This window comes from Balaenoptera acutorostrata, chromosome 10, assembly GCF_949987535.1.
Source record: "Balaenoptera acutorostrata chromosome 10, mBalAcu1.1, whole genome shotgun sequence".
Lineage (NCBI taxonomy): Eukaryota > Metazoa > Chordata > Mammalia > Artiodactyla > Balaenopteridae > Balaenoptera > Balaenoptera acutorostrata.
The window spans coordinates 65,882,826-65,986,340 of NC_080073.1; the positions used below are offsets into that span (position 1 = coordinate 65,882,826).

Consider the following 103,515-nt stretch of genomic DNA (forward strand, 5'->3'; position numbering starts at 1 on the left):
ATGAAGGGTGTGGGAGAAGAGACTTCTATGATCATGTACCCATTTGTCAGTCAGTAAGTGGTCACTAAATGTTAACTTTGTGGTGTGAGGGAAGAGGGCACAGTAAGTACACACTTTCTGGTCTCAGTACACATATGATCTAGTTGCTGTCACTTTCCCCCTGATCTGTCATCTCATTGCTCTGTTGACACATTTTTTGAACAACTACTTGGGAGCGAGGTACCTCGTTCCTTCCCTTTCCCGCCAGGATAGGGCCAACCCCAGCTGTATCTAAAACCTTCCACCCCGTGGTAAGCTCACATGAGCATCATTTTAATCACTCGATGGTTGAATCCTAGGTTTGGATGGGGGATATACTTTGGAGATGACTCCTTCTAACGATCCTTATGGAAATGTTGACAAAGCCCCTTTGGTTGCAATGAATGGTGTCTGTGCCATCCACAGAACATATGTCATCAAATAAATAGAGACTACACAAATACTTATGTACACGTCTAAAAACCTGTAGACAAATTTTCTTGCCACACCCTGCTGCTCTCACCCTGGTTTTATAAGTGTGAGGCGCTTCTCTCCATAAAAAATAATATGGTGGATTCTTCATTAATCCGAATAATCAAACTTTTTCCCCAGTGCAGAGTTTCTCTCTTTGGGTTAGAGAAAACGGATTTTTACACATCGCGTTTGCTTAAAGCGAGGCTGACCCCGGCCTGGTGAGCCCCTCCCCTTGGACTCCGCCCTAACCACGCCTGCGCACGCCTACCCCGCAGCCTCTGAGTCTCCGCGAGTGCTCGGCCACGCCTCCTCGCCCGCACCGCCTCCTTTCCCCGCCCCAGCCCGCAGTCTATAAAATCCGGAGCGGCGGATCGCGCTGGGGAGTGGCGAGTGGTTGGGAGCACTGGGCATGCTCAGCGGCGCAGGTTTTGGTCACAAGTAGGAAGGAGCTAGTGCAGGACACCGGCAAAGAGAAGCGGGAGCCGCCGCCGCGCCGCGGCTGTGGGGGCCGCCGCCGCCGCCTCGGAGCAGGAGCGGGGCGGGAGCCGAAGCGGGCGAGCGGCCAGGCCGTCGGGCAGAGGGCCGCCCAGCCCGCCCCCCGGTCCGCCGCCTCCGTCCGCGCGGTGCACCCGACCCCTGGGTCGGTCCCCCGGGCGGCGAGGATCTCGCGCCGGGGAGCCGGAGCGGACCGGACCCTCCCTCCGCCGGCTGCGGCCCGAGGGCGCCCCCTCGGGGCTGAGCCGCCGCCGTCTTCCGCGGGCAACTGAGTGTCCGGCCCGCGCCGCGCGCCGGGAGCCCGGAGCGGCCGCCGCCGGTCCAGAGGGCGAGGAGAGGGGGTGGCCATGGGGCTACTGTCCCAGGGCTCGCCACTGAGCTGGGAGGAGACCCAGCGCCACGCCGACCACGTGCGGCTGCACGGGATCCTCCAGTTCCTGCACATCTACCACGCCGTCAAGGACCGGCACAAGGACGTGCTCAAGTGGGGCGACGAGGTGAGCGCCCGGCCCCCGCCGCCCCGCGCCCCTTTGTTCGGCGAGGCCCCAGCCCCCTCGATCCGCGCCCTGCGCTGTCCTGAGGGTCCCCGCCGCGCCCCCGAGGGTCCCCGCCGAGCCCGCGGGCGTTCAGCGCTGTCCAGGGCCGTGCTCCGAGCCTTTGGCCGGATTCCTCTCTCCCATTCATTCATTCGGGGTTCGTTTCCATTCAGCAAGTGCGGAGTAGGCGCTGGGAGGGCGTGAGCATGCAAAAGTGTGACACTGGGTGCCTGGAGGAGTTTTCAGGCTGGGGTGTCTGCCCGCCGCCTATCGACCCACGGTCCCGTCTCAAAATGCCATTAACGTGAAAGGGACTAAGTTGTCCTAGAAGGCCGGTTGCTGTTAGGAATCAGGTCTTCAGGATTTCGCTTCCGCCGCACCTCATCCCGGTGCCTTTTAAACCTCCAGCTTCTCCTTCTCATCAACCACCCCCCGACCACCACTTTATAGATATAAATTAAAACAAATCATGGCTTGGTTTAATTCTAAATGGGAACTCTGAGAACTTCAAAGTTAGGATTTGTTAGTGCCTTTCCATGGCCCAGATCTAGTATATAAACTTTCCGAATCTGTGCTTCCACATGTGTGCTGCTTCGAAGTGAAATGCCTCTAGATTCTCAATATTGAACCATTGTTTATTGGAATGATTTGGAAAGCACTGCCTCCTGTTAGTTTTAAAGTCTCTTCTGCAAAAGCTTTTTATGCCTTCCCTTCCTGTTTTTAAAAATCACGTGTATATACAGTTCAAATAATCAAATGACTTCTGGAAAGGTCCATTTATATTTTTCGTGTTTTTACCTTTTGCCTTACATGGCTTGCTCAAGTGTAAATAATTTATCTCCTTGTCAGTGTTATCACTCTTTACCTTAGTGTCAGGGTGCTGCTACACCAGTGCTGAATCTCTCTCCTTGCAAAAAGTTAGTTTTTCTATGATTGGAAAATGCTTCTGCCTGTCAGTTGAAGGAATTGTGCTCTTGTAAGCTAGAAAAGTATCATGACTAGTAATTCACGTTTCTACCATAAGTGGTTTGCCATACTTTATTGGACAGAAGAGGGGTACAGTATGTTTGGTGATGATTCTTCAGTTTTAGACTAAAGCTCTTTTTTTTTTTTTTTAGCAGCATCCGACATTTTATATATTCATTTGTGTATTGTGTTTATTTTGTGATCTATCCTCTGTTCCCTCTAGATTTTTTTTCTCTCCCACACCTCCCTTTCCTTTTTTTCCACTAACAAACCCATGTCCTTTGGAATGAGGAGTTTACTGTTTAACAGAAACCATGGAGTAGAAAAGTTATCTTAGATTTAAAAAATAACCCGCTGATCATTTATTATTACTTTAAATTCTGCTTCAGTCATGTCTGGGTAGAGTGTAAGATTTTCAAAAAGAATAAAATTCCTGCCTGCCAGTATTGACAGGCCTCTTGGAAATAGGTAGCATGACCCAAGGGGAAGAATTGAGATTGTGAAGACTTCCCAGGTGGTTAAGAAAAAAGCCCCACTCTTCCTACTCCTGGAATAGCACTTCAGTGAAGCCTTGGTCTCCCCCAGTTTGATTCTGTCTCCTCTCCTTGACCTGTGGCATGCAGGGGCTAACTCTCCGTTGTGGTACCTCTGAATCTCTGGACAGAGAGAAGATGTGACTTGGGCAGGGGAGGGGGGGTTGTCTCACACCTAAGCATTTGCTGATGCTTCTGTTCCTCTAGCATCATGTAAAGGTAATCACTCTTATGTTACAGAAAATTACTTTTCAAACTGGAGATCATGATCCATTAGTGGGTTGAGAAATAAATTTAGAAGATTTTAGAAGTCTGAAATTCGTCGTTTCTTTACAGCATCTGACATTTTGACCCTTGAAGAACTAGAGTCTGAACTGCTCAGGTTTACTTATAGGAGGTTTTTTTGTCAGGTAGTGAATACTACCTGATCCACGGTTGGCTGAATCCACAGATGCTGAATGGAAGGCCAACTATGGGACTTGAGCCTCTGCGGATTTTGGTGTCTCTGGCGGGTCCTGGCACCAGTCCCTCGTGGATACCGAGGGACTACTGTGTATTATTTGTGTACTGTGTGTATTTTATGATCTCTCCTCTCCCCCTAGATATTTTTTCTCTCCGAGACTTTAAAAATTGAAATGGGGTAGGATGAAGAGTATTGGTTTATCACACATAGTGAGAATATTATGTCAAACGAGTTATTTGAGAGTGTGTGTAGGGGTGGTATATTGGGTGCATGTAAATTATTTCTTACTGTGGTTGCAGTTACGGGGTTTGGAAGTCAGAGTCCCACATTTATCATGGCAGGCCTCCCTGATGAGGTGAGCCTCTGAGAAAGAGCAGGACGTTAACACTGTTAGCCCTGATCCTTGCACATAGTGGGAACTCCCTGTCACGTCTACTGAGTAAAAGTCTGCAGGCAGGATCAGCCTGCAAGTGAGCTTGTTTGTATGCAGAAGCCTAGGAAACAACCAAGAGTCAGGCTGGGCCGATAAAAGTGGAGAAGGGTGTGGTGGGTGCCGTGGCCCTGTAGATGAAGGATGGCCCCATCAGACAGAAAGGGGTGTTTGGGACGTGATATGTTGGGCTGGGTCAGCGTGACACCAAAATACTGCTCTTTGTGGAAGTTTTGATGTTGCACTTACAGGACCATGGACTCGGATTAAAAAAGGAAAAAAAGCAGCCTAAACCCATCATTGTAGATCTGGTTGGAGGGAGAGCCTGCCACTTTGGAAATGCTTGGCGCTAGGACAGTATTTGTCTCTGGTGGTTTTATCAGGAAGAACTTGGATTTGGAGTTGCACTTGTGTTGTATTCCAAGGCTTGCCAACCACCTTTGTGGTTGTGAACCTCAATTTCCTCCTTTGGAAAATGAGAAGGTTGTTCCTCTTTGAAACTCGCCTAGGATCATCTTTAGACTGCTGAGGGAAGAGAAGGCTGCCACCAGTCACTGTGGTAAAAATGGTTGTATTGTACAAGTGTGTGTCTGCTGGCTTTTTGGAATTCAGAAGTATTTTCCTGTGAGAAGCTTAGAAACAGGCAGATTCCCAGGTCAGCTTACAGATGCGAGTTTCGCCTTTTGTGTGGCTGGTCCCAACCCATTGATCATGCTGTTATTATGGGTAATCGAAGTTCTAACTCCCAGGTACTGGGAAGATACTTCATGCTGCCCCAGATGGGGGTGAGGGGGAGGTGAGACAGGTGTTCCTGGGGGCCCTGATGCTTGCTAAGCGTTCTTTTATGCAAAAAAAGTAAGCACTTCTCTCTTCACAGCCCACACACAACTTTTTAGGTACAGATTTTGTTTGTAAGTTGGAGTATGCACATTAAAAGACAAACCTAGGAAGTTTATAAACACTGCAAATGTGGCAGTAAATACGACTGTTGAATGCTTCCTAATATCCCTCTAGTGTCAGCTACCTGCCAGCCTCTTCAGCTACTTAGTGGCAGAGGCATTATCAGAATTGAAATCTGTCTGACTCCACCTCCATTTCTTAAACACATTACACCAGGTTTTGGAATATTTACAATGTATGAGATTTCATCAAAGCTCTTTTTACAGAGTTCAAACTCTCCAGGTTACAGAGGTGTCAGAAAAACATTTTAAAGGAAACATTTTTTCTGATTTTTCTTTTCTTTTTTGCCTTTCAAAGGCAAGAAGGTCAATTGTGCTCTAATTAGCAGGTAAATCCATGAGAACTTAGAGAGAAATATACATCTTTAATATTTATGAGTGCGTTATTATCATGTGTAAAACCAAGAAGAACTGAGATGGGATTTATAAAGGGCTGGCATATCATTCATAGTTTGAACTTCAAATTACCTGTGTAGGTTAAGAATGCTTACATGACTAATTAGAAAATGCAGAGCTTGTTAATCAGTAAGATTATGATCCTATAGCAAAAATAGCATCCTAAGCTATAAATCTAGAATGGACAAAAGCATAGTCGTTTGAGTCTAATTGAAGGTTCTGTGTAGCTTTGGACAAAGTGCTTATCTCAGTTTTGTCATCTGTAAAATGGGGAGAGTAATACCTTCCTTATAGAGTTAGTAAGATTAAATGAGATAATGTTGTTGGAATGGTTTACAAGTAAGTGCCTAGTCTTTTAAGTAAGACTCATAAATGTTCACTTGGAAATGTTTAAATACCCAGGATATCTCATTTAAAATATATCATTTAAATAGCCAGGGTTATTGGGGAATGAGGCATTCCATGTTTGCCGGTTTTTAACTGAAATTTGCCCATTCAGATATAATTGTATTCCATTAGCTTAGTAATTGTTTATGGTATTTCTGAACTGCATTTCAGAATCTAAATTGTGTTTTTAAAATGCATTATTTGACAATGACTTCTTAGAATAAGGTATTGAGCACAAATTACTCTGAGAATTCATGAAGATTCCGTAGGTCATTGTGTGCTCTCTGCACACGAAGCACAGTTGCTTCATCTTTCTGTCTCTTGCTGTCACTGTGGACATTAGTTTATCAGCATTTACTGATGTGTCTAAAGCACGGTGGTGAAATCCAGGAAAAAGAGTGAAATATGGTTGGAGCTTTCTGGTGATTTTTTTTTTTTTTTCAAAATTACCTTTTATAACCAAGAGGTTCATTTTTGAAGGTTAGAGAACCAGATAACTGACTGTGTGTTCAGTTGAGCTTTAAATAACATGGATTCGAGCTGCACTTGTCCACTTATACATGGATTTTTTTTCAATAAATAACGTACTAGAGTACCACATGATCCAGACCATAAAATTTATATGCAGATATTTGGCTGTGGGGAGAGTCAGCACCCCTAACCCCATCATTGTTCAAGGGTCAACTGTGTATTAGGAATTGAGGCTAAGAATTTAAGCTTGGCTTAAATGTGAGCTTGACTATCACTTCTGGTGTCCATCTCAGTTAGGGATTTTTTCCCCCTGTTCATTTTGTGTTATATAGTTTTATGTGGGCTTTCTTTTTAAATCAATTTCATTGAATTATAATTTACATACAATAATACGCACCCATTTTAAACATAGAGCTCAATGACTTCTAACAAGCGTATACAACCAGATATCTGCAACCACAGTCAAAATAAAAAAATAGGAAACATCTGTGTATATATAACACTTCCATCACCCTCCAGAAGTTCCCTTGTGCCCTTTGCAGACGTGTGAGACACACAGCACCCCAGGTGATTCTGATGCTTCAGGCAACATCTTTGGGAAGCTGCCCTAGAGAATTAGGGTCGTTATTTATATGAAGAGAAGGGAAAGCATTCCAGGCAAGTGAACAGTGTAATAAAGGCAGAAAGGTGAGAAATAGCATTGGTGTGTGAGCGTTCTGTGCCTGGTGGTGTTGTCAGTGCGGTGAACAGGTAGGATTAGTTTGTAGAGGTCTTTGGATACGTAGAGGTTTTGATGTACTTTAAAGATATGGCGAAAACACAGTGGGAGGAAAATGTTTATTCCTTCTGCACATGTGGCTCCCCTAGAACATGTTTCTGGACTCCTGAACAAGTTACCGTGACCCCACCTCATCACTGTTGAATTCCTCTTTGTGAAGAGGAATGTCCAGGATATCACTTCTAAAGGTACCACTTCTAGGAATGTCTAGTAGTGGTGTTAGCAAATGTACTAACTAGAAGTCTGTAGCTTCATTTTGAAGGAGAAACCTAGGTAATGTTCAGTGTAAGGCCCCATATCTTGAGAAAAGATGTCAGAATATTATCTGAGCCTCTAACATAGAATTTGTGTTTCTGTCTAGGAAATCTTTCATTATCTAAGGTTTTCTCCTGTATTTTCCTCTAGAAGTTTTATGGTCTTAGGTTTACATTTAGGTCTATGATCCTTTTAGAGTTAACTTTTGTATATGATGCAGGGTATGGATTTTTGGGTTTGGTTGCTTTTGCACAGTGCCCCAGCACCACTTGTTGAAAAGACTATCCTTTCTCCACTGCTGAAGGCCCTTGCACATTTGTCTAATATCTGTTGTCTATGTGTGATTTCATTTCTGGACTCTGTGTACTGTTCCATTGCTCTATTTGTCCTTATGCCAATACCACACTTTTTATTGCTATAATTTATAATAAATTGTGAGATCAGGTAGTCTTGCCTCTCCAACTTTGCTCTTTTTCAACTCATTTTGACTTTTTTAGGTCCTTTGAATTTACACATGAATTTTAGAACATCTTGGCAGTTTCTACCCAAAACAAACCCTACCGGGATGTTGACTGTGGTTGCGTTGAATCCGTAGATTGTTTGGGGAGAATTGACATCTTAACAATGATGCTTCCAGCGCATGAACAAGTATATCCCTCCACTTGTTTAATTTCTCTCATCAGTGTTTTGTAGTTTTCAGTGGACAAGTCTTTCATGTCTTTTGTCAGATGTATCACTGAGTGTTTCACATTTTTTTTTATTGTAAATGGTATTACTCTTTAAGTTATAATTTCTGATTGTTGTTGCTAATATATTAAAATAAAATTGATTTTGTGTATTTATCTTGTATCCTGCAACCTTACTATACTGTTTTTGAACATAGGGAATACAGTTCTAGTAACTGTTTTAATGTCTTTGCTAATTCTATCATCTTTGTCATTTAAAGTCAGGTTCAAATGACTTTTTCTCTACATTTTGAGTAGGTTTCTCTGCTTCTTTGCATGCCTGGTAGTCTTTGATTGGATGCCAGACATTGTGAATTTTACCTCGTTGGGTGCTTGATATTTGCGTTTTCCTAAACGTATTCTTAAGCTTTGTTCTGGAATATAGTTATTTGGAGATGGTTTGATCCTTTCAGGTCTTGCTTTTACAATTTATTCAGCAGGTCCGGAAGAGTGTCAGTTTAGGGCTAATTATTCTCTTCTGCGAAGGCAAGGCCTTCAGGGGTACCTTCCTCAATGCCCTGAACTAGGAGTTATTCCATTCTGGCTGGGGGGAAAGCACCCTGTCCCAGCTTTGGGTCCTCACCTCTCATGTGTGGGTCGATTTACTACCGAGTCCTTAAGGGGGGACCCTCTGCAAATCTCTGGAATTGTCTGTGCAGCTCTCTTCTCTTTGGTACTTGGTCCTGTGACCTCTAAATTACTTGGTTTCCTCAGATATTCAGCTCTATCTCTTCAATTCGGGGAGTCCTTCCCCCCACCAAACCCCCACTCCCAGCCTGGGCTCTGCTTCACCTCCCTGCCCATGATCTAGTGCCTCTCGCCACGCAGGAAGCTGGGGCATTTGTAGGGCTCACTCACTTTAAAATTGTCCCTCCTATCACAGGGATCTCTGCGCTTTGTTATCTGATGTCCAGTGTCTTGAAAATTCTTTTATATATTCTCTCTTTCTGTCTTTTCTGGGGGGGGGAGGGGTGAAATTGATCGCTATTACTCCATCTTGATCAGGAGTGGAAGTCTTTCTACCTTTTCTTTCAGCTCTGCTCTCCTTTGTCTATAAACTTTGTCCAAAGGCTAGCTACTCTCATGGTTATATCTCCAGCAACCTAGATATAGCCAAGTTTTTAAAGTCAGGATTTTCTTTGCCTTTATGCTGTAATGTTCATCACTTAGTACCACTGTTATCCTATGACTGGGTATTTGGTGAAAACACAATTATTTTGAAGTTTGCCTACATGTTTAAGAATGGACTAACTTGAAGATGGGAGTGCAGCCCCAAGTCTTCCTCCAAACAGTTGTGTGATCTTAGATACAGAACTTAAATTCTTTGAACCACAATTTTCTCATCTGCAAGAGTAATCAAAAAATTCTATCATTTGGTTTTGAATTGCATGCTTTTATATATATATATAATTTCTAATTGTATCGTTTAACAATTTGACTGTTTCAGAATGCTTTAAATGCCACACAAATGACAAAAATCAGGAAATGTGTACAAGAGATGGTAGAATCCGTTTCCTTATCCTGTCACCTTTTGGGTTTTAGGATTTTTCAAAGAGAACGTACTTTACTGGCTACTGAAAAAGTAATCTAATTACAAACCCATAGATGTTAGGTTTCTAAAACCTTTTCCTTAACTTCCTAAGTAAACCTGTTTGAACCCCATAATGTTTCTATAAAAAAAAAAAAAAAAGCAAGATATTATCACAGACTGTTTCCTTCAGAAAAACTGAGACTTAAGCTTCACTTATATGTGGCAAACACTAAAGGCTTTATTTCCATGATGGATGACTTTTAAGTATTTATTGAGTGACTCCTGTTTATCAAGGACTTACTGTGGTAGGTCATGGGGTTGAAGAGAGAAACCAAGGGAGACTCTGCCTGCCCTTGAAGAACTCCAGTGGCATGGCAGGGTCGGGGGACAGGCTGGAGGGAGGAGGGGAGGAGTTTGCTCTGTGCCTGGAGATCCTGGGAGTCTTAGAAATGGGGGGCGGAGTGGGGGACCTCCTGGGAGGATCTCAAAGGGAGACAGAGAGCGCACGGGAAGGGTGCGTGCAGACGTGCGACTGTGAAGTGCCTGCAGTTGAGGATCACTGCCGTGGTGTGGGACCAGAGCAGGGCAAGGGGAGTGGCTAGAGGCTGAGGCTGTCGAAGGTCCTTTGTTTTTTGGGGGGTTTTTTTGTTTTTTTAATTATTTTTTTTATATTGGACTGTAGTTGATTTACAGTGTTGTGTTAGTTTTAGATATACGACAAACTGATTCAGTTATACATATACATATATCTATTCTTTTTTTTTGAATTTTTGAATTTTATTTTATTTTATTTTTTATACAGCAGGTTCTTATTAGTTATCCATTTTATATATATGTCAAGTGTATATATGTCAAGGTCCTTTGTAATGGACCACGCCAGGAGACGTGGTATTGTCAGTCCAGGAATCGTACAGGGAGACTAATCCTGGGTCCCTTCGGAGGTGGTGGGGAAAACGGGCTGGGAGGGTAACTAGAGGCTGGGAGCTCCCACTGCAGAGGTCACCTCGATGCTGAGGGAGGGGAGAGAGTGTAGCCTGTGGGGATGATTCCTGGGGAACTGCTTGGATCTTCTGGTTTGGGACCTCCTGGGTGAAGGAGCCCAATGCTCATACAGCGGAGATGCCGGGTAGACAGTGCAGAGGGAGCTGGAGCAACATCTGAGCTGGCCGTGTGTGTGGCAGGGCAGCCGCGGGCCTAAAGGTGGGGTTAAAACCAAGGAGGAGCGCGAGATGACTAACCCAGAGAGGAAGCATGGCCATCACCTCCGAACCCTGCTGATACACACAGAAGGACCTGGACGTGTGTGGGATCTGGAGAAGGACCAGTGGGGGCAGTAGGACTGCCCTGGGGGCAGGAAGGGTGGCAAGCTTTCAAGAGGGGTGCGAGGATAGGAACGGAAGTGAAGCCGGAGTTGGCCGGTTAGGGGACTGGAGGCTTTGGCAGCGACCTATCTCGAACATACTAAGAACTTGGGAAAAGAGCAAAAATTGGTTTCCAGCCAAAGTAAATGGCCCAAAGCCCATGCATGTTTTCACAGCTTGTAGGGTCCTTGAAATCTTGGTTATGATTTTCAGAAAGAAACAGAATTGAATTGGGAAAGCATATGCATTTTGGTTACTTAGTAGCCACGGGGATTGTGTATTGAAACTGATCATAAAGGATTAAGTAATTCAGAATGATGACCCTGAATCTCCTCCACTTAAAGGCTGGGTTTCTCAGACATTGTTTCAGAAGTTAAAGAAACATAAATAAGCGTCAGACTTCTAGCCAAAAGAGCACATCTTTTATAGGTATTCAGAAAACTTGGTTATCTAGGTTGGTGTATTTTTGCAGCATTCATATGGCCACGGCTCTACTCTGTTCGACACTGTTTGGAGAGCTTTCTGTGTTCTTAGATGTTTGTGTCTGTTATGGTCAGGATTTAGAAATTAAACTTATTTCCACAACAAGATTACAAAAGAACCCCCAAACCAGATGTTCCTAATTACATAAATGTTCACACAAACCCACTGTCTTGTCTCCCATCCCCCAGGCCCTTTTTTCAGTCCTTTGGATTTAGTTAACACCTTCCTTTTTTTTGAACTGGATGCTGATTTAGCAGAGTTAAAACAAACCCTGAAGGCAAGAGCCTCTGTGAAAGTTTACATTTTTTAATTTAAAAAGTTTTTTGCTTGAAAGGATACTCTGAGCACTGTAAGCCTCAGAGCGACGTTAAAGAGGTCATTTGGGAGTGCTTCCCTCATTTCCCGCTAAAGCGTTCACGTATTTACACAAGTCGGGCACTTGGAAGGCATATCGTCCAACACACCATGCGGCAGCAGCCCTGCCTGTGGTCCTCCCTCCATGGCTGTGTGAGTGGTATCCAGGGCTCAGGAGCTGCCGGCCCCAGAACACAGACAGCGAGAACTAGGAAGCAAGCAAAAGCCCTCTCAGTACAGAGTGCATGTACTTTACTCCTGGAAGCCTGTCTCAAGCCCTCACCCGGAGATTGCTCACTTTATACACAGTTCCTGCAAGCTGGTCATTTCCTTCCTCAGTTCAGGATGAACTACAAAAAAATCAGTCGAGGCAGCAATGAGAGACCAAGTTGGAGAGCAGCTTGGAAAAGCAGATCTAGACACGGCAGCCGGTGCCTCCCAGGGCCTTGCTCTGTTAAAGAAATGAAATTGCCCCGAGTCTGAAGCCTTAATAAAAAAGTGGAAGTATGTTTAGTATCTTCCTATTGTAGCAGAAGAGGACGTAATCAATTTTAGAAAGATTTCCACTGATGTATGCATACAATTTAAGAGATCATGTGCTTAGAAGGGGTGAGCTTTAGGTAGCAAGACGATGCATTTGAAAAAAATTCCCTTCCTGGCAATGCAGTGTGTGTAATGTCTTTGAGAGGGAAAGAAAAATGGATGGTTTTATACCACAAGAATTTCTGGAAGAGTTTAATGACAGACATAGTAGTTTAGAGTTGGAAGGGACACTTTGTTAGATTAGAACATGTTCCACATGTCCATAATTGTAATATTTGTGAGGAGAGAGGGGAAATTAAGACTGCTCTGGCCTGGGTAACCACTTCCACAACTCCACAAGGCACTAGTGTGGGTGGCACCCTTGGGCATGGGACAAGAGAGGTCCTAGTGTTGGGGGTTAGCCAAGGTTGCTCTGAAGAGGTAGCACTTGACTAGAGCCCGTCAGGAGCCAGCTGCTTGAAGGGACAGCTACACAGAGGTGCTGTCCAGGCCCTGGAGTGGTTGGCTGGCGGAGAAGCAGAAGGAAGGCCTGCGTGGGTGCAGCCTGGGGGGCGGGGCTGGAGTGGAGGGGCGGCACACGTGGTGAGGGTGCTAAGATGTGCTGAGTCTGAGCCATTTGAAAGTGTCCGGGAGGGGGGTGACTTGACCTGTGCCCGCTGTCGCAGAGCTGGCGGTGTTCCGCACGAAGTCTTTCCTTTTACTGAGACAGCGAGTACCTGAAACAAACGCTGCGCGAAACAGTATTTGGGTGAAATAGTACTTCCTTTCCCATGAATGACATATTCTGGTATTTATTCTACTCATTTCAATGTTTTTTGGTAATGTTGATTACAGGCCACCATGGACCCGTAAGAACACTTAAAAGACACTGTTCTGCCTCAATACGTGTCTCCCTGCCCGAGAGCTAGAAAATAATCACTAATACGTGAGGATATGTGTACTCAACTACCACTTTAGGCACTTGACACGCATTATTTTGTGTGCTCCTCCCCAGTGGCCCCCTGAGGTAGGCGTTATCCTCATTTTATACAAGAAAAAAACACAGATGTTACTAAGATTCAAACGAGGCTCCAACCCGAGACAAGGCTGGAGGTGGAAGGGAAAGGAGTAGGGTGTGGGGTGGGGTAACAAGGCGGGTGGGCTGCTTTGATAAAGGTCTCGAGCAACAAGTGCAAGCTTCGGTGTTTTTGGTTACCAGATGACCAGTGGTTCCCTCCTAGTGAAATGCCAGCTGCACTTTCAGATCTGAAAAGTCGAGGATGTGTGGTCAATTTCTCGGTCCGCAGGGCAAATGCTAACAGGTTTAGCGATGTGGCTGCGGCCTTTCCAGCTAATCTTCTGCTGGCAGCCTAGCCCTGTGAAAGGGCAGACACAGATGAGCCTCTGGGGATGAGGCTGACCTCACTTGATAGCTATGCTGCCAGGCGGACCTTGTCCCAGGCAGCAGGTAGTGGGCCAGCATCAGAGCCCCGAGTCAGGAGCTCTGGTTTATCTGTTTGAGGTTGTAATCCTTTCCCGTGAATTCCAGGTATGGCAGGAAGGGGTTTGTATTAGCAGGTCTGCATCCTGCAGACCCTGTCTTCAGCAGGTCAGAACTGCTCTCTTGGTGGGACCTGCCTCAGCATCCAGGCACCATCACATGCGGTCATGAAGGAGACCCTCACTGTGGTGAAATGGCATTGGACTTGGAGGTCTGGAATCGCTGTCACCTGCCCCTGGGGGCCCAAGGGCCCCTCTGAGCACAGCAGTGACTTAGGAGTTGCACATCCTGTTTCGGCACTGGCTCTAGGTCTCTTCAGAAAGCATCACCCTCCCTTTGTTGGGTGGGTTAATCTATCACCAGTTCCTAAGAACTAAAGCCCTGAATTTCTCATCTCTCGATGGTGGTCCCTGAATTTGGGCCAACTTCATCTCTAAACGCACTTACAGGGACCTAGCTTGCTTTGTCAGTCACCTGCTCCAGGAGAGCCTGAGGCCCTGAGCCAGCACTGCTGAAGCCCTGAGTTCTCCTTTACCTCATGGGAGTCCTTCAGGGGCCCTGACCTCTCACCCCCCTCACCGCCCCCTCCCCAGCTAAGCGCTGCAGAGCAGTTGGTCCAAGACACCCTCTCTTGTCAGCCACGTGGTGACCAGGACCCTGTTCTCAGGAAAGAAGCGAAGAATTCACTTGTCCTCAGAACCTAGAAGCTATAGTACTAACCTGCAGGTGTTTTGAGGTAAATAAGAACTATTTATATTTACAATATTATTTCTTTAGGAGGACGTGTCTTCTGGCTTAGGTTTCTGAGTTGCAGAGTGCCCGTGTTGGTGGCCACAGCAAACATCCCCTTTGGTAACGTCATGTGATGTGCTCTCTTTTGTGAGGTTAATTTGTGGGAGCAGACTGGTTGGGTTCCACTTTGGTTCAGAAATAAGGTAGGAGTGACTTAGCCTGGTCTTTATAACCATCAGAAAATGAAAACTGACACACGCCTGAAGTGTAGTGGCATGGTTAACAAAAATCAGCCAGTGTCAATTCAGAGGCCCAAAAAGTAAACATCTCATACCATTTGTAGGACATGAAAGAGCAGATCGGCATGCAGGACTTTCCTTTGTACCAGCAGTAATGCATCAGTAAGTGTGTCCAGATATAATTCCAAGAGGTGGTTTTTCTCGGGTTTAAGTCCAGTGCTGTCCAGTACAACTTCCTGCAGTAATCGAATTGTTTGCAATATCCAGTTAGGGACTTAGGAACTGAAATTTTTATTTTACTTTAATTTTATTTTATTTTTTATAAATTTATTTTATTTATTTTATTTTTGGCTGCATTGGGTCTTCGTTGCTGCTTTCTCTAGTTGCAGCGAGCCGGGGGATACTCTTCATGGCGGTGCACAGGCTTTTCATTGGGTGGCTTCTCTTATTGTGGAGCATGGAGTCTAGGCGCACAGGTTCAGTAGATGTGGCACATGGGCTCAGTAGTTGTGGCTCGCGGGCTCTAGAGCGCAGGCTCAGTAGTTGTGGTGCACGGGCTTAGTTGCTCCACGGCATGTGGGATCTTCCTGGACCAGGGCTCGAACCCGTGTCCCCTGCATTGGCAGAGGGATTCTTAACCACTGCAACACCAGGGAAAACCTTCTTTAATTTTAAATCTAAAAAGGTCACATGTGCCTAGTGTCTACCACAAAGGAGAGGGTGTTTTTTTTTCCTTTCCTTTATTGAAAGCTGTCTTGTCCCCTTTATGAGATTCATCACAATTTTCCCTGCTCTCTCCTGAATCTTAAAATTTTTCACTGAGGCTTCATATTACTAATCTTGGCATGTGAAGAATTTGTTTTGGTAATGATTCAAGAAAGTTACTTTACGTAATCGTATAGGAAATTCATCATTTTACGCAGTGTTAAAATTGAGATTAATGTATTATACATAAAGAACCTCCTGCTCTGTTAGCTGAAGTCCTGGTCTAGGACACTGGAGGAAGACCAGGCCAGGGCAAGGCCACGTTTATTTTGTGTAAACTTTCCTGGCATGCACCCTGTGTTATTCTGTGGTATAAAATGGCATTTCATAGTGGGGGAAAAGTCAGAATATAGCAGATACTATAAGAATTTGATGTAACTTTATTTTTGGCCTGTGTGTTTCTTTCTTTTTTTGAAGTATAGTTGATTTACAGTGTTGTGTATCAGGTGTACAACAAAGTGATTCAGTTATACATACATGTATATACACGTCCATGTATATGTATACACATATATATATTCTTTTTCAGATTCTTTTCCCTTATGGGTTATCACAAAATATTGAGTATAGTTCCCTGATGTAACTTTAGAGTAAACTACTAAAACATTTCCTTTTGGGGAAAATAGAGCAGTTTAAAATAACACTTCAACAGTTATAGTCTTAAATGTCACCATATACAAAGGGTTCCTGGACCTGTGGTGGTCACCTCAAGTTCACCCACTGTTTCAGGCACAGCTGCTCTTCTGGTCTTGCCACGCAGGTCTTCCCTGTTTCACTACAAGTGATTTTGAATCCAAGTAGCGTCGCCTTTGGTTCTAGCACCCCTTTGGGTGCTCCAGGCTTGAGTATCTTGCTAGATACGGAAATGGGTGCCATCCACCTGGATGGTTGAAAGTGCTCAAAAATATTGGTCATTAGTATTTTGCTGTGTGAGGAAACCATCTTCTGGGCAGAAGACACAGTCACTAGCTTTAAAACAGTTTACAGTCTAGAGGCGGGACTACTGTGACATGGTCTCCAGGGGTGGGCCCGGTTTATCTGCATCTCTGGGCAGCCAACCAGGTGATCACGCTGCGGTCAGGGTGGTGGTCAGGGGAAGCACAGGGGTCGGGGGTGGGGGCTGTATTTATGACGACCCTCTCCTTTGCCTGGCCACCCCCCTCCCCCCAGGAAACCTTCTGATACCCCAGGCGGGACCAGACCCTTCAGCTCCCTTGAGTTGCTGGCTGTCCTTTCGGCCACCTGTGAGCTTGAGAGCAGAAGCTACATCCACCTGGCTCTGTGCAGTGTTCCCGGCACCTGCCGACCGCAGGACTTTGGGTGAAAGGACAGAGGGTGTGGAGGCAGCAGGACACTGTGCTTCAGCACTGATGGGTCATCAGCTAGTCAGAGCCTTATCACAAGATGGCTGTGGGCCTGTTCAGGAGTCGGTGTAAGGAGAAAACCGGGTCTCTTAGACGCAACAGGTGGTTCCAGCCGAAGTCCAGACTGCTTACTGCTTGGGCCGGTGGAATGGAGGAGCTGGCCCTGAATCCTGAATTGTGAATTTCTTTAGGGTGGCTGCGGACCCCGCCCCGCAGCCCAGCCCTCCTGGGCTGAGCTTCCCCGCACCTTCCCCCTCCTCGGCCTGACCACCCGGATGCAACCCCTTCTCCAGGGTGTAAGGAGGCCGGAGTCTTCATCCCAGTGCCTGGGAAGCAATGTAGGACCTTGCTGTCCCCCAGGGACACAGTGATGGGTTCCCTCTCTCCAGAGGTCAGACACATGATAGGTTAAATACTTTAGAGAGGTGGCCCAGGGACCTTTGTATAACATTGTTTCAAAGGAATTTGAAAATTCCTTTTTTCTAATGTACACAGAAATTGACAGAGGAACTTTCTCAAAGTACAATCTCCCTAAATAAGGAACTGCCTGTAGCTGCTTCTGAGTCTTATGGAACTAGATTGTTTCCAAATTAAGTGCTGTTTTCACCTCAGCGCTGATGACTTGAACTCATCAGTAAGACAACTCTCGGTCTATTCAGGCTGCTGTAACAAATACCACAGACTGGGTGGCTTAAACAACAAACATTTACTTCTCACAGTTCTGGAGGTTGGAAAGTCCATGGTCAGAGGTGCTGGTAGATTTGGTTTCCAGGTGAGGTCCCTCTTCCTGGCTTACAAAAGCTGTGTTCTCACACAGTAGAGAGAAATCATCTTTCTCGTCTCTTCTTATAAGGGCACAAATCGCGTCACAAGGGCCCCACTCTCCTGACCTAATTACCCGCCCCCCCCAAGTCCTCACTTCTAAATACCATCACATTGGGGGTTAAGGGCTTCAACGTAAGAATGGTGTGGGGGGCGGTAACATTCAGTCCATAATGACAACTAATAAAAATTCATCGAAAGTTTATTTTTGTTGTCATTTAAACCTGCCAGGCTATTTCCCTATGGTCACTAACATTTTTTCCCCTTTTATATTCCTTAGCTGAAGGGCAAACCAGTCTCTTGAATGGTACTATTTCTGTGATAGGGAGGGCTGACTCAGATGCCTTCCACCTGGACGGTGGATCTGCAGACCAGAGCCCCCCCATCAAAGGGGGGCTGCCCAGCCCCAGCCCCTCTGGACCCAGGCCTCCTTCTGGGTTTCCGGGCTTTGGTTTGTTTTTAAGGCTGGGATCTGGATTTACATGTGAAATGTCAGGTAGATAAGGTAGATAGTGGATGTATTGTTGCTTGTCTCTTTTATGATACGCCAAAAAAAGTACTTTCTGGGGATTGGTCTGCCACGTGCCACAAGTTTGCCACCTCTTCTCTGTCTTGGGGTCTTGTGCAAAGGGTGCTCTCAAGTGTTTGCCTGAATGGTCCAGCTCCAATCTTTTCACTTACCTATGGATGATGTGTGTCTTATTTTAACCGTAAATAGTGAGTCACAATCTTCACTATTAATACCAACTATCATGACTTACAGCATGCAATTTCAGGGAAAACAAATGCAGGTTCTATTTGTACTCTGCCCAGAAAAGTCTTACTTTGGTATTTCACTCTTGATATTTTATCAGAATTCCACCAGGTATTGTTATGAATGTGCTAGTGCACCTTGCATTGTAAATTCTGTATGAGTTCAGAGTGGGGAAGTGGTCTTAAATTATTCCTGAAAAACCAAAACAAAATTGCCAAAACTCCTAAACTGACACCTCTATATTGATTTTGATTTAACTGTCCATTAGTGGGGCTCATAGTGGGATGATTAAATAATGTACCAGTGAGGAAGGATAATCTACCTTGATTAGAACGCGCAGGTAACCCCTTTCATAAACTTACAGTAAGCCCACCGAGGAAATACGTTGTAAAATGCGACTACTACTTGCAACTGCAGTTTACAGAATCCTGGCTTTGAAATACTTCTTTCTCGAAGTACAATTTGTCAAAATGGGCATCTTGACCTTTCTAAAAGGTATTAAGTAGAACGGGGGAAGACGGAATCACGTAAGAGCCCTTGTCCTCCCACAAGGCCACTGTTGGCCATTCTCTCCAGGTTTTCACATTATGCAAACCTCACTCACTAAGCACCGTTGTGTAAGCAGATGTGACTCCTCAGGACACTGTCATCCTTTCCAACCTTCACGTTTCCCTACTTTTCCTAAAGGTCACATCAAGCACGAGTCTGGAGGAATGTTCATCTTTCTCTCCTTTATTTTCAATAGGTGGAATACATGTTGGTATCTTTTGATCATGAAAATAAAAAAGCCCAACTGGTACTGTCTGGAGAGGAACTTCTTGAAACTCTGCAAGAAAAGGGGGAAAGGACAAACCCAAAGTAAGCTGATGTACTGAAGGCTTCTTTGAGAGTTTCTGAAACTGTTAGAACCACTGGAATATCATCTTTCCTTCCACGTACAGGAGACAGGAGAGCACAGCAGTTTAGGACTCGGGCTCTGGTTCCCAGTTGCCTGGGTCAACTCCTGCTTCCTCTGCTTAATAGCTGGGTACCCTTAGGCGAGGTACTTAACTTCTCTGTGCCTCAGTTTCCTCAACTGTAAATGAGGGATAATAATAATACCTACCTCTTAGGGTGTAGACATTCTAAATACGTTAATAAGCACTTAGAAGAGTAAACTCAATATAAAGTCTGTTTACTATTTAAATTTTTTTTTTTTTAATTGGCAGTTACCAAGATCACAAACCATGGTGTCAGAGAAAACTTGCAGATGGGTTTTGCTTGGCTGGCAGGATGTTTTTAAAATATTTCTTTATTTCAGTAGACAGAGGTGAAGGGGGCATGTACCTCCAGTTCATTTTTCTACCCACTAAATTTTGGGAGGCTGGGTTTGCATTTGGAACCCAGTCTTAAACCGAAGGAGGCCTTAAATCCCCACGTCCTTCCCCGCAGAGTGGACAGGCTTGCTTGCCTTGGACAGTGCATGCCCTGTGTGTGTCTCAGTTATTTATAAATATTTTAGACCCAGCGCTTGTAACCATTATGTAGTTGAAAAGCTGTGGAAGATTAACAACCACTGAGAATTGTAAAGAGTTCTTGGCTTCTTGTATACCCAGTGGCTTCTAAATTTTTGGAAGCAACTTTTTCAAAACTAAAAGTGGAGCAGACTGCAGCAGAAGAATAAGACGGACTGAACCCTTTTCTCCTCTGTAGCCACCCTACCCTTTGGAGACCGGAGTATGGGAGCTACATGATCGAGGGGACACCTGGCCAGCCGTACGGAGGGACCATGTCTGAGTTCAACACGGTCGAGGACAACATGAGGAAGCGCCGCAAGGAAGCGACATCTCTACTGGGGGAAAACCAGGCCCTCTGCACAATCACTTCGTTTCCCAGGTTAGTCCCTGTGTCAACGTGCATGGCTGGCATTTCAGAGCATCCGGGTATCAAGAGAGCAGATCACAACCCAGCACTTGACCCCACAGCTCTCATGCTTTGCAGACGGTTCATCCTCGTCACACCGTGTCTGATAGAATCTGTAACATTAGAGCTGCAGGCAGAGTCGCATGCCAGCCTCTGCCAGTGGTGGTGGTGGCCGGGGGGACTGTGGAAGGACCCGAGGGCCACAGACTCCGCAGGCCGAAGGGAAGGAGCAGTGCACAAGGAAGGATGTGCGTTGACCCCCAGATCAGATCAGGGGGCTCCAGATGGGGGGCTGGCATCAGCGCTCCCAGGGTCTGTTGATACATATTAACAAAGAACAAGGGAGTCACTGGGTCATGTTTGGATTGTGCTGAAAAGATTTAGGATTTGTCATCCAATCTACTTATGGCTAAAGTTTCATAAGAGTAAATATAAGGTAAATATGAACAGTGAAATTCTGTCCTTAGCTTAGTATGAGGTACGTAAATATCACACATTTATACGTAGGACCTGTACTCAAGAATGCAGTTCTACCAAATTGTAAATCTGGTTATCTCTGCTAGATATCTGTCAGATTGTGGCAAAGTATGCTTACCTCCCCAAAGTTCAAAAGCACTTTGGGGATTGGTATCCGTGGCCTGGAACACTCTGAACTATTTTTATGCCTTCTTTTTTTTTTCCTGATAAATGTCCACGATGAACATAGGCATTCACAGTCACACCACTGGTCTTAGGACACTTAAAGGGAATTTTCTTTTTTAAAATCTCCATGGTCACATATAAATAGTTGAAACCTTATTTAAACAACTCATCAGACGTTTAGAGAAGTATCTTTTTCCTTCTCTTAAGTTAGTATGAAGGGAGGAGAGTTGAGCTAGGAATAAGTTTTATTCTAAAAATCTAATTTTTTTTTTAAAAGCCTAACCATATCTTTTATGATGAGAGGGCGTTTTTGGATTTGTAAACAAAACAAAGATAATAATTATTTGTTTGTAGAAGCCTCACCTTACATCCACAGTTAAATGATAAGGGAAGTTTTATTTCGGGATCAAGAGGGAGAGAGGAAAACTCAGTTTCTTCAGTGTAAACAGGGTGATTCTCTTTCTGTAAACAGGTGCAACTGTAGTGTGGCCCAGTAACCCAAACAGTGGTCATGTAGCTGTTTACATTTAAATCAATCAGACTTGCATACAGTGAGAAGTTCAGTTCCTCAGTCTCATTCGCCTCCTTCCACCTGCTCAGTACCCATCTGGACAATGCAGGTCATGAGCATTTCCATCCCTGCCGAGGTTCCGTTGGACGGTGCTGGTCTGGAGGAAAAGCGGGGCTGGGGGTGCGGGTCTGAATCCTGGCTGCCCGCTTCCTGCCAAGTACACACGTGCTTCACCAGCCTGATTCCGGTCAGCAGAGAGCCCCCCAGATCTCAGTTTGTCACTCTCTGCAAGGGTTTTTCCTAAGGCTGCAGGCTGTCAGTGAATAATGTACGGAGCTGCAGGAACTCTCAGGAGCCCCCATCATAGCTGGGGCTGTTTTCCAGATAATATCGGCAAGTTCAGTTGCTGTTCACAAGGCGAACGTGGGCGGCCAGTTTTATAAAAGGTGAGGTTGAAAATAAGGCACCGGCTAGCCTTGGCTCCCAAGCCAGAAGTTTCCCACTGCCGATCTGCACCCTGCTTTGTTTCTGTGTTGGAATTAAAGCTCTTCTTCAGGTCAAGTGAGATAATAGGGTTGGGTTTCAGCCTCCAGAGGGAGATCTGGGGGTGGACAGGGGCACTGGCAGAGAACCTGCCTGATCTGGAGGGATTCATGAGGTGCCTGGCAGAGGCAAGAAACAGGAGGCCTGTCCCAAGTCGAACCAGGCTGATGGGGAGGTGGTGGTATGCAGGGGTCAGAGCTGGTAAAGGAAGACGCCTCAGAAACTGCGTGGGGGAAACAGCCAAGGCGGCCAGGACGTAAGTAAGTGCTCTGCAGACCCTGAGTGGACGGAGGCTTCTGATAAAATCAGCAAAGGGCTGCAGTCACAAGAGAAGAGCTTGGTGAGCAAGACAGACTGCAAAGGCGTGGCTGCAAGGGGCACAGTGTTTGCAGAACACCTGTGTGCCGGACCCCTGAAGAAGGCAGCGTTACACATGCACATTTTTAATCCCTGAAGACAGATTCTATCTCTTTAGTTCTTCAATTTGTTGTAGATTAGGCTGCCCTGGGTTCACGCTGCCCGAGTTCAAGCCCAACCCAGTGGAAGGAGGAGCTTCCAAGTCCCTCTTCTTTCCTGATGAAGCGATAAACAAGCACCCGCGCTTCAGGTGAGTGTGTGGATGACTCGGATCCCTGGATCCCTGCCCTGGGGGTGCAGTGTCCCTCCCGCAATCATTACTGAGCGGTTCCTGAATTCCAACTCCTGTGGTAATTAACCAGAGGAGCCGCAGACCCACAGCTACGCCTGTTCTCGGTCCCCCAAGGCTGCTTGGTTGGTGCTGCTTGTTTCCAGGCTGGATCTGCCTGTTTTCCAAGTGATCCTAAAGTTGTTCACTTAGCCACAGATGCATTTCAATCCTAGTTCTGTTAACACCTGTTTGGAGAAGCTTTCTTGTCATTATTTTTACCTTTTCCTCCTCTGAAAATTACCACCAGTATCTGTGGTCTTCTCATTCCACTCCATATACCTTGACACTAAGGTAAAATATGTACAATACCTGTGTCTATAGTAGGCACGCTCTACCTTCTGTTCCACTAACTTCTAAGTCTGTTAGTCTGTAGTTTTAAATCTAGGGTTTCAAGTTGCTTCAGGGCCCACACCAGTCTGATCTCAGCTTTGTACCTTTGAGTCTCACCTGTCATCCTGAACCCGGGCTCCTGACCTAGAGTTAGGGACCTGTGACTCCTCAGTGTTCATTCCTGAAACAGGTCTGCACACCTGCTACGTGCAGAGTCCGTGGGGAAGATAAAGACATATAAACATAGTTTCCAACATCAAGTGTTTGTAGTGTGCCAAGGGGAAGGTGGAGATATTCAGCTGCAAGAAAAGGTAGATTATGACAGGTGTCCAAAGATGGTAACACCAGAGAGAGGAAGGTGCTTCTGACTGAGGGGGTCAAAATCAGGCCTCCTGAGAGAGGTGACATTTACACCGTCGACAGCAGCACTGCCCAGTAAAACCATAATGCAAGCCACATGTTTAATTTTAGTAGTAATTTTGTAGCCACGTTAAAAAAGTGAAAAGGGTAAACTTATAGTGTATTTTATTTAACTCTATATATCCAACTTGTGACCAGTATTTTTTAATTATTAATAAGTTTTACTTTATTTCTGTACCAAGTCTTCAAAATGTACTGTGTGTTCTCCCTCAGAGCACGTTTTAATTAGGACTGGCCGCACGTCCAGTGCACACAGCCACAGCTTGCCGAGGGGCTTCTGGATCAGACATCGCAGGCTGGAGGATAGTGTTAATGCTGCAGGATGGGTGGAGGGAGTGATGAGATTCTGGGGTCCAGAGATGCCCGGGGAACATGAGTACCACAGTTTGGCTCAAGTCTTTGGACTTAACATGGAAAATGTTAGAAACATAGGGTGAGGCCAGACCACGGCAGACCTTGAACACTTGAGCTTGGTTTGGTGAGTCCCACGGAGCCGGGGATCAGGGCTTGGGCAGGAGAGAGAATGACATTCTCAAACAAGAGCCAGAGGACCTGGTATTAATGCAAAGCCTTCTTTCAGGAAGTCCCCTCAGAGTCTCTCGGTCCACATGAATTTTCGGTAGGGATGTCTTAGAGGATTAGTTTGAGGGAGGATTTCATTCCGTGTACTTGCATATTGTCAAATTCTTCTTTTGCATGATGGTTCTTAGGTGACCAACTTAGGACATTTGTTGTCTGTTTTTTAGTACCCTCACGAGGAACATCCGGCACAGAAGAGGAGAGAAGGTTGTCATCAACGTCCCAAGTGAGTCTACAGAGGTGGCGGGTGGGAGGGGACCCCCCCCATTGTTGTTAATCCTTGACTCTCACCCATTTCTTGCTCTTTTCTTTCTTTTTTTTTTTTTCCAACTAATACTGCAGTATTTCAGGACAAGAATACACCATGTCCATTTATAGAAACATTTCCTGAGGATGATGAGGCAGCAAAGGCTTCTAAGCCCGACCACATTTACATGGATGCTATGGGCTTTGGGATGGGCAATTGCTGTTTGCAGGTATCATTTCAAATATCCAGAGAGGCAAGCTGTCCTCATCCGTTTCTATTTATTTACTTCTTTTCTTTATATGTGCATGTTTCCTTTTTAAAAATCACATTTTATTCACGTTGAAATAGTAGCTAGTACTTCTTTCTGAAAACCAATGAAGTTATCTTAGTAAATTCACTGGAAGTTATCTCTGGACAGAATTTACGGAATGTACAGTTCACTACAAAGACATAGTTGTTAATGAACTTAAAATGTGAAATATTCCGCAGTCACTGTCTCTGTTCTCTCTGTGCCTAATTTTTGCTGCCATCTAGTGACTAGCTTTGAGATTGTAAACATTGCTCAGATCTTATCATTTCTGAAAATAAACTCTGGATGCACTCCAGTGAGCTTGTGATCCAAGGGAAGGATTATATGGACTTTAAATTTTTATTTTCCTGCAAGGCTATCTAGTGGTATAAAAAGAATAAATATCTAGCAGCCCATGTTTGCCTTGCCCCTGGCTAAGTTTCACAGGAGGTATTGTAGAATAGCCTTTCTCTCAATGACTTGGTTAAAACTTCCCCTGGATCTAATCAGATTACTGGCACCTGTGGCGGGGATGGTGTCCCACTTCACAGGGGACCTGGAGCGCGGAGCAGGAACCCATCGGGCTGCCCACAAGCCTGTGTCTGGGCTTTAGCTGTAACTTCTCAGGTATTTGGGTAACTCCCCTTCTTCTGGTCTCGGTTTTCTCAACAGCTGAAAGAAGGGTTTATATTAAGGCTGCTTCTAGGTCTGTCTCTGAGCTAATATTCTTTAATTGTTTTTATTAACAACAGTATTGGTTTTAACCTTTAATTTGTTTAAAATCATGTTAGAACAGAAGTAAAAGTGGCACAAAATTAAAAGTTTCAAACTGAAAATTTCAAAAGAAAAAAAGAGGGCCTCTTGTTATTATCCAAGGAGATTTTATCCAGTTCTGATTATTTGCTGATTGGAGCGGTGTGAAGCCTGACCCCACATGAGCACCCCCCAGCCCACCCCCAGCCCTCAGTCTGCCTGCCCTCCACACGGCTGGGGACCCAGCATCCCATCATTTCAGGCAGCTGCACACAGACACACACCTTCTTGCACATGTATCTTGGATGTGTTTATTTTACAACTATGTATAATCAAAATTGAATGCCAGAGTCAGATTTTCACATGCTAAGTGTGTTCAAATAACCATGGCCAAGGATACCATTTCCCCTGCTTTCCCTGACTTATATAGGTGGTATAAAATGTGTCTTGCAAACAAACCTAGGCTATGAGTTTCCTTCCAGATGGACACACTCATAAAAAAGAGACCTGTTGACTTTTAACTGCTTTATCTGCTTCCCTATCTTAATTCCAAATATTTCTAAAGAGAACCATTAAGCTCTAGAACTTACAGTGCACAGCTTTAAAATCTATCAGTGCTCTTGGAGGACCGATTGCCTTTTTTTCTTGGTTTAATATTAAACCAGGGTGTTTTGCCACGGACAGCACAGTTGCCCCATTCCAAAGGGATAGTCTTTCCCTTGAAACACTGTGTTTACACAAATAAATATGTCCTAATGGTAGGTAGTTTACATTTTTATTGCTTGTAGATACAGTTTTCCATCCAATTTAAGCTTTGTTATGGGTTTAAGGTTGTTTTCTTTTTCTCAGTGGTGTGTCCAGCACCCCACTTTCAGTACTCCACTTAAAAGTCTTTAGCACAGATAATGTAAGTCTACGGTAAATGAGACAAATTCCATCAATCACCACAGAAATCTCTGCTTTATCTCTTAAGTGGAACACTAGAAACTACTTATTACAATAAGGCAAAAAAAAGATGGTTTCAAAGTTTTTGTTTGTTTGTTTGATTTTTAAGGTCAGTGAGCATCTTACTGTACAGAACAAAAAGTACTTCAACTATATTCAAATTCTTGACTCTTGGTGGGGGGCTTTGCAGGAATCATTTAATAAGTTCATGCACATTGTGATAGGCTTCCCCCTGCCCCCCAAGAAAATCTTGTGGCCTCAGCACTGGGTTCTGGACAAATTTTAGATATTTAGGTTTCTAACATCAATTTTTCATACTTTCTCTTTTTTTTTCCCTCATCAGTTTTCTAGTGACATTGCTTCTCTTCTTTATATGATACTTTAAAAGGATACCAGAATCCAAAACCGTTCATATATTCATATCTTTTTAAGGTGTTAAGAACTCTTTTTTTTTACTTCCCCCACTAAAGCCATTACTACAGTGATGTCTCAATGGCTCAATCAGCCCTGGGGTAAAGAAGCTAGTTACTAAATATACTTAGAATAACTAAGTCGTATCACTGTTGTAACTCGGCTATTGAATTCCAGTTGCCAGTTTTCTTAGGCATATTTTTCTAGGGTTGACTTTTTCAGAATTTGCCTGTGAATTGTCTAGTATATACTAGGCCATCTAAGAGAAGCCAATCAAAAAACTGAAAAGAAAAAATGCTTATCATAGGATCTTCTTAAAAACAAAAATAACAGACTCTAAAATAGCTAAGAGTAACTCAAAATAGGACCTAAATAAACTAAGAGATGTATGTTCAAAAGCATTCAGCAGTCAAAACACTTGGGGGAACATTTAGGTATTCCTAATCTCAATCCATGTAAGTTTGGGCTGTAGGGTCAGCTTTTCAAGTATCCCTCCATTTTATAAAAATAAAACTTATCTTTGCTCCTGTGTTCTCCTCTTTAGCGCCCTCTTTCCTTCAAGATACTCTATTCACTTAATAAATATTAAGGACTAAGTGGGTGTCAGACCCTGTCCAACACACTGGGGATAGAGAACCGCAAGGCAGACCCCTGCCCTCCTAGGGCTTACACTTTAGGGGTGGAGTCACGGCAGATAAGCCTGTAAATACTCTGCTCGCCATCTCCCCCACTTCTCATTTAACTCTTACCCACAGGCAAGCTGACTTCTTCATTCCCACCTCTTGGCAGAAACTGCCCTGGTTTGGGTTATTAGTGACCTGTCAGTTCTTCTCAATTTCTGTTTTCACCTTTGACGTTCTTGCTCCTTTACACCTGTGACACAGCTCTTCTCCGTGTGTTGAATTAATTTGTAATGGCTGGGTACCTATCATTATGTTTTAATTAAAATATAGCACTGACTTAATAATTCACATAGAAATGGTAGGAAAGTCAGGACACAGTAAATGGTCTGAATCCTCGTTTTCTGTAGTCAGTCACCACACTGACGTGAAATGCCATGAATTCAGCAGTTAGACCCTTGAGTCTCCAACAGAAGTCCTCTGCCATTTAAACAAAAGCCAAAACAAAACAAAAAAAAGCAAAGTTGAGACCTGGCTAAAACTACTGGAACTAACAGGTTGCGATTAGAATAGTAAACATTCACTCAGCTGCTAGTTCAACTATTAAGCACTTAAATTATTTACTGCACCAACACAAAATCCAAAGTGTCATTATTAAATAACAACAGGACATGAGAACTGTTCCCAGTTTGCAGTTATTACAAATGTGCCAACACAACCACAGTTTGTGTTCCCTGCCCCTTCCGCTGCCCCAGCCCTGCAGAGTGCAGCACTTTTTTTTTTTTTTTTGGTTTCTTTTGGGTAATTGTTTGGAGAGGATTTGCACTAATCAATTACGTGATGTCCTTCTCTGCCTAACTCTTAAGTGTCCTACTTACCCCTCTTGTGCGGGCTTCCTGGGCAATCTGCGCTTCTTAGTACATCATATGGGCCTACTCCCCAAATACTTCTCCAGCTCGGATTTTTCTTCCTGGCCCCAGCCCTGGAGACCAAGCCACTTACAGGGCTGTTTCGCTCTTCCTTGGCCTCATAAGCCCATTGTGTCCTGGCGCTGCTGCTTCCCATCTGTCCGAGGAGCACCCCGGCCAAAACCCAGGTCACTCCTCGCTGTCTGTGCCCACTGGTCACCAGGCCTGCTTTGGCCCTGCTGTGCCTCTTCCCACCAGACTTCCTCAGTCTTTCCCTGGACAGTTGCAGTGTTTTAACTGCCCTCTCTTCCTTCCTCCAGTCCTGCCCCCTTCCGAGCTATTCCCCATTGTGCCACCAGCGAACTCTGAAACCCATCATTCACATTTCCACATCCCCCTTTTGTACCAAAATGTATACAAGCCCACAGATGTGGATGGGCAGCTGTAGAAGGAAATAAGTCAGTGGAAGAGGAAACGCCTGGCTGAACTTCATTGTTAATCTAGGTCTTATTTTTCTTTCCTGACTTCTTAATCTTACTTATCTTTGGAACATGGTTATTTATAGTAGATGTGAACATGATTAAAGCCATTTTCTAGCAAAATTCATCCGAGACAGCTCTTAAAACTCCTGTATTCAATGTTGTCATCAACGGAATGACCATCACATGCCATGACCAACCACCTTCCTTCTCAGACTTGGCTCCTTGTGGAGGATGGTACTGATTTTGTGTTGTTGTTTAATAACTTGAGATTCTTAAACAGGTAACGTTCCAAGCCTGCAGCATATCTGAGGCCAGATACCTTTATGATCAGTTGGCCACTATCTGCCCAATTGTCGTAAGTAGAAATCACACCTAATATTAACTACTTCTTTGTATAAAATAAAGACTGCACGTGCAAAATTTGCTGACCATGTACTATTTAAGTCCAGTTAAGACTTCATTTAGAACTGAACTAACATGAATAATATGCAGACTTAGAGCTAATGGATAAGAGTCTAAGCTGTAGAGTTTACCGTTGCCAGTAAGGCATTTTTGTGTTGAAGTGTCGAGCTTGAGCATAGCCGTTTTCCCCCTCCCATCCCGCCTGTCCTCACGGTATAGAGAAGATGATTTAAATGAACCAGAGGCAAGGATTGGAGTCACTTCTGGTGTATTTCACCATGAGAAGGCAGGTACAGTAGATGTAGTAGAAATCTGTAGGGGTTGCATAAACTTATTCTTCCAGACCAGAGGTAACTGCATGGAGCTTTTTTCAGCATGTAAATGACACTTTGAACTTGCAGGTGCTGACTTCTGTTTGTTTTTAGATGGCTTTGAGCGCTGCGTCTCCTTTTTACCGAGGCTATGTGTCAGACATTGATTGTCGCTGGGGCGTGATTTCTGCATCTGTAGATGATAGAACTCGGGAGGAGAGAGGACTGGAGGTGGGAGTGATTTTCCTTAATAGTCTTTTAAATCCAGCAGGTAAAATGGGGATATTGTCACTACTCACAGTTTTGAAGTCGCCCTTAAATTTTTATCTTGAGTGGGTTAGTCACACATGGGAAGAAGCTGACAGGTTATCAACCTGTCTTTGGCTTCACAATGTGTGTTTGGGGTGAGAATGTGGGAAATGTGATTTGGTTGTGGGGGGAGGGGTTCAAGTTAATTTTCATCATTTGTTGAAACCAGTATTTGTTTTACCTTCTAAAATTTGTAGTACAATTTTTCTATATTTTGGGAGTCAGTGCTGATGGCTGTTTTTACCCGAAAGCTTTTTGGTGCTACATGAGTGCTTTGTCTGTGGTGCTCTCTGCTGTGGAAAGTGTAATCTGTTGTCAGGTTCTTTTGCCTGTTACAAAGGGTTAGGTTTGCCTAATAAGGGTAGGTTTGTGCCTCTTGTTTGCATGTTGAACTGCATCTCTCCAACCAAGACTGTGCATCAGAACCACCTATAGAGATCTTTAAAAATAAGTACCCAGGCCCATCCTAGCCCAGTGAGTAAGTATGTCCAGAACTGGGACCTAGACATACATGTTACTAAAGGAGCCCTCACAGGTGATTCTGATGTTCTCGACCTGGGCTGCCCTATTGCTGCTCTGCTCTTCATGTAATTGTTCATAAATTGTTGAACATGCCTTCTAAGTAGAAATAAACTTTAAAGCAGAAATCATTTTAATAGCTTTGTTTTACATTATAGTTTTATAGTTTTGCTTTCAACATTGGCATTTTCCTATCTTAATGAGAATGAAGGTGATCCACTTTAAAAAAAAAAAAGAAATATATATATATATTTAAGTCATATCAGAAAACAAACTACTTAAATTGTCTTCAGATTTTTTTTAATATAATTTTTCTAATACTTTTCAGGATTAACTAGCTTTTTTTCGGGATCTCATGTTCAGTTTTATGTAATTACATATATAGTATATAGGCTTTTAATATCATTATTTGGGGTGTTAGTTTATTTCCACATCATTTTATATGGCATTCATTTGTGTTTTTTTCAATTTTAGCCACTGAAGAACAACCACTATAGGATCAGTAAGTCTCGATACGATTCAATAGACAGTTACTTATCTGAGTGCGGTGAGAAATATAATGACATCGACCTGACGAAAGACAAAGAAATCTATGAACAACTGTTGCAGGAAGGTTAGCCTCTGTTCCTTTTGTCTAGATTTGATTGTAAGCCTTTAGTTCTTCAAAGCCCTTTTAAACTCCTTTGCTGACTCCTGGTCTGGCTTCTATTTTTAATGTGAAGTCTCTTTTCTCATGAGGCTGCTTGTTCTTAAAGTTTCAAGTTCCAGATACTTGTGAGATCTTGACTTTTAGCAAAAGGAACTGACTTTGGAGGTCTGTCCCTCGGTCCCCAGCTCTGCCCCCACGGGCGTTGTGTAAGGAGCGAACACACTCCATAGGATAAAATCCTGGGAGACACGAGAATCCTGCACAGCCCAGCCACTTCCTGAGCTTCTAGACACCCTTTCTTCAGACTTCCCGAGCTGTCCTGCCGTCTTTCTGGGCATGGAGAACAGCTCTGAAGTGAGTGGTGTGACCTCTCTCTGCAGGCATCGATCATCTCCTGGCCCAGCACGTGGCTCATCTCTTCATTAGAGACCCGCTGACTCTGTTTGAAGAGAAGATCCACCTGGACGATGCCAACGAGTCCGACCATTTTGAGGTATCTGCTCCGCTTTGAAGGCGTTTCACTTCACTGTCCAGGGTGGAGGCCGCTGTCTGGAGGGGCAAGGCGTTGATGACAGTAGAAGCCTTCTGTGACCTCCATGACCCAGTGCAGCAAAGATTTTAAATTGGTTCAAGTACCCTTATTTTATGATTCTTACTCTCCGGTTCTGAATTTTTCATTCAGTATTTTCTCGTGTTTTCATAGCGATGAAAAATGCAAATGTGCTGCACAGAAAAATAACACGACCGCTTCTTTCAGGACTGCTGTTGTGTCACCTAACTTCCGTTAAGCACTTGCTGTTTTGTCTCCCTAGCAGGTCACGCTCCAAAAAAATCTTAAATTGTACATTTTTGTATTTGTAAATTGAAGAGTGTTTGGTATGGACAGTAAACGGTCTGCTTCACATATTAAATATCAAATCATCTTAATACCTTACTGGAAAATTGGTTTTATTCTCTCCTTTTTGAATACAGAATATTCAGTCCACAAATTGGCAGACAATGCGATTTAAGCCTCCTCCTCCAAACTCCGACATTGGATGGAGAGTGGAATTCCGGCCCATGGAGGTATGCAGCCCGTCGGCAGGAACCGACTCGGACGCACCCGTTCCCAGCCACCTGCCACCCACCCGCAGCCTTGTCAGAAGCTCGGGTTACTTGGAAGGCAGCACAGATCACGTGTGTGCGTGTTACACGCAAGTGCAGCAGCTCGGGAGGACTGCTTCTGAGAATAGATTGTGGGCAGAGGCTTCCAGACCCAGGTGGGAGGTTAGGAGATGCTTGGGAAAGACATGACCCTCAGGGGCCTCTCAGGGAGAAGCTGTTTGCACGGCGGGCCCCTAATGTCTCGGGCCCCGTGTCCAGGTTCAGTTGACAGACTTCGAGAACTCCGCGTACGTGGTGTTCGTGGTGCTGCTCACCAGGGTGATCCTTTCCTACAAACTGGACTTTCTCATCCCGCTGTCAAAGGTAAGGACGAGTTTCAGTGTAGGGCTGGGTGTTTGTAGGTTATCATCCGTGGCTCATTTACGGATAATAATTGTTTCAACTCTGACCTCACTTAGGATTGTTCCTCCCTTAGAATAAAATGCTCTCCTTCCACCCTATTTTTTTTTTTCTTTTTAAATCTAAGTTTGTGCTAGAGATTTTGGTACCGTTTTGGTGGAGACTCCTGGAAAAAAATGTTAATAGTAGCCCCTTACTCAGCCCATTTGGAAGACATTTAGGGTTGCATTTGAACAATCTCTAGTTTCTAGAGGCTTTTGACTCAAGATGATGGCGGGAGGGATTCCCACAAATGGGTTTCGTCCTGTCCAGTCCCAGGCCGATCACGATATTAGACTCAGGACGGAGGGACGCGTAACTTCGGTAGTGCAGGGAGTGGAACCAAACTGGAGAGGTTTCCGGAGAACATAGTTGGCGCTGCACTACTGGAAAAACAAATCTGAATCAGCCTCAGCCCAACAAAAACCAAGAAGGAGCTTTCTGGAAGCAGTTTCCCGGCAGAGCCTTGGAACAGTTCCAGGCTGTGAGGCAGCAAAGCTGGGGGCCGCGGGGCAGTAGCCAAGTGAGTATAGAGACCTTTGGTTCCTGGCCGGTGGGTCTCTTGGCACAGAGAGTGGCTGGGAAAGGCTGCCAGGCGGAGTGAGGGTCTGCCGGGGCTCAGGGCTGGAGGGAAGAGAAGCAGAGCTGCCCTGTCCCACGAATAAAGCTGCATAGCCGAGCATCTGCACCTCCCCTGCTCCGCTCCTCCCTGAGGGGCTTCTCCAGCCTGCACCTCCCTCCACCACACACACACACACACACACACACACACACACACACACACACACACACACACACACACACACACACACACCCTGAATGTGGCACGTAAGGGGGGTTCACGAGAGCCGCCAGTCCAAGCCTTTGCTTATGAAATACACTTGACCCTTGGACAGCACGGGGGTTAGGGGCTCCAACCCTCACACAGTCGAAAAACTGCGTGTAACTTATAGTCAGTTCCTCCGTATCCGAGAATTCAACCAGCAGTAGATCATGGAATGCTGTAGTATTTACTGCTGGAAAAATCCTCATATAGGTGGACCCACATTGTTCTGGGGTCAGATATAGATGTCTGAAAGTCAGTATAAAGTTGAAAACTTTTAAAGAGAAGAGCCCATGGGCCTGCAGAGTATATTATCCTCAGTGAAATACAGTTAATTTTTTTTTTTTTTTTTTGGCCGTGTAGCATGTGGGATCTTAGTTGCCTGACCAGGGATCAAACCTGCACCCCCTGCAGTGGAAGTTCAGAGTCTTAACCACTGGACCGCCAGGGAAGTCCCAAAACACAGTTAATTTAGAAACTGGAAAGAATTTTTAAATAAATTCTCAGTGCCCTCAAAGAAATTCTAGAGAAAGGTCACATCTTAAATAAACAAGCCCTGTGGACCAAAGAACATTTGGAAAGTAAGAGTTCTCAGAAACAAAGGACGTGGTAGCCACACTCAGTATGCTTACCAATAATCAGGTGTGGTTGAAGATCAAAAAGTCTATGATTTAGGGGAACCAAACTGAGATTCATCCCAGCAGGATGGCAAAGAAACAGAGATTATGGGAAAAAGGAAGAGAGGATTTCTCTGGAAAGTTCAGGGTTTGTATCAAAATTTAGAAGAAGAGAACAGTCTATACAAAAGAGATGTGAGATACAATAAAGAAAATAAAAAATAGAATTACCCCTGAGTGAGAGTCCACTGAGGATGAGACAATTATTTAAAGAAGAACCCAAGTCTAGGAATTTCTGAATCTCAAAGAGAAGATCAGTTGTCCAGACAGGAGAGGAAATTAGGATACCTAAACTTCCTGCCAAGAGGGAGAAGAAAATCAGTTGATATCATTTCTCATCTACAACATTAAATGCTAGAAGAGATGGCAAGAGGTCTACAGAATCCGAAGGGTAAAGAATTAGAACCATGCCAGCCAAACTAGTCTTTAAATTCCAAGTGATTCTAACAAAAAAGATTAAGTTAGGACTAAAATAAGCCAGAAATCTTATCTAGCAAAGGGACAGTGGAAGGAGGGGAATGGTAGATACTTCTTAATGCTTGACATTTGGAGAGAGAATTTCAAAACTACTTGTCTAAAAGTAAGAAAGACCACTAACAGTATAGAAATAGGGTTTGTCGCCTCTAATCTCCTAGCTAAAGAGGTGGGAAAAAAACAAAACTTCCTGGTGCCACAAAAGCGGGTCTGGGGCCACGGGCGTGATAAGACATTATGGTCCAGAGAACATACAGTGGTAAAAATAAGATGAAAACAAATTTGAATAGACTAAATTTTCCTATTCAAAAGCTAAAACGGGTGATATAAAATAGCAATGTAATGGTACATGTTGTTTGCATAAGATATACTTAAAACAAGGACAGATGTTGACAGTAAAGAGTTCCATAATGACCTTTTAACAATTCAGGAAGGGCAAAGTCTCAACAGACAAAATGTGAGAAGGTCTTAAATGAGATACAGGAAACAATTTTATATACTCTTTCAAGATAACATTAGAGCCATTTTTTTTTTTAAACATAAAGTGTAGCAAACATTTCTCAGCAGCATAAGAAGAATTTAAAGGCACTGTAGTACGGTGGGTAAGATGTGGCTTCCAGGTGAGCACTCAATTCATAAACCACTTGCACTACTTACTAGCTTTTTCACCTAGACAAGTTAGTTGTCCTCTCAGTGCCCCAGTTCGCAGGTGTAGAACAGAGACACGTGGGCTGTCGTAAGGCCATGTGGGGTTCGTGGAGTAAGTCGCTTAGCAGAGTTTCTGGTGGGTTACTCAGTAACTGACAGGCCATATAATCAAAGGATGAGAAAGGCCACAGGGGAATTAAATGACACAGTTAATAAGCTTGGTTGTGTCACCTGATCACAGATCTTATACCATGGCACACCTTTTTTAAATGCCCTGAGGAAGAATAACAAAAATTAATTAAGGAAAATTTTCACTTCTCAGAAGTAGACACTGTACAGGATACATTCCCACCAAAATTCAATAAGAAAATGTTCAAGGGCTTCCCTGGTGGCGCAGTGGTTGAGAATCTGCCTGCTAATGCGGGAGACACGGGTTCGAGCCCTGGTCTGGGAAGATCCCACATGCCACGGAGCAACTAATCCCGTGAGCCACAGCTGCTGAGCCTGCGCGTCTGGAGCCTGTGCCCCGCAACGGGAGGGGCCGCGATAGTGAAAGGCCCGCGCACCGCGATGAAGAGCGGTCCCCGCACCGCGATGAAGAGTGGCCCCCACTTGCCGCAACTAGAGAAAGCCCTCGCACGAACCGAAGATCCAGCACAGCCAAAAATAAATAAATAAATAAATAAAATTTAAAAAAAAAAAAAAAAAAGAAAATGTTCAAGAAAAATTTAACTATTGGAGATTTTAAATCGTTTTCCTAGTAGGTTCTAGATTAAGTCAAAACTAGAATTATAGATGCAAACTAGTATATATAGAAATGGGTAAACAACAAAGTCCTACTGTATAGCACAGGGAACTATATTCAGTATCCTGCAATAAACTAGAATGGAAAAGAATACATATGTGTATAAGTAAGTCACTTTGCTGTACAGCACAAATTAACACAATATTGTAAATCAACTATACTTCAGTAAAATTTTTTAAAAAATGAATTATAGATTGTATAGGAAAATGATGCTGGCAAAGATAATTTCTAAGGGAAAATCACAGCTTTAAGTAGTATAAACAGAAACATTAAAAATAAACCTAAGTAATTAAGAATCTAAAGAGCTGTAGTAAAATTACAGCTTTTTAAAAGGAATTCATAAAAGCAGAAATTAAAACTGGTGATCTTTGTGAATTTTTGTCAAGACTAAGAAAAATACAAACGTTATTAGAAATGAAGCCGGATGTTCCTAGCCATGATAGAATTTTAGATTGCTTGAATATGTTCCTGTGTCTAGATTAATCCGAAGGTCATATGTGCCTTAAAACAAAAAAAAAAAATAATGATAGGAATTAATCAGTGTGAGGGGGCAAAGCTAAGTAATCAAAGACTCTGTACTGACCATCCCTCTTCAACATGACCTCTGACTTGTGTCTGTTTTGTATATGGAGAGTCCCCTAAGGTTTCATTACAGAAATAAGGGACTACTACTAAAAAGTTTTAAAAGCTCTGCTTTGAGGGTCTTAAAAAGTCATTGGAGAAATGGAGAATTCACAAATAGGGGTCGGGGTCTCCTGAGAGAGTGGGCACGGCAGAGCCGCAGGTGGGCAGGCAGCATCGGTGACCTGCCCTGGGAGGGGTCACCTTATTCCAGATCCCACAGCCAGCCTATGAGGCAGCAAAACCCCAGGGGTGGGGAGGGCGTAGCCCTCAACTCCAGGTGGCAGGAGAGGCAGGAGAGTGAGTCTGGGCTGTGAGGAGGGACCAGCCCCCTGACCTGCCAATGCCATAGATTCATCCCAGGGTGTCTCAAGGGACCTCGAGATGTGGGCGGCCTACATGAGTGTAAGTTTCGCATTGATTTTTAAGGTAAGCTTCTCTTAGAATTGCCCTGTTGTTATTAAAAAGCACGTCCCAGCAGTCTGGGGTTGAGGGACACAGCCCCACATGACAGTGCAAAGTCTTATCTGGCCACCAGCAAGCGCTGGCTGTGGGAGGCTTCTTCACAGATGGGTCCAGACCGCGAGGTGAGCGAGGCGCCGCAGCCCCCAAACGCGCGGGAGCAGGAGTGCCCTGACTTCGGCAATGTTCTGACTTGGCTGCGATTGTTTTCCTCCTTTAGGTTGATGAGAACATGAAAGTAGCACAGAAGCGAGATGCCGTCCTGCAGGGATTGTTTTATTTCAGAAAAGATATTTGCAAAGGTACTGCCTCCTCTTGCATTTTTTTTTTTTAAAGAAATTCACGTTCTTTTATTTATTTATTTATGACTGTGTTGAGTCTTCGTTTCTGTGCGAGGGCTTTCTCCAGTTGCGGCGAGTGGGGACCACTCTTCATCGCGGTGCGCGGGCCCCTCACTGTCACGGCCTCTCTTGTTGCGGAGCACAGGCTCCAGACGCGCAGGCTCAGTAATTGTGGCTCACGGGCCCAGTTGCTCCGTGGCATGTGGGATCTTCCCAGACCGGGGCTCGAACCCGTGTCCCCTGCATTGACAGGCAGACTCCCAACCACTGCACCACCAGGGAAGCCCCTCCTCTTGCCTTTTTGGGGTCCCTGTAGGCCACACGGGCCGCTAACACCCTCTGCGCCCCTCTGGCAGGTGGCAACGCCATGGTGGACGGCCGCGGCAAGACCACGGGCAGCACCGAGCCAGCGGCCGAGGAGTACGCGCTCATGACCATTGATACCATCATCAACGGCAAGGTAGGGCCCGCGCCCCAGCTACCCGGCCCCTCCCCCCATCCCCCCACCCCCGGGGAGTCAGCTGACAGCGCACCCCACGTCTTGCAGGAAGGCGTGTTCCCTGGGCTGATCCCCATCCTGAACTCTTACCTGGAAAACATGGAGGTGGACGTGGACACCAGATGCAGTATTCTGAACTACCTGAAGCTGATTAAGAAGAGAGCATCCGGTATGGCATTCTGTGCTTTGCTTTTTTAAAAATCTCTTAACGTAGGCAGACCCTCACAATCTTACAATATTCACTTTTTAAAGCAGTCTTTTATTAAAGTATACGGTATCCTAAATCAATACACTTTTCCACATTGTACCATCTCTGCGGTTGGATGCACCTTGTAATCTTTGACAGTCACAGTTTAATTAAAAGTGCTTTTTTTCTTACTGGTTCATACAATAATGCTGCATCTTTAAGCCGATGGCCTCTTAGGCAATGAAATACAGTATCTGGATTGCCTGTCCGACATTTATGCCCGAATGTGTGTGTCGTGAGGCACCCTGGGCTCTTTGCGCAGTGAGTCTAAGCCAGTCCTCAGGTTAACTAATAGCACAGCTAGGACGGTGGCCCTCCAGCCTGCCTCCCTACAGGGGCGCCCTGGAACCCCACTTTCTCAGCTTTGAGATCATGGTGGCCGGGGAGCTGTCAGCCGTGACTAAGAGGACAGTAGCAGTGGCATCTGTATTTTGCTCGAGGCTTCTGTAAAATTTCCAGACCCACAAAGGATATACCCCGCCCCCAAATGCTGTATCTGCCAGTTTATGTCTTCATGCATCTACTTTTCATTATTCTGTCCGCCTCTTTGATCAGATGGCTCTGGGGAACTCGGGGGCCCTCCTGTCCCGGGGCAGTCTTGTGACACCGGCGTGGGCAGGACTTGGCCAGATGGGAGAACTCGGGCTCTAGTCCACCCACGTTGGCTCCCATGTCTTAGAGCCGGCAGCATCACCATGTGGGTGGCATCTGACAGGTGCCGTAGCAGTGGGATGTGTGTGTTCTCGCTGCCTGCCTGCAGCATGAAACCCTTCCCCGGGAGGAATTCTTCCAACATTACGGCCACGTAATACAGCTCGTTCCTGGCCCCTGCCATGTGGGTACACCAGAAGGCCACACTGATTCTTCTTCAGGATTGTATTATGTGGGCCAATAAATGTCAACTTACGAAAGAAAAAAACCAACCAAACAAAAAAAAACCACTACCATTAAGTTGTTTAAAAAAAAAAAAAAAAATTTTTTTTTTTCAGGAGAATTAATGACAGTTGCCAGATGGATGAGGGAGTTTATCGCAAACCATCCAGACTACAAACAAGACAGTGTAATAACTGACGAGATGAACTATAGCCTTCTTTTAAAGTGTAACCAAATCGCAAATGAATTATGTGAATGCCCAGAGTTACTTGGACCAGCATTTAGGAAAGTAAAGTACAGTGGAAGTAAAACTGACTCTTCCAACTAGACATCCTGCAGAAGGAGAAATGCTTCACCGTGTTAGTGAAGGACTGACCGCAGGATCAGCCCGTGTGCGTGGTGTGAAGACCAGATAATAGCACTGCACTGTTTCCTGAGCTGCTCGGCAGAAGTGGGTTTAGGCAAATCTAGAGTTTATACAGTGTACATGTACATAGTAAAGTATTTTTATGATTAACAATGTATTTTAATAACACTGTATCTAAAGTCATTTGTGAGCTGGCTTGTACATTTTTCAGTTCTGACTCTGGAGCAACTACTGTGGAAACGGTTTTGTAAATGTAACTTACTGATAACTATACTATATCTGCATTCCAGAGTTTAAAATGTTTACTGTAAATTTTTAGTTTTTTTAAAAAGATCTTACCTGGGACCTGATTCACTGAAATCTGTCACTTCACCTTGAAAACAGTTTGTCCTGCTAATTTTCTTTGAATCATCTCCTTTGGCATATACATAAAATCACTGTTGAATCCACCAAAGTGCTTTGAGGGGAAGCTTGGATTTCCGGCACCTTATCTATGATGATTCTTTGGTAATTGGAATAGCTAACCCCTCGGTAACCCTGTCCCAAGCTTTTCCCACTAAACAGAACCCACTGAACTGACAGTACTTTCTGTCTGCATTTGCTAATTTTGGCATCAAGTTTGAAGACAACTCTGGAGAAAGACTCTGAGTTCATGCGTAGTGATTATTGGGGGTGATTTTTTTTATGGAAAAAGGGGGAGAATCGTTTTTCTTCTTGTACATACCAAGAGTAATGTCAAAAATGCCACCAGCTCTTCTGTTGTGGTCACCTGTTTATTCTGATTACTGCTGTCTACTTAAATTTTCAAATCAAACCCAGCTGCTGAAGTTTTTGTTTTGTTACTTTTTCTCTAGTTTCCAGTAAGCATATTACAGACATTCTTCTAAAAGCCATTTATTCTAGATTTTACCTGGGGATTATTCTGCATACTACTTACCTTCTCTGCGAAACTCATAAATAAATCATGATATGCACTAAGTTTTGTGAATCAGGACCCTAAATGTTTAATTGTAAATAATTTAAGTTTCACACAATTGTTAGAGCTTTTTGTTGAAGTTTTATTTCCCCAATCAGTTAAAAGTCTTAACTGCTTCTGAAAAAACTATGTATAGTAGATTATGCAAACTTTACAAGCATAAATATCTAAACTGTCATGCTAATTTTAAGAAATTGCCATAAAGCTTCAGCTAAACCTGTTTATGTTTAGATACTAGGGTTTGTGCTATATTTCATACATGCATTTTGGAGGATTAAAGAACGCCTGTTTTTCCTTTGCAATTTGCTTGTGTAAATTCAGCTTGTAAAAAGGCAGTAAAGTGTTTGTGGTATGAGGAAATAAAAGAATGGAATTGGCATTGTGAAAACTCTTGAATGTGTGAGTTCTACACCTAAACGGATGGTGGTGAGGGTTGGTTTTTTTTAATTAGCCCAGATATGCCAGGAAATGATTTCTTCATCATGATCCTCAGCTCTTTCTAGAAAGACGCATAGTGATGAAAACAGATGCCTCACCTCCCTAGTAGCTGTCAGCCCCTGTGGGGAGAGGAGAAATGACCCCTGGAAGTGAATTTTTCTTTTACTCCAAACTGTCGCTGTGCCAAGTCAGTGGTCACATGGTGAGTTACAGGTAACTCGGGCTGTGTGCGCACTGGGGTTCTGTCCCGCTTAGACTGGCTCAGCAGACCCTGCAGAGAACCGTTTCCAACCCATGTCTTTGGACCCACATCCCTCTCCTACCCCCAACCCCTAGTTCATCTTGTCCACCCACTTTTCTCAGCTTCATCTGCTTGTCTACTTTTCTTTATCTGAACGATCCTAGGGCAGGGTCATTGTCAAATTAATCTGCATACATGTCTCTTACTGAAGTGCACCTCTGGCTCTGTGGGCCTGGCATGGGGGCCCGTGTTCCTGCATTTCTAAGAGGCCCCCAGGTAATGCTGACGCTGCTGCTGTGTGGGCCACATCAAGTAACAAGGACTTAGATCACTTCTGTACCTCAGACACAAATCAATTCCAAGTCTCAAATGACACTGGTCTTTAATTCGAATGTGTGTATCTGAAAACCAAATAATGGCACCCTATCTATATCCAAGACAGAAAGTACCACCTTTCATAAGCTTTCCTGCCTGAACACAGCTGAGGGTTCAGGGCTTTGGAAACAGAACAATGAACACTGAGATAAGCAAAGAGGGCCTTTTCCTTGGTGGAAATAGCTGCAGCTGAGCCCGGACCCTCACTTAGAACACAACTGGCCCTAACTTAACCCATCCAGTCTCCTGGATTAACAAGAGGTTTCCTCCTGGTCCCAGGCTGCCTCTGCCCCTGCCACCGGCTCCTCCCTGAGGCCGTGAGCCTTCTGTCCCTCCGTGGAGGGAGCTGGCCTTGGCCACCGCCTTCTAAACCACCTACACAGAAGTTAACTAAGAGTGGAAAGTGTGGAAACCCAGGATGTGGTGAGAGACCATGTCTCAGGAGGTTTCTTGGGGATCTTGCAGAAGAAAATGTGACAGTATCCTTCAAGCAGCTGGTGGTGTCTGACGTGGGGGAAGGGACGTGCGATGTGTGCCTGGGATGCCTGGGCATCAAGGCTCTCGGCTGGCAAGGGGCCCTTTTCAGAACTGTACATAGGCTGCTTCACTGCAAGGTTCTTGGGGCTGCTGCTAATAAACTTTCCACTTAGGTTAAGGCTCCCCTTGGCTTTCCCTGAAGATAAGCCACTGAGATCTACCAGCTGCTCTTTCCTCTCCATTATGCTTTTGTGTAAATATTTAACATTCCCTGTAAAAACTTCGGAACATACATGCCAAGTGATATTTAGGAAAGTGTAAATTGGAAGGGAACTCATGAGGTCTGGACTGGACGTGAGGAGGCCTTGGTGGGTGACCTTGGCTGGGAAAGATACACTCCTCTGACTATTTGCATTTTCTTGGTAAGTGGAGGCTGAAATTGGCTGGATAGTCCCTAAAGCCCCTTTCATTCTTAACATTTTATGAAATGAAACATTATAAAGTTAAGTATGGAAGATGCATTAAGAGTAATGGTGCCTCCACCAATGTTCATTGCAGCACTATTTACAATAGCCAGGTCACGGAAGCAACCTAAATGCCCATCGACAGACGAATGGATAAAGAAGTTGTGGTACCTATATACAATGGAATATTAGCCATAAAAAGGAACGAAATTGAGTCATTTGTTGAGATGTGGATGGATCTAGAGACTGTCATACAGAGTGAAGTAAGTCAGAAAGAGAAAAACAAATATCATATATTAATGCATGTATGTGGAACCTAGAAAAATGGTACAGATGGGCCGGTTTGCAGGGCAGAAGTTGAGGCACAGATGTAGAAAACAGACATATGGACACCAAGGGGGGAAAACTGCGGTGGGGTGGGGATGATGGTGTGCTGAATTGGGCGATTGGGATTGACATGTATACACTGATGTGTATAAAATTGATGACTAATAAGAACCTGCAGTATAAAAAAACAAACAAACAAAACAACTAATACCAAACTTTCATTGGGTTATTTGTATGGAAATATGTTAATATAAATGTTTCAGACATTACATGAAATTTCTAAAAAATCTAAAAAATAATAATAATAAAGTTCAAGAACTTTCAAAAAAAAATAAGAGTAATGGTGCCTCCAGCTTTGATTTCAAACCATATTAAAAAGCTGTGGTAATCAAATCCGTATGGAATTTGGAAAAACAGATCAATGGAACAGAATAGAGAGCCCAGAAATAAACTCACATATATTTGGTCAATTAATTTACAACAAAAGAGCCAATATACAGTGGGGAAAGGACAGTCTCTTCAATATATGGTGTTGGGAAAACTGGACAACCACATGCAAAAGAATGAAATTAGACTACTATCAGTATTCACATCGTACACAAAAATTAACTCAAAATGGGTTAAAGACTTGACTGTAAGACCTGAAACCATAGACTCCCAGAAGACAACATAAGTGTTAAGCTTCTTGACATAGGTCTTGATGATGATTTTTTGAATCTGACACCAAAAGCAACAAAAGTAAAAATAAACAAGTAGGACTACATCAAACTAAAAAACTTCCTTCGCAGCCTTCAAAAACTGAAAAAGCAACCTACCAAATGGGAGGAAATATTTGCAAATCATGTATCCAATAAAGGGGCTAATATCCAAAATATATACAAAAATTCATACAACTCAATAGTGAAAAAACAGTCCCATTAAAAAATGGGCACAGGACATTTTCCATGGGCTTCCCATTTTATTTACCCCAATGCTACCATGAAGGATGCCCTGGGTACCCTGTCCTCATCAGTACCTTCCTCCTAGGACCCAAGGCATTCGGCCTGACCATCTACAGCCTCATCCTTTAAAAAAAAAGTCCCGTGACGCCCTCTCCCCACCCTGCCCCCACCAGCCACCCCCTTGCTCCCGGGGTCCAGAGGAACAGGAAGTTGGGATCGTGCAGTGGCTGGTGGGTGGGCTGCATCCACCATTAGCCCCACCAAAGAACCAGGTAGGCTCTAGTGCTGGGTTGACTCAGGCCAAACAACTAACAGGGAGGGAACCCAGCCCCACCCGTCAGCAGACAAGCAGATTAAAGTTTTACTGAGCTCTTCCCACCAGACCAACGCCCAGCTCTACCCACCACCAGTCCCTCCCATCGGGAAGCTTGCACAAGCCTCTTAGATAGTCTCATCCACCAGAGGGCAGACAGCAGAAGCAAGTAGAACTACAATTCTGCAGCCTGTGAAAGGAAAAGCACATTCACAGACAGATAGACAAAATGAAAAGGCAGAGGACTTTGTACCAGAGGAAGGAACAAGATAAAACCCCAGAAAAACAACTAAATGAAGTGGAGATAGGCAACCTTCCAGAAAAAGAATTCAGAATAATGATAGTGAAGATGATCCAGGACCCTGGAAACAGAATGGAGGCAAAGATCGAGAAGATGCAAGAAATGTTTAACAAAAACCTAGAAGAATTAAAGAACAAACAAACAGAGATGACCAATACAATAACTGAAATGAAAACTACACTAGAAGGAATCAATAGCAGAATAACTGAGGCAGAAGAACGGATAAGTGACCTGGAAGACAGAATGGTGGAATTTACTGCTGCGGAACAGAATAAAGAAAAAAGAATGAAAAGAAATGAAGACAGCCTAAGAGACCTCTGGGACAACATTAAAAGCAACAACATTCGCATTATAGGGATCCCAGAAGGAGAAGAGAGAGAGAAAAGACCAGAGAAAATATTTGAAGAGATTATACTTGAAAACTTCCCTAACATGGGAAACGAAATAGCCACCCAAGTCCAGGAAGCACAGCGAGTCCCATACAGGATAAACCCAAGGAGAAACACACCGAGACAGATAGTAATCAAATTGGCAAAAATTAAAGACAAAGAAAAATTATTGAAAGCAGCAAGGGAAAAATGACAAATTACATACAAGGGAACTCTCATAAGGTTAACAGCTGATTTCTCAGCAGAAACTCTACAAGCCAGAAGGTTGTGGCATGATATACTTAAAGTGATGAAAGGGAAGAACCTACAACCAAGATTACTCTACCCGGCAAAGATCTCATTCAGATTCGTTGGAGAAATCAAAAGCTTTACAGACAAACAAAAGCTAAGAGAACTCAGCACCACCAAACCAGCTCTACAACAAATGCTAAAGGAGCTTCTTTAAGTGGGAAACACAAGAGAAGAAAAGGACCTACAAAAACAAACCCAAAACAATTAACAAAATGGTCATAGGAACATACATATTGATAATTACCTTAAACGTGAATGGATTAAGTGCTCCAACCAAAAGACACAGGTTCGTTGAATGGATCCAAAAACAAGACCCATATATATGCTGTCTACAAGAGACTCACTTCAGACCTAGGGACACATACAGACTGAAAGTGAGGGGATGGAAAAAGATATTCCATGCAAATGGAAATCAAAAGAAAGCTGGAGTAGCAATATTCATATCAGATAAAATAGACTTTAAAATAAAGAATGTTACAAGAGACAAAGAAGGACACTACATAATGATCAAGGGATCAATCCAAGAAGATATAACAATTATAAATATATATGCACCCAATGTAGGAGCACCTCAATACATAAGGCAACTGCTAACAGCTATAAAAGAGGAAATCGACAGTAACACAATAATAGTGGGGGACTTACACCTCACTTACACCAATGGACAGATCATCCAAAATGAAAATAAATAAGGAAACAGAAGCTTTAAATGACACAATAGACCAGATAGATTTAATTGATATTTATAGGACATTCCATCCAAAAACAGCAGATTACACTTTCTTCTCAAGTGCACATGGAACATTCTCCAGGATAGATCACATCTTGGGTCACAAATCAAGCCTCAGTAAATTTAAGAAAATTGAAATCATGTCAAGCATCTTTTCTGACCACAATGCTATGAGACTAGAAATGAATCACAGGGGAAAAAATGTAAAACAGACAAACATATGGAGGCTAAACAATACGTTACTAAATAACCAAGAGATCACTGAAGAAATCAAAGAGGAAATCAAAAAATACCTAGAGACAAATGACAATGAAAACACGACGATCCAAAACCTATGGGATGCAGCAAAAGCAGTTCTAAGAGAGAAGTTTATAGCTATACAAGCCTACCTCAAGAAACAAGAAAAATCTCAAATAAACAATCTAACCTTACACCTAAAGGAACTAGAGAAAGAAGAACAAACAAAACCTAAAGTTAGCAGAAGGAAAGAAATCATAAAGATCAGAGCAGAAATAAATGAAATAGAAACAAAGAAAACAATAGCAAAGATCAATAAAACTAAAAGCTGGTTGTTTGAGAAGATAAACAAAATTGATAACCCATTAGCCAGACTCATCAAGAGAAAGAGGGAGAGGACTCAAATCAATAAAATTAGAAATGAAAAAGGAGACGTTACAACAGACACCGCAGAAATACAAAGCATCCTAAGAGACTACTACAAGCAACTCTATGCCAATAAAATGGACAACCTGGAAGAAATGGACAAATTCTTAGAAAGGTATAACCTTCCAAGACTGACCCAGGAAGAAATAGAAAATATGAACAGACCAATCACAAGTAATGAAATTGAAACTCTGATTAAAAATCTTCCAACAAACAAAAGTCCAGGACCAGATGGCTTCACAGGTGAATTCTATCAAACATTTAGAGAAGAGCTAACACCCATCCTTCTCAAACTCTTCCAAAAAATTGCAGAGGAAGGAAGACTCCCAAACTCATTCTATGAGGCCACCATCACCCTGATACCAAAACCAGACAAAGATACTACAAAAAAGAAAATTACAGACCAATATCACTCATGAATATACATGCAAAAGTCCTCAACAAAATACTAGCAAACAGAATCCAAGAACACATTAAAAGGATCATACACCATGATCAAGTGGGGTTTATCCCAGGGATGCAAGGATTCTTCAGTATATGCAAATCAATCAATGTGATACACCATATTAACAAATTGAAGAATAAAAACCACATGATCATCTCAATAGATGCAGGAAAACTTTTGACAAAATTCAACACCCATTTATGATAAAATAAATGGGCATAGAGGGAACCTACCTCAACATAATAAAGGCCATATATGACAAACCCACAGCCAACATCGGTCTCAATGGTGAGAAACTGAAAGCATTTCCTCTAAGATTAGGAACAAGACAAGGATGTCCACTCTCACCACTATTATTCAACATAGTTTTGGAAGTCCTAGCCACGGCAATCAGAGAAGAGAAAGAAATAAAAGGAATACAAATTGGAAAATAAGAAGTAAAACTGTCACTGTTTGCAGATGACATGATACTATACATAGAGAATCCTAAAAATGTCACCAGAAAACTACTAGAGATAATCAAGGAATTTGGTAAAGTTGCAGGATACAAAATTAATGCACAGAGACCTCTTGCATTCTTATACACTAACAACAAAAGATCAGAAAGAGAAATTAAGGAAACAATCCCATTCACCATTGCAACAAAAAGAATAAAATACCTAGGAATAAACCTACCTAAAGAGGTAAAAGACCTGTACTCAGAAAACTATAAGACACTGATGAAAGAAATCAAACATGGCACAAACAGATGGAGAGAGATATACCATGTTCTTGGACTGGAGGAATCAATATTGTGAAAATGACTATACTACCCAAAGCAATCTACAGATTCAGTGCAATCCCTATCAAATTCCCAGAGGCATTTTTCACAGAACTAGAACAAAAATCTTAAAATTTGTATGGAGACACAAAAGACCCCAAATAGCCAAAGCAATCTTGAGGGAAAAAAACAGACCTGGAGGAATCAGACTCCCTGACTTCAGACTATACTACGAAGCTACAGTAATCAAGACAATATGGTACTGGCACAAAACCAGAAATATAGATCCCTGGTACAGGTTAGAAAGCTCAGAGATAAACCCACGCACCTATGGTCAACTAATCTATGACAAAGGAGGCAAGGATATACAATGCAGAAAAGACAGTCTCTTCAGTAAGTGGTGCTGGGAAAACTGGACAGCTACATGTAAAAGATTGAAATCAGAACACTCCCTAACACCATACACAAAAATAAGCTCAAAATGGATTAGAGACCTAAATGTAAGACCAGACACTATAAAACTCATAGAGGAAAACATAGGAAGAACACTCTTTGACGTAAATCACCCCAAGATCTTTTTTGATCCACCTCCTAGAGTAATGGAAATAAAAACAAAAATAAACAAGTGGGACCTAATGAAACTTTTGCAAAGCAAAGGAAACTACAGTCAAGATGAAAAGACAACCCTCAGAATGGGGGAAAATATTTTCAAATGAATCAACAGACAAAGGATTAATCTCCAAAATATATAAACAGATCATGCAGCTCAATATTAAGAAAACAAACAACCCAATCAAAAAATGAACAGAAGACCTAAATAAACATTTCTCCAAAGACATACAGATGGCCAAGAAGCACATGAAAAGCTGCTCAACATCACTAATCATTAGAGAAATGCAAATCAAAACTACAATGAGGTATCACCTCACACCAGTTAAAATGGGCATCATCAGAAAATCTACAAACAACAAATGCTGGAGAGGGTGTGGAGAAAAGGGATCCCTCTTGCACTGTTGGTGGGAATGTAAATTGATACAGCCACTATGGAGAACCATATGGAGGTTCCTTAAAAAACTAAAAATAGAATTACCATATGACCCAGCAATCCCATTACAGGGTGTATACCCAGAGGAAATCATAATTCAAAAAGAAACATGCACCCCAATGTTCATTGCAGCACTGTTTACAAGAGCCAGGTCATGGAAGCAACCTAAATGCCCATCAACAGACAAATGGATAAAGAAGAGGTGGTACATATATACAATGGAATATTACTCAGCCATAAAAAGGAACGAAATTGGGTCATTTGTAGAGACGTGGATGGATCTAGATACTGTCACACAGAGTGAAGTAAGTCAGAAAGAGAAAAACAAATATCGTATATTAACGCATATATGTGGAACCTAGGAAAATGGTCCAGATGAACAGGTTTGCAGGGCTGAAATAGAGACACAGATGTAGAGAACAAACGTATGAACACCAAGGGGGGGAAACTGATGGTGGGGGGTGGTGATGGTGGGATGAATTGGGAGATTGGAATTGACATATATACACTAATATGTATAAAATAGATAACTAGTAAGAACCTGCTGTATAAAAAATAAATTAAATTAAAAAAATTTTTAAAGTGAGAGAAAGGGAAATATCCCCAATTAAATGAGGAAGTCAAAATGGGAACTAGGAGGAAGGGATTGATCACTTTTTCACATAAAATATTAATTATTCTAAAGCAGAGTTGCTGTGCCAAAGGCTGATTTGAGTCCTTTATCAATCTCTCAGCCCCCTGTAGAATGTGATTTGGACATTGACCCTATTACACTGTTAGTTACATGCTCTACAAAGGTACCTTCAAGACCCTCCATTCCACATGGAAGGTCTTGTAGAATGTGATTTGGATATTGACCCTATTACATTGTTAGTTACATGCTCTACAAATACCTTCAAGACCCTCCATTCCACAAGGATTGCCCCCGATAAGTCACTTTCTCTATGTGTATCCTGGAGGTCCCACTAAACTCAGTGACAGCATCTGGAGACAATCCTGAAAAACTTGGGTGACCATCACTGACCAGCACAGAGCTGGGTCACGATAGGGCCCCAGTTAAAATGTCACAAATACAACTAGATCAAACCTTTAAAGCACAAAATTAAAACAATCCTCCTAAGGAAGGAAATCGAAGTTTCAAAAGAGGAACTTCATATTGAGTATCTAACCAGCAACTGATGATGATATTCACAGATGAATCTGATTGGTTCTCCAAAACTGAGACGACCCAATCCAGGAACAAAGAAATGAGTTCCTTGGTTGGTAATATCTGAGATGTGGGTTGGAGGAGGGGCCTAGTCCTCACTGAGATTTGTCTGCTCCCCTGCACCCTGTCTTCTTCTCTTCTCCTGCATGGTGTGCCTTTGGTTCCCTGCAGGCTCCTGGACAGTAATTCTGACAGTGATACTGATGGTGCTGAGCCCGCTCCTGGCTTGGACTGGAGAGGTAAGTGCACACCTTGGATGGTGAGCTATTTTGGGGGGTGAGGAAAGGGAGGGAGTTAGGTTTGTCTGGGTCCAGGCCATGTCACTTAAAACACCGACATCTTCTTCAGTGACTACTTACCTTTATCACATGGATCCTCAATTCCTTCCACAAACAAAAGGAGCCTGGATACTTGCCCTTTTTATGAGACCTGCATAAGGTGCCTTCGTATATATACATATAGGCTATTTCTTGTCAACTCTCTTCTAATAAAACCTCTCCAGCCTCACATCCCATTCCCTCGGGGTTTTGAGAGGATTTAGAAATGCTTTCAAAAATAATCTAAAATGATTATTAATGATTTCAAAATAATTCCCATCCATGGTTCCCTTTATTCTGTTGAGTTATGCCAGAAAATGGGAACAATCCTCTGAAAATTTTATGGGGACTCAAAAGGAGTTAGAAAGATCTCTCCTAGAAGATCCTGTGTTATGTCCATGGGATCTGTGATGCGGCTACCTCTCGCTAATACGTGAGGATGTATCAAGAGACCTCACCATTGTCTCCTTTTCTTTTCTTTTTTTTAAGTTGAAGTATAGTTGATTTACAATATCGAGTTAGTTTCCGGTGTACAGCACAGCACTTCAGTTATATATATATTTATATTTTATATATATATATATATATATATATATATATATATATATATTCTTTTACAGATTATTTCCCCTTATAGGTTATTACAAAATATTGAGTAGAGTTCCCTGTGCTGTACAGTAGGTCCTTGTTGGTTATCTATTGTCTCCTTTTCTTTCTCCCTAAACCCCGCTGTTTATAAGACCTGTATGCCTGTACTGGAGGTACTCTGACAAAAGTTGGGGTTAGTTTTCTCCCTATTTCTCCTGCGTAGAGCACCCTGGACCTGAAGCAGGGATCCTTAGTACTTAGAATGACCCTGTAGTTAAGGAGCATCTAAGGGGCCTTCTATGATGCCTTAAAGAACTCATAAGAACTGAAAACCTGACACAAGTTAGTGCTTATTAGTGCTTATTCTATTTTGAACCTTTCTATCCTATCAGTTTCTCTTATATCTCCTCTTTCTCTGGCCTGAACCCACAAGAAGAGATTCAACTAGTACAGAATAAATAATATGAAATTATATTTTTATAAACCCAAAATAGTCAAATATCAGCAATTTCATATGGTTCAAACCATACACCCTGAGCAGGATACAGAGCGTGTGAAGGCTGTTTCCATCCCATAGGGCTGAAAGCCAGTAAGGAAGTCAAGGGAACTCATTGGCCTCTTGGAGTCTTGGGCCCAAATTTCATAGGTTCATTCATCATGCCATCTATTTTCCATATTTAGCCATCTTTGGTTACCTCTCCTTCCGGTTTTTCCCTATTCTTTCCCCTACTATGTCATCACCGTTACTAAAAATCCCCAGTTTGCACAAACCCTCAGCACTATAACAGACGCATTGGATGAAATGAAACTTCATGAAATGTTCCCTATCTCTTAAAAATCACCTTTTCCTTACCTGTGAATGTTTCTTTCAAGTAGTAAGAGGAGAAAGAGGAAGTTAGTCTGAATTTCTCACAGGAAAGTAGAAGAGACATAAGGTGTCATGATTACAAAAGTGTGTTGGACCTGGAGCCCCTTCTTGCTTTACCAGGAGCCCCACAAAGATCAATTCCCAAAACTATGGCTTTATTCATTTAGATGACAAATACTTTTTTGAGCAACTATTATATACTGGGCTCTGTCCTAGGCACAGAGGATTCTATTTGAATAACAGAAAAAAGGACCCATATGATCATGGAAGTTACCTAATGACAAGAGAGAAAGACAACAACCCAATAAACATTGAACCAAGAAAAACATTTCAAACAGCAATAAATGCCCTGAAAAAAATATATAAGGGTTAAGGGACTGAGAAAATTGTATTCACTTGACTTCAGTGCAAGTGTCTAGAGGGCTCTCCCTGTGACATTCATCTGAGACATAAATGATGAGAAGAAGCCAGACATGGGAAGGATCTAAGGGACAAATGCTCCAGGGAGAGGGACCAGGGGAAAGGTCAAAGTGTGGGAAGATGTTTGCTGTGTCTAAGGGACGGAAAGAAGGTTAGAGGAGCTGAAGCAGAGAAAGCAAGTTGGGGAGTGGAATAAGATGAGGTTAGAGAGAAAGTCAGGAGCCAAATCATGTTAGGCCCTGATGGCCATAGTGAGAAATTTGACTTTTATTTACAGAGCTATGTGAAGCTACTAAGGGGTTACAAGGAGACTCCATTTATATTTATTTTAAAAACTAATTCTAGCTACCTCATGGAGATTGGATTGCAGGGGTTCCAAGTGGAGTCACGGAGACCAGTTAGGGGAGAGTAGGTTCTCCAGGGAAGATATGCCTGTGACTTCATTTAGTGTAGTAGCGATGAAGTGAACAGATTTGGGATAGATTGTTGAGTGACTTGTTAATGAATTAAATGGTGGGAGTTGGAAGATAGAAAATCAAAAGCTTATCCCTCAGGATTTTGTCTTGCATGATAACTGGGTGGATGGTGGTGCTGTTTATTGAGATAGGGAGGACTACGGACCAGTACATCTCCTTAGACTGGATCCAAAAGTCACCTAATTAATATAAAAGACTCATTTATAGATTTTACCCCTTAGGAAATTTCCAGGGTTTTAGGAGATCTGTGGCAGAAACGAGGATGAAGAACAAATACATGTTTCTTATCATAAATCACAATATCACAGTGACTAATTGCCAAGACAAAGAAATAGTCAACTTTGGTTGGACTGAACAATTTTATTTTATTGGAAAAAACAGCTCTTCACTGGGACCGGCTTCTGAAAAAACATATTTCTTGTAGGACCAAGATTTTCAACAGATATAATATTGGCAAGTTTTTCTATGTCACTCTCAGCTGCTCCATGATTGAGAGTGGTTTCTCCAGGGCATTTTTTTTCATATGATTTACACCCAAGGTTCTCACCCAACGACAGCTCAGCACCCTTTCTCCCCGTACCTTCACCCGCCGCAGAACATTGGCTCCAGATAGCGCCATTTTTAGTTGTCACACAGGGGGTTTCTTTTGACAACTAATTGGGTAGAGGCCAGGAAAGCTGATAGACAGGCTACTATGCACAGAACGCCTCCCTCTCCCCAACCACAAAGAACCACCTGGTCCAAAATGTCTATAGTGCTGAGGTTGAAAACACTGCTTTATATACACTATGCTGCTTCTAAAAATTCTAGACTTACACTTTCTACACACACTCACCTTCCAGTTCAGCTCTTCGTGGTTTTATTTAGCTTGTTTCATTACCCCCAAAACTAGACAGTTGAACAAATTCACTACTTTCTTGTTGAATCCATTCAATCAAAGCAAGTTCAAGATCTTCATTTTGATTTTTTGCCTTACGCCATGTTTTTCAAAATGTCACGAGTTCTTGGTCATCACATCTCTATTTGCTTTCAACAACTTGTCTTTTTTTTTTTTTTTTTTTTTTATTTATTTATGGCTGTGTTGGGTCTTCGTTTCTGTGCAAGGGCTTTCTCTAGTTGTGGCAAGCAGGGGCCACTCTTCATCGCGGTGCGCGGGCCTCTCACTGTCGCCGCCTCTCTTGCTGCGGAGCACAGGCTCCAGACGCGCAAGCTCAGTAATTGTGGCTCACGGGCCCAGCTGCTTCGCGGCATGTGGGATCTTCCCAGACCAGGGCTCGAACCCGTGTCCCCTGCATTGGCAGGCAGACTCTCAACCACTGCGCCACCAGGGAAGCCCAACAACTTGTCTTTTTAACTCATAAATAGTGGTGGCTGCTACCATGTTTTTCAGTAAAATGACTCAAATTTCTGCAGCAATGCTACTTTCCACACTATTAATGATACCAGAAACTTCCATTTATTCTTCTTACTTTTAACCACAGGGTTATTCTTTAACTCTTTTTGACATTTTCACAGTTCAACTAAATCTAAAGACAAAAACATTAAAAATATTTTCATTTTCATTTTTGAAAGAAACAAAAACATTCATTTGAAAACATACATGCAACCCAATGTTCACTGCAGCATTATTTACAAATATCCAAGATGCAGAAGCAACCTAAGTGTCCATCAACAAATGAATGGGTAAAGATGTGGTTTGTGTATATATATATATATATATATATATATATATATATAAACACACACACACACACACAGTGGACTATTACTCAGCCATAAAAAAGAATGAAATTCTGCCATTTGCAACAATGTGGATGGACCTACAGAGTATTATGGTTAGTGGAATAAGTCAGACAGAGAAAGTCAAATACTCTATGTTATCACTTATAAGTGGAATCTAAAAAATAAAACAAATGTATATGACAAAACAGAAACAGTCTCACAAAGAGTGAACTAGGGGCTACAAGTGGGGAAATGGAAGGAGGGAGGGGCAAGATAAAGATGTGGGATTAAGAGATACAAACTACTATGAATAAAATAAATAAGCAACAAGATATATTGTACAACACAGGGAAATATAACCATTATTTTGTAATAACTTTAAATGGAGTATAACCTTTAACAGTATTGAATCATTATGTTGTACACTTGGAACTAACAATGTCAACGATACTGTAATTTAAGATCAAAAAATCAAAAATATGTGCATTCATATGATATATATGTGTATATTTATGTCTATATGTATCTTTACACACAGTGAAGCTACAGACCACATGTAACCAATAAGAGCTCTAAGATACGTTTGACCCCTTCCCTCAGCAGGTCAGATTTGCCAAACGAATTTTGGCAGCAAATTTTTAGAAAATCTGATTTTCTGAGCTGTCCAGATTTGGAAATGCAGAAAAGGGATTGTGGACCTGTATTGGGGTTATGGTTTTAATCTCCTAAAACTCTTCAATAGTTCTCATTACGTTTAGCATAAAGTCAAAATCCTAATGTCACCTACAAGGATTTTAAGTGCCTGGTTCCACGTGATTTTTCCAGTCTAATCTTTTCCCCTCCTTTCTCTCACTCTCTGTGCTTCATTGAACTTTCTAGAGGAAGTTCATCAATTCTTTCAGCTTTTCCACACAGTATTACTGTTACCTAAAATGTGTCTCTCTGTTTCCCCTAAACACACACACACACACACACACACACTTCCTCTAGCTCACATCCACTTAACCTTTTATGTTACCACTTAAATGTCTTCAGAGACCACTTCTCTGGCACCCTAACCTAATTTAGGTCATCCTACCATTCTCTGCTATAGAACGCCATACTTTTATCCTGACATTTCTCACTTCTGTATAAATTCTTGTGTGTTTGGCTTTTGTCCATCACTTTCACTAAATTTTAACCTCCACAAGTAGAGGGGAGATGGCTGTGTTCCCTTCCTTAGAGTCCCAAGGGACAGCGAAGTTTGGGCACAAGCACAGCCCTAACCAAGTACTTACAGAATGAAGGAGGCTCCTAAGAGGAGATGGTGATGGGGCAAATCCCCGTCCAGTTCACACTTGAAGATGTCCAGGCGAGCATGGAAGCCAAGTGGAGACCGAATGGCTCAGGAGCAGAGGTGGGGGGGGGGGGTCTCTTCCGCCCAGCACGTCCTTCCTCCACCGCTGGCAGGTAGAAGATGAACCCGTGGGGTGCCTGTAGAGCCTCCGAGGGAGTCCTAGCGCCCCCGCCTGCGCCCGAGCGCCTGTCATCTGTGGGCGTCACCGCCAGTCTCTTCCCATGCGCCCGGGTGACAACATCATTCCTGTCCCCACAGCACTTTTCATGGTGCAGGTAAAGTCCGAGTGTCATTTCTCCAACAGCACGCGGCAGGTGCACTTCCTGGGCAGATACATCTATAACCGGGAGGAGCTGGTGCGCTTCGACAGCCACGTGGGGGAGGACCTGGCGGTGAGCGAGCTGGGTCGGCCGGCCGCGGAGCTCTGGAACCGCCAGAAGGACGCCCTGGAGCGGGGGCGGGCCGCCGGGCACACCTTCTGCAGGATCAACTACAAGTTCTTGGAGAGCAGCGCTGTGCGGCGGCGAGGTCGGGGGCGGGGCGGGGCGGGGCGGGGCGGGGGGGGGGGGGAGGGCGGTGACAGAGACAGAGAGACAGAGATAGAGAGACACAGAGACAGAGGGACTGAGTCCAGGGTGAGTGTGTAGGATTATGGACAAGTACAAGTTACGAGGGTACACGTGAGAGCCTTCTGTGGGAAAACTAAAGTGAGATTTTGTCAATGTGTGCTGGCGAGAGGGGAGAGAGTGTGTGTATGGTGGGGGGAGTGGGCCTGGGGTCTGAGAGGACCGGGAGGGAGGGGTGTATGGGGAGAGGGATGCAGGAGGGAGGGCTCCAGGCATCCTCCGCTGCCGCCCTGGGAGAGCCTGGGGGAGGGGAGACGGAGGAAAAGGCTGACTCGGGTGGGTGGTCAGAGATGCGGGAAGGGACCTCCAGGTGTCTGTGGTTGGGGGAGGGTAGGGGAGGAGAGGTGAGAAATGTAAGAGGCTTGGGAGAACGTGAGAGGAGCCCCAGTCTGCTCTGGGCACACACCCTCTTACTCCTGAAACCCCTGAAATAAATGTGCTGGCGTCTGTGTGCAGGAGCGTTTCTTTGAGAATGAAATTTGTGAGGGAGACTAATCTCTAGGGGTGCAGCGGAGAAGAACCTCCCATTCACCTCCGACCTTTCTGAGGCTACTTTTAGGTTTAAATTTCCAACTACTCTTTTGCTTTCTTAGTGTGTATATTTTTACGTATTTGAAATGATTGTGAAGCTAGCTTTTCAGATATAATTTTGTTACTTAATAATACCATACTGATGTTACTATTTTTATAATGCTAATAGTACTTAAGTAGTTGTGTTTTCCCTTTGTATGGTTGTAAACAATTTACCCCACACTCCCCATTGTTAGATTTTATTTTCCATATTGCCACTTAGTTGGAAATTTATATCTTATTATTTTTAACTTACATTTCATTTATTCCTAAAGTTCTTCTCTCTTTTTTTTTCCCCCAATTGTAATGACTGCCCAAAGCATTATCTATTAATCTGTTGCCAGTAGGGTCCTAGTGTTTTTCTCAGTAATTTTATGGGTTGTCTATGCAGTAAGATTATTAACACTTTGCTGATACTTGATTCAACATTTTATCCAGTTTGTGGTTTCTATTAGATTCTGTTCAATATTTTCCATGTTAAGAATTTAACATTTTTTACTTACTGAAATAGAAACTGAAAAATTGTGACTAATGATTTACCATCGATCTTAAATCTGCTATTTTGTGGTATTGTACAAATGTGTCCCCCATTTCTCCTTTCTTTTTTTTTTTTTAATTTATTTATTTATTTATTTATTTATTTTATTTTGACTGTGCTGGGTCTTGTTGCCACATGAGGGCTTCTCTAGTTGTGGCATGCAGGCTTAGTTGCAGTATGTGGGATCTTCGTTCCCCAACCAGGGATCAAACCCAGGCCCCGTGCACTGGGAGGGCGGAGTCTTAACCACTGAACCTCCAAGGAGGTCCCTCTCCTTTCTTTTAAAATAATTGTATTTATTGAGGGCCTGAGAGTGCTAGAGGTTGTCTCAGATGTTAAGAGTCCCAGACCCTGCCCTGATCTCAAATGTCAGTTTAGAAGGAGAGAGAATTCTAAAACGATAACAATTGCAAAACTAGATGTGGCTTTTTTGGGAAAAAAAAAAAAAAGAGCAAGAGAGAGAGAGATCCATCAGCTGAGTATAAAACAATAAAAACTTTTTAAATGATTAACTTTCCTTGTTCCTTTTCCTCTGCAGGACTCATGCTTTCCTTGAGACACAACTCACAGAGTTAGAGAATGACCTCTGTCTATTTCTGCTTCTCAGGGGAAGAACCATTTCTGTGCTGTTTTAAGACGTGAGTCCATTGAGGCAGTGTAACCAAGATTTCACACTCTACATCTCTATCTACCCCACTACTGTTCCCTAATTTACCCTTAAGCTTTGAATCACACTTTCTTTCACAGTAAAAACATTCAATAAGTAACTGACATATACTGAAGGCTAAGTTCTGCCCATTTCTTTTTTGGCCCCCCTGTGCAGCTTGTGGGACTTTAATTCCCTGACCAGGGATTGAACCCGGGCCCTCAGCAGTGAGAGCAGAGAGTCCTAACCACTGGACCGCCAGGGAATTCCCCCAGCCATTTCTTTACATAGTTTAAGTCCATTAACTCTTTTTTTTTTAATATGATGATCAATATTTTTTTATTGAAGTATAGTTGATTTAAAATGTTGTGTTAATCTCTGCTGTACAGCAAAGTGATTCAGTTATACATATATACATCCTTTTTAAAATATTCTTTTCCATTATGGTTTATCATAGGATAGTGACTATAGTTCTCTGGGGCTATACAGTAGGACCTTGTTGTTTATCCATTCCATATACAGTATAATAGCTTACATCTGCTAACCCCAACCTCCCACTCCATCCCTCCCCCAACCCCACCCTCCTTGGCAACCACAAGTCTGTTCTCTATGTTCGTGAGTCTGTTTCTGTTTCGTAGATAAGTTCATTTGTGTCATATTTTAGATTTCACATATAAGTGATATCATATGGTATTTGTCTTTCTCTTTCTGACTTACTTCACTTAGTATCATCATCTCTACTCCCATCCATGTTGCTGCAAATGGCATTATTTCGTTCTTTTTTATGGCTGAGTAGTATTCGGTTGTATATATGACTCATTTAACTTGAAGAGGTAAATTCATATCATTATCCTCCTTTAGAGGCGAGAAAGCTGAGGCACAGAGGGATTTAAAAACTCTCCCAGGATTAACCAGTTAGAAGTAGAGCCTGGATTTGAACCCAGGCAGCCTAGTTACAGAAATCACCCTTTTATTCAATGCACCCTGTGTCTTGCAAAATTTGTAAATACTTCAACAATAAGTAACTGTTTCAAATTATGGAAAGAAACCCCACAATTTTGCTTAACATCTCTCAACTCTAACAGGCCCTGTTTTAGGGGTTAAATTCAAGACCCATGGCACTGACTTCTCCTAAGCCACATGGCAGCCTGGCCTGCCCAAGGCTGCATCTGGTCAGGATACTTACTGTCTCCCTCGCTATTCCCTCTACCTTTTCTCTCCTACTGGAGCCTACAGTGACTGTGTATCCTGCAAAGACCCAGCCCCTGTGGCACCACAGCCTCCTGGTCTGCTCTGTGAATGGTTTCTATCCAGGCCACACTGAAGTCAGGTGCTTCCAGAATGGCCAGGAAGAGGAGGCGGGGGTGGTCTCCACAGGCCTGATCCCTAATGGAGACTGGACCTTCCAGCTCATGGTGATGCTTGAAATAGTTCCTCAGAGTGGAGAGGTCTACACCTGCCACGTGGAGCACCCCAGCTGGACGAGCCCCGTCGCAGTGGAATGGAGTGAGAAGCTTTCTGACCTTGAAAATTCCTTATGCATCAGGGAGGAGACTTGCTTACCCCGGAGTGTCAGGTTTCTCCTCTCCCCACAGCATATGTGCATTTGCTCCATGTTCTTCTCTCCTTCAGCTTAGGTTATTGGGGCTGCCCTGTGATAACCTGTGATAGAAATCCCCTGATAGTTTACAGATATCCCGTGATGGTTTCTACAAATACCTATACTCCCTGGGGAGGCAGTTCTGCCTGACAAGCAGAATAGATATGTCCCTGTTTTGGGCCTCCCATGACATCACAGGTCATGGTCACCCCTTGGCCCTGGGCACCAGTCCCCTGCGTCGGGCTGGGCTTGTGCTTCTGACACTCCTGCTCTGAGTTGTTACTGTGACCTGAGAAGGGGCACATCCTCTACAGGGATGTTCCTGACCTGAGGGGAGTTCAATCTCATCCAGTCCCAGGCTCCTCTTCCATCAGATGTTGAAGACATGTGGCCTTATGCCAGGGCTGTGATACTTAAACGATTCACTGCCTGAACCTTGTAGCCATTCCTTTTCTAGGAAATGGCCAATTATTCTAGTTCTTTCAGATCAGGCTTTTCCCCCCAATCAAAGCTCTCAGAGTCTCAGAGAAGTTGGATTCAGGGTAAAAATCACCCAAACTAGCTTCTTTTCTCAGGGACACAGTATGAACCTTCACAAGGCAAGATGCTGAGTAGACTCGGGGCCTGTGTTATGGGTCTGCTCTTCCTTGGGGTGGGGCTGCTCTTAATCAGGAATTAAAATGGTAAGGAAGCTGTTAGCAGCTGAGATGCCCCGCAGGTTTTTTGGAGGAAGAAATACGGCTTTGTTCAGTGAGTTCTCTGAATATCAATGACCCTATCCTATACAGGGTCATCGATATTCAGAGAACACACCGAGCAACCTTTACCTAGTCGATCTCAAATTTCCTGGAAATCCAGAAATCAACAGTCCATGGTTATTTATGGGTGAAATATAAGAGGTGATGGCCTGTAGAGATAAGAGAAGGGTTATCATGCATGGAGATCTCAGATGGAGATCCTGGGGCAAATGCAGGAAGAGACGCTAAACCTGAGGAAATGATGCTGGATTTGTGTGACGGAAGCTTCCTAGGTCACATGCTCTCAGGGTCTGCTCTCCTCTCCACCCTGGCATCAGGTGATATGGGTGGTGATGTAGAGAAATCTCAGGTGAGAGGGGGGAGTCAGGGCCTGGGGACATTGTATCCGGGGACAGACTTGCCTCCGTATCTTTTAAGTATACATCCTCCCTTTCCTTTCCTAGGATACTCTGGACTTCAACCAACAGGTAATGCCCTTTCATCTTCTTTTAGAGATAGATTTGGTCTCCTAGAAATGGTGATGGAGATGACAAGACAGGAGACAGACAAAATGAGAAAGACTTTGAATTCTGATTAGGCGGTTTGCAATAAAGCTTTGCACCAGCTAGTAAGAGAACAGACTTGTGTTTGCCAAGGGGGAGGGGGTGGGGGAGGGATGGATTGGGAGTTTGGGGTTAGCAGATGCAAACTATTACATATAGGATGGATAAACAACAAGGTCCTACTGTATAGCACAGGGAACTATATTCAGTATCTTGGGATAAACCATAAGGGAAAAGAAAATGTGTGTATGTGTGTCTGTGTGTGTGTGTGTGTGTGTGTGTGTAACTGAATCACTTTGCTATACAGCAGAAATGAACACAGCATTGTAAATCAACTATACTTCAGTCAAACATAAATAAATAAATAATATAAGAGGCCTGTTCTCTAAAGTATCTTTGGCTCAGGGAGTCTTAAGAATGATTTCCCCCTTCTTACTACAGGGCTTTAACGTGAGGCCCCCAAAAAGAGGGAAAGAAGCAGCATGAAGAGGTAGGTCTGGAAACAACCCTCTCCTCTGTCTCCTGTAGGACTCCTGAGCTGAAGCAAAGATGGTGACACTCAAGCAAGAACCCTCTGTCCCATCAACTAGAGGTGATCATACTAAGTGAAGTAAGTCGGAAAGAGACAAATACCATATGATGTCACTTATATGTGGAATCTAAAATATGGCACAAATGAACCTATCTACAAAACAGAAACTGACTCATAGACATAGAGAACAGACTTGTGGTTGTCAAGGGGGAGGGGAGGTGGGGGAAGAATGGAGTGGGAGTTTGGGATTAGCAGATGCAAACTATTATATATAGGATGGATAAACAACAAGGTCCTAATGTATAGTGCAGGGAACTATATCCAATCTCCTGTGATGAACCATAATGGAAAAGAATAGAAAAAAGAATGTCTATATGTGTGTAACTGAGTCCCTTTGCTGTACAGCAGAGATTGGCACAGCATTGTAAATCAACTCTACTTCAATTTTTAAAAAAAATTAAAAAAAAAAAGAAGAACCTTCTGTCCCAGCTTCTTCACAGCACGAAACACTCATTCTTCACAACAAGAGTACTTTCTCAGGATCTGGTTTGCTCAGGATATGGTTGAATGACCCTGCAGGAGATGTCCTGGATGGCTTCCTCAGCCCCTAACCTGGACCTGGAAGTTCCCAATGTTGATTCCAATACCTTATTTCATTCTTTCCTGATCCTCTTTGTTTTCTACCCTTGCTGCCTCCTTTGGCCCACATTTCCTTATATTTATTTTCTGAAATACACAGGGAGTGAAATCTTCTGCTTCATACAGCATCAAGGACAAGAAATAGACGGAAAAGAGAAAGGGAGAGTTGCATCACAAAACAAAGATGGTTTTCATTTACATTCCAGAATTTTGGACACATGTGATCTGGAAGGTTTCCTTGCTTCCTTCCCTGTTTTATCTCGGGTTTTCTGCATTGTGTATTTAGGCGTGTTGCCCTGAGCTAGGAGAAAGCCCTTACTGAACCCACTTCCTGGTCTCCTACATCTTTGCATTCTCAAAGACAGACACACAAGTCCCTTCACACCATGGGATACAGAAAGGGGACAACAAATACAAGACATGCAGGTAACTTGTAAGTATATGATGCCTTCAATCACATTCTTTTGTCTCTTTTCCCTGATTTTTTTAAAAGAAAATATCTAAACCTGGGTACTTCTAGAACTTTCCTTTTATTATTAAGGGTAGACTTCAACACCTCAATTTTTTTTTCTATCTCTTGAATAAAAATCAGCTGCATGCTGACTCTGACTTGGGATGTGCTCTTTTCAGAAAGCTATCAGGACAAAGCCACTGTAGTGGAAAAGATGTATTTCTGAGGCCCCCCCCCAGATAGTGTGACAAACTGTCTGTCATGAGAGAATCCCGTGTGGACCTTACCTTAGCAGAAAACAGAGAAAGTGCTGGGAAACAAAAGGGAATGCATGAATACACTGATCTAAGCGATGACGTACCCTGCAGCTAGAAAAAAATGAGAAGCTCTCTGTACCCTGCTATGGAATAATCTCCAAAATATATTTGGAACAAGGTACAGGAGAGTATGTGTAGTATACAACATTTTGCTTAATAAATTAGAGGAGGAGAATAAGAATATCTAGCTATACCCATTCTATTCTACTCACATGTGTATATAGAAACAATGGAAGGTTTGTAAAAGTGGTTGCCTAAATGACAATGAGAATATATGTTGTAACGAACAGATTTGAAAGCTTGACTTGTCTGAATATCTTATTTAATCATTTTAAATTGAAGAACATTCAAATATTTTATGTAATCAAAATTTTATTTTTTTATATCACTAAACACTAAATATGGTGTGCACCAGTAAATTAATTAATTGATTAATTTATTCGGCAAACACATATTAAAAACCCCTTTTATATTAGGTACAACTTTATTTTTTTTTCTTATCAGTCATCCATTTTATACACATCAGTGTATACATGTCAATCCCAATCGCCCAATTCATCACACCACCACCCCCACCCCCCGCCACTTTCCCCCCTTGGTGTCCATACATTTGTTCTCTACATCTGTGTCTCAATTTCTGCTCTGCAAACCGGTTCATCTGTACCATTTTCTAGGTTCCACATATATGCGTTAATATACAGTATTTGTTTTTCTCTTTCTGACTTACTTCACTCTGTATGATAGTCTCTAGATCCATCCATGTCTCTACAAATGACCCAATTTCGTTCCCTTTCATGGCTGAGTAATATTCCATTGTATATATGTACCACCTCTTCTTTATCCATTCATCTGTCGATGGGCATTTAGGTTGCTCCCATGACCTGGTTATTGTAAATAGTGCTGCAATGAACATTGGGGTGCATGTGTCTTTTTGAATTATGGTTTCCTCTGGGTATATGCCCAGTAATGGGATTGCTGGGTCATATGGTAATTCTATTTTTAGTTCTTTAAGGAACCTCCATACTGTTCTGCATAGTGGCTGTATCAATTTACATTCCCACCAACAGTGCAAGAGGGTTCCCTTTTCTCCACACCCTCTCCAGCATTTGTTGTTTGTAGATTTTCTGATGATGCCCATTCTAACTGGTGTGAGGTGATACCTCATTGTAGTTTTGATTTGCATTTCTCTAATAATTAGTGATGTTGAGCAGCTTTTCATGTGCTTCTTGGCCATCTGTATGTCTTCTTTGGAGAAATGTCTACTTAGGTCTTCTGCCCATTTTTGGATTGGGTTGGGTTTTTATTTAATATTGAGCTGCATGATCTGTTTATATATTTTGGAGATTAATCCTTTGTCCGGTGATTCATTTGCAAATATTTTCTCCCATTCTGAGGGTTGTCTTTTCGTCTTGTTTATGGTTTCCTTTGCTCTGCAAAAGCTTTCAAGTTTCAGTAGGTCCACTTGTTTATTTTTGTTTTTATTTCCATTACTCTAGGAGGTGGATCAAAAAATATCTTGCTGTGATTTATGTCAAAGAGTGTTCTTCCTATGTTTTCCTCTAAGAGTTTTATAGTGTCTGGTCTTACATTTAGATCTCTAATCCATTTTGAGTTTATTTTTGTGTATGGTGTTAGGGAGTGTTCTAATTTCATTCTTTTACATGTAGCAGTCCAGTTTTCCCAGCACCACTTATTGAAGAGACTGTCTTTCCTCCATTGTATATCCTTGCCTCCTTTGTCATAGATTGGTTGACCATAGGTGCATGGGTTTATCTCTGGGCTTTCTATCCTGTTCCATTGATCTATATTTCTGTTTTTGTGCCAGTACCATATTGTCTTGATTACTGTAGCTTTGTAGTATAGTCTGAAGTCGGGGAGTCTGATTCCTCCAGCTCTGTTTTTTTCCCTCAAGACTGCTTTGGCTATTCGGGGTCTTTTGTGTCTCCATACAAATTTTAAGATTTTTTGTTCTAGTTCTGTAAAAAATGCCATTGGTAATTTGATAGGGATTGCATTGAATCTGTAGATTGCTTTGGGTAGTATAGTCACTTTCACAATGTTGATTCTTCCAATCCAAGAACATGGTATATCTCTCCATCTGTTGGCATCATCTTTAATTTCTTTCATCAGTGTCTTATAGTTTTCTGCATGCAGGTCTTTTGTCTCCCTAGGTAGGTTTATTCCTAGGTATTTTAATCTTTTTGTTGCAATGGTAGATGGGATTGGTAAATGGTAAATTTAATCCAAAAGATTAAAAAGGAGATACATAAACTGAAAACAGATGATAAGAATGGAAACAAACTTGACAAAAAGTATGTGATTAGAAACAAGCTAGAAAAGTAAATCAAAGAAATATTTTACCCTTGTATAAAACATTGTGCAACTATTAAATCATTATATAATTCTAAATTCCATAGACTTTGGGAATATAAGTAAATTATTATATTAGAAGTAATTATAAGTAATATAGATTATATAAAGATGTTGGACAAGTCTCAGAGAAAGAAATTGGTTGAGAAAATAGAGGATTCTGCTATTTTGTTCCATTTGAAGAGTCAGTTTCAAATAGAAGGAAATCCTAAGTGTAAGTGATTGATTTAGAAGTTTATTTCAAAGTAATAATCATTTGAGCACAATTCCTCCAGTGTCAGAGACTATTATTCTATTTTTAAGCAAATTCAGTCTATTTTTTGAATATCTTAGTTGCATTGTGTATTATTTACACTAAACAAGTCATCATGCTATAGGAATTTAATAAGGAGATAGTCATGTCTGCAATAGACATACAGTTGAGATAAGTTTTATTTGATCCCAAGGTTGCAGCTTTACTCTTGCTTTGTTATCTGAGGTGAAGAAATGCTTCCTCTCATTTTATTTGAAACCTGGTGTGAAATTATAAGGTTGAATTAAAATGTATGGCCTGACTATTTCAATGAAGATGCTTTCTGCTGCTAGTAGCAGAAAAAACCCAATCAATTTGGCTTTGATTTTTTTTTTTTTTTTTTTTTACTTATTTTACATAGCAGATGGGCCCCAGGTAGGGCACCTCCAGAGCTGATCAATGTAGCTGTCCAATGGCTAAATGTATCCATCACCTCCAAAAATTTCCCTGTGTTCCCCAACTTTAATTTTGATAAGAATCCTTTCCATGAGACCCACCATCTTAACAAATTTTTAATTACACAAGAGGCAACTTAATTTTTCCCAGAGTGTGATATTGGGTTTCATAAAATGAAATCTATATTTGGTCTTTTTCCCCATTCCTGGCACAGTTCTCCTAAAACCCTTGGAATTTCCAAAGTGATGAGAGCCACAAAGGTGTCTCGTTATATTAATGAGGTGACAGTTGGACCCCACTTAAGTGTGGGGGCTGGTTGTGGGGAGAACCAACCCTGTGATCAGACCCACTCCCTGACCTCTGGGAAAGAGAAAGTACTTGGAGGTTGAAACAACAGCCAATGGCAACTCAGGGGATCCCAGACACAGCAGAAGAGCCCCCATCTCAGAGCCTCAGGTGGCAACACCAGCAACACTGGCAGCAGCAAAGCACCAATGACTCCAGAGGCACAAGAAGTGACAGTGAGAGCACCTTGCAACACTTCTGACAGAAGAACTCAAATATAACCAGAGGCAGCTCAGATAAGAGAAACCAAAACCGTGTGCTCTAGTGCCACCTATTGGAAAACAAAAGAAAAGCCTCTAACTTCTAAACCCTCGATTCATTAGAATCGAAGTGTGCTCACTACTTCAAATGTGCTGGCAGAGGACAACTCATCAAGCACCATGAAGAACCACAGCAATAGTGTACCACAAAAGTAAATGACAATTCTCCAGAAACCAATCATAAGGTCATGGGATATGATGATCTAAGTGACAGAGAATTCAAAACAGCTGTCAGGAAGAAACTCAATGAGCAACGAAACTCACAAAGGCAGAACAGAAGGAATACTTTCCCAAAGAGATTGAAACCCTAAAAAAAAAAGAACCAAACAGAAATTCTGGAGCTAAAGAACTAATAAACGAGATGAAGAATTCATTAGAAAGCATTGGAAATAGAGCAGACCGTATGGAAGAGAGAATTTGTGAGCTCAAAGATAGAAATGTAGAGATGATACTAGTAGAAGAGGAAAGAGAAAGATCTTTTTATTTATTTTTTTAACATCTTTATTGGAGTATAATTGCTTTACAGTGGTGTGTTAGTTTCTGCTTTATAACAAAGTGAATCAGCTATACATATACATATATCCCCATATCTCCTCCCTCTTGCGTCTCCCTCCCACCCTCCCTATATCCCACCCCTCTAGGTGGTCACAAAGCATCAAGCTGATCTCCCTGTGCTATGTGGCTGCTTCCCACTAGCTATCTATAAAAATATGGAACGCTTCACGAATTTGCGTGTCATCCTTGCACAGGGGCCATGCTAATCTCTCTCTGTATGGTTCCAATTTTAGTATATGTACTGCCAAAGCAAGCACGAAAATCTTTTTTAAATGAGGAAATTCTATGAGAGCCATTTGACTCTTTTAGGAAGGGCAACATTAGGGTGATGGGTATCTCAGAAGAAGAGAGCGAGATGGGAGGAGAGAAGTTTATTTAAAGAAATAACGGCTGAGGGGCTTCCCTGGTGGTGCAGTGGTTAAGAATCCGCCTGCCAATGCAGGGGACACGGGTTCAAGCCCTGGTCCGGGAAGATCCCACATGCCATGGAGCAACTAAGCCCGTGAGCCACAACTACTGAGCCTGCGCTCTAGAGCCCACGAGTCACTACTGAAGCCTGTGCGCCTAGAGCCCATGCTCCGCAACAGGAGAAGCCACTGAATGAGAAGCCCACGCACCACAAGGAAGAGTAGCCCCCACTTGCCTCAACTAGAGAAAGCCCACACGCAGCAACGAAGACCCAACGCAGCCAAAAAAAAAAAAGAATAAATAAAATAAATAAAATTTTTAAAATATAATAAAAAGAAAGAATGGCTGAGAACTTCCCAACCAGGGGAAGGAACTGAATCTACAAGTCAATGAAGCAAATAGAGCCCCTCATTAACTCAATGCAAAAAGACCATCTCCAAGACACATTATATTAAAATTGTCAAAAGTCAATGACAGGATATGGTGAGATTGGAAGGGAGTCCTCTATTATGAGCTTCTTCCAGAAAACGAAACAATTAATTCCAACAACTACTGCTCCCAAATAGACCAACTGAAAGCTGCACTCAACGAAAAGTGTCCAGAATTAGTCAACAGAAAACACATAATCTTCCATCAGGATAACGCAAGACCGCATGTTTCTTTGATGACCAGGCAAAAACTGTTACAGCTTGGCTGGGAAATTCTGATTCATCCGCCATATTCACCAGACATTGCACCTTCGGATTTCCATTTATTTCGGTCTTTACAAAATTCTCTTAATGGAAAAAATATCAATTCCCTGGAAGACTGTAAAAGGCACCTGGAACAGTTCTTTGCTCAAAAAGATAAAAAGTTTTGGGAAGATGGAATTATGAAGTTGCCTGAAAAATGGCAGAAGGTAGTGGAACAAAAGGGTGAATATGTTGTTCAATAAAGTTCTTGGCGAAAATGAAAAAAAAAAAAAAAAAGTCAGTGACAGGGACTTCCCTGGTGGTCCAGTGGTTAGGACTCCATGCTTCCACTGCAGGGGGCACAGGTTCAATCCCTGGTCAGGGAACTAAGATTCCACATGTTGCACAGCACAGCCAAAAAGAAAAAAAAAAAAAAGTCAAGGACAGAGAATTTTTTAAAGGCATCCAGGGAAAAAAGGATCTTAACCTGCAAAGGAACCCCCATTAATTTATCAGCAGAGTTCTTAGCAGAAATTCTATAGGTCAAGAGGGAGTGGAATGACATTCTCAAAATACTGAAAGATAACTGTCAGCCAAGAATGCTCTATCCAACAAGGTTGTCATTCAGAGATGAGGAGAAATAAAGACTTTCTCAGACAAACGAAAGCTGAGAGAGCTCATCAACGTATACCTTCCTTACAAGAGATGTAAGAAGGAGCTCTTCTACCAGAAATAAAAATGTAACTGAACACAGGTTCAGTTGCTCGCCACTCATAAGCCAATAATTTGAGAGGCAAGTGTCAGTAGAAAGGAAACATGCTTTAATCAGAAAAGCTAGAAATCTGGGGATAAGGTGGACTTGTTTCCCAAACCAACTCCAAAGATTCTGCTCAGCCATGACAGTTTTTAAAGGGAAAAATGGAGGGAAAGAATCTTAGTGAATCACCAAGTCAGGAGGCTGGGTTCTGCATCATTCTCCATTGAGTGCAGACTGGCTGACTCTCTCTTCAGATGTTATCTTACCTGCGTGATCTCCTGCAGGATTGCTTGGGGGGTTGGGCTGCTGGGGGTAGAGAGCTAGTCATTTTTTAACTGCTTTTTATCTAGGAAAAGAATCAACAGGTTAGACAAGGCATGGTGTGCATTCAGGAGAGCATAAGTCGGGAGTTAGTTTTAATTGCCTAGTGATCTCATTCCTATAATTAGGTTCTTTTAAGGTTAGAGGGGAACAGAAATGGGCAAATAGGAAAGGAGCAAAAGAGCTGCTTTCAAAAAGGTAAAATGTACACACAACTTTGAGTAAGGTGATACACAGACAGAATCAGAAAATTGCAGCTCTGTATCAGAATAGGTTTTCAAACACTTATTGTAGCATAAAGGTAAAAGAGGGGGTGAGGCATAAAAATAACTAGAGCTACTTCAATTTGAGAACAAACACAACATAAGGGATAATTTGAGACAACAAAAACATAAAAAGGGAAGAGGAAAAATACAGAAGCCATATAGGTAAATGAAGATAAGATGCTATCAGCAGAAAAAAAGACTATTTTATGTATGAGATATTTTATACAAATCTCATGGTAACAACAAAACATAAACCTAGAATAGAGACATGAAACATTAAAAAAGAGGAAACTGAGAAAAACATCTTTTAACAGCACCAAACTAAAATGGCAGATAGAAACACAAAGAAAAAAGAAGCAATAGAGATATAAAACAACCAGAAAACAAAAGATAGAATGGCAGTACCATATCCTCATCTATCAATATTCACCCTAAATGTAAATAGATTGAATTAACCAATCAAAAGACACCACTGTAACCACTACTCTGTTCTCTGTATCTAAGCATTTATTTTTGTTTGATATGTCTTGTTTATTTTGTCTTTATTTACTTGTTTTTGCATTCCACGTATCAGTAAAATCATACATAATTTCTCTTTCTCCATCTGACTTATTTTACTTAGGGTCATACACTCAAGGTCCATCCATGTGGTTGCAAATGGCAAGACTTCATCTTTTTTTTTTTTTTTTAACTTTGTTCTCATAGAATTTTTTTTTTTAATTTATTTATTTATTTATTTTTGGCTGTGTTGGGTCTTCGTTTCTGTGCAAGGGCTTTCTCCAGTTGCGGTGAGCGGGGGCCACTCTTCATCACAGTGCATGGGCCTCTCACTGTCGCGGGCCTCTCCCGTTGCAGAGCACAGGCTCCAGACGTGCAGGCTCAGTAGTTGTGGCTCACGGGCCCAGTTGCTCCGTGGCATGTGGGATCTTCCCAGACCGGGGCTCGAACCCGTGTCCCCTGCATTGGCAGGCAGATTCTCAACCACTGCGCCACCAGGGATCATCTTTTTTATAGCTGGTAGTATTCCATTGTATGTGCATGTTTGTGTGTATACATATATATATATATATATATACCACATTTTTTTTTATCCATTCATCTGTTGGTGGGCACTTAGGTTGTTTCCATATCTTGGTTATTGCAAATAATGTTGTGATAAACATGGGGATGCATATATCTTTTCAAGTTAGAGTTTTCATAGTCTTTGGATAAATACCCAGAAGTGGGAGGAGGGTGAAATGGGTAAAGGGGATAAACTCTCTGAAGATGAATGGAAACTAAATCTGGCAGTGAGCATGCTCTAGTGTGTCCAAAAGTAGAAATATAAGGTTGTAACATAAAACTTATATAGTGTTATAAACCAATGTTACCTCAATAAAAAATAAATTAAAAGAAAAAAACTATAATTCACTGAAAGCATTAAATTTTACATGTACAAAGAGTGAATTTGTGGTAAGTAAATTAAACCTCAAGAAGCCTGTTAAAATAATCTTTCTTAAAAGAAAAAGAGTCTTCCTAAGCAAGACAGAAAGTCTAGAACACATAAAGAAAAATATGTATTTGAATAAAAATTTTAAATTTATTTGCATGGATTAAATAAATTTTAAAGAAATATGTAAAGCTCAGAAAACTTTGCAACACACAAGGCTGACAATGGGCTAACTTTCTTATTGTGTAAAATTGCCAACAAATCAACAAATAAATGAACAAAAATAAACAACAGAAAAGTGAGCAAAGATACAGACTATTTACAGAAGCAAATACACCAAAGGCCAATAAACATAAAATATTAACTCAAACACACCAATAATCAGAAAAAAATACAAATTCAAACAGCAATGTGATGAAATATTTCTCCCCCAAATTGGCAAATATAATAGTCTGGTTTTTTTAAATAAAGGATTTACAAGAGTCTGTGGGAATGGATTCTCTCATATATTATTAGTAGCGTGATGAATGAGTGGGAGTTTGGTGGTATCTATTAAAAAATTAAAGTGCAAATGTTACATGATTGACAACAACAATAAAATCCACACCCATATATCTGTAATGTTCTGAATGTTTGTGCCTCTACAAAATGTATCTGCTGAAACCTAGTCCCTAATGTGATGGTATTAAGACGTAGAGATTTGGGGGGTGATTAAATCCTGAAGGTGGACCCCTTATGAATGGGATTAGTGCCCTTATAAAGGGCCAAAGAGACCAGGGTCTTCCTTTCCACCATGTGAGGCCACAGTGAGATATTGACAGTCTGCAAACCCAGAAGAGGGTTTTCACCAGAACCCGACCTTGCTGGTATCCTGATCTCAGACTTCCCACCTCCAGAACTGTGAGATATAAATTTCTGCTGTTTATAAGCTACTCAGTTTATGGTATTTGGTTGTAGTAGCCTGAATGGACTAAGACAATATCTATCTAAAAGAAACAATCCTACATGAGCTTAAAGAGACTTGTAATTGAATGTTTGTTGCACCAGGTTAGGAATAACAAAATTATTTCCAAATTCAAAAAGAAAAACTGACAACTTTGTCTTGATTATGAAAATTCTGTACATCAAAAAATTATAAAATATGTTAAATATTGGTATATATCCCTTTGGGTAGTTGGATAATCCCAGACTTCCATCCTAGATAAAAACATTCTAAATAAATTCTCATACATGTGGCCCAGATGACATATAAAAAAAGTAATTGAAGAGAAAAGAAACAGTCTTAATTTTAAGAGAGAGAATGGATGAATTGTGATATAGCCATGCAAAGGATTAATATACCAAGTTTTAAGTGAACGAGGTAGGACTAGCAACCTGTATAGCAAAAAAATCATAAACTACAAAAGACCCAGAATACCCAAAGCAACCCTGAGAAGGAAGAACAAAACCAGAGGTTTCGCACTTCCTGGTTTCAAACAATAGTAATAAAAACAGTATAGTACTGGCATTAAAATGGACACATAGACCAGTGGAACAGAAAAGAGAGCCCAGAATTAAACCCTTCCATATATATTCAAATGAAATAATGAATTTAAGAGAGGAAATAGAATGGACAATAGATGTATAATAAAGAAAATCACAAAGCTAGAGATTTCTTTTTTTCTTCTTTTTTTTTTTTTTTTGATAAACCACCTGCAAGACTAATAAGGAAGAAAAATCCAAATTACAAATTACTAACATCTGTAACAAAAAGATGCCATTCCTACAGATTCTACAAACATTAAAAGATACTAACAGGATATAAAGAATTTTGTGCTGGTTGATCTGTTGTTTTGATAAAATTCTTTGAAAAACAACATTTCATGATCTATTTCTGTATAACAAATTACACCCAAAAACAACATTTCATGATCTATTTCTGTATAACAAATTATACCCAAACTTAGTGGCTTAAAACTACAGCCATTTAATGATTTTTCACAGTTCTGGGAGTTGATTGAGCTTAGAAGGTGGTTTTCACAGAGGGTCTCTCATGTGGTTGCAGTCAGATGGTAGCTGGGGCTGGGGTCCTCTGGAGGCTCAACTGGGACATGGAGACACTCTCTCCCTCAGCAATTCCAGTGCCTCTAATGTGGCCTATGTGGTCCCATCAGCATTGAAGGCAAACTTCTTACCTGATGGCTCAGGACTTCCAATAGGAAAGTAAAAGCTGTAAGCCTTCTTTAGACGTACTCTCAGAATGGTCTAAGTCCAGGGCCAGCTACATCTCCATGAGATGAATGACAAATACTTTGTACCCTAATTAATCTACCCCACAAAATTTACCAAAGCTGACCCCGAAATTAGACAATCTGTATAGTCCTACAGATGATTTTTTTTAAATTGTAAGTGTAATAAAATCATCCCTCAAAGGAAATTCAATGCCCAAATAGTTTGCAAGGATATGACTACTTTTGAGAGGAGGGAGTGGGCTTTGATTGGCCTGCAGCAGGGAGACTTATGCAGCGGCTGGAAAAGTTCTATTTCTTGAACTGAGCATTGATTACAGGGGTTTTGCCTTAAGTCATGTATTGAATTATACATTTTATGTGGTTATCTCTATCTCAGTTTTATTTTAAAGGAAAAAGTCTTTTAAAAAACAATGAAAGGGGAGCAGTGACTATCTGAACGTTTGTCTTCTGAAGACTGTGGGGCTGCCTTTGGAAGAGAGAAAGATGGAGATCACGACTTAGAGGGTTAGGGTTGGACCACAGAAAAGTAAAGTTTGGGATTGGAAGGAGCTAGGTCTTAGGGGAATTTCTGGACACTGTCCTTGGAAATGGGGACTAGTATAGACAAGGAGGAGGAAGAAGGGCCCAAGGATGAGAGATGCGTGATCTCAGAACACAAGACTCTAGAATCAGTTCAGGACTCCTCCAAGGTCACATGGAAACGAGTCATCCAGAACATTGACCTCATGAATGTCCTTCACTTAATCCAGGGCCACTAGATCCCTCTTCAGGCTCCAGGGGGAGAAGCTTCTATTAGGACCTTAATGTGGTTATGGACGAAGAACTGCTCTTGGGACCTGCAGGGACAGTGATAAAGTCCCGTGAGTCCCCCACCCTCCAGCACAGGGACTCAGCAGGCAGTGCACCCAGCCAGAGTCACTTACATCTTATCCCCGTGACCCTCCCTCCGCCAAAGGATGGGTGAATGATCTGGCACCAAAAGCTAAGGAAGGAGACATTACCTCAGCACCAGACAACAGAGTCTCCACACGTCCTACAATAAAAAAGGAAGAAATAGGATGCCCCAGTTAGAACCAAATGTTGTGATTACCCTGAGCGATGGGGGATGACCCAGAGTATCAGAACTCCATCTCCGATTACCCCCCGGAATGTTTCTGGCTTCAGGAAAAACTATCCCAGTGATCCCTGAGAGGTATGATCAGCCCTCCCTGCCTTGCATCTTAGACGTTAGGAAAAGTGGGAAGTAGGGAAAACCAGGGGGCAGGTGGCAGGGCTACTCCTCAGAGCTCATTACCTTTCCGAGCCCTGGTGTGGATGACGATCCCCACCAGAAGGAAGACTAGCCCAACCAGGAAGGCTGCAATTCCACTCAGCATCTTTCTCCAAGAATATTCAGACTGAGCTCCTATGGAAAACATGTATTAAAGTGAGCCAGAATCTCCCAATATTTGGTGTACCTTCCTGAAATCCCAGAACCTGTGCTGGACACCAATCCAATGCTATCTAGGGAAGGACTACATCTTTGAAGCCAAGGTTTGTACTCATGGAGTTTCTGTTAATGATTCTTATAGCCAATAATAATGCCCCCCTAAATGCCAAGACCAAAGCATTAGAGGACAGTAGTTCCCAAAGTTGGAAGTATGTGACAAGGTGATTACACCTCCATATTTCTTGGAAGATCCAAGGATAGCTATCTGCCATGTTTTTTCCCACCCCAACCCAAAGACCCCAATTTCTATGACTCCCTCAGATCAGAGGGAAGAAGAACTAGTGTTGTAGCCAAGATGAACACAGAGGTAACACAGGTCTTGAGTCAGGTTGGCCGAGTTTCGTCCAGAAAGTATAAGCTGATTCTCACTCCACTCCACAGAAACAGGGCTGAGCAGGCTGGGATGATCAACAAGGCAGGTGTAGACCTCTCCAAGTTCAGGTGTCATTGCTAGCATCACCATTGTCTGAAAGGTCCAGTCTCCATTCCTAATGAGGCCAGTGGACATGACCCCCTCTCTCTGTTCCTGCCCATTCCGGAACCACGTGATCTTGATGTCCCCTGGGTAGAAACCTGTCACAGAACAAAGCAGCAGATTGCTGTGCTGCAAGGCTGGGATCCTCTCTGGATACACTGTCACCTCTGGTTGCACTAGCGGGCGAGAGAAGAAATGAGACATGGTGAAGGAAATCCACAAAGCCAACACAGGAGTTTCATTAAAGGTTATCTCAGCTCCAAACCTCTTTCCCAAATCACCCAAGTAGAAACTGGAAATGTGGGAAAATCTCACCCCCAAAGACTCAAACACTGGATATGTTAGTGTCGCAAGGAGGATTTAGGCTTTATCACATGCCCACAATTGCCCCTTTTATTTGGGAAGACACTAGCCCTTAAAGTCCCTGAGAACTGGGGGTCTGGGACACAAGACCACCGTGAACTGACCCCTGAGGATAGTGAGTGAGTCACAATTGAAGACAGAATATATACAGACTCCCCTGTTCCTGACCCATCTATCCTGAAGCAGGAAACTGCCCAGTACAAGGAAGAAGAGTCACGGCCAGGCTCACACGGGGGAGATTCCTGAACCCCTGCAGTCCCCACCTTACACCTCACCTTTTCTCCCCACAGTGAAGGGTGCACCCAGCTTGTAGTTGTGTCTGCAGAGCGCATCCACAGAGGCTCTACTCCTTGCCAGTATATCGGGCCGATTGTTCCACAGCTCAGCGTCAGGCTGGCCCAGCTCCGTCAAGGCCACAAACATCCCCAAGTTGCTGTCAAAACGTGCATACTCCTCCAGGTTAAAGATGAATCTGACCACAAACTGCACATTTTCTGTCCCATTGGTGAAGTAACAGTCAGCCTTTGCCTGAATCACAAAATCTTCTAGAAAACCAAAAAAAAAGACTATGGACCAGCCCCAATTAGGAAACCCATACCTGGTTTATTATGCCAGACCACACTGATTGGAGAGGAGGACTTTGACCTCAGTAAATCGGCCAAAGTAGCCTCTGCTCCCCTGGGCCCCACCCTGGTTCCTCTTAGCAAAGAGACACCCATTCTTCTTTGAAAGAAGCCTGAGGTCCAGCTTACCAGGCCAGCCAAACAGGAGACATGTAACCCAAAGAAGAAAGTCAGAATGAGTCCAGAGACATAAACTTTCATTCAACAAATATTCATTCCTTTGACCAATATTTATAGACTGTTTGCGTTTTGCCAGACACTGTGCTAAGTTTCTCCAAGCCAAGCTTTCAGAAGCCCAAGAATTCCCAGCCCTGTATGGAATAGTTCAATAGTATTCTTGCCATTAGTAGGCTAATTCTATATGTTCCTTCTGGAGTAAAGTGAAAGGAGGATGGAGGTGGGGTAAAGAAATTCAGATTAGGTTCATAGTAGGTGTGAAATAATCTCCCCTTCTACTTTCCACTCATTATGGGTTTTCTCAAGAATTTTCTTCTGGGGACTTCCCTGGTGGTCCAGTGGTTAAGACTCTGTGCTTCCACTGCAGGGGGCGTAGGTTCGATCCCTGGTTGGGGAACTAATATTCCAGGTGGCGCAGCCAAAAACAAATTTTTTTTTAAATGAATTTTCTTCTGGACATTTTCCTTTGCACAATTACTCAGAGACCTCATCCCCTCTGTTGGCTCTAGTAAGGTAATGACCTCATTACCTCTATCTATGTTGGGTAAAATAATATTAATTCATGACTTGAAGATGCCTTTTATTATCATCATCATCATCATTGGCCCTGTATGCACAGTTCTAGCGGTTGTAATAACATGGTGAATATAGGGCTAACTTAAACCTTCTCTGGAGGCTTTTATATTAAACACTTCCACTGAAGAATGAATTAAAAAATCCAAATCCTTCAATATCCTGTGATAAACCATAATGGAAAAGAATATGAAAAAGAATGTATAACTGAGTCACTTTGCTGTACAGCAGTAATGAACACAACATTGTGATTCAACCATACTTCAATAAAAAATAAATTTTAGGGACTTCCCTGGTGGCACAGTGGTTAAGAATCTCTCTGCCAATGCAGGGGACATGGGTTTGAGCCCTGTTGCAGGAAGATCCCACATGCCACAGAGCAACTAAGCCTGTGCACCACAACTACTGAGCCTGCACTCTAGAGCCCGCGAGCCACAACTACTGAGCCTGTGTGCTACAACTACTGAAGCCCGCAAGCCTAGAGCCCGTGCTCCACCACAGGAGAAGCCACCATAATGAGAAGCCCGCACGCTGCAACTAGAAAAAGCCAGCGTGCAGCAACGAAGACCCAATGCAGCCAAACATAAATAAATAAATAATTTTTAAAAAAATAAACTTTAAATAAATAAATAAAAATGCAAATCCATTCTCCATTATGATTTTCCACTTTCAAAGTACCTTATTAGTATCGATAGTGATTAGTTTGAAATCTATACTAACTTTCATACAATGTAACTCTTTTCTAATTGGCATGTTCTCCAAAACAATTTAATTTCCCAAAGCTGTTTAATCAGTCTTCATAGGTAAGAAAAAGTATGATTGTGTATTGTGGTCTGGACGTTTGTGTTGCCTCCATTCACATGTTGAAATCCCAACCCCCAAGGGTAATGGTATTAGTCGGTGGTGTTGGGGGAGGTACTTAGGTCAGGAGCATGGATTCCTGATGAAAGGGATTAGTGTCCCTAGAAAAGAGGCTCCAAAGAGCTCCCTAGCCCCTTCCACCATGTGATGACACAGAGAGAAGGTGCCAGCTCTGAACCAGAAAGAGAGCCTTTCCCAGAACACAACCATGCTGCAGCCTTGATCTCAGACTTCCCAGCCTCCAGAACTTTGAGAAATAAATTTCTGTTGTTTATAAGCAATGCAATCTGTGGCATTTGTCATAGCAACCCAAACAAACTAAGGTGGTGATAGTTGTCTTAGATTTGAAGATCTAGACAATTTTAAGAGACAAACTGGTAAACGGACCTGGATTGGTCTCAGTTCACTTAAGTTCTAGTTCTATATCTAGTTATTTTACATAGAAACAGACACTTCCCTTCCCTGACCTGCTTCCCTATCAGTAAAGACAGGTTTGGATTCACAAACACAAACACCGAGGTAGAGCTCAAAAGCATTGTGTTAGGTAAGAAAAGAAACAGAATGTGATTCATCGCATGATGACATTTATTAAAATTTAAAAATACACACAGGGGCTTCCCTGGTGGCGCAGTGGTTGAGAGTCCACCTGCCAATGTGGGGGACACGGGTTCGGGCCCTGCTCTGGGGGGATCCCACATGCCAGGGAGTGGCTAGGCCTGTGCACCACAACTGCTGGGGCACACGTGCCTAGAGCCCATGCTCCACAACAGGAGAGGCCACCCCAATGAGAGGCCCGCACACCGCAGCGAAGAATAGCCCCTGCGCGCAGCAACGAAGACCCAATGCAGCCAAAAATAAGTAAATTTTAAAAATAAATAAATAAAGAATACATGAACAGAGTCTTTCTGATTTAATAAATGTGCACCTCAAAACACTGGTACCTATTTATAAAAAAATTTTTTTAAATAAAAATAAATAAAAAGTAAAAAATAAAAATACACACAGGAGGGAGCAGAGTCAAGATGGCGGACTAGGAGGACGCGAAGTTCGTGTCTTCCCGCAACTAGGGCACCTACCAGAGGCTGGTGGGGGACCTTGACACCCAAGGGGATGGGAGAAACCCCCGAGTGACTGGGGAGGACATGGGGGGGAGCAAGGGGGAAAGAGAAGTGGAGGTCGGAGGGAACCAGTGCCCCTGAGGGGTGGCTAGGGGAGGGGAGGGGTTCCCGTGCTCGGAGGGACCCTAGGAGTTTCAGAGGACTCGGGGGAACATGGATAGCATTTCCCCTGCCTACTCGGGCCCTGAGTCCTCCACCATCCGGGGACCCCTCCTGCCACGTGGGTCCTAAGGGTGTGGGAGAGAGGGGGTGGGGGAAGAAGAGTAGAGGTGAACGGGGACCTTGCTAAGGTCTCAGGCCTGATCATCCCTACTCTGAGGCCAGAGGCACATCAGGGCCCCTCCAGTGGCGCTGAGCCTAATTCCCACCCCCCACCCCAAGGGCTTAAGCGTAGGTCCTGCCCCCACCTAAAAGCTGCCCATGCCTAAGCCCCACCCCCCATAGCCAAGGCCTTTACCGGCCTTTTTTCCCTATATTTTTGCTATTGTGATTCTGTTTTACCTTCTGGTTGTTGTTTCATTTATATTTTATTTTTTCTAACATATCTGTTAGTTTTCTAATCTTATATTATTTTTTACTCTTTGTTACTTTCTGCCCTTTTTTATTTTTTTGCCACCCTGTGCAGCTTGCAGGATCTTGGTTCCCAGGCCAGGGGTCAGGGGTCAGCTCCTATGGTGGGAGCACTGAGTCCAAATTGCTGGACTAACAGCCTCAGACCCCAGGGAATATTAACCAGAGTGAGGTCTCCCAGAGGTCCTCATCTCAGCACCAAGACCCGGCTCTACCCAACAGCCTACAAACTCCAGGGCTGGAAGCCTCAGGCCAAACCACCAATAAGACAGGAACACAGTCCCACCCAACCAAAAAAACAAAAAAACATGAGACAATAAAAAAATATGTTACAGATGAAGGAGCAAGATAAAAACCTACAAGATCAACTAAATGAACAGGAAATAGTCAACCTACCTGAAAAAGAATTCAGAGTAATGATAGTAAAGATGATTCAGAATCTTGGAAATAGAACTCAGGCATGGATCGAGAAAATACAAGAAATGTTTAACAAAGACCCAGAAGAACTAAAGAATAAACAAAGATGAACAACACAGTAACTGAAATGAAAAATACAATAGAAGGAATCAATAACAGAAAAACTGAAGCAGAAGAACAAATAAGTGAGCTTGAAGATAGAATGGTGGAAATAACTGCCAAGGAGCATAATAAAGAAAAAAGAATGAAGAGAATTGAAGATAGTCTCAGAGACCTCTGAGACAACATTAAATACACCAACATTCAAATTATAAAGGTCTCAGAAGAAGAAGAGAAAAAGAAAGGGTCTGAGAAAATATTAGAAGAGATTTTAGTCAAAAACTTCCCTAACATGGGAAAGGAAATAGCCACCCAAGTCCAGAAAGCACAGAGAGTCCCATACAGGATAAACCCTAGGAGGAACACACCAAGACACATATTAATCAAACTAACAAAAAGTTAATAAAAAGAAAAAATTGTTTAAGCAGCAAGGGAAAAGCAAAAAATAACATACAAGGGAATCCCCATAAGGTTATCAGCTGATTTTTCAGCAGAAACCCTGCAGGCCAGAATGGAGTGGCAGGATATATTTAATGTGATGAAAGAGAAAAACCTACAACCAAGATTATTCTACCCAGCAAGGATCTCATTCAGAATCGATGGAGAAGTCAAAAGCTTTTCAGACAAGCAAAAGCTAAGAGAATTCAGCACCACCAAACCAGCTTTACAACAAATGCTAAAAGAACTTCTCTAAGTGGGAAGCACGAGAGAAGAAAAAGACCCACAAAAACAAGCCCAAGGGGCTTCCCTGGTGGCGCAGCGGTTGAGAATCTGCCTGCCAATGCAGGGAACATGGGTTCGAGCCCTGGTCCGGGAAGATCCCACATGCCACGGGGCAACTAGGCCCGTGAGCCACAATTACTGAGCCTGCGCGTCTGGAGCCTGTGCTCCGCAACAAGAGTGGCCACAATAGTGAGAGGCCCATGCACCGCGATGAAGAATGGCCCCCGCTTGCCGCAACTGGAGAAAGCCCTCACACAGAAACAAAGACCCAACACAGCCATAAGAAAATAAATAAATAAATAAAATTAAAAAAAAAAAAACAAGCCCAAGACAATTAAGAAAATTGCAGTAGGAACATACATATTGATAATTACCTTGAATGTTAATGGATTAAATGCCCTAACCAAAAGACTCAGACTGACTGAATGGATACTAAAACAAGACCCATATATGTGCTGTCTACAAGAGACCCACTTCAGATCTAGGGACACATACAGACTGAAAGTGAGGGGATGGAAAAGGATATCACATGCAAATGGAAATCAAAAGAAAGCTGGAGTAGCAATACTCATATCAGATAAAATAGACTTTAAAATAAAGACTGTTATAAGAGATAATAAAGGACACTACATAATGACCAAGGGATCAATCTAAGAAGAAGATATAACAATTATAAATATTTATGATTTAAATAAAATAAATATGATTTAAATATCCTCCCAACATAGGAGCACCTCAATACTTAAGGCAAATGCTAACAGCCATAAAAGAGGAAGTCAACAGTAACACAGTAATAGTGGGGGACTTTAACACCCCACTTACACCAATGGACAGATCATCCAGACAGAAAATAAATAAGGAAATACAAGCTTTAAATGACACAATAGACCAGATAGATTTGATTGATACTTATAGGACATTCCACCTAAAGTGGCAGAATACACTTTCTTCTCAGGTTCACATGGAACATTCTCCAGGATAGATCACATCTTGGGTCACAAGTCAAGCCTCAAAAATTTAAGAAAATTGAAATTGTATCAAGCATCTTTTCCGACCACAATGCTATGAGATTAGAAATCAATTACAGGAAAAAAACTGTAAAAAACACAAATACATGGAGACTAAATAGTGCACTACTAAATAACCAAGAGATCACTGCAGAAATCACAGAGGAAATTAAAAATACATAGAAATAAATGACAACAAAAACACGACGACCCAAAACCTATGGGACGCAGCAAAAGACTTTCTAAGAGGAAAGTTTATAGCAATTCAATCTCACCTCAAGAAACAAGAAAAACCTCAAATGAAAAATCTAACCTTACACCTAAAGCAACTAGAGACAGAAGAACAAAGAAAACCCAACGTCAGTAGAAGGAAAGAAATCATAAAGATCAGAGCAGAAATAAATGAAATAGAAACGAAGAAAACAATAGTAATGTCAATAAAACTAAAAGTTGGTTCTTTGAGAAGATAAACAAAATTGATAAACCTTTAACCAGACTCATCAAGAAAAAAAAAGGAGAGGATGCAAATCAATAAAATTAGAAATGAAAAAGGAGAATTACAACTGACAACACAGAAATACAAAGGATTATAAGAGACTACTACAAACATCTATATGCCAATAAAATGGAAAACCTGGAAGAAATGGACAAATTCTTAGAAAGGTACAATTTTCTAAGACTGAACCAGGAAGAATTAGAAAATATAAACAGACCTATCACAAGTAATGAAATTAAAACTGTGATTAAAAGTCTTCCAACAAACAAAAGTCCAGGACGAGTTGGCTTCACAGGCGAATTCTATCAAACATTTAGAGAATAGCTGACACCTATACTTCTCAAACTCTTCCAAAAGATTTCAGAGAGAGGAACACTCCCAAATTCGTTCTATGAGGCCACCATCACCCTGATACCAAAACCAGACAAAGGTATCACACACAAAAAAAGAAAATTACAGACCAATATCTCTGATGAACATAGTCACAAAAATCCTCAACAAAATACTAGCGAACAGAATCCAACAACACATTAAAGGGATCATACACCATGGTCAAGTGGGATTTGTCCCAGGAATGCAAGGATTCTTCAATATATGCAAATCAATAAATGTGATACACCATATTAACAAATTAAGGAATAAAAACCATATAATCGGGCTTCCCTGGTGGCTCAGTGGTTAAGAATCCACCTGCCAATGAAGGGGACATGGGTTCGAGCCCTGGTCCAGGAAGATCCCACATGCCGTGGAGTAACTAAGCCTGTGAGCCACAACCACTGAGCCTGCATGCCACAACTACTGAAACCTGTGAGCCTAGAGCCTGTGCTCCACAACGAGAAGCCACCACAATGAGAAGCCCACACACCACAATGAAGAGTAGCCCCCACTCGCCACAACTAGAGAAAGCCTGCACACAGCAACAAAGACCCAATGCAGCCAAAAATAAACAAACAAGCAAATAAATAAATAAATAAACCATATGATCATATCAATAGATGCAGAAAAATCTTTTGACAAAATTCAACACACATTTATGATTAAAAAAAAAAACTCTCCAGAAAATGGGCATAGAGGGAACCTACCTCAACATATTGGGTGGGCCAAAAGGTTTGTGTGTTTTTTTCTGTAAGATGGCTCTAGTAGAACTTAGTTGTCTTTAAATTCATTCAAAACAATTTTGTTAGATTGTATACGACAGCTGTCATATCAGCATACATTTAAAAAAAATTATCAAAATTGGTGAATATTTGTGTAGCCATTTTAATATTGAAGATGGAAGAAAAAAGCAACATTTTCAACATATTAGGCTTTACTATTTCAAGAAAGGTAAAAATGCAACTGAAACGCACAAAAAGATTTGTGCCATGTATGGAGAAGGTGTTGTGACTGATCAAACGTGTCAAAAGTGGTTCACGAAGTTTCATACTGGAGATTTCTCACTGGACAATGCTCCACTGTCAGGTAGACCAGTTGAAGTTGATAGCGATCAAATTAAAACAGTAATTGAGAACAGTCAGTGTTATACCACACAGGAGACAGCTGACATACTCAAAATATCCAAATCAAGCATTGAAAATCATTTGCACCAGCTTGGTTATGTTAATGGCTTTGATGTTTGGGTTCTACATAAGTTAAGCGAAAAAAACGTCTTGACCATATTTCCTTATGTGATTCTCTACTGAAACATAATGAAAACGTTCCGTTTTTAAAACAAATTGTGATTGGCGAAGAAAAGTGGTTACTATACAATAATGTGGAGTGGAAGAGATCGTGGGGCAAGGGAAATGAACCTCCAGCAACCACACCAAAGACCAGTCTTCATCCAAAGAAGGTGATGCTGTGTATATGGTGGGATTGGAAGGGAGTCCTCTATTATGAGCTCCTTCCAGAAAACCAAACGATTAATTCCAACAAGCACTGCTCCCAATTAGACCAACTGAAAGCAGCACTTGACGAAAAGTTTCCAGAATTATCAACAGAAAACGCATAATCTTCCATCAGGATAATGCAGGACCGCATGTTTCTTTGATGACCAGGCAGAAACTGTTACAGCTTCACTGGGAAGTTCTGATTCATCTGGTGTATTGACCAGACATTGCGCCTTTGGATTTCCATGTATTTCGGTTTTTTACAATATTCTCTTAATGGAAAAAATTCAATTCCCTGGAAGACCATGCAAGGCACCTGGAACAGCTCTTTGCTCAAAAATATAAAAAGTTTTAGGAAGATGGAATTATGAAGTTGCCTGAAAACTGGCAGAAGGTAGTGTAAAAAAATGGTGAATACGTTGTTCAATAAAGTTCTTGGTGAAAATGAAAAATGTGCCTTTTATTTTTACTTAAAAAACCAAAGGCACTTTTTGGCCCACTGAATAATAAAGGCCATATATGACAAACCCACAGCCAACATCATTCTCAATGGTGAAAAACTGAAAGCCTTTCCACTAAGATCAGAAACCAGACAAGGATGTCCACTCTTGCCACTCTTATTCAATATAGTTTTGGAAGTCCTAGCCATGGCAATCAGAGAAGAAAAAGAAATAAAAGGAACACAAATTGGAAAAAAAAAAAAAAAAGTAAAACTGTTGCTGTTTGCAGATGACATGATACTATACATAGAAAATACTAAAAATGCCACCAGATAACTACTAGAGCTACTCAATGAATTTGGTAAACTTGCAGGATACAAAGTTAATGCACAGAAATCTCTTGCATTCCTATACACTAACAACGAAAAATCAGAAAGAGAAATTAAGGAAACAATCCCATTTACCAGCACAAAAAAAAAGAATAAAATACCTAGGAATAAACCTTCCTAAGGAGGCAAAAGACCTGTACTCAGAATACTATAAAACACTGATGAAAGAAATCAAAAATGACACAAACAGATGGAGAGATATACCATGTTCTTGGATGGGAAGAATCAATATTGTGCAAATGACCATACTATTCAAAGCGATCTACAGATTCAATGCAATCCCTATCAAATTACCAATGGCATTTTTCACACAATTAGAACAAATGATTTTACAATTTGTATGGAAACACAAAAGACCCTGAATAGCCAAAGCAATCTTGAGAAAGAAAAACGGAGCTGGAGGAATCAGGCTCTCCAATTTCAAACTATACTACAAAGCTACAGTAATCAAGACAGTATGGTATTGGCACAAAAACAGAAATATAGATCACTGGTACAGGATAGAAAGCCCAGAGATAAACCCACACACCTATGGTCACCTAAACTATGACAAAGGAGGTAAGAACATACAGTGGAGAAAAGACAATCTCTTCAATAAGTGGTGCTGGGAAAACAGGACAGCTACATGTAAAAGAATGAAATTAGAACACTCCCTAACACCATACCCAAAAATACACTCCAAATGCATTAAAGACCTAAATGTAAGACTGGACATTAGAAAACTTAGAGGAAAACATAGGAAAAACACTCTTTGACATAAACCACAGCAAGATCTTTTTTGACCCCACCTCCTAGAGTAAGGAAAATAAAAACAAAAATAAACAAATGGGACCTAATAAAACTTAAAAGCTTTTCCACAGCAAAGGAAACCATAAACAAGATGAAAACACAATCTTCAGAATGGGAGAAAATATTTGCAAACAAAGCAACAGACAAAGGATTAATCTCCAAATAACACAAACAGCTCATGCAGCTCAATATCAAGAAAACAAACAACCCAAAAAATGGGCAGAAGACCTAAATAGACATTTCACAAAAGTAGACATTTCACCAAAGTAGACATTTCACCAAAGTAGACATACAGATGGCCAAGAAGCACATGAAAAGCTGCTCAACATCACTAATTGGAGAAATGCAAAGCAAAACTACAATGAGCTATCACCTCACACCTGTCAGAATGGCCATCATCAAAAAATCTACAAACAATAAATGCTGAAGAGGGTGTGGAGAAAAGGAACCTCCTTGCACTGTTGGTGAGAATGTAAATTGATACAGCCTCTATGGAGAACAGGATGGAGGTTCCTTAAAAAACTAAAAATAGAACTACCATATGACCCAGCAATCCCACTACTGGGCATATACCCTGAGAAAACCATAATTCAAAAGGACACATGTACCCCAATGTTCATTGCAGCACTATTTACAATAGCCAGGACATGGAAACAACCTAAGTGTCCATTGACAGATGAATGGATAAAGAAGATGTGGTACGTATATACAATGGAATATTACTCAGCCACAAAAAGGAAGGAAATTGGATCATTTGCTGAGATGTAGATGGACCTAGAGTTTGTCATACAGAGTGAAGTAAGCCAGAAAGAGAAAAACAAATACCATATATTAACACATATACGTGGAATCTAGAAAAATGGTTCAGATGAACCTATTTGCCGGGTAGGAGTAGAGATGCAGACATAGAGAATGGACATGTGGGAACAGGGGTGAAGGAGAGGGTGGGGCGAATTGGGAGATTAGGAATGACATATATACACAACCATGTGTAAAATAGATAGCTAGTGGGAACATGCTATAACGCACAAGAAGCTCAGCTCAGTGCTCTGTGATGACCTAGATGGGTGGGATCGGGGTTGGGAGGGAGGTCTAAGAGGAAGGGGATATATGTATACATATAGCTGACTCATTTCGTTGTACAGCAGAAACTATCACAATATTGTAAAGCAATTACACTCCAATAAAAACAATTTTTTAAAATACACACAGGAAAACAATGCTACATGTTCTTAAAAGCCACCCTCATACTTAAAGACATACCAGGCACATTAGAATGGAAGGGAGGGAGTGAGAATGGAGACAAGGCAAGAGAGGAGAGCGTCCTTGTTCTGATCAGTGATTACAAGGTGCTGTGAAGTCACTGGGGAAGATTAACTCCATTCTGTGCATTTGAGAACAAGATAAAAGGACATTCAAATGGGTTAATAATGTAAGTTGATCAGGAAAGATCTCCCTGAAGAAATGGCATTTCAGTTGAGACTTGAAGGGTAATTGTTACTGATCTCGAGTGTAGATTTTCCTTCATTTCTACGTTCAGAGGAACTATTGGACTGAGTGTCAGGACAGCAGCATCCTTCCTGGGTCAACCAGACTCATCTCGAACTCAGCTAATTTCAAACAAGGCTCTAATCTCCAAATCTCTATTTTGTCTTACATTCTAAATAAAAATTTTTTAAAAGTTAGTTTTCAGTCAGATCTGTGTCACAGTTTAGATCTTACTGATTGTGTATGTGGTGTTGTTGTTCAACGGATATTATAAGCTCGGAGAGGTTTCTGTTCTCCAAGAATAATGATCTCCTCACACCCACACCCCACACCCCTAGGTTTGTTCCTCTTTTGTGTTTAATGAGACTTTGACGTTCAAAGGGGTTCTGGTTTTTAGCACATTATATCCTGTTTTCTTCTGATAAATATGTTTTCAGAATGTAATACCACTTCATGTTTGCATAGCTTAACTCCTCAGCTAGAAAAATAACAGCAGTAAATACATGTACCTGGTAACACAAGGACAGGGCTAATACATTCAATTTCTCTCATTTCTCAAGATCGCTTCATACAGTCTGACCATATTATAGGGGCTTAAAAATGTCAAATGAAGCAACCTTCGTTTCCAAGTTCTTTTGTTCACATATACCCCAATTGGATACATACAGAAACAGTCACAATCATCAAACTCCTGGCTGAAGGATAGCAGCTATTCTCAGACTGCCTCAATTTTTTACAGTTCTCCAGACTGACATTAATACCATAAGGACCCTAAGCAAGCAATGTTTCCCTTTTTCCTGCCTCCGGACTCCTTGAATCCGTGGCTCTGGGACAGGATGACCCTTTTCCTGTTGGTCCATTGGATGTGGTAAAGAGGGAAGGAATAAGTTCCTGTCAAAGGGAAGAAGACTCTCTTTGAACCCAGAAGCCACTTCTGGTCTGGACTGGAGCCTGGACCTGTAGGGAAAGGCCTTCCTCCCCCACGCCAGTTTTTGCATGTACACCTGAAAGAAATCACTGTGTCCTTACCTGGAGAATCTCTGCCTTGAGTCATGGAGGAATCCAGCCTGATTACCGTCACTAACAAAGCCACCACCCAGGGAACCCAAATAGAACCCATTCTGGAAGAAAACAAGCGAGACAGAAAAATCCTCCACCTCTTCAGAATGGGACTTGCCCACACACAACTCAGTCAAAAATATTCATGAAGAATAGAGATAACTTTCTGGCCTCCCCAGGATTGGAAACTCCTCACATGGATAACCAATCAAGACAGAGGAGCTTTGTGTCATTAGGTGCTGGGTAGAATACTTTCATAAAGTTGTTACCACTCAAGAACTATTTACCTGCAGAATCACTGGCAGCAGTTTAGGTACAAGGAAACCAGCTAGGAGAAAAAGAAAATACTACTCTGCAAGGTATGTGGTCTTAGAAGAACTGGGCAGATTGTTTATCATGGATCTTACTATCCTCATATAGCACTGTCCCTGGCCTGCTGTGACTAATAGATCTCCATGCCAATGAGGTGGTTCACATTGCCTACAGAGAGTGTGTAAATAAAGAAGACAGTAGACAGCATTCTGAAGCATGGACCTTACGAGGAGTTAGGGAAAGCATTATCAGAGAAGAAATTGAAGAGACTGAGAATTACCTGAAGAGGATTTCCTGTAAACCAAGATAGGGGGAAGAAAAAAAAAAAAAAAAAAAAACATGGAGAGAGGATTCTCAAAAGAATAAAATACTGCAAAAATGGCTAAGAGGATAAAAGAGAAGAAGGCATTATTGCGTTTTATAAGTAATGGGGCACCAAAAACCTTCAATGGAACAGAGTGTTAAAGGTAGAAACAATATTTCAAAAAGGTAAAGAGTGAATTAAAATGAGAAAATGAAGGCAGCAGATGTAAGCAGTCCTTTGGGAATTTTGGAAGTGAAAACAAGGGAAAAACTGAGACTCTCTCTTGAGAGAAAAGCAACGCTAAAGGAAAATTGCTTTTAAGCTAGAAAAGACCTTCCTAAGTTTCTGAGTCAAGTGAAAGTCACCTGTACTTAGGAGAAATTGAAGATAAAAAGGAGAAGAAAAGAGAAATTACCCTCCAAATGTTGATTGGAATCCAAATAATTGTCACACATGGCAATAAAAAGAGAAAGACTTTTTCAGATACATGAATGAAATAGGAAGGTTGGGGTGATAAAGAGGGGAATGAGGAAGTTCCAGTTGTGTGGCTTCAATAAACTCAGTTTAGAACAAGGCAAGATCTTCTGCTAAAAAGAAACTGGAAAAAAAATATTTGATAACTAAGGAGAACAAGACCCCTTTTTCGCCAAAGTGGTCTGTAAGTTCATTATCATTTAATTAGCATCGCGCTCTATAGCCCAATATTGTGGACAGTGCAAGATGAAACAGACATGTTTCTTGTCCTCAAGAAATGTAAAACCTGGGTGGAGTGACAGGGAAACAATCCACTGTAATGTCAGGAAGAATCAAATCAACATTGCAATGCTTGAGCACACAAGAAGAGAAAATTCTAACCATCTAAGAAAGAGTTCATGATGAAATTGATAAAGTTGATATTTGATACACATGGCTAACAGAGAATTTTATAACTCCACATTTGTGCATGTGGACAAAAGAGAGGAAATAAACAGTTAAACAAAAAGTGTATCTGGAATTCCTTAAAAATTACTGATTAGCCACAATAAATATGTATATGTATTTTATACACACACACACACACACACACACACACACACACACACACACACTACTTCATTGAATGAGAAGATACAATAGAATTTTTTTCTCCTTCATTTCCCTAAAGGAACACATGCTTTTATAGATGTGTAATGTGGGATTATGATGGTAATTGACCAGGTGAGCCTGGAATACTTGAATTATGCCTTACCAAATATGCTGAGATGCCCTCAGGACAGCTCTACCCATAAATGTGATAGCAAATTGTAAATCAAAGGCTTTATTAGCTGGTCAAATCCCTGATACTCTAATAGAGAGTTTTATGCTAAGCTTCTGTGAAGCATGAGACCCCAAGCAAGGTCTCATGTTCCCACTTTTACTGCTAGCCAGCTGTAAATCCTGAAGGATTAGAACTTCCAAGCATATGAAGTGTGGGAAGAAGAAAGATGACAGGGGGAGTCAAGATGGCAGAGTAGGAGGACGTGGAGTTCATGTCTCCTCACAACTAGGGCACCTACCAGGCACTGGTGGGGGACCTCAGACACCTAAGGGGATAGAAGGAACCCCCACACGACTGGGTAGGACTTGGGAGGGAGGGAGGGGAGGAAGAGAAGTGGAGGTGTGACAGGACCGGCATCCCTGAGGGGCGGATGGGGGAGGGAAGGGGTTCCCATGCTCAGAGGGGCCCACTTACAGCAAGAGAATTAGCGGAGATGGGGATAGACTTTTGGGGGATCGGAGGATGGGAAAGGAACGGGTCCAGCATTTCCCCCCGTGTACTTGGGCCCCAAGGAGCCTGCTGGAGTCCCAGGCCTGAACCTCCGCCCTCCGAGGCTGCCTCCAGGCATGCTGAGCCTAAGCCCTGCCCCTGCCACCCCTCTCAGAACCTGCATGGGTCCTGAGCGTAGGCCCCGCCCCCAAAGCCCCGCCCCCGCCTAAGCCCCTCCCCATCCCCCCAGCCAAGGACTTTTCTGGACCCTCTTTCTTTTTTTTTTTGCTGCTGTGGTTTTGTTTTGCCTTGTTGTTGTTTCATTTATTTTTTTTCCTAATGTATTTTTTAATTTTCTAATTTAATTTAATTTTTTATTCTTTGTTATTCTTCTGCTTTTTTTTTTTTTCTTTTTTTCTGTGCCACACAGCTTGTGGATTCTTGGTTCCCAGGACGCCAGGGGTCAGGCCTGAGCTCCTGTGGTGGCAGTGCTGAGTCCAAATCACTGGACTAACAGAGAGCCTCAGACCCCATGGAATATTAATCAGAGTGAGATCTCCTGGAGGTCCTCATCTCGGCACCAAGGCCCGGCTCTACCCAATGGCCTGCAAACTCCAGAGCTGGAAGCCAGAGGCCAAACAACCAGTAAGACAGGAACACAGCCCCACCCATCAAAAAAATGAGATGACAAAAAAATATGTTACAAATGAAGGAGGAAGGTAAAAACCTACAAGACCAAATAAATGAAGAGGAAATAGGCAACCTACCTGAAAAAGAATTCATCTTTACTAGTGATAGTAAAGATGATCCAAAATCTCAGAAATAGAATGGAGGTACGGATCAAGAAAATACAAGAAATGTTTAACAAGGACCTAGAAGAGCTAAAGAACAAAGAAACAAAGATGAACAACACAATAACTGAAATTAAAGATACACTGGAAGGAATCAATAGCAGAATAACTGAGGCAGAAGAACGAATAAGTGAGCTGGAAGATAGAATGGTGGAAGTAACTACCAAAGAGCAGAATAAAGAAAAAAGAATGAAAAGAATTGAGGATAGTCTCAGAGACCTCTGGGACAACATGTAATACACCAACATTCGAATCAAAGGGGCCCCAGAAGAAGAAGAGAAAGAGAAAGGGTCTGAGAAAAAATTAGAAGAGATTATAGTAAAAACTTCCCTAACATGGGAAAGGAAACAACCACCCAAGTCCAGGAAGTGCAGAGAGTCCCATACAGGAGAAACCCTAGGAGAAACACACCAAGACATATTAATCAAACTAACAAAAATTAAATAAAAAGAAAAAAAATTTAAAGCAGCAAGGGAAAACAAAAAATAACATACAAGGGAATCACCAAAAGGTTATCAGCTGATTTTTCATCAGAAAGTCTGCAGGCCAGAATGGAGTGGCAGGACATATTTAAAGTAATGAAAGGGAAAAACCTACAACAAAGATCACTCTACCCAGCAAGGATCTCATTCAGATTCAATGGAAAAACCAAAAGCTTTTCAGACAAGCAAAAGCTAAGAGAATTCAGCACCACCAAACCACCTTTACAACAAATGCTAAAGGAACTTCTCTAGGTGGGAAGCACGAGAGAAGAAAAAGACCCACAAAAACAAGCCCAAGATAATTAAGAAAATTGCAGTAGGAACATACATATCGATAATTACCTTGAATGTTAATGGATTAAATGCCCCAACCAAGACTCAGACTGGCTGAATGGATACTAAAACAAGACCCATATATGTGCTGTCTACAAGAGACCCACTTCAGATCTAGGGACACATACAGACTGAAAGTGAGGGGATGGAAAAGGATATCACATGCAAATGGAAATCAAAAGAAAGCTGGAGTAGCAATACTCATATCAGATAAAATAGACTTTAAAATAAAGACTGTTATAAGAGATAATAAAGGACACTACATAATGACCAAGGGATCAATCTAAGAAGAAGATATAACAATTATAAATATTTATGATTTAAATAAAATAAATATGATTTAAATATCCTCCCAACATAGGAGCACCTCAATACTTAAGGCAAATGCTAACAGCCATAAAAGAGGAAGTCAACAGTAACACAGTAATAGTGGGGGACTTTAACACCCCACTTACACCAATGGACAGATCATCCAGACAGAAAATAAATAAGGAAATACAAGCTTTAAATGACACAATAGACCAGATAGATTTGATTGATACTTATAGGACATTCCACCTAAAGTGGCAGAATACACTTTCTTCTCAGGTTCACATGGAACATTCTCCAGGATAGATCACATCTTGGGTCACAAGTCAAGCCTCAAAAATTTAAGAAAATTGAAATTGTATCAAGCATCTTTTCCGACCACAATGCTATGAGATTAGAAATCAATTACAGGAAAAAAACTGTAAAAAACACAAATACATGGAGACTAAATAGTGCACTACTAAATAACCAAGAGATCACTGCAGAAATCACAGAGGAAATTAAAAATACATAGAAATAAATGACAACAAAAACACGACGACCCAAAACCTATGGGACGCAGCAAAAGACTTTCTAAGAGGAAAGTTTATAGCAATTCAATCTCACCTCAAGAAACAAGAAAAACCTCAAATGAAAAATCTAACCTTACACCTAAAGCAACTAGAGACAGAAGAACAAAGAAAACCCAACGTCAGTAGAAGGAAAGAAATCATAAAGATCAGAGCAGAAATAAATGAAATAGAAACAAAGAAAACAATAGTAATGTCAATAAAACTAAAAGTTGGTTCTTTGAGAAGATAAACAAAATTGATACACCTTTAGCCAGACTCATCAAGGAAAAAAAGGAGAGGATGCAAATCAATAAAATTAGAAATGAAAAAGGAGAATTACAACTGACACCACAGAACTACAAAGGATTATAAGAGACTACTACAAATAACTATATGCCAATAAAATGGACAACCTGGAAGAATTAGACAAATTCTTCAAAAGGTACAACTTTCCAAGGCTGAATTAGAAAATATAAACAGACCTATCACAAGTAATGAAATTGAAACTGTGATTAAAAATCTTCCAACAAACAAAAGTCCAGGCCCAGATGGCTTCACAGGCAAATTCTATCAAACATTTAAAGAAGAGCTGACACCTATACTTCTCAAACTCTTCCAAAAGATTGTAGAGGGAGGAACATTCCCAAATTCGATCTATGAGGCCACCATAACCCTGATACAAAAACCAGACAAAGATATCACAAAGACAAGAAAATTACAGACCAATATCACTGATGACCATAGATGCAAAAATCCTCAACAAAATACTTGCAAACAGAATCCAACAACACATTAAAAGGATCATACACCGGGCTTCCCTGGTCACGCAGTGGTTGAGAATCTGCGTGCCAATGCAGGGGACACGGGTTCGAGCCCTGGTCTGGGAAGATCCCACATGCCGCAGAGCAACTAGGCCCATGAGCCACAACTACTGAGCCTGTGCGTCTGGAGCCTGTGCTCCGCAACAAGAGAGGCCGCAATAGTGAGAGGCCCGCGCACCGCAATGAAGAGTGGCCCCCGCTTGCCGCAACTAGAGAAAGCCCTCACACGAAACGAAGACCCAACACAGCCAAAAATAAATTAATTAATTAATTAATTAATTTTTTTTAAAAAAAAGGATCATGCACCATGATGAAGTGGGATTTGTCTCAGGAATGCAAGGATTCTTCAATATATGCAAATCAATGTGATACACCATATTAACAAATTAAGGAATAAAAACCATGTGATCATCTCAATAGATGTAGAAAAATCTTTTGACAAAATTCAACACCCATTTATGATAAAAACTCTCCAGAAAGTGGGCATAGAGGGAACCTACCTCAATGTAATAAAGGCCATATATGACAAACCCACAGCAAACATCATTCTCAATGGTGAAAAACTGAAAGTATTTCCTCTAAGATCAGGAACAAGACAAGGATGTCCACTCTCACCACTATTATTCAACATAGTTTTGGAAGTGCAAGCCATGGCAATCAGAGAAGAAAAAGAAATAAAAGGGATACAAATTGGAAAAGAAGAAGTAAAACTGTCACTGTTTGCAGATGACATGATACTATACATAGAACATCCTAAAGTTGCCACCAGAAAACTGCTAGAGCTAATCAATGAATTTGGTAAAGTTGCAGGATACAAAATTAATGCACAGAAATCTCTTGCATTCCTATACACTAACAATGAAAAATCAGAAAGAGAAATGAAGGAAACAATCCCATTCACCATTGCAACAAAAAGAATAAAATACACAGGGAAAAACCTACCTAAGGAGGCAAGAGACCTGTACTCAGAATACTATAAAACACTGATGAAAGAAATCAAAGATGACACAAACAGATGGAGAGATATACTATGTTCTTGGATGGGAAGAATCAATATTGTGAAATGACCATACTATTCAAAGCGATCTACAGATTCAATGCAATCCCTATCAAATTACCAATGGCATTTTTCACACAATTAGAACAAATGATTTTACAATTTGTATGGAAACACAAAAGACCCTGAATAGCCAAAGCACTCTTGAGAAAGAAAAACGGAGCTGGAAGAATCAGCCTCTCCAACTTCAAACTATACTACAAAGCTACAGTAATTAAGACAGTATGGTACTGGCACAAAAACAGAAATATAGATCACTGGTACAGGATAGAAAGCCCAGAGATAAACCCACGCACCTATGGTCACCTAAACTATGACAAAGGAGGTAAGAACATACAGTGGAGAAAAGACAATCTCTTCAATAAGTGGTGCTGGGAAAACAGGACAGCTACATGTAAAAGAATGAAATTAGAACACTCCCTAACACCATACCCAAAAATACACTCCAAATGCATTAAAGACCTAAATGTAAGACTGGACACTAGAAAACTCTTAGAGGAAAACATAGGAAAAACACTCTTTGACATAAACCACAGCAAGATCTTTTTTGACCCCACCTCCTAGAGTAAGGAAAATAAAAACAAAAATAAACAAATGGGACCTAATAAAACTTAAAAGCTTTTGTACAGCAAAGGAAACCAAAAACAAGATGAAAACACAATCTTCAGAATGGGAGAAAATATTTGCAAACAAAGCAACAGACAAAGGATTAATCTCCAAATAACACAAACAGCTCATGCAGCTCAATATCAAAAAAACAAACAACCCAAAAAATGGGCAGAAGACCTAAATAGACATTTCACCAAAGTAGACATTTCACCAAAGTAGACATACAGTTGACCAAGAAGCACATGAAAAGCTGCTCAACATCACTAATTGGAGAAATGCAAATCAAAACTACAATGAGCTATCACCTCACACCTGTCAGAATGGCCATCATCAAAAAATCTACAAACAATAAATGCTGAAGAGGGTGTGGAGAAAAGGAACCTCCTTGCACTGTTGGTGGGAATGTAAATTGATACAGCCTCTATGGAGAACATGATGGAGGTTCCTTAAAAAACTAAAAATAGAACTACCATATGACCCAGCAATCCCACTACTGGGCATATACCCTGAGAAAACCATAATTCAAAAGGACACATGTACCCCAATGTTCATTGCAGCACTATTTACAATAGCCAGGACATGGAAACAACCTAAGTGTCCATTGACAGATGAATGGATAAAGAAGATGTGGTACACATATACAATGAAATATTACTCAGCCATAAAAAGGAACGAAATTGGGTCATTTGTAGAGATGTAAATGGACCTAGAGTCTGTCATACAGAGTGAAGTAAGCCAAAAGGAGGAAAACAAATACCATATATTAACACATATATGTGGAATCTAGAAAAATGGTACAGAAGAACTTATTTCCAGGGCAAGAATAGAGACATAGATGTAGAGAACAGAGGTGTGGACACAGGGAGGGAAGGGGTGGTGGGCAGAATTAAGAGATTAGGTTTGACATAAATACACTACCATGTGTGTAAAATAGATAGCTAGTGGGAACCTGTGGTAGAGCACAGGGAGCTCAGCTCAGTGCTCTGTGATGACCTAGATTGGTGAGATCGTGTCGGGGTGGGTGAGGGGAAGGTCCAAGAGGGAGGGGATATATGTATACATACAGCTGATTCACTTCGTTGTACAGCAGAAACTAACACAACATTGTAAAGCAGTTATACTCCAATAAAAAAAAAAAAAAGATGATGGGTCACAAAGGGACTCTTTTCAAGATGGCAGAAATAAGATTCAGGAAAGAAAGGTGAAATGCAACTCTGTAACCTTTAATGTCCTCTGACACCCCTCCCCTGTTACTCTTAGTAAACATGTCCTGCCCTGGGATCTGAGCCATCCAAGAAATCATTTCTTCCCCTGGGAGGTCATGACAGGTAGAATAAGAAAAAGATGGGGTGGTATGGAAGACATTACTAGTGTTCACCAACTTTCTCTACTCCTTAGGCATATGGAAAAACTATACCACCTAGTCTCCGATACATCCCAGAGACTAGTTCTAGCCAATGGTTAGTGGACAAAAGGTTCTTGGTCAAAGAATTTAACTACCAATGCCTGACTCGTTTCCTCTTCCCCTACTGAAACCAAGCAGGACCCTGTGAGGCCTTCCCAGAATAGACCCCCACCCATGTCCTCTGCCTGCCTTTGGTCTTAGAAAAACTTTAGTCAAAGAATAAATTTAATCAGAGAAGTGAGAAAATGCAGGAAAAAAAGGAAGATAGTCAAGCAAGACAAAACAATAATACTTTAGCCATTAAACGAAGTGAAGGACCTTTAGTTCTTCCTCAAGGGCTATAAATAATATTCTAAACCATGTCCTTTGAGTTGTTTTGCAGACACTGAAATCCCCACCTGGTGGGAGAAGTTAACTGTACACTGCCCAGAAGTACATAGACCCCAGACCAGTTGGAACCAGAAGGTTGATGATGCTGACTTCCAATTACCTCACCACCAATCAGTCAGAAGAATGTCCACGAGCTGACCACGCCCTGCTCCTTGAACACTGTAAGACTCCTCACTACCCCCTCCAAGGCAGGACACGCAGGCTTGAGGGCACTAGCCCGCTGTCTCCCCATTTGCCTGGCAAACAAATAAAGCTATTTCTTTCTACTTCATCCAAAACTCTGTCTCCAAGATTTAATCCAGCACCGGTGTACAGAGGTCGAATTTCGGCAACACTACCAAGTCAACTAAGACAGCCTTGTGTTATATAAAGAGTTGAAACCAGAATATAAAAGCAGTCTAATTAGATGAGTCATCAGGGAAAGAAGGTGCACTAGAGAATCACCTAATCTGTGGTCAGGTGATTAATCTATAACTATAGTTAATCTATAACTTTGGTACCAGGACAGACCTTCATCCCCATCTCTTCAAAAGAAGTCAGTGGTTTCGTATATCACAAGCAAGGAATGACATGGAGACCATCTGTAGGAAGACGTAGCAATGTCAACCAAGAAGAGAAAGCAATACCGACCTGGGAATCTCCCTTGTCAATGGCCTCTGATACATCGTGAATAAATCGAAGCCTCTGATTGGTCCAGTTGGAAGCTTTGTTGAGTCATTTTCTGTGCTTCTTGTCAATGTCTACAGTGGAAGGATCTGAGCTTCAGAGGCTCATCAGAGAAAATAGACATTTCTGGGGAGACAACTAATAAAGGGAGAGGTCATGCCCTGGTTGCCTTCTCCCACATTTTTGTTTTTGTGTTCTACTTGTATGAGTTTGAAAAATAAAGTGGGGCATTTTCATCTCTCTCTTCCCGTCTGACTTCAGCCAAGAGCCCTACCTAATAGAGACACGGGCTTTTCTGTGATTTTTCCCCCAAACTCATATTTTGCATCCCTCTTTCTCATTCCCTCCCCGTTCCCTAGGGAGTGAGAGAAGTTGTGTGTGGTAGATGTGGTTGTTCATTGAGGTGGTAAAAAATCATTCTCCTTATTACCTGACAAAAATATCTCTTCCATTGCTATCTTGGTGACTTTATTAATTTTTATTGAGATATAATTAACCTATAACACTCTGTTAGTTCCAGATATACACACAGTGATTTGATATTTCTATACATTACAAAGTAATCACCATGATAAGTCTAGTTACCATCTGTCATCATACAAAGTTATTACAATATTATTGACTATATTCCCCACCTTGTACATTTCATTCCTGTAACTCATTTATTTTGTAACTGGAGGTTTATACCTCTGAATCTCCCTCATCTATTTCACTTATTCTCCCCAGCCTCCTCCCCTTTGGCAACCATTCTGTATCTATGAGTCTTTCTGCTTTGTAATTGTTTGTTCACTTGTTTTGTTTTTCAGATTCCACATGTAACTGTAACCATACAGTGTTTGTCTTTCTCTGACATTTCAATTAGCATGATACCCACTAGGTCCATCCATGTTGTTGTTAATGTCATGATTTTATTTCTTTTTTATGGCTGGATAATATTCCATTGTATACGTACCACATCTTCTTTATCCATTCATCTATCGATAGACATTTAAGTTGTTTCCATTTGTTTGATTTTGTTTTCTTTTCACTTAATTCACTTCATTTCATTCTTTCTTTTCATGGATGTAAGTAACTGAGGTCATGAATTCTCCTCTGAACACTGAGGAGCTATATCCCAAAAGTTTGATATGTGATTTAATTGTAACAGGGAAGAGCAAAGTCGGACTCCATGTTGGATCTGTTTCTTTGATTTTAAACTTTGTTTTTCGTTGCTTTTGTTATTATAATCATATATAACGGCCTGCCTCAGGGAACCCCGCCCATCTGCTTGAATGTTATAATAAAGTACCTTTGTTCAGCTCCCAGGGAGACAATCTGACTCTGCCCACCTGTGAATGGCTGCAGAAAAGAAGAAATTAACACATCCCCTTCCCGATGCTGGCCAAGCCAGGCAAAACTAATGGCCTTTTTACTTTACTTCCTCACCTCCTCCCCCTCTCTGTTCTATAAAAGAAACTGCCATCCAGACGCTGATAAGACGGTTTTGGGGGGACCCTAGTCCCCCATCTTCTCGGTCTGCCGGCTTTCTGAATAAAGTCGCTATTCCTTGCCTCAACACCTCGTCTCCCGATTTACTGGCCTGTTGTGCGGCAAGCAGAGTGACTTGGTAACAATTTTTAATTGTCATTTTCTAGAAAATCTTCAGTTGTTTGTTTGCTTGTTTGTTTTCTCACTCTCTGGCCCAAGAGAAAGACCATTTCTTTAAGTTCCTATGTGGAAGGGCATTTACCTTTTCTGACCTGATTATTATCTAGCTTGCTCCATTATAGTCAGAGAATAGTATCTGTATCATTCCCATTTGGGGGAAATGATTGAGTGCCAGAATGTGTGGTCTATTTTCATTAATATTTTGATGAAATTTGAAAAATTGTGTTCTCAGTTTTCAATGAAGAAATTTCAGTATAGAGCCATCAGATCTAATTTTTGACTATGTTAGTAATATTTTCTGTGTTCATATTTATTTTTTGTCTACTTGATTTGATTAGTCCTAAGAAAAGTGAATTAAAATCACCTATTGCTACATTTCTGAATATCTTCCTGGTATCTACCTTCATTTCTGCTTTGTGAGGGTTACTTATATGTTATTTAGAACTTATATATTTCTTAGATATGCATTTTGAATTTTACACTTTACACTATAAAGTGTCTTCTTATCTCAGTCAATCTGGGGAGGTTGGTCTAATAATAAGATTGTGACCTCTGCTTTCTTTATGTTTGCATTCTCTTTTTATGCCTTTGTCCATCATTTTATTTGTTGAATAAATGAACGAATCTATTTGAGTCACTTTATTTTTAGGCATATCTTTTGTATATTGCAAGCAGCAGAGTTTTTCTTTTAATCTAATCCAAAAATATTTTTAATTTTAATATTTTAATAAGTTAAGTTCATTTACAATTATTAATATGGCAAATAGTTCAGTGTAATTTGGAGATTATTATTTTCTGGTAAATATGATGTTTATATGAGTATTTCTTTTTTACTTATTTATTTATTTTTATTTTTTTATTTTTTTGGCTGCATTGAGTCTTCATTGCTGTGTTCGGGCTTTTCTCTAGTTGAGGCGGGTGGGGGCTACTCTTCATTGCAGTGTGTGGGCTTCTCATCGTGGTGGCTTCTCTTGTTGTGGAGCACGGGCTTTAGGTGTGCAGGCTTCAGTATTTGTGGCTTGCAGGCTCTAAAGTGCAGGCTCAGTAGTTGTGGCGCATGGGCTTAGTTGCTCCGCGGCATGTGGGATCTTCCCGGACCAGGCCTTGAACCCGTGTCCCCTGAATTGGCAGGTGGATTCTCAACCACTGCACTACTAGGGAAGCCCCGAGTATTTCATTTTTAAAATCTTTTACTATGTCATTTTGTGGTTTTCTAAATTGCAGTTTTTCAGATATTTAGGAAAGTGTATATGTTGGGATTGTCTTGATAATTTTATTTTTATATAATTCAGTTAGCTCCTCTCTTCTTTAGATAGTTCCTATTAGTTTTCTACTATAAACATCAGAAAACAAGCTTATATTCTCTCCCTTTCTCTTCCATTGTCTTTGTGTATAACTTTGTACTCTTACAAATGTTCTAAATACAACTACTTGATTTATCAGTCTTAGGGCTATCTTTTGACTCTCAGATATTAAAGACTAGGCCATCAGCAAGCTTATTCTATGTCCTTACTCATTTTTCCACTTTATCTGTAATTATTAAGAAATGTGTTTCTATTTGTCAGTTTCTTCTATAATTTGGGATACAGATATAGATATAGATATTTTTTTGCCCATGCTGCTCAGCTTGTGGGATCTTAGTTCCCCTACCAGGGATTGAACCCCAGCCCTCAGAAGTGAAAACGGGGAGTCCTAACAACTGGACCACCAGGGAATTCCTGTGGTCTATATTTTCTTACCTATATCTGACTTTATTGCTAGGTGCAGACTGATTCAGTTATAGTATAATGTCCTGGTGACTTCTTGTTATCAATATGCATATTTTTATTTATTTAGTTTGTAATATTTATTTATTTATTTTGGCTGCACCGGGTCTTAGTTGCGGTGTACAAACTCTTAGTTGCAGCAAGCATGCAGGACCTAGTTCCCTGACCAGGAATCACACCTGGGCCCCCTGCGCTGGGAGAGCAGAGTCTTACCCACTAGACCACCAGGGAAGTCCCATTATGCATATTTTTAGATGTCAATGTAACTACATGAACTATCTTCTATTAGTGTTAGCTTTACACATCGTATTACACATTTTGATTTTAACCTTTTCAAGTATTTAAGTTTTCTTTGTGACTCATGTCAAGGGCTTATAACTAGATTTTGTGATAGTATTAATCCAATCTGAGAACTTCTTTCTTTTAACTTCTAAATTTAAGCTATTTACATTTCTGTGACTACTAAGTTGTCCAGATTTGTTTCTATTATCACATATTATGCTGTGTTCTTTGCTTCCTTTTTTCTCTTTTCATCACTTACATTAAACTAATTAAATATTCTAAGTAATCTCTAATTTCCCCCTACTGGCTTAGGAGTTTTAATTTTTATTAATTAAGATTTACCCCTACATTTTTAACATGACTGCCTAATTTAGCAACATCCGAAATTAATCAATATCTCTGCCCGCCTTCCAAATACGACCAAGACTTTAGAATGCTTTTACTTTATCTGCCTCACTCTCATGTTATTTCTGATTATTCCATCATGTTCTTAAATTTAATTGTCATTATTGCCAGTGATTTTTGTAGTTATAGTCATTTTTCATTCCTCAGTCTGATTTACCAATATTTTAGACAGGTTTCAGTTAATGATGGTTGTGGTGGTGTGTGGGCACGTGTGTGTGTTTACTCATCTTTGCTTATTGCATCCCAATTTTTCTTTCTGGGTTCAGTATCCTTCTTCCTTAAGTGGTAACAAAAATAAAGCAAATGACAACTTCAGTACGATGCCACTTTTTATCTATAAGAGTCACAAAATCTAAAAATTTTACAACACTCTGTGTTGATGAGAATGTGCGGAAAGAGATAAACTCATACACTGCTGATGGAATTCTGCATTCATACAATCTCCATGAAGGCAATTTTTCCAATATCTATCAATATTAATAATATATAAACACTTAGACTTGGCAACATCCTCTTTAGGATTTTATCCTAGTCCTATTCTCGCACATGTGTATAACACTGTCTATACAAGACATTGCTTATAATAGCAAAAGACTTCTGATAGCCTAACTACTCATCAATATAAGGAGACAGGCTAAATGAAATATGGTACGTCCATAAAATAGCATACATTAGAGCCATATATTTCTAAAGTTTAAAAAGTAAATTTCAGGACTTCCCTGGTGGTGCAGTAGTTAAGAATCCACCTGCCAATGCAGGAGACACGGGTTCGAACCCTGGTCAGGGAAGGTCCCACATGCCAAGGAGCAACTAAGCCCATGTGCCACAACTACTGAGCCTGCGCTCTAGAGCCCTCGAGCCACAACTACTGAGCCCACATGCCACAACTACTGAGCCCACATGCCACAACTACTGAAGCCCGCGTGCCTAAAGTCCGTGCTCCGCAACAAAAGAAGCTACCGCAAAGAGAAGCCCGCTCACCGCAACGAAGAGTAGCCCCCGCTCGCTGCAACTAGAGAAAGCCCGCATGCTGCAACAAAGACCCAAAGCAGTCAAAAATAGATAAAATAAATATTTATTTTAAAAAAGTAAATTTCAGAACTGGGAATTTAGGGAGCTATTTGTAAAAATAGGGAGCAAGAATATATACATATATATGCTTAAATATACAGTACATTGTTTCTCTGGAAGGATAAAGCTTGAAGTATGGATTGCCAAAGCAAGGGGTATTGGCAAACTGTGGGGAAGGATGGGAGTGAAGCTTTCCTCCGTAGACCATGTTGTGCTTTTTGAATTTTAAACCACATTAATTAATGTATTGCTTATTCACATGAATTGTATCTTTAAAAAAGAGAATAGTAAGAGGGTAAGTGGATACAGGCAGTATAGCGAACTCTTTTGAGGAGTTCTGTTGTAAAGTTAAGCAAAGTCCACCTTTTCCTAGCTCTGTGTCCCAGGCAAGTGACTAAATGTTTCTAAATCTCCATTCTCATTCTTAGAATTGGGATAGTAACACCTGCCACGTAGGATTATCTTAAAGATAAAGTAAGACGGTATATGGCAGGCACTTAGCACAGCAGGAGCACACAGAAGGCACTCCGTGAATGATTATCATTGATACTGAACTATTACAATTCATAAAAGTCCTTGAAACTCTAGGTTGAAGACTCAGTCTTTCCTAGGGCCAGCAGGTGGCATCGGACCCAAGTGAATGCATGCTCCTTTCACTCAGCGCCCAAAACAGAAGATTTTTGTTTTCCTTATTCCCTTGTCCTTTCCCCCCCCAAATTCT

At 41.7% G+C, this 103,515-nt stretch overlaps 3 protein-coding genes and 1 non-coding gene across 5 annotated transcripts; 2 read left to right on the forward strand and 2 right to left on the reverse strand.

The window, feature by feature from the left end:
- Nucleotides 1-882: 882 nt before the first annotated feature.
- Nucleotides 883-40,511, forward strand: GCLC (glutamate-cysteine ligase catalytic subunit). 2 transcript variants are annotated; one of them, XM_007186931.2, is made up of 16 exons: nt 883-1,484; nt 19,060-19,172; nt 20,007-20,189; nt 22,406-22,519; nt 24,097-24,155; nt 24,272-24,405; nt 28,865-28,939; nt 29,412-29,528; nt 30,600-30,738; nt 31,155-31,267; nt 31,747-31,839; nt 32,137-32,241; nt 37,047-37,128; nt 37,524-37,627; nt 37,715-37,835; nt 38,903-40,511. In XM_007186931.2, exons 1-16 carry the CDS (start codon nt 1,335-1,337, stop codon nt 39,112-39,114), a joined length of 1,914 nt encoding a protein of 637 aa, XP_007186993.2. In that variant the 5' UTR covers nt 883-1,334; the 3' UTR covers nt 39,115-40,511. The 2 variants fall into 2 exon arrangements, with proteins under 2 accessions (XP_007186993.2, XP_057411154.1); XM_057555171.1 differs by lacking the exon at nt 19,060-19,172 and having other exon boundaries at nt 1,350-1,484.
- Nucleotides 40,512-49,666: 9,155 nt separating this feature from the next.
- Nucleotides 49,667-59,983, forward strand: LOC103012913 (DLA class II histocompatibility antigen, DR-1 beta chain-like). Its single transcript, XM_057554771.1, has 6 exons — nt 49,667-49,775; nt 50,983-50,992; nt 55,522-55,791; nt 55,924-55,928; nt 58,873-59,149; nt 59,819-59,983. Exons 1-6 carry the CDS (start codon nt 49,683-49,685, stop codon nt 59,920-59,922), a joined length of 759 nt encoding a protein of 252 aa, XP_057410754.1. The 5' UTR covers nt 49,667-49,682; the 3' UTR covers nt 59,923-59,983.
- Nucleotides 59,984-66,849: 6,866 nt separating this feature from the next.
- LOC114238475 (U6 spliceosomal RNA) lies at nt 66,850-66,957 on the reverse strand. The gene has a single exon (XR_003623827.1). It is a non-coding gene; the product is annotated as a U6 spliceosomal RNA (small nuclear RNA).
- A 6,635-nt stretch (nt 66,958-73,592) lies between these two features.
- Nucleotides 73,593-87,900, reverse strand: LOC103012629 (HLA class II histocompatibility antigen, DO beta chain-like). Its single transcript, XM_007187065.2, has 6 exons — nt 87,778-87,900; nt 75,386-75,655; nt 74,642-74,923; nt 74,078-74,188; nt 73,785-73,816; nt 73,593-73,619 (listed from the first exon to the last, which is right to left on the reverse strand). Exons 1-6 carry the CDS (start codon nt 87,866-87,868, stop codon nt 73,593-73,595), a joined length of 813 nt encoding a protein of 270 aa, XP_007187127.1. The 5' UTR covers nt 87,869-87,900.
- Nucleotides 87,901-103,515: the final 15,615 nt, after the last annotated feature.

Excerpts from the sequence above, each read along its gene's own strand:
- GCLC (XM_007186931.2), top strand. The coding sequence starts at position 1,335 with ATGGGGCTACTGTCCCAGGGCTCGCCACTGAGCTGGGAGGAGACCCAG. Across the intron at positions 28,940-29,411 it reads CCACTATCTGCCCAATTGTC|ATGGCTTTGAGCGCTGCGTC; the intron begins GTAAGTAGAAAT and ends GTTTGTTTTTAG. Across the intron at positions 31,268-31,746 it reads ACGAGTCCGACCATTTTGAG|AATATTCAGTCCACAAATTG; the intron begins GTATCTGCTCCG and ends TTTTGAATACAG.
- LOC103012913 (XM_057554771.1), top strand. The coding sequence starts at position 49,683 with ATGGTGTGCCTTTGGTTCCCTGCAGGCTCCTGGACAGTAATTCTGACA. Across the intron at positions 59,150-59,818 it reads CCCCGTCGCAGTGGAATGGA|GGACACAGTATGAACCTTCA; the intron begins GTGAGAAGCTTT and ends TTCTTTTCTCAG.
- LOC103012629 (XM_007187065.2), bottom strand. The coding sequence starts at position 87,868 with ATGGGTTCTATTTGGGTTCCCTGGGTGGTGGCTTTGTTAGTGACGGTA. Across the intron at positions 74,924-75,385 it reads CTTCACTGTGGGGAGAAAAG|TGCAACCAGAGGTGACAGTG; the intron begins GTGAGGTGTAAG and ends CTCGCCCGCTAG. Across the intron at positions 73,817-74,077 it reads CCACACCAGGGCTCGGAAAG|GACGTGTGGAGACTCTGTTG; the intron begins GTAATGAGCTCT and ends TTTTTATTGTAG.